The 144,179-nt window shown below is 37.0% G+C and overlaps 5 protein-coding genes across 9 annotated transcripts in view; 3 read left to right on the forward strand and 2 right to left on the reverse strand.

Annotated features, from left to right (window-relative positions):
- The window catches only part of snrkb (SNF related kinase b), a 22,648-nt gene extending 15,463 nt beyond the window's left edge, over window positions 1–7,185 (reverse strand). Inside the window, 5 exon segments of the mRNA XM_056451311.1 lie at window positions 5,108–5,180; window positions 5,182–5,328; window positions 5,331–5,531; window positions 5,533–5,772; window positions 7,171–7,185. Coding sequence (XP_056307286.1) covers window positions 5,108–5,180; window positions 5,182–5,328; window positions 5,331–5,531; window positions 5,533–5,772; window positions 7,171–7,185 — 676 coding nt within the window.
- Window positions 7,186–26,480: 19,295 nt separating this feature from the next.
- Window positions 26,481–42,651, forward strand: ldhd (lactate dehydrogenase D). Its single transcript, XM_056451581.1, has 11 exons — window positions 26,481–26,642; window positions 26,871–26,983; window positions 28,431–28,573; window positions 28,746–28,886; window positions 30,186–30,345; window positions 31,236–31,435; window positions 31,871–31,999; window positions 35,125–35,252; window positions 38,233–38,323; window positions 38,402–38,513; window positions 42,229–42,651. The coding sequence occupies exons 1-11, from the start codon at window positions 26,559–26,561 to the stop codon at window positions 42,419–42,421; spliced, it is 1,494 nt and encodes a 497-aa protein (XP_056307556.1). The 5' UTR covers window positions 26,481–26,558; the 3' UTR covers window positions 42,422–42,651.
- Window positions 42,652–45,878: 3,227 nt separating this feature from the next.
- On the reverse strand, window positions 45,879–113,758 carry znrf1 (zinc and ring finger 1). The gene is made up of 5 exons (XM_056451698.1): window positions 112,687–113,758; window positions 70,978–71,073; window positions 59,919–60,024; window positions 51,811–51,902; window positions 45,879–47,552 (listed from the first exon to the last, which is right to left on the reverse strand). Exons 1-4 carry the CDS (start codon window positions 113,072–113,074, stop codon window positions 51,845–51,847), a joined length of 648 nt encoding a protein of 215 aa, XP_056307673.1. The 5' UTR covers window positions 113,075–113,758; the 3' UTR covers window positions 45,879–47,552; window positions 51,811–51,844.
- Window positions 113,759–115,430: 1,672 nt separating this feature from the next.
- Window positions 115,431–118,808, forward strand: gins3 (GINS complex subunit 3). The gene is made up of 3 exons (XM_056451904.1): window positions 115,431–115,737; window positions 117,494–117,727; window positions 118,396–118,808. The coding sequence occupies exons 1-3, from the start codon at window positions 115,567–115,569 to the stop codon at window positions 118,624–118,626; spliced, it is 636 nt and encodes a 211-aa protein (XP_056307879.1). The 5' UTR covers window positions 115,431–115,566; the 3' UTR covers window positions 118,627–118,808.
- Window positions 118,809–126,866: 8,058 nt separating this feature from the next.
- Window positions 126,867–144,179, forward strand: part of ndrg4 (NDRG family member 4) — a 59,344-nt gene continuing 42,031 nt past the window's right edge. For 2 of the 5 annotated variants that reach the window (XM_056451378.1, XM_056451380.1), the window contains exons 1-4: window positions 126,867–127,015; window positions 128,484–128,557; window positions 135,079–135,169; window positions 139,543–139,677. In XM_056451378.1, the coding sequence (XP_056307353.1) occupies window positions 128,484–128,557; window positions 135,079–135,169; window positions 139,543–139,677 (300 nt within the window). In that variant the 5' untranslated portion in view covers window positions 126,867–127,015. Of the gene's footprint in view, window positions 127,016–127,607; window positions 127,629–128,483; window positions 128,558–135,078; window positions 135,170–139,542; window positions 139,678–144,179 lie in introns of those variants that run through there. The other 3 variants (XM_056451379.1, XM_056451382.1, XM_056451381.1) reach the window with 3 other exon arrangements.

Genomic DNA, 144,179 nt, shown 5'->3' on the forward strand with positions numbered 1-144,179 from the left:
CGTGTCAAAGCGTCAGTACCACTGCTTCAATCTTTAGCTATCACGCTTGTACTTTAGTACTTAAGTAATTTTTAGTGAAAAACTACGATACTGTAGGTTGGTTGCTGTTGGTTGTGCCCTTTTTTACCAACCAAGTTTGTCGACCCTATTATAGCGACACAGATCACTCTGCCTATTCATGCAAGAGTCCCGCGGAAAAGTGATTGACAGGTGGTAATTTGTGTGTAACTTGTCTTTATTTGTTTATGCTTTGGTTATGGTGAAAACAAGACTATGAGGGTCAGGTAGTTGAAACGGTAGGCTACAAATAATTAATGTTATGAATGAATTAATTATTCAGAAATAATTAATTCACTGCCGCCTACGATGACGAATGCCTTCGTCCATCGTAGTGTTTCACATTAGATATCGTAAGATGCCAAATTGGTTGACATAGCCCTACCCTACTTGAAATTTTCCCTGGATGGTTGGTAACAACCAAAGAAATCCATATATGCAAAGAAAACTGAACTACTTAGTTTACAATTGAAGTTATGTGTGATAAATGAAATGACCAGGGAAAAAGTATTGAACACATGAAGAAAGAGAGGTCCAGTAAGGCAATGAAAGCCCAGACAGCAGCTGAAATCTCTCAGTAGTTATTAAGCAACCCTCTGCCCTTTCGTCGTTGTAAATGAATATTAGCTGCTTCAGTTCATTATCAGGAGGATGAAGATGAAACCAAGTGGACATTTCAGCAGGAAAATGATTCAAAACACTGCCAGGAAAACTCTCAATGCTTTCAGAGAAAGAAAATAAAGCTGCTCGATGGCCCAGCCATCACTGACTTAAATACAATAGAAAATACAAAATAAAGATCAGATTTGATATACTGTTTCCACATTTTGAAGTCTGTGAAAAAACTCACACCTGAGCAATTTTTGTGACTTCATTTTTCCATATGAGGAGGCTGCCATCATCAAAAAAAGCCTTTATATATCGTCCTAAATACGTTTCAGTAGTTCAGTACTTTCTCATTGTGTCATTTCATTGTTATTACACAATGATTTTTCAGATTATTTTGTTTTGTTTAATTTTACCATTTTATTGTTTGGGGTTTTTAACCAAAATCTGGTTCAATTCATGTCAACAGCTCCTTTAAAAATATTATTCCCAGGAAAAAAAAACATGTGTTCACACTTATTTTCCCTGCTGTATTTGCATTTACTGTTCAGTCAGTGAGTTAACAGCTCTAATTGTGCTACTCTATAAAAAGATGACGATATGAAGTATTTTAACGCAAATACATCAATAAACAAATTAAAAAAATGCTAACACAGACAGGTTGTGTGATATTCCCTCAACTTCAAAAATCGTGAATTATACGGAATAGAAAAAAACCACTGAAAATGTGATCAAGCTTCTGTTACCTGAATAACTTAAAACATGTTATATGCTAACCGCTAAGCTAAAGCTGCTCTTTTCATTGTTACTTTTCATTCTGACTGACCCAGTAAGTTAAACATCAGTAACGCTTGACTACTCACTCCTTATCTGCTTTAGTTCTACCGTGGGTAGATTTCGATTGGAAAGAGTGAGACAAGCACCTCAGGTTCAAATGCCTCTAGCATCTTAGTGCGTATGTGTGCGAGTATAGCACGGTTTGCTAGGTCTCGGTGGAGACTGACCCACTTTGTGCAGATCTAATCCTGGCACATGCAGCCTCGGTGCGAATTACTGTCCTCTCATCACATGGGGCTCTGGCGGAAAATATCAGACAAATATAATATTAATAATGAGAGAGCAGAGGAGCAGAAGGCCACACATCTGTGCTCTAGAAAGCCCTAGTGAACTGGAAAAAGAGAGGGAGAGACAGACAGGTTCAGCATCAGTCCTGTTACTCTTCATCCTCCTGTCTGAGTCATGATGTTAAGCTCAAGTGTCCTCTAAAGTCTGTCTCTCGCACTGAATGCATCTCTAAATCTGCTTCTCCTGGCTGCTGTACTTTAAGTCCCCAGTGTTGCGACAGTTTTTTCTTCTTTCGTCATGAGCCGTGGGTTTTTAAGACAGTGTGTCAAGTTAAAAATAGGTTTAACTTCCTAATAGCGTCTCCACTTTCTGTCCATTTCACTGCATTCCTTCCAACTATTTTTGAACAAGAACATGAGCTGTGTGAGCGCATCTTAAAAAAGCACATCAGAGCTGGATCAGGAAGCCAAAACCAACCAGATAAATGACAATGCCGTTGAATGGATGATTCAAAACAATGAGTTATGAAAATATGTAGTTTTGCGTGTCATTCTTTAGAGCTCAATCTTTTGAATGCATTTTGAATGTTTGAGTATTTTGAATCTGGAATCTATGATTATTTGTTTTAGGGATGCACCGATATGGATTTTTTGGATGATATTGATAACCGATAGCCGATATACTATAGCTGATAAATAGAAATATTTCGAAATGTTATATTTTATACAGTGAACAACTGATTTCATTTAAAAAACTTTTGTAAAAGTTTGAACTGGATCTTAGGAACTGAATAGTCTACTCAAAGCAAAAAAAAAAAGAAGCTATAATTCAAAACTGCAAGGTGATTATATAGAGCTATATTCACGATTTCACATAAATCTGTATATTTTAAATAAAATCAAAATGAAAGAACTAAGAACTAAAACCAGCTCAAATGTTCGTGAATAAAGCGTGTTACAGTAATGTACACATGTAGAAATATGCACTATCCGAAAAAACGTTTTGAGAGGTGTTTTGATAGTTCAGAGCCACCGTACAAATAAAAATCTATTACCAATGACTGGCTTTTACTTTAGAAAATACGGCATTAATTAGTCCCATTTGGCGTTTTAGATTCTTTTGAACACATGTAGGTGCTGCTTGTCAATCAGACAACGCTTCTATGTTCGTTCTTGCTGTCAACTGCGTGAAAAATGATCGATGGAAGATTTATGATAAACCGTTGTGAGTTTGGAATTTTAACTGCAGGCGCTGTGTGATGCGCGTACACGCAGTCACATTTGTCCTCTGAGTCAGATTTTGATACATCTGAGCATTGAGCACAGATGACTTCATGACAAACACAGTGTATAATATAAAGACAGAATGAGGGGGACAGTTAGGAACGCCAATACTGGATTCAGTGAGTGGCACTCGTCTCCCCTGCTGCTGTTTGGGCTGCTGTGAAGGCTCTGTCCGCTCACTATGTGTGTGCACGCTGACAGCCATCATATGCGCTCGTTATAATCATTATAAATATGCCGATCAAACTGAATACAATCTTACATCAACAACACATGGCAATCAACACATTGATAATAACAAATATATTAGATTACAAGCAACCCAACGAGTTGTTTAGCATGTGTGTTGCTGCTATTATGTTTACACCTCATATTTTTCCTAAGGTGATTTAAACCAAAATACACAATGACACTGTCAAACATATCTACAATGATAAGGAATATGGTTACTTGCTGAGTTATTAACGCACAGCAATACCACATGATGAAAGGACGGACTTTAAAGGAATTAACAATCTGAGGAAAGCCCTGGACAAGTCTGAACAAGTTCGACCCACGCATGTGCGAGGCAGGCAGTTCTGTACAATTACGTAATCTATCGGCTTAAAGATATAAGCCTAATTTTGACATCGGACTGATAACATTAACATTACAAATAGCATTTATCGGCCGATAATCGATATGGACGCCGATATATCGTGCATCCCTAATTTGTCATGTATCGGTCAAAACACATTTTTAAGCAAAAATTTTCAGTGATTGGAATCTTAATTTGTGACTCTTTAAAAACTCATTCTAAATCTATGAATCTTCAAAACGATTAAAATTAGAATATCTGAATCCATTTTAAATCTATAACACTTTAGTATCTGTGAATCTATGATTATTTGAATTAATCAATCCATTAATTTTTCAGATCTATAAAACCTCAGAAATTATAATCTCTGAATTCCTTTTAAATGCAAGATTTTAAAGCATTACAGTCTTCGAAATCAGTGAAAATGTGTGTTTGAATATTTGAAACCATGAACATTTGTAATTTTAACATTTTAAATCTTTTGTATCCTAAAATCTGTCCTTTTTTAACCTTAGAGTCTTTGGATTTATTTGAATCTTTGGATCTCGGAGCAGGCGATCGGAACAGCACATACTGCAGTTGAAAGCCTGTGCTCTAGAAAGCTCTACTGAACTAGAACAAGACAGTAACAAGAAAGAGACAGAGAGACAGAATGATCGGCTGTCATCACGGTTACTCTTCATCCTCCTGTCTGAGTCAATGTTAAGCTCAAGTGTCCTCTAAAGTCTGTGTCTGCTTGCCCTGATCCCCCCCTCTCTCTAAATCTGCTTTCTTTTCTTCCCCCCCTTTTTTGTCGCTCATCGAGTCTCCTGAGTTTAATAAGGTGACCGGGCTTGAAACAAAAGAATGGATGATGGATTGAACGAACGCGAGTTCATGGCTAGTCACATTCATCCTCCAAACAATTTTCAAAGACACAACATTACAGCACATACGTTAAAGTCCCAGACAAAAACACTGCCTGACGCAACAGAAAAATACTCCACAGGCAGCAAAAACATTTTATACACCACTGTGGTTGGTTGCATAGCTTTAATGGCTATTCTTGTCAAAATGAAACCATGTTCATTTTACTATCCTTAATTTACAGGATGTTCAACTCTAACTTGCTGCAGGGGTTCTGAATTCAGTTCAGTGAGTCATGCTTAGGCCTGACCTGACACAAATCTCCTTGCCTGACCCTTGGCAAGAGCACAGATGTTCTGTTCATTCAGGAGAAGATTTCCCCTCAGCAAAAGCAGATATTAAATGGTGGAGGCACGTGAAGAGAGGAGCGAGGATCAACTGCTAGATTGTCCGCCGTTCTTGTGACACAGACACAGAGGTTAGAACACAAGCTCATGCGCCATTGCCGTTTAATCCCTTGGCAGATTAGTTTGACTGCAGTGCATGTAAATTAAAGAGTCTGCCAGGATTGTTTTTAGCATGGGTTGACGTCTGATTGACCTGCTGGTTAAAAAGACGCACTTGGAGACAGCAAAGAAAGGAAAAAATTGTAATACTGCAATCAATCACTTACCGACTGCAGGAGCGTCGTATTCTTCACCTAGCAGTATTTCTGGAGCTGAGTATGCTAGCGAACCACAGCTAGTCCATCAACATGGTCCCAGGCTTAAAGTGGTTACTGAAGCCGAAATCTGTCAGTTTCACCGTCCCCTGCTGCCTGAAGAACACCACATTCTCCGGCTTCAGATCCCTGTGGACAACGTGGAGACGATGGCAGTAGGGCAATTGCTCGGATGAATCTGTGCAAAGTGCACTTTTGCAGTGTCTTCGGCCACACCGCCTTCGTGACGCAGGATGTAATCATACATATCACCTCCATCGCCCAACTCTAGGATGAGGTAGAGTTTGGTCTGTGTATCGATGACCTCATAGAGTCGCACTACATTGGGGTGCTGGACGAGTTTCATGCAGCGTACTTCTTGAAGCAAGTGGCCGGTCCGCTAAGTCATCAAGCTTTGTCTTGTCGATAACTTTGACTGCTACTAATTGGCCTGTGAACACATGACGAGCTAGTTTGACTACAGCAAAATGGCCTTTGCCAAGTGTTCGGTCCAGGTCATATAGACCAGCTATCTTGCCTTCGTAACCGCTTTTGGTGGCAGCCTTTTGGATCAAGCAGTGGAAGTTAAGTTGCGAGGATGGGCTCTCTACCAGAGGGAGCTGAATGAAACTGGAGTTCTACTGAGACATCACCTGTGAAAAAACAAGAGAGAAAATGATAGTCAGCAATAAGTCTTATTAACAGTGCATGCTAAGTCTAAAATAATTTGACCAGCAAGCAATCATCCTGGAAGTCCAAGCAACCACACAGCAACACACTTAAACACTCTAGCAAACAGGAAAAGCAATGCTCTTGCAACCATCCAAAACACTCTTTAAAAATGACCACCACCACATGGAATACCATAGGAACAAAGCAATGTGAAAACAATCACCTAATATGCAGTATGTCAGTAACCATGCAGGACCAAGCTGAAAACCTGAAAAGCATTCACATAGTGTAACAGAAACCTGTGTGAGTAAACTTTACTCCCCTAACCACTTCTCATGCCAGAGACGTTCATTTGCATCCTGTTCAAAGTATGCCTGGTAGAATTCGAGGCAGTTACATGGTGCCTTGCCTTTACTCTAACACGAATAAGGTTTGGCATGGTGGGTAAATGTAACACACAGACCAGCTAGCTTGCCATTACACCTTACTTCCATGGCCTTAAGAGGCAACAACTGACCCTAGAGACTGTAATGAAGACCAGCTAGGAGATATGTGGGTAACCGCACTCCCTTGGCCTCTAGGGACACTCTAACAACTGATACTAGAGGCTAAAGCTTTTGAAATCATTCGTTGTCCATACACCAATCTCCTATGTATGGAGGGTAAGTGTAACAGATACCAGGTAGTTTTGCTAGTACACCTTACTTCCATGGCCTCAAGAAGCATGCTAACATCTGACCCTAGAGACTGTAGTTTTTAAGAAGCTTCTAAAATGTCAACCTCCCAGGTAACTTTGTGTACTACAAGTAGAACCCAGGCGCAATCCAGGTTGTGGCACAGTGGGTAGCATGTTCGCCTCACAGCAAGAAGGTCGCTGGTTCAAGCCTTGGCTGAGTCAGTTGGCATTTCTGTGTGGAGTTTGCATGTTCTCCTCGTGTTTACGTGGGTTTCCTCTGGGTTCTTTGGTTTTCCCCACAAGTCCAAAGACATGTGGTATAGGTGAATTGGGTATGCTAAAATGGACTGTAGTGTATGAGAGTGTGTGTGAATGAGTGTGTATGGATGTTTCCCAGTGACGAGTTGTGGCTGGAAGGGCATCCGCTGTGTAAAACATGTGCTGGATAAGATGGCGGTTCATTCCGCTGTGGCGACCATAGATTAATGACGGGACTAAGCCAAAAAGAAAATGAATGAATGAAGTAGAACCCAAGGGGTAACATTGGTGCTGTGACCCAGATTGCAATGAGATTTGGGTGCTAGTGTAACAGAGGCCAGACAGTAGGTTGTGTGCCAGTACAGCTCACTCCCCTGGAGGGACATTAGCAACTGATGCTAAAGGCTGTGGTTATTAGCATCCTTCTTACTTGCTTAACTTCCATGTTAGAGACGCAGGACTTAATTCTACTTGGAGGTGGTGTACATGGAATTAGAGGGTCTGTGTTGGTGCCGTGACCCGGATGGGAGTGATATTCACTGGGACAAGTGTAATGAAGACCAGCTAGGAGATATCTGGGTAAACCTCCCTTCCCTGGCACTGGCCACTGGAAACACTCTAACAACTGGCACTAGAGGCTAAAATTTTGAAATCATTCCTTGTCAATATACCCACCTCCCACGCTGGAGATGATGGTTCAAATCTTGCTTCAAGTAAAATCTGGATGGGAGATGAGATTTTGGGGGCTGTGTGAACCTTACTTCCCAGGCCTTTAGGCACACTAGCTACTATGTTTGGAGGCTGTGCTTTTTAATGTCCTTTATAGTGCTCCCATCTGCCTAGCGCAAGTGGAGTGGAAATTGAGGGGTTGAACAACTGCAACTCCCAAGCAACAGCCACTGAAAACATCCTACAAACCACGATCCACACAAAAAACATAAGAACATGCTTACAACCAACCAGAGCACATTAGCCTGCGTTATAACATTGCCTGGCAACCACAAAGCAATGAACCTACAGTAACCCAGAACAAACCTCAAAACCACATTTGAATGTGCTAACAACTATAAAACAGCACTCTTGTTTTTGTGTGATGCAATTTAATACAGCATTAAAAGGTTCTCCTACAGTATGGCATCAGGCTGGAAATTGAAAACCCTTTTAGGTAACTTCAAGTGCAGGGGATGTAAAGCTCTTTGTGTTGAAATAGACAGTGCTACATATAGAAGTGAACTCCACTTGACTTTCAGTGTTATTGAAGTGAGAGGGTGTGTGTATGCTTATGAGAAGATTAGTACTGTTGGTTACTAGTTACCTATAAAATGCCCAGACAATGATCTTGAAAAAACCCAATTAACCAATTTTCTCATAAGCAAATCATTATTTTACAGGCTTCACAGTGCAGCAGTTACTTGGCAACAGCAGTTCCGATTACTAAGAACTCAAAACATATCCACCCTGTTACTTAACAGAGAGCTCCTCTATTATTAACTGATAGGGAGTGACAATACTGGCATGTCCAACGCAACGAATATGATGTTACAGTATAAATTCAACCGAATCTGGAGTTGACATCAGAATGCATGCTAGGACAAAAGCCATTCAAAAATGCAATTACAGGAATAGAGAGAGCCAATTATTAATAACCTATCAGAGTATACATATATGTTATACTGTAAGTACACAAAGTACAAACAGCTCCTTTTAAAATTAGGAGTCGGAGTAACAATATAACCAAAATGAAACATATGATACAGAAATTGAGATAAGGAGGCAAATAATGCCCTTGCAGTTTTCAGCTAAACTATAATAACTAATAAATAGCTAATAACTGTTATCGTGATTAATTACATTGAAACTAAATAATATAGTCTAATATAGACAAAGAGATGAGGGGGAAAAGGAGGAGGGAGGAGATAAGTTCATTTTGGGACTTTGAGTCCAAGGAGTCGGGTGACAGGGGCGTAGCGCAAATGGTGTAGATCAATACCTGTAATGCAATATCATTATTAGCGTGTGTGAGAGAGAGTGTGTGTGCGGTTGATAAAGGAGCTGAATAGTTAATGACCAACAATAGAGGTTGAAAGGACACTAATGCTATGATGAACGCATAATTCACTTTGCACATGTACATTCCACTATTCTTATAGTTAAAAACAAAAAGATTTGTTCTAGGTCTTGGATGATATTGGGAAAATCTATAATGTATTTTCTGGTGGAAAACAGGACCAGAAGCCATGATAATACTGAAGTGTGGTTAAAAATTTAATCCGTAAATGACAAGTTCTGAATTAAGGTAATATTAAAAACAATACTGAAGGATGCTCGTACACAAACAATCAAAATTAAAAGTACTTAAAGCTTTCTTGTCTGTTGAAATCACGCAGCTAATTTTAACCCTTCCCTTTTGTCTGATGGACTGAGAGTTCGGGGTCGATCGGTACACAATTGCACATTGTTCACTCATGTTAGTCATATCTCACATATGCATATAGTCAAACTCCAATACCCAGCAAACTATTTTGTGTTTAATAGATGTATAATAGACATCTAACATAGACAGCTTGGCTAAAACAGAGCTAAAGTTGGGCTGTCAGTGAAAATCTAATAGACATCTTAGAATATCCCAAAACTAGTCATCAAGTAAACAGATTAGACAGACTTTATATGTGTAGTCGTTCATTTCTGTTTGATGACTAGACTAGTTTTGGCCTATTCTTAGACGTCTATAAGATTTTCACTGACAGCCCAATTTTAGCCTTGTTTTAGCCAAGATTGACTATGTTTAGATGTCTATTAGACATCTTTTAAAAACTAAAAATGCTTGCTGGTACAATTATATATACAGGATCGGATCAATTGCTTGTATAAACTTTTTTAATATATAATCTTTTAAGATAAGTGCATTCTTTCACAAATTGATTTTTTTCACTGCACGAGACTCAGTCATGAGTAATCGATATTAATTTTGTGTTTGTATTGTTCTTCTTTGATTCTCAAAGTGCAGATAACAGTTTAACTTCCATTTTATTAAGCACAAAGGACCATTCTTTCAGCTAAAAGTCATCTTAAAGTCTTTTAAATTTTTTTAAATCTTAATTGGTCTAAAGACTGATTTATTACTTTGCGTCCAGTGATCGTCGTGACCGACGGTGCATGCTTTGCGCGTGTTATACGTTTATACTTCTGCATGCTGTTTGTGTTGCTCTGCAATAACACTTCACAAACGTTAGCTGCAGGTTTTTTTGTTCCTTGTGTCGAGTTTCATCGTTGGGTGTTTTGTTTATTCTGAACGTACAGCTTGTCCGAAATTGCCTACTACTCGATACTGCATTTGAATTTCAATTTACTACTCGATCGTTAGGAAAGTATGTTTTTTTAAATATAATTTCTTTTAATTTGTATTTTATTTTTAATTTATATTATTTGTTTGTTTTTCTCTCAGAGGATATGTTTGTTTATAATTTATACATTTTATTTATTTTATTTTGAGGGGATAGTGGGAAAATAAGAAAAATAACACAGTCTGTAATTTTTCTTTTGTACACGTTGATGTATTGTCTTGTTAAAATTACAGTAAAATTATTAAATAAAAAAAGCTGAGTTCTAGAAAAGTAAGTTCTTAGAAAAGTAAGTTCTATACAGTATAAATGTGAGTAGTATGAATGGAACTCAGACGTACTACATCCACATTTTATCATGATCCTGTGTCCTACTCACGTCAGTTGCATTGCTTCACTCCCATTCATGAATTCTCTCGTGGTGCATCATGAGATAGCGTAGCGTGCCGGAAGTAGTAAGTCACACTTCTGCCCTACTGTTTTTCAAATTCTATGAATTCAGGCATACTACTCGCTCGAATGTTGTTTTTAGCGTACTATACAGTATGGAAGAATGTGATTTCGGACACAGCCTACAAGTAGCTAAAACTAGCTCATTCAGAGGCAGGAACCGGCGGACGAGCAACACAACTTTAATCATAAGGTAAACACAAAACAAAGGTGTCCATCTGGAGCTCCTTCACCCGACTCTACACTTGTAACACTTGCTCTATTGGGCTCGCGGCTCTCAGCGCCGCATACGCTCGTCATCACTTCCAGCCGACCAATCAGAGAGCTTGTGCTATTCGTCCTTGCGACATACAATCTAGTTACATTTTTTTTTTAGAGGTGTGCGTCGGAGTCAGCCTCAGCAATGACTACTGTGACCGCGCAAAAGCTTGCACGGACCCTACACTTGCGCTTAACGCAGTAGTATAAATCAGCCTTAAGGGTGAGTATATTAAATGGTGTATGAACTATTCCTTAATAGACCTGTTTTGTGCTTGCGAGATCACCCTTCCATTCAAAGCTTCAACTACTGGAGTACAAAACTTTGATGTTTCAAATTCTTCTTGTGAAACGGTTTAGACCAACACGAAACTACAAAATGCAAAGTACAAAGACCGGGTGGCCTCCATATTGCGGAAGGATACGGCTGTCCACCCTTTCCACGTTCACCTCTATCGCTCCCATAGCAGGGCAGTATTTCCTACAGGGATCAAGGGAGGGACGAATTGTGCTTCCTTCAGATAGCGCTCAGGCATCCGCAGTTTTGGGATGACTCTCGCAATTACACAAGACTCAAAACACACGCAGACATGGCATTTCCTCGTCTTCCTGTGAACACGGAACTCGCAAGCAGAACTCCAGCAGGCTCAGCGTTTCTGCAAGAAAATGTCCGCTGCCTGAAAGCGAGGAGATGCTGGGGTCTTTTGTCATCTGCTGCGATAACGTCAGAGAAAGGAAAACAGACCCCGACTCATTTGTACGCCAATATGCAACACAGGAGGCACCAGGGGAGAGGTGTGAAAGGATGAGTCATCCCGCTTTCTCTTTTTGGAGCATGGAGGGCTGATGGACGAGCCGAATGAAGAGATGTGAAAGAGATGCAGAGTTGGGGTGAATATAATGGGGTTTCCTTTAGATATGATCTCATCTTCCGCGCTTCCCATCATGCAACATTCATTGGTGATGAGGTCAGCGTGGCGCAGTGGGAGCTGGCGTGCCTGCTGCTCCGAGTGCATTAACGTGTACACTCACTCACACATATGCGGTAAACATTTAAACCGCTTGCCTACTTGAGGATTTCTATTCGAGTGCCAGCATGTCACTTATTGAGAGAGTAAGTTGCATTCGCCAAGTGAGCATACTCAATGAAATCTGCATATTTAAATATGTAGTGAAATCAAGAACAAATCTTGACCGGCCAGTAATTTTGAAATTTATGCAAAAGCAGTTGAGTAAGAAGTTGAGTAAAATCTTTATACAAAAATGCATTGAAATTGCAAATAGATTTAGACTCATCAGTAGTGGTCATTATTTAAATTATGCATACAAAATATTTTATAAAAACTTTTTAAAACCAATCATGATTTACTTATGACTTTCCAACCCACGCTCATTCTGATTATGTACCTCTATATACATTTCTGGAGAGCGCCAAATACGCCCCAGGAGCTACCTTTTTATTGCAGTTTTGTTTTCGCGAATCCACTAGAGGCCAGCTGTGTCTGCTTTTTCAGATCTCAAACTTCTCTTGCAAAGCGCCTGCTGTTCTCACGTAATCCACCAGAGGCCGCTGTCAATTTACTGACTGACCCACCAACCAATCCCCCAACCCTCCTGCTTTCCCCAACCGATAGTGTTTTAAAAAGCACAGATTGACTCGCCCACACCTTCCCTAAAAGAAATCCAGAAAAAGAAAAGCCCCCTGATTTTTACCACATTTTCAGATTTTACCACATTCTCACCCTGCTATTGTTTTGTCTTACCCACTTTTTGGAACAGTATTCACCAAACTTGAATTCCGTTGTAGCGGTCAACTTCGCTCTGCTTATCAAGTCAGCCGACGTACATGTTGAGCTACCGGACAAACTGGTAACAGCAGAAAAGCCGTCCATATGGAGGTAATCGGTCAGCTGGCAAGCGAGAAAAGAAAGAGTCATACCGCCACGTAGACATTCCTTTTAAAGATGAAATGTAGCCATATGTAGCTCTGCTACATAATTTCTCCAGAAATGTATATAGGGCTACGTTTTCAGAATGAGCCTGTTAAACTTTCATACAGAAATTGTGAAATCTGCATTGAATTGTTTGTTAAATAAAAACAAATCATCAATCGACCAATAGCTTTTATACACAGTTTTGTGCTTGAAATTTGCACATGAAATGTTTGTAAAACCGGTCGTGATTTGTCAATAATTTTTTGTAAAATCAGCACAACAAAATGTTCACAAATTCATAAACAAATCACGATTCACCACTAGCTATATAATAATTGCGTTTACGAACTAATAACGAATTAGCGAAATCGCAAATAAATTGATTCGCCAATATCTTTTATGCCAAAACTGGCAATACAATCACGATTTTGACAAATAACATTTGTGTAAAATCTGCATACAAGTACTCAAGAAATAAATAATGAATTACCACTTTCTTGAATACTAAAAATGGTGTGTGCCTGTACAACAAAATCCACTGCTCCTAAACCTACTCTTGAGGGAGAATGTCATAGATGAATAAATAAATAAATGGCACTAAATCTCTCATAGGTGTGGTCAGCAAGTCAATGTCTTAATGAGTGATCATTTAGAAACATGTCAGCTCACACATGGACATGGGGGTTCTAAAGCTATTCATGAATCAGAGTATTTAAAAAAAGTTGAATCCCCATTCCAAGCATAGACCAAGTTTTTAAAGAAGGGATTTTGATGATTTCTTTGAGTATTTATTTACCAAACATTTTCCATCAGATACTCTGTAAAGTTTTGTTACCAATGCAGAGATGGACTCCAACAGGGTCAACCATTGTCACTGTTCTGTCCATTTTTAGTATGGACAATTTCTAGGTGTAGCCAGAGCTCGGAGAGGGTCTGGTTCTGGAGCCACAGGATTTCATCTCTGCTTTTTACAGATGATGTTGTCTTCCTGGCTTCATCAGACCTGGACTTTAAGTGGTGCACTGGGATGGTTTGCTATTGATTGTGATGTGGCGGGAATTAGGACAGCACCTCCATGTCCGAGGCCATGGTGGCTTGCTATCTCCAGGTTGGAGGAGTGTCCTTGCCCAAGGTGGAAGACTTTTTTTTACGACTGAGGGAAGGAATGAAACATTAGATTGACAGACAAGACAGGCAATGCTGGAAGATGGTACCAGTTTGTGTGATAAACGATCTAAGCTAAAGACAAGCTCTTGATTTTCTGATCAATCTCTTCATTCCTACTCTCACCTATGGACATAAGCTTTGAGTCATAACTGAAAAAGTGAAAGGAAAATGGCTGGAACGAGCTTCCTTCACAGGTTGGGGTCCTCAGAGATCAGGGTTAGGAGATCAGAGTAGAGTCACTGCTCCTCCAAATCGAGAGAAATCACGTTGAGGTGGCTTCGAGCATCTGCGTCGGATTGCCTTTCTGGATGCCTACCTGGGGAGCTCTTGAGGAGGTACTGGGAACACCAAGGACACATTGAAGGGACTAGTCTCACAGCTTGCCGAGTATGCCTTGGGATTCACATGGAGGAAGAGTCTGGGGAGAAGGAAGTCTAAGGGTAGCTAAGTCTGCTGCACCGCAACCCGGCCTCAGATAAGTGGGCTGAATATGGATGGATGCCCCCCAAAGGGTGAAACTACTTGTTGGTCATTTCTCAGGGAAGAGTGTGTGCGTGGACAGAAATACAGTGAGAGCAAGAGTGCTTACCTTCACTGGTAAGACTGCACCTGGACATTCTCTGGAATACTCATGAAGAAATTAGTTTTTGGATGTGAGGGCAAGTCAACCTAGTACTTCCTTCCAAAGAGCCAGAGTTATGCCAACAGTGGATGCAATTAGTTTTTTCCAGGGCAGCAATGGAGTATCACAAATGTGTTTGTTCCCAGTCATGAGTCGAATCTGCAGGCCGTACGTAAACCTGCGTCAAATGTCTTTTGTAGGCTATCAGTGTGCAAGTGCATATAATGTAAACAGCACAAAACATAGTAAATTAAATGTTTTCCAGGGATAATTGATGTACTGAATGTCCTTGACTCATCAGATTCACCCACAGCACGACTCCAGAGCTCAGCTGTTTTTAAACTGAATCATGAAGGTATGTATGTATATTTATATTTTATACATCTTATAAAAAGTACTATACTAAAGACCTTTTAGTCAATACTAATATGTTAAAAACACGATATTGGCCAAAACCAGTTATGTTAGGCCCCCTTTAAACAACAACTATGATACTATCATAGAAGATAATATAAAAAATGTAGACCTTATTATACACTCTAAATTCATTGTCACATTAACTTGCCTTTAAATTTTAAGACAAACTCTTCAATATAATTCATATACTGCTTCCTAATTAAGTTTCCATTCACAAGCAGTTTGTTTGTCAACAGTTAGCATGAATCTGCTGTGTGATCACCTGACACAATCAAAGCCATTCGGAAGAAATTTGGTCCCTACAGTGAAGGCAAGACTTAATCAAGGTAACCTATGATCCCCTCTTGTCCCAATTCCCTCAGGCCTGCCTTGTGATGGAGCTGATGTGTCCTTAGGATGCTGCTGTGATAACATTGACACACACACTGTTCAATCTGAGGCACAAAAGAATCACTGTGAAATGCACCAACTTGATCCTTTGCCAAAACACACACACACACACACACGCACACACACACAACACACCACACACACACACACACCACACACACAGCATATTCTTGCACATATGTTCACTCAGATGCATGCGCACACAAACACTGCTGAGTCTAGGGCTTTGGCTGCTTGCAATAAAAGTTTTGCACACATACACACACACACACACACACACACACACACCACACACGCCTGCTTAAGATCATAGAGATAATAGGCTAATAAATTTGCCTAGCATTCTCTGGATTTATTTGTATGAAGGGCACCTAGTTTGCCAAACAAAACTTCTTAGTAAAATTATAACTTGGCTTTTGCATAATAAATATGCTATGATAGTGGATATGCCATAATAAAGAATTTATGTTAAATCCATAATTTTATAAATCAAATATTTCACGAGCTTTCAATAAAGAAACTGCTAAAATAATAAATGCATAAATTACAAATACTTTTGTTTTAACATGAGAAATTATTTAAAATATAAAATTAAATATTTATATATACAATATATTTGTCACTTTCTTTAGATTTCATGAGCCTAGACAAATTTCTAAAGATACTTTTTCTATCAAATTAAATATTCAGAAATATATATATGTGTGTATATGTATTACTTTGCATATACAGTACATGACAATTCATTTTTATGCATTTTATTATTCATATAGGTACAGTTTCCTCCTTGTCGTAGTATATTTAATATCAATGTAATATATAACTTCAAACTTATAGTGTTTGCATATTGCAAATTATACATTGGTATATTTTATGCATTATTACATGTTTAATTAGTCCAAAAAAATCTACATATACTTTTTTACAGGAATATTTATTACAATAGAAATATTAATACAACATATTTTTATATTGTTTTACATTGACTTGTATTGCGTTGTATTGATATTATGAAATATGTCTTAGCTATAAAGACATGACAAATACAGTGCTCAGCATATATAAGTAGACCCCTTACAAATCAATCTTTTAAATTCACATTTTAATAGGAAGCTATACAACATTATATTGTGCATATACATTAGATTAGTCAGTACTGAAGCCAAATCTGGAGCTCATCTAACAAAATAACTTATGATAACGGTCCAAAAACTAGTACAGCCGACATTTACATGTTATAGAAAAAGATTAAACACAAATTTAAAAAACATTGAAAATTTAGTTGAAATTTTGTAGGTTTGTAATTGTTTTTGCAATATTTTGCTTGAATTTAATTGTATTATCTTTCAATTTCTAAATATGTTTGGTGACTAAAATATTATTTTAATAAACATATCTGTTAATTAAATCTGTTTTGTTAAAATGCACCAAAATACATTGCCCATATTCACTGAGAAGAATGATAAAACATTTTATTTTCAAAATGGGGTGTACTCAATTATGCTGAGCACTATATATATATATATATATATATATATATACACACACACACACAATACAAATTTTAATGACCATGGCACTTTTTTTCCATGTTAATAATTCTTATTAGCATAATGAAAATGTGTATTTCTGTGCATGAAGTGCATTTGCAGCAGTTTGCACTTGCTATATATTTTCTGCTGTGTAGCATGCTGTCAGATGCCCCTGGAAGTCTCCAGGGCCGTACATATAGCGGAGAATAGGGTGACTTCCATACTGAGATGCTGAGTATGTGTGTGTGAAGGAGAGATAGAACCAAAATGCAGGCCAGCACAATGCAATGCCTCTGACCCAGTGTTTGTCAGCCAACCACATCTCCAACTCACCTCTAACCATCCAACCTCTCTAACAGCAACCGATAACCAGCCAAACAAATACAAAATGGCACGAATAACGCAAACCAAACACATACAATAATAACTATAATCACCATTAATAGCCATAACATAAACAATACATCAAACTAAAGGATGAACAACTCAATGACATAAAATCCCACAATCTTATTCAATCACTATTGCTTGCTTCAGTAAAATAAATAGTTAAAACACATAAAACGCGTTTGTTGTATATAATAACTTACCATATAAAAAGTGCTACGCAGCGTTTCTTGCGTCTTTACGTAAACGAGCGTCCGTTGTAAATATTCACAGCTTCCCTATTTCTCTAAAGGCGAAAAACGAATAGGCTTCCCGAAATCTTCATGCGTCCGCTCGCTGTTGTTTTTATCAATAATGATGCCCGCTGTCCGAGCAGGACGAGGCATGTAGAGGTGCGCGCGTCGCTCCGCAGTGCCCGCGCGCGCGCTCCTTGCTCTAGCGCTCCTCTGACGTCAATGCATTCCAGCTCACCCGACTGACTGACTGAGTGAGTGAGATAGCGAGGGAGAGCTAGTTTACAAGGCAGGGCCACATGAAATGTTTCTGGAGACTCGAGAACACTGTTATGCAAACTGGTTATAATTAGGTGAAGGGGACTGGATGGAAAAAGGCAGCGCCGAGATCGACATTCCGCTCATTAATGCGTGGTTTGGATCACTTTAATGTCATATTGTATATATGCAAATAGTTGACTCATTTGGAACATTCTGCAATGAGATTAAACAGGCAAGTGACATTTAAAGCAAATAATTAACAAATAGTTATCACCGTACCTCCTCGGTTGATCAGCTAATTAAGAATTGCCAACATATTTTTTGTATTACAGCTTTCTAAAACTTCACGTTGAAAGAGGTATTATTTATTAATAAATATATACAGTGCATCTGGAAAATATTAATAGCGCTTCACTTTTTCCACATTTTCTATGTTACAGCCTTATTCCAAAATGTATTGAATTCATTGATTTCCTCAAAATTCTACACACAAAACCCCATAATGACAATGTGAAAAAAGAGTTTTTGAAATTGTTGCAAAAAAAAAAAAAAAAAACCTGAAAAAAATCACATGTACATAACTATTCACGGCCTTTGCTCAATACTTGTTGATGCACCTTTCGCAGCAATTACAGCCTCAAGTCTTTTTGAATATGATTCCACAAGCTTGCCACACCTGTCTGGGAATTTTATCCCATTCCTCTTTGCTGTACCTCTCAAGCTCTATCAGGTTGGATGGTAAGCGACGGTTTTGTGTACAGCCATTTTTTAGATCTCTCCAGAGATGTTCAATAGGATTTAGGTCTGGGCTCTGGCTGGGCCACTAAAGGACATTCACCGAGTTGTTGTGAAGCCACTTCATTGATATTTTGGCGGTGTGCTTTGTGTCATTGTCCTCCTGGAAGATGAACCATCGCCGCAGTCTGAGATCTAGAGCACTTTGAAGCAGATTTTCATTCAGGATGTCTCTGTACATTGCTGCATTCATCTTTCCCTCTATCCTGACTAGTCTTCCAGTTCCTGCTGCTGAAAAACATCCCCACAGCATGATGCTGCCACCACCATGCTTCACTGTAGGGATGGTATTAGCCTGGTGATGAGCGGTGCCTGGTTTTCTCCAAACGTAACAGCTGGCAAATTCCAGACAGGGAGTGGCTTCCGTCTGGCCACTCTGCCATACAAGCCTGATTGGTGGATTGCTGCACAGATGGTTGTTCTTCTGTAAGGTTCTCCTCTCTCCACAGAAGAATGCTGGAGCTCAGACAGAGTGACCATCGGGTTATTGATCACCTCCCTGACTAAGGCCCTTCTCCCCCGATCACTCAGCTTAGATGGCCGGCCAGCTATAATAAGAGTCCTGGTGGTTCCAAACATCTTCCACTTGCAGATGATGGAGGCCACTGTGCTCATTGGAACTTTCAGAGCAGCGGAACATTTTCTGTAACTTTTCCCAGCCTTGTGCCTCGAGACAATCCTGTCTCAAAGATCTACAGACAATTCCTTTGTCTTCATGCTTGGTTTGTGCTTTGACATGCACTGTTAACCCTGGGACCTTATATAGACAGGTGGAAACAGAATGTACCTGAGCTCAATTTAGAGCTTCATGGCAAAGGCTGTGAATACTTATGTACATGTGTTTTTTTTTTTAGGTTTTTTATTTTGATAAATTTGCAATAATTTCAAAAACTCTTTTTTCACATTGTCATTATGGGGTGTTGTGTGTAGAATTTTGAGGAAGTACATAAATTTAATCCATTTTAGAATAAGGCTGTATCATAAAAAATGTGGAAAAAGTTAAGCGCTATATATACTTTCCGGATGCACTGTACCAGCGGGCACCTTGATGTAAAAAAACAACATCAAATTGACATCAATTGTCAAAAAACACATAAAAAATGCTAATCAATTGATGATAAAACCCTGACACATTGATCCCCTTTGACCACCAAATTGACGGCACAACAAGTATTAAAATACTAGCAAACTTTTATTCATTCAGATTACAAATTAAAACTGTACAGTGGATTTTGCATGCCTACAATGCATGTAAACTAACTTGATGTCTAAATGACTTTAAATTGACATGTTTGAATGTCAATTAGATGTCATTTTGACAATTGACATCAATAGCTTAGCATTTTTAACATGTTTTTTAATGTCGTTTTGACATCAAGGCGCCCACATGGGTGTTATCGGTCGTTATCAGCTGATAGATATGGGCCAGTAGGGGCCTTCTGCGCCTACGAATAGGCTCAGAAGGCTGTTGTCATCCATCCACATGGTTAATCAGCAGATCACATACAGCTTTGGCTGGAAGTTTACAAGAATATTTATATTATTTATTAAATTTCCCATTAATTGTATTTTTTAACATCTACCCAAACCCTAAACCCAGTCGTCACAGTAATGTAAAGACAGACCTAGATCTGGAGTCTTCTCTATTAGTATAGCTGATTAACCACGAGAATTTTTTATATTATTTTCTAAATTTCCCATTAATTGTATTTTATTAACGGCTACCCAAACCTAAACCCAACCTTCACAGCAATGTAAAACAGATCTAGATCTGGAGTCTTCTCAATTAGTATAGCTGATTAACCATGTGGATGGATGATAACAGCCTTCTGAGCCTACCAATAGGCACAGAAGACCCTTACCGGCCCATATCTATCAGCTGATTACCACTGATAACGGCCATTCAATCGAGTGATAACATTCTAAGCGGGTGCCACTGGGGTGCTTCTTTGCATCTATTCCTAGCACCTTAAAGTTCTAGAGTATTTGATCATGTAAGGATTTATGTAAAACTCTTTAGGTCACTGTATTTGTGCACTTCCCAGAAATAGGCCCACACGCCTGTGTGATACAACACAAGCTTAAAAGCTTCAATAACAGCTGCTGAAGGGGATTTATGAGGTCAGAGGAGCATATTAAAGACTGTAAACGGGGAAATAAGAGGCTAATTTGGAAATTACTACTATAGTACTTACATCATTGCTGTGTCTGGGACTCCAGACATAAAATCCAATCCACAAAGGAGACTGCACAAGTCAGAACAGAGGACATTCTTAACATTCCAGAGCACATGGAGCAACTGATCAGAATTCCACAGACTCACTTCCTCTCTGCGCAGGAACTGCCTGACATCCTCAAAACACAGGTGTCTAGGCGACCATGATGTCATCAAAACACCAAACCTGAAATATCTTTGTCAATTCATTTAAGGCACCTCTAAATTTGGAGATTTTAGCTTTTTTGTTTGGAAGAAAAATACAAGTGTAGTGTTTAATTTGTTTGTACTTTATTTTTAAAGGTAGTTTTCCTCAAAATTATAATATTTTTCTCCTGCTCTGAGCCATAAATCAAAACTTTAGCAGCACATTCACATATTCTGATGATTTGTAGTGGGGATCAGTGTGCGAATTATACACCGACGATCAGGGGGGTCAACTTTTTTCGGTTAGTTTGTGTAATACATGCTTCTGTCATTTATGCATTTATTTTAATTACATAATGTTCATAAGTCAAACGTATTATGTTTTCAGCATTTTAAGGGATATATGGTGTATTCTGACCTACAGTATTCTCTGATTAGCTATTTCAGATATTACTGTAGGTCAAACTACAAACGTTATTATGCATCTAATTTGACTTACTTTCAGGCTAAATGTAGATACACACAACTATTTTACGAGAAGTCTTGTGAATACGATGTTCTATCGGTGCTCTAGAACAGTGGTTCCCAAAGTCGGGGTCGCGGGACAATGTCGCTTGGAGATTTCCAAATACCAAATTCCCTTTTTTTTAAAAACTATTATAATTATTATCTTTTTTTCCATAACCTAAAGAAGAAATACATAGTAGTTAATAGTTACGTAAAAAAATAACATGCAAATAAAAAGAGCCTTACGATGAGGTGAGGTGATTACATTATATTAAAGACAGCACATTGATTTCATGGCACCAGGTTAAAATTTCTGACACCTTTACGGCACTCACGTACATGAAAAATAAATACAGGCCACAACTAAACATGGAGGATGGTCTCCGAGTGGCGTCCTTCAAAATTAAAGGATGAATAGACTTGGGCCTACTGGTGTGTGTGTGTGTGTGTGTGTGTGTGCCCTTGTGTGTAAGGTTTAAATATTTATAACCACCTCAGAGGATATTGGGGGTCGCGAGTTGCTAGTATTGTTATTTTGGCGGTTGTGGGCTGAAGTTTGGGAACCCCTGCTCTAGAACTTCCAGTTACAGACTTTTTCCTAGAATAGACTGATTGGCGCGATTATGCTTTCACAGTGGTTTTAGGGGTGGTCAAATATATTTTTATATTATCTGTCATTTTATTTATTAACATTATTATTTAAAATACTAGTCAGAGTAAAATATTTCCCAGTATTAAAAGTCTGAATACACCCCCCCCCCATTTATTGTTCATCAACAGGGATTAGCATTAATCAGAGGGTTCAATCCCCCAAACCCGCCTGTAATACGCACCCTGGTAGGTATAAGTTTATGCATAATTTTACCGTACACAATGGTGGAAAGAGTACTGAAAAATCATACTCAAGTAAAAGTACCATTACTTGCTTAAAAATGTAGTGCAAGTAGAGTAAAAGCATCTGTTGTAAATATTACTCAAAGTATGAGTAAAAAGTAGACCCTTTCAAAAGTACTCAAGAGTAGTGAGTAGTGAGTATTACGCTGTAAAAAGCTGATTTGTTCACATGCAATTTGTGGATGTGTGTAAACGTAACATTCTGTAGTGCATTTAGTTATTGCCCAGCAGGCACACAACGTCATAAGACGTTAATATTAGGTTAGATTTAGGTTGTGATGTCAGGTGACCATAATTCAATGTCTAGCCAGTGTCTAAGGACAACATTATTTTTATGTCCAATAACGATGTCAAATGATGTTGATATGTGGTTGATTTTAGGTTGTTAGAAAGTGACCAAAATTAAACGTCGAGCCAACATCTTAAACCAATAATTAAAAATTAATGACGTCAAATACTGACATTTATTTATCAGGTATGGCAACCAAAATCAAACATCTGATAGACGTCATAGTGGTAACGTCCACACAACGTCAAGCTGTAACATTATCAGACGTTGATATTTAGTTGGTTTTAGAATTGCTTTTCTGGTTGATAAAAAAAGAGAGGGTAAAAACTAATAGTTATTATTTATACCTCCCCAGATTTACAAACATTTGTAAGCCTATTTCTAGCACACAAATCTAAACAATGGATGAAGTCATGTTTAAAATTCTTGGTTCTTTTTTATTAAAGGTTTTACAGACTGCATTTGGCATTGGGGTCTGTTGTTATCACTCCATAATTTAGAAAAACAACTTTGTAGAATAAAATATTGTACATTATCAGGCACATTAGGCTATGCATGAACCTTCAGTATAATAAAACCTCAATGCAGAATAGATACAGTAATAAACGGTGAGGTTTGGTGTATACACTTAAAAGTGAACTAAATTTAAGATGCTTTCTTTACTTTAGACTAAAAATAAAACCTTTGCATTGACTCGCATTAATAATCCAATTACACTACAGACTACGGATAAAAGTAGCTATTATTACCAACCAGGGGTGTATTTAACCAATAAGCGAGGTAAGCAAACCGCTTAGGGCATCTGGGGGCCACCAATAAATAGCTAGAAGTATAAATTATACCTATAAACTATATATAACATCATTTTCTATCATATTTTGTAGAGTAAGAATCAAACAAATACATTTTACATAATATTATTTAATACACACTAAAATATTATAATAATGTAATGTTATGTAATAATAATATTATAAAATAAAATATCCACCACCCTCAATCATGGAGCAGCCCAGCAGTCCAATTTATATCAAATATTATTTGTAGTTGTAAATTCACTTTAAAATTCACAAATTTAAAATGTAGAGATTGCATTAAGATAAACATAGAAAAGAAGATGAGTGATAATAAAAAACAAACAGCAAATTAAATAAAAATTAGTAGAAAGGGTGCATTTGAGGACTTGAACCTCATGGCTGGAGTTGCTAAGGGCCCCCAAATTGCTAAATCTGTCCTTGTTACCAACAACACATTTAGATTAGCTATAGGCCTATCAAACACTTGCTTTTCGTATTTGCGTCATGACCAAGCGCTGGTCAAAGCACATCCGTTGGGTTTTTTAATTAGAAACAGGTTTGACGATGGTTGGAAGTTTTTCAGAATGAGTGTAGGCTTTCATCAGTGTTAGTCAACACAGGCACAATGTGACTATTAAGCTGAGAGGAGGAAAGAAAGAAAAGCAGACTCCCCATGGGGAACAAATGACGCTCGTACATGGCGGAGGACACACGGGTTACTATGGGAACCAATGGCGTAACTTGTCGGCTCCCATCTACGCAGGCTGCGAAGCCCACCGGATCTTCATGTAGACTTGCATATGAGGATGCATTAATATGGAAATTTAGAAAATACGCTGACATATTAATAAAAGGTCAAATGGACTAATTCAGTGGCCAGAGATGTTTTAAATATTTGATTATATGGTTACAATTGCGCAATTTCATTATACTGTGATTACTGTGTGTATTGGGCTCCTTTTCAAAATGCATTGAACAATGAAAACATTCTATGGGGTTAATTGGTTTCCAGAATTTGTCTTAAGTTGCAAATTAAAGTCTAATTAAGTCTAAGTAACTGCTGAAAATAAAACAGCTAAAACCAGCCAGCCCGCCCAGCTAAAATCACCTAAGACCAGCTAAAACAAACCTGACCAAGACCAGCTAAAAAGTGGCCAAAAACCCCTTTAAAACCTGCTAAGATCAGCGTCACCAGCTAAAACCAGCTAAGACAAGCTTCACCAGCTAAAACCAGCTAAGACCAACCTGACCAAGACCAACTAAGTGGCCCAAACCCCTCTAAAACCAGCGTGATTCGCTAAAACCAGCTAAGCCCAGCTTGACCAACTAAGACCAGCTAAAAAGTGGCTCAAACCCCTCTAAAACCAGCCCGACCTGCTAAAAATGAGCTTGACCAGCTAAAACCAGCTAAGACCAACCTGGTCAACTAAAACCAGCTAAAAAGTGGCCCAAACCCCTCTAAAACCAGCCTGACCCGCTAAAACCAGCTAAGACCAGCTTGACCAACTAAGACCAGCTAAAAAGTGTCTCAACCCCTCTAAAACCAGCCCGACCCGCTAAAAACGAGCTTGACCAGCTAAAACCAGCTAAGACCAACCTGACTAACTAAGACCAGCTAAAAAGTGGCCCAAACCCCTTTAAAACCAGCCTGACCCGCTAAAACCAGCTAAGACCAGCTTGACCAACTAAGACTAGCTAAAAAGTGTCTCAAACCCCTCTAAAACCAGCCCGACCCACTAAAACGAGCTTGATCAGCTAAAACCAGCTAAGACCAACCTGACCAACTAAGATCAGCTAAAAAGTGGCTCAAACTGCTCTAAAACCAACCTGACCCGCTAAAACCAGGTAAGACCAGCTTGACCAGCTAAGACCAACCTGATCAACTAAGACCCGCTAAAAGTGTCCCGAACTGCTCTAAAACTAGCCCGACCCGCTAAAACCAGGTAAGACCAGCTTGGCCAGCTAAGACCAACCTGACCAGCTAAAAAGTGGCCCAAACCCCTCTAAAACCAGCCTGACCCGCTAAAACCAGGTTAGACCAGCTGACCACTAAAACCAGCTAAGACCAACTTGACCAACTAAGACCAGCTAAAAGTGGCCCAAACTCCTCTAAAACCAGCCTGACACTCTAAAACCAGGTAAGACCATCTTGACCAGCTAAAACTAACCTGACCAACTAAGACCAGCTAAAACTGGCCAAACTCCGCAAAGACCAGCTAAAGCCAGCTAATACCAGCTTGGCGAGCTAAAACCAGCTATGACCAACCAGCTAAAATGGCCCAAACACCTCTAAAACCAGCTTGACCTGCTAAAACGAGCTTGACCAGCTAAAACCAGACCAAGACCAACCTGACCAACTAAGACCAGCTAAAATGTGGCCAAAACCCATCTGAAACCAGCCTGACCCACAAAGACCAGCTAAGACCAACCAAGACCAGCTAAAAAGTGGTCCAAACCCCTCTAAAACAGCCTGACCTGCTAAAACCAGCTAAGACCAACCTGACCAACTAAAACCAGCTAAAAGTGGCCCAAGCCCCTCTAAACCAGCCTGACCCGCTTAAACCAGGTAAGACCCTCTAAAACCAGCCTGGGAAACCAGCTAAAACCCCTTTTGGGTGACCTGCTAAAACCAGCCTGACCAGCTTAGGCTCATTTAAGCTGTTAGTAGGTAATATCAAAATAAAGTTAATTGTGTGGAGAAAAAAAGCCATGCTGAAGACTGCCTGTGTGAGGTTTTACTGCCACCTTGTGGTTAGTCCTCGAATAACTCCCTTCATTGAAATGTCCCATTTTAAAACTTGAATTGTATGAATCATACCGTACGCTTATAAAGTATTCTGTATGTCTGAAAATGTCATGAGACAAGAAAATTCACGAATTCTTCTATCATAAATATATCAATTACGTCAGGATGTTCGCTTACTAACGTTCCAAATGCGTCCGGTCAAGTCAATTAATATTTATTGTTTCAGCAAATCTGATAAATGTACTGGACGAACGTCACAACAAACACTTAATATTCATAAGTCCCTGATCAGTCGCATTTCCAGGGCGGGGCTTTGGGTTCAGAGGAGGCGTGACGTCGTTACGCTGATCCGGAAGAGTATTTAAATATACATTTAACAACTGACGTTATGCATAAAAGCTTGGTTATTTGAGCACGGATTTTTTAAGAGCTAGAAATGACCTTGATTACACAACTTGTACGCTTCACTTCCCCACGGCTGCCGTTTATTTGCGGGAGCTGCAGGAGATTTTCAGTTAAAGTAAGCGCTGGGTTTATTCTGTGTGCACTCTTAACTTACATAATTCTTGTAACTAGATTAAAGACGTGAAGTCTGTGGGATATAAAACAACCTAAACATTTTCCTTCAAAAGTTATTCATGACAAAATGAAAAACAAATTGTATTTAAATAATAAAATAAAATAGAATACCTGTCACTATGGAGTCTTGCAGGTAAACATTTGGTATTTGCGGCTTTGTTGATTTCAGACTGCAGCTGTGGAGCGGGTCGTCTCCTCGTTTCGTTCTGTCACCGGAGATGAAGGCGTGTCTGTGGGTTCTGCTGTCAGAGATCAGCATGGCAGAGATGAGTCTGTGCACAGGTGGGTTCTCTCTGCCATACCTGAGTGCCACCTGCCTCCTAACGATATGCAAAAAGTGCAGCATTAAGTCCGCCCACAATTATAAACAAACCAAGAGATAATGGTTAAAAACAGCGGTTTAATAAACAAATCCGTCAAACTGAACTTTAATTTAACTTCTTCACTCTCCTCATGCACCCCACACACAAAAATCAATCAATCAATCAATCAATCAATCAATCAATCAATCAATCAATCAATCAATCAATCAGTCAATCAATCAGTCAATCAATCGAGTAATACACTTTATCTTTTACAAATGGATGTTTTTGGCTCAAGTAATTAATCCATGTTATGTTTCTTTCTTTCATTTTTATTGTCTTGTCTTCATAGTTTTATAAAAATGGCCACTCTGGTTTCATTACCAGATTAGGGTTCTTTAGTTTATGACTACTCCCCAATTTTCTCTGTTAAAATATTCTTTATAAAGTTCCATAAAGAACCTAAGGTCTATTTATGAAATGCAAAATTTTCTAAAATTTTAAGATATTTATGTGAGTTGAACATCAATTAAGACAGTGTTAGCATCTCTTAAATTGAATCTCATTGAATTGTAGGGAACTGGCTAATTTGAAACTTTTTCCCGTTTTATTTCACCTTCTGAGTATAATGGTGTTGTAAGCTATTTTAATTTTATTAGCCTAAATCAACAACAATACAGAACCAAGTCACTAATTAATATACTGTATACACACTCACCGGCCACTTTATTAGGTACACAGACCCCGTTTTGCATTCTGACACTGTGGTCATAAAGGGATGGACATGGTCAGTAACAAGGCTGTGGTACTAATGGGCCCATTGTGTGTCAAGAAGATATCCCCACACCATTACACCACCACCAGCAGCCTGAACCGTTGATACAAGGCAGGATGGATCCCTGCTTTCATGTTGTAGCCAAATTCTGACCGTACCATCCGAATGTCACAGCAGAAATCGAGACTCATCAGATCAGGCAATGTTTTTCCAATCTTCTATTATCCAATTTTGGTGAGCCTGGTGTAGCCTCAGTTTCCTGTTCTTAGCTGACAGGAGTCGCATCCGGTGTGGTCTTCTGCTTCTGTAGCCCATATGCCTCAAGGTTGGACATGTTGTGGGTTCAGAGATGCTCTTCTGCATACCTCTGTTGTAACGAGTGGTTATTTGAGTTACTGTTGCCTTCTTATCAGCTCAGGCCATTCTCCTCTGACCTCTGACATCAACAAGGCATCTGCGCCCACAGAACTTCTGCTCACTGGATAATTTTTTGGACATCTAATAAAGTCGCTGATGAGTGTATAACTAATGTTTTACAATATGGAAGAAAAAAATTGGCCATTAATAAATCAATATACAAGCTATATCACATTTACAATTGGTTTGCACATTACTTTTTACATATCTCTGTTATTTTGTCTGGCCGTGTCAGATGCAGACCACCTGATGTGGTGGTGTTTCCTCGGTCAGTAGAAGAGGTCAGTGCTCTAGCCAAAATTTGTCACCACCACCGATTACCCATCATCCCATTCGGCACAGGGACAGGCTTGGAGGGAGGTTGTTGGTGCTCTGCAGGTTGGTCCAGTAGAGAAAAAGAGAAAGATGACTCTGCCAATGTTACTGATCAAACTTAACCTTCATTAATGTAAAATGATTTAGATCTTAAATTATTGTATATAAAAAGTCTATCTTTGTATGCTAATTTATATAATGGACCACTTTCATCTGATCTTAATGTGTATTTTAGGGTGGAGGTGTTTCAGTCTGAGAAAGATGGAGCAGGTCGTTGATCTTCACCAAGAGGATTTTGATGTGACGGTAGAGCCTGGTGTGACACGCAAAAGCCTCAATTCATACCTGCGGGACACTGGTCTCTGGTTTCCTGTTGGTCGGTCCCATTCTTGTGCATTACGTGTTCAAAATAGATCACATAAAAATCAATCATTCTGCAATTTTATTGTCAGCAGTTCAAATGGTTTTTCAAATATGTCTATTTGTGGTTTGTAATATAGCTGTCCTTCAATGTACTGTTACTTTAACAGACTGAAAAGTTGGCTTAACGAGTCTATATTTTTTACACTTTCCATTTTATGCACCTAACATGTGTGTTTCATTTCTGACACAGAGAAGATGCGAAAAGACCAATCAAAACTGGCTTGGCCAGCTGACCAATAAGAGCAGAGTTTGGCTTATGGAAGGGAGGGATTTATAGACATTAAACCCAGAATGTATTAAAACGAACCAAAACAAAATCATTGCGAAGTGATTTGAACATTACTCTTTAAAATACCATATGACCTGCACTTTAAAGACTTACGTTATCTGATTCTGATTGGTTGTCATGATTTTCTTCCGTGTAATTATGATAATAGTTTTTAACTATTGAAAAATAGGGTTGTAGACTTTTTTTAATAGTAATTATGGAAGTTAAAGAATATACAATGACGAAATTAAGTATTAAACAAACCATGTTTTTTTCCTGGGAATAATATTTCTAAAGGAGCTGTTGACATGAAATTGAACCAGGTTTTGGTAAAAACCCAAACAATCCAAACATAAAATAAAAAAAATTGTAATAACAATGGAATGACACAAGGAGAAAGTACTGAACTACTGAAATGTATTTAATACTTTACATAAAAGGCTTTTCTGGTGATGGCAGCTTAATGACACCTCTTACATGGAGAATGAAGTCACAGTTATTTTCTATTGGATTCTAAGTCAGGTGATTGTCTGGGCCATTCGAGCAGCTTTAATTTCTTTCTCTGAAAGCATTTTAGAGTTTCCTTGTATGGGGAAACTCCTTGTTTTGCATCATTGTCTTGCTGAAATCTCCACCATCCTAATGTAGATGTTGGACTGAAGCAGCTAATATTAATTTACAATGACGAATGGCAGAAGGTTGTTGAATAGCTAGGGAGAGATTACAGCTGCTGTCTGGGCTTTCACTGCCTTTCTGCACTTCCCTTTCTTCATGTGTTCAATACTTTTTCCCTGTGTCATTTCATTTTATTTTACATAACCTATTTGTAAACTAATTAGTTTAGTTTTCTCTGCATATATGGATTTCTTTGGTTGTTACCAACATCCGGTTAAAATTTAAAGTGAACAGCACCTTTTAGAACTATGCTTTTTAAGAAAAATGGTGACGCGGTCAATACTTATTTCCCCCACTATATTTCCACAGATCCAGGTGCTGATGCATCTCTCTGCGGCATGGCTGCAACTAGTGCGTCAGGCACGAATGCAGTCCGCTATGGCACAATGCGCGAGAACGTCCTGAACCTGGAGGTAGTTTTAGCAGATGGAACAATCCTCCACACAGCAGGAAAGGGGCGTCGTTCGAGGTATGACTGCCAATAAGTTGAACTAAACCATTTGCTGTTGATCTTTGATGAACTTTTTCCAGCGCACTTCCCTTTTAGAAAGACAGCTGCTGGATACAACCTAACAAACCTTTTTGTGGGTTCTGAGGTAGGGCTGAACAATATATCGTTTGAGCATCGATATCCTAATGTGTGTATCTGCAATAGTCACATCACAGGATTAAATTACTTATTAAAGATTGAAAGATAAAGATATTATAGAACTTTATATATTTTTATTATTTATACAATGATGACCATGCTATTTTACATTTGATTGTTCAATTTCTGTACTTGAATACTGTTAGACTCCCAAGAAAAAAAAATTGTTTGTAATTGATCATATTTTATGCAGATGTACTGCATAGAAAAAGTCTTGATCATTCCAGTCGATCTAAATGAACGAAATCTTTCCAAATAAAGCTATTTAAATCAAAAATCACTGAAATTATATTCATATCGCAATATATATCACAGCAAAAAATATGGCAATGTCAGATTTTTCCAGTATCGTGCAGTCCTACTCTGAGGGAACTTTGGGTATATTTACCAAAGCCACACATTTTTGTAGAATAGTTGCAAAAAAGTACTCGGACGACATACTAAATTTGGCCAGTAGCATGTAAAAATTCCCAATATTCATTCAACTATTTTCAAAAGTACATGGTTGACATACTAGCTTTTGGCAATTCAAATTATTTCTGTAATAGCTGTGAAAAAGTACTTTGATCTCATTTTAACAAGTAGCATGTACAAATTCACAACATTCATAGATCAGTTGATAAAACTACTCCGATAACATGCTAATCTGGCAAGGAGTATGTCCAAATTAAAAATTTGATAGACTTTTCTCAATGCACTTCCTCTTTTAGGAAGACAGCGGCTGGATACAACCTAACAAACCTTTTTGTGGGCTCCGAAGGAACTTTGGGTATCATTACCAAAGCCACACTCCGATTATATGGCGTTCCTGAAAGTATGGTGTCAGCTGTTTGTTCTTTCCCATCCGTCCAATCAGCAGTCGACAGCACCGTTCAGATCCTTCAAGCTGGAGTCCCCATTGCCCGTATAGGTAAGCACATTGTTACGATTTCTTGTGTTTTGTACTTGTAAAATCACAGATTGTGTCGCTCCAAACTACATGCGTGCCTTTCAGTGTGACTTAGTACAGAACTCGTTCATTGTAATCTATTCATTGAAGTCTCCCTCAATAAACATTCATTCAGAAGGAAACAGCGACCTTATACTCCGAGCTCAGTCAAGGGTTTAATGAATTGCTTGATTCTTAGAACCACAACGTGTTTTTTTTTTCTTTTGCAGTCCACTCAGGGAAAATCTTCCACCAGTAGCACCATCCAATTTATGAGTAATCAGGCATGACCGGCCTCTAAGATTTATAAATCGAGGCTGCATTGAGGCATTGATTTTTTTTTTTTTAAGCATGGACTTTCTACACACAAAGGCCTTAAATGACTTAATCGATACTGATACATTCTTTTTTTTGCAGAGTTCTTGGATGACGTGATGATAAACGCATGCAATCGTTTCAACAACCTGTCCTATGCTGTAACACCCACTCTATTCCTGGAGTTTCATGGGAGCTCCAAGAGCATGGAGGAGCAGGTGTCTGTCACAGGTACAGTATTGTGTATATATATATCTGAATTTTTATGAATACTGAATACTGGAGTGGTGTTTTTTATTGTATTTTTGTACAGCAGTGTACTAGCCAAGGGAATGAAAGGACTGTAGTCTATGGCTGCATCAAAATATGCATCCTTCACTACAACACTATATTAGTCGAAAAATAGTATGTTGAAAAGTAATATGTCTAATTTTACAATATTTACAAGATTAAAAAAAATATAACCTTGAAGTTGGGTGGCACGGTGGCTCAGTGGTTAGCACCTTCGCCTCACAGCAAGAAGGTTGCCGGTTCGAGTCCTGGCTGGAACAGTTGGCATTTCTGTGTGAAACTTGCATGTTCTCCCTGTGTTGGCGTGGGTTTTCTCCGGGTGCTCCAGTTTCCCCCACAGTCCAAAGACATGCACTATAGGTGAATTGGGTGAACAAAATTGGCCATAGTGTATGAGTGGGTGTATGGGTGTTTCCCAATATTGGGTTGCAGCTGGAAAGGCATCTGCTGCGTAAAACATATGCCGGAATAGTTGGCGGTTCATTTTGCTGTGGCGACCCTGAGGTCATTAATCAATAATTTAATGACCTCGAAACTACTTTCGGCAAGTTGTACGTCCAAATTCAACATTTTTCGTGGAATAATTGCAAAAAAGTACTCGGACGACATAGTAATTTTGGGAAGTGGCATGTAAAAATTCACAATATTCATGCAACTATTTTCAAAAAGTACCTGGATGACATACTTTTGGCAATTCATATTGCAATTTTTTTTAAATATTTCTAAAATAGTTGATAAATATATAAATAATTGCAGATAGTTTTATCTACTAATTAGTAGTAGTACTATGTACAAATCCACAACGTTCATAGATTAGTTGATAAAACTACTCGGATAACATACTAATCTAGCGAGGAGTATGTCAAAATTCACAGTATTCATTCCAGTAATTCATTTTCCTTCGGCTAATGCCGTGGTCACACTAAAGTTTGAACTTGCAAAATTCTGTCGTATGGTGTTGCGAAAAGGGGGCGGGATTAAACAAGACAATTAGACAATAAAAAATAGCGATTGGTTCATATTTTAAATTTTTGTAGAGAGAGGTCATGCTTTGATTGGTCTCATGCAGTCACATGATGCAATTTCACAACTTTTGAAGGCAGAGACATGCGAAACTTGTCACATGAGCTTGCCTTTTCGGTCTGTTGCGTTCACAGACTTATGAATGGAAGTCTGTGGGGCGAAAAGTGCAGTGTGATTGCAGCTTTAGTCTCTACTTCAGAAGTCGCCACAGTGGAATGAACCGCCAACTCTTCCGGCATATGTTTTACACAGTGGATGCCTTTCCAGCCGTAACCCAGTACTGGGAAACACCCATATACATTCACACACACACATACTCATCCAATTTAGTTTATTCATTTCACCTGTACCACATGTCTTTGGACTGTGGGGGAAACCAGAGCACCCGGAGGAAACCCACGCCAACATGGGGAGAACATGCAAACTCCACAGAGAATTGCCAACTGGTCCAGCCGGTACTTGAACAAGCAACCTTCTTGTTATGATGCGAAGGTGCTAACCCTTGAGCCACCGTGCCGCCCCTTTAGGCAATTCACATTTCCAAATTCACAATATTTCTATAATAGTTGTGGAAAAAGTACTTTGATCTGCTAATTTTAACAAGTACTATGTCCAAATCCACAACATTCATAGATTAGTTGATAAAACTACTCTGATAACATGTTTATCATTATATAGATAAGCTCAGATTTTCTTTTCAAGTGGAAATTCACATTTGTTTATAGTAGCGCTGCACAGTACTGGAAAAAGGACATTGCAATGTTTGATTTTTCTGCGATTTATATTGCGATATTGGGCAGCGCGGTGGTACAGTGGGTAGCTCTGTTGCCTCACAGCAAGAAAGTCGCTGGTTCAAGCCTCGGCTGTGTCAGTTGGCATTTCTGTGTGGAGTTTGCATGTTCTCCTTGTGTTCGTGTGGGTTTCCTCGGGGTGCTTCTGTTACCCCAACTATTCCAAAGAGATGCTTTATAGGTGAATTGGGTAAGCTAAATTGTCCGTAGTGTATGTGTGTGTATGAGAGTGTATGGTTTCCCAGTGATGAGTCCCAGCAGCTGGAAGGGCATCCACTGTGTAAAACAAATGCTGATAAGTTGGTGGTTCATTCAGCTGTGGCGTCCCCAGATTAGCAAAGGGACTAAGCCAAAAAGAAAATGAATGAATATTGTGATATTTTGTAACTCTATTTGGAAAGAACTCATCATTTTACTTTGATTGGGAGTTATTTTTACTTGTTTTACTTAGTTTTCTGCATTTATATTTATATTGCGATATGAATATAATTTTTACAAAATCCCTTAAGTAACTCTATTTGGAAAGAACTCATCGTTTTACTTTGATTGGGATTTTGACTTTGACTGGGATTTTGTAGGTGAGTGCATCTACATAAAACATACAAAATTACCATAAAATAAACTAATTAAAGCATGGACAAAAACAATTAAGGAATGGTAAAAAATAAAATGAACACCACTTTATTGTTTTCCGTGGAGTACAGTATCGAGGTACAGAAATTTTATAATCAAATGTAAAACAACACCGCATGTAGTATTCATTGAATAATTAAACACAATCATTCTTTGATAAAGTGGCAAATTTTATAGTTTTTGTGCGCAAATGGTTTAAATTCACTTGAAATGTTAGGTATTGAAATCTTACTTGAAATCTAGGCATTGAAAACACATACAAATAAAAATCTTTCACACTATTATATTAGGGTTAAACTTCCATCATGTGCTCTGAACTGTGTGTTGCGGGTTAATTATAGTCCCAATTTGACATTGGAGATCCTGCAGTGTGACTATTGCAAATTTGCACTTTGCGATATTGATGTTCAAACGAAATATTGTGCAACCCTAGTTTACAGAGCAGTTGCCTACTTACGTCAATAATATGTCCAACTTCACTGTATTCATAAAATGGTTACTTTATAATATCTGAATGACCTATTATTTTTGGGAAGTAGTACTTTCAAATTAAGAGTATTTGTAAAATAGTTGCCTCTAAAAGGCTGACTCAGAGATATTCATTCTGTTTGTGTTCAGAGGAGATCACCCGGGATAACGGAGGCTCAGACTTTGCCTGGGCTGAAGACGAGGAGACCCGCAGCCGGCTGTGGAAAGCCCGTCATGATGCGTGGTATGCTGCCATGGCCCTGAGGCCTGGATGTAAGGTGGGAATAATCACTGCAACATGATTCTGACTCATACAAGAGTGGTTTATTTTCCGACACTGGAAAAGTAGCCATTCTAATGCTGGGTTTACACCAAATGAAAATTTAAAGCTCGCCTGAAGCTTCGAAATGTGCAATTTTTGTTCCATTTTTTTTTTTTTATGTAATTTTAAATTTAACAATAAGACGGAGTGGGAGATAGAGTAGCTCCTCCCCTTAAAAAAAAAACATCTAATAGCATAGCGTTTTTTTAACACTGCTCCACCATTGGGAATTCAAGCACATAACAATAGTGTCTTAAAGGAGGCGGGACTTGCGAGATGCTAGAGAGCATTTGATTTGTCAGACGATTTGATGAGTAACTAAAATATGAGGTGATATCATAAAAATCGATGATCCATTTGGTTGGAGGTGACAAACTAAAAGCTTTAGATGTTTATATCTTCTAATCGCCAGTTTTGTCACTGTTTTAAAGCATACTAGCTTATAGACATCCTTGAAACTAACATGTTGTCTGCGCAATAGCCTATGGTTAGCGCGCTGACATATGGTGCAGGAGCAAGTCAGGGCGTTCTGAGTTCGAATCCCGGCTCGAGGTCATTTCCCAAACTTACCAACCCCTCTTTCTCTCCAACTTCGCTTCCTGTCTCATTACTGTCCTATCTAATGAAGGCAAAAATAAATCTTAAAAAAAACTAACATGTTGATACTAACATATACAGTTTTATAAAAGTTTGGCCACCCCTGATCATTTTCATAATTGCAAGCCATAGCCTGCTGGCCTTTCAAATCAGCAAATTCATTTAGATATATTTTATACCCTATGGAAAAAGCTACATTTCAGTTCTGACATAACATTAATTTAATCAACAGATGCAATGCAATTTAAGTCTTAACAAAAACTGGCAGGTGCAAATATTTGGGCAACCCAACAGTTTGCTGAAATAACCTGTAGACGCTTCATATAGTCAAGGGTAAGTCCCTGAATTCCTGCTGAAGGCATTTTGAGCCATTCTTCCTTGCAAAGTTTCTCCAGTTCAGGCAGGTTTGATGGGTGCCGGGCATGAACGGCCCTTTTTAAATCAATCCATAGATTTTCGATGATGTTCAAGTTTGGGGACTGAGATGGCCATTCTAGAACATTGTATCATGTCTGACAATGAATTCTTTGGTAGATCTGGAACTGATCGTAACTTCAGCCTCTTGACTGATTCCTGAACATTGTTCTTTAGAATCTGCTGATTCTGGGTTGAATCCATGCGATCTTTAACTCTCGTAAAGTTCTAGTACCTGTGCTTGCCACACATCCCCACAGAATGATAGAGCCCCCACCATATTTTACAGTAGGGAGCAGGTTCTTCTCCTGGAATGCTGTGTTCTTTTTCCGTCATGCCAAGCGCGCACACTGTAAAACCCAACAGTCAACTTTAACAAATGAAATGAGTGTAGTTAACTCTACTCATAAAATTCTACTCATTTAAAAAGCCTTTTGAACTCAGTGTTGAAGATAATGAGTTAATTAAATACTTCATTACTTCAACTTAAACAGAGTAAGTTCATAGTACTCATATAGATTAGTTTTTTTTAACTCAAATGGTTTGTTGCAATCGGTTTCCAAATGTTTTGAGTTGGCTTAACTTATTGAGTTTTACAATACTCAGTTGGTTTGAGTTCTCTTTATTTAATGGGCTTTGCTGTGCTCAAATTGCTTTGTTTACTCAAATGGATTACGTTCACAGTACACATTAGAATTAGTTTTGAAGCTTAAATGGTGTGTTGCAATTGGTTTCCTCAAATGGTTTGAGTTACCTTAACTTTTTGGGTTTGACAGTGTATGGTTGTGGCATCTGTCCACAGTATATTTTTCTAAAATGATTAAGGCTTGTTTAGATGAGCCTTTGCATACCTCAAACGACTCTTCTCATTGGCAGAATGCAGAAAAGGCTTCTTCTGAATCACCTTCCATTGAGCTGTTCTTTGTGAAGAGCGTGCTGGACTGGGGAACTATGTATAGTGACATTATTTGCAGCAAAATGCTCCTAGAGGTCTTTGGAGGTGGTCTGTGGTTTGTCTGTGACCATTCTAACCATTCTTCGCCTTTGCCTTTTCAGATATTTTTTTGGTCTAGCACATCTTTCCTTCACAAGAACTGTTCCTGTGGCCTTCCATTTTCTTACTATATTTCTGACTGTAGAGGTAGAGCCTTTAAACCTTTGGGATAGCTTTTTGTATCCTTCTCCTAATTCATGTTGATGAATTATCCTAGTTTTTAGGTCATTAGGAAGATCTTTTGAGATTCTGATGTTGCTACTTTCTGCTTCACAATAAGGAGAAGCACAACTAGCAATCAGCAATGTTAAATATCCTTTTCCATGATTGGTTGCACCTGTTTTAGGATTGTTAAGGTTCACTGAGTCACTTGAAATGTTTTTTTTATGTTGTAGTCATTAAGCATTACGTGACTACAGGTTTGATATCCAAACAAAAGAGAGGGTGCTTCTGCATTGCCTATTTCTTAGTTTCAATTTAATTTGACACATCTCAATACTGCTACACTACGTATTTCTGTCAGAAAAACATGACGTTATCTAGCTTTCTCTAGAAACCGAATGGCATTGCAATGCAATCTTCTCTTATATAGAAAGAGCACATTATTATGCAGCCACCGAGGGGTGCCCAAATTTTTGCATAAAACTGTGAAATAATTTATTTTGATTTCACAGGGACTTTAAATATATGTGCAAGTAGACTACATACAAGATCAGTCCAAATGCATGAATAGAGGTGAAAAATGTAAAACGCATGCCTCAGTCGTATCTTCCGCGCGAGTTAAAACTCAACTTGAGCTGAAAATTCGTAAAAGACGTTACATATCCTGCAATCTAGAATGAGTGACCTGATACAGATGTTTGCTTCAAAGTTTGTTTATACGCTCAAATATTTGAATATGTAATTCAGATCTCTACTCTTTTTCTTACAGGCATATTCTACAGACGTTTGCGTGCCTATTTCGCGACTACCTCAGATTATAGTGGAGACGAAGGCAGACTTAATCAGCAACAATATTACCGGTAGATTATCCAGTCTATTTTTCTTATTTGATTTTCATATTTAACTTCAGATAATGATATGTTTACATTATATTCTAGGCCCTATTGCAGGACACGTGGGTGATGGAAACTTCCATTGTTTAATCGTACTGGATCCTAATGATCCAGACGAGGTGCAGAGGGTTCACTCCTTCACCGAGAGACTGGCCAGGTACTTGTCTTTAACTCCTTTCAGCAGTTTTACGCCCTCACAATGATGATCTGATGCAGCTGAGAGGGACTGGGAGCAGCTTTTGTATGAATTGTCAGTTTTGTTTTGAGTAGCAATCAATAGCAGGGTTGTTTCTCAGAGCGTCTCCTGCCATTTGAAGAGCGTTTATTGACAATGACAGACATAGAGGGCCTAGAGTCTGGCTTAAGAGCCAAGCACAAATAATAAAGGCGTCACCTTCCATCCATCTCTGGCAAATACAATGGATGAGTGAACAGCATCCAGACACTACAATCTCATTTACTTCAAGAATGACAGTGACAATATTTATTTATATACAGTAGCACAATTTTTTATGATGTTCATTGGACAAAGTGCTTTCCAAAAATGAACAGAAAGTAGACAGACAACTATAAACAGACTACGAATAACGATCATACCTTCTAACAGCTAAATGCCTTTGAGAACAAATATGCTTGTCTTTTTGGTAAGGCATTCCAAAGCCTGGGGGTTGCAATGCAGAAAGCATGATCTCCCCTACATTTAGTCTTGATTTGGAGATGCACATCAGATCCTGATCGGAGGACCGAAGGGATCTGGTAGGCTGGTAAAGTCTCAGTAGCTCACAGAGATGAACAGAAGTCATACCGTTTAGAGCAGGGGTGCCCAAACCTTTTCGTATGAAAGGTCAAAAACCAAATATCATTTGGTTGGGCCGAAGATAAATAAACCAACTATATAACATTGTTGTCATGGTTAATTTCCTAATTACTCATAATATTTCCAAATAAATAGAAACATTACTTTAAATGGTATTAACTAATGCAGTATAACTTTTAAATGATAACTTACTGCAATAAAAACATAAACAATCCCATTTATAACTCAGTGGAGTTCAATGCTGAATACACTAGTCAAGCAAAATCTGCCTTTGATTTGATTTGCTCACCAAAGTCTCTGCATTGTTGTGTAACAGTGTGTAGATTTAAACTAAATCTGATTAATTTACACCATTAAATTGAAACATTTAATTTCAGTAAGCTGTTAACAATAAAACAAAGGGTTACATTAAATTTGAATTGACGATCTCAAACATCCCCATTATTCTCCCTCTGTTGGGATGGCAGGCCAAATCAAAGGTTACCATGGGCCAACTTTGGCCTGCAGGCCCTAGTTTGAGCATCTCTGGTTTAGAGATTTTACTAGAAAAAGTCAGATTTTCTCTAGAACAGACCATTAGACTGGAGTAATATGCTTACTCTGTTTTTTTTTTTTTTTTTTAGTCCCAGTCAGAAGATGGGCCACTGAATTTTGGACAAGTTGTAGCCTATAAGTTTCAGTAGCCACATTTCCACTGTCATGCCAGTGCGAGTCAGGTTTTTCACCAGTCCAATAGCCTGGAAGCTTAAGGCTGAAATTCATTTCATGTTATTTCTATAGCGCTTTTACAATTAAGACTGTGTCAAAGCAGCTTCACATCGAGGATTATTGTAAACTGAAACAGTGTCATCTCAGTTTTCAGTGAAGTTCAGTTTAGTTGTGTAATTACATCGCAATTCCACTGTTGGGCCAATAGCTTGCTGCGCGTCACAAAAAACCCACCCTAATAATGCCCCCCGTATCCAATGTCCAATGCCGGCATTACTTCGCGTCAACCTAACTAACCCAAACCTGCCAACACTCCTGGTCTACCATATTTCAGACCCATCTCCCACCACCCTCCCGTTTTCTTTTTCCAGAAAACTCCAGAAATTTCAACCCCCCCCCCTTTTCTTAGCATTTTGGTACAGTCTGTAAAGCCTCTGGGTCGCCAACTTTCGTATAGTATCCGATTGCAGTGGCCACCCGAAACCCAGTGCATAGTACAGTTACTTACCTGGTTCTCAGCTTTGTTATTCAGACACCTCTTATTGGCTGTTGAAAAATCCCAAACGCCTGATTCTGGTCTTCAATTCACACGATCATAACCAACGCCATACCTGCTTCCACTCCTGTTTTTCATATTTTAGACCCATCTACCACCACCCTCCCTTTTTGTTATTTCTCATCGAAAACTCACGTATTTTTAAATACCCCCCGTTCTTCATCTTTCATGTCCGATTGCAGCGGCCAGCCGAAACCCCGCTGCATAGTACACCATAGTACTGTTACTTACCCGGTAAGCTGTGTTATTCAGACACCTCACCCCCGACACGACTACACCTCTGCTAAAATTAGAGTCACAAGCACAACCTCACATCAATACGAGAACTTCAAGATGGAGACAACTGAAGCGATTGCTCAGCAATGATGTATTTGATCACATCCTCGTTTCTGCAAACGTCGCCCATCTGCCGCAGAACATTCTCCTCAGTCCAAATGTTCAAATGAGAGACCTGGTGTATTCAACTATCCAGTACTGTCTGTTCTCCATTTTCTTCTTGTTTGTAAGCAAGCGTGATTGCAAACGTAACTTAAATGGGCATCTTGCCACCTCTTAACCTGACATAGGAAGTATTGGTATTGGTTTTGGTACACAGGTATTCGGCTGGCCAAAAAAGGATGGCTGCTGGCCCAATCAAGCCCTGGAAGTGACTGTGGAAGGCTGGCTCGCCCTGGCATGCTCGCTTTAGACTAAATATTAGAAACGCGGCTATTGTAAGCTGTAACATCTTGGCTGATTAGAGTTTGTCCTGATATATGTTAATAGAGTTGGACTTGCCTTTTTTGTACAAGTTCAGGAAATGTAAGCAGAACAATGTAAACATGCTGACCGTAGATCATTTAAACAAGCTTGTTACCTGAAAGTTCTGAAGGACTTGGCCAGGCCTAATTGATGAATCTCTTGATTTCTCTAATACCTTCAATCCTGTAAACTTTAATATGATTCTGCTTTTTAAAGGAAAGTGCAGGGTGCAATCGAAGACTGGAATATATCACATTTAAGGTTACCTGACAAAATCCTTCAGGCTTGTCTCATTGCAGCAAAAATTGTGGAAAGACTGTACAATAAAGTGGTAGTTCCTTGTCATGTCAAACAATAGGAACTGCTTCATGAGTAAGACAAGTAGGTGTTGGATTTCTGCCATACCGGGGTGCCCCAGAGACAAGTCGTCATTATTGTGTTGGAGAATGTGGAGGTGGAAACACCTGGGAATCTTAAACAGGACTGGACAGACAGCTCAGCCACATAGATTCTGCTTCCTGAGGAAACTTGCAACTTTACCGCCATTCACACTACTGTACCAGTGACACAAAGCAATGAGCAACTGTTCATTTCAATGGAGAGCCAGTGACTTTCGGTGATCTCCAGCCACATGAGCATCTGCGGCTGTTGGTTACCATATGTGTGCATGTCTAGAAATAAAAAAAAAGTTACAAATCCTTCAATTTTAAGCAAATAAGGAGCGATTCGACAGCCAATAGGAGCATCAGTGGATCCTCTCTTAGCTCCTCTACTAGCTAGTGGTATTCTCTGGGCTGCAGATCTGCACAGACTGACATTTATAACAGATAAATAGCTGCAATGACTATTATATTGTACTCATGAGGGCGATAAGTTCCCAATCCAAATTTTGATTGAATTCAGAAGCTGACATTCAAAATTTGGTTTCAAATGTTTTCTGTGTAAGAGAAACATGTCAATGCTATTAACAATGAACACTTTAAAAGACAGTAATGTGACGGCATCTTTACAGTGAATTCATTCATTCTCATGTTGTTTGTCCTGATGCAGGAGGGCACTGGCGATGGATGGAACTTGTACCGGTGAACATGGGATCGGTCTTGGAAAACGGGCCCTGCTCAGGGAAGAGGTCGGTCCACTGGCCATTGAGGTCATGAAGGGCCTCAAGGCCTCCCTAGACCCCAGAAACCTGATGAATCCTGGGAAGGTATTGGAATTAACACAAACCACCACAGAACATTAAGCAAATACTTTGTATTACACTTGAGCACTAGAGGTTAGAAGATTTAGACTGATCTGCACGGAAAATGTAATTCTGGTGGATTTTGAGTCATTTTAATGTGCTTATCATTCAAGCTTCATACAAATGATTGTATGAATTGTTATTCAGTATTATTGTGAAAACAGTATGAATGTAAAGAGGATATTTGTAATTTTCCACTGCAGTCTCACTATAAATGTCTCACTATTCAACTTGTCAATGATTATATTTATTTTTTTGGAATATATTTGCTTTGGCAGAACATAATTTCTGAATAAGCTACAGTAAGGTCTGATAAACTACATTTGATAAAGAAAATAACAATTGTAACAGAAAATTGTTTAGTTTTTTCTGGTTTGTTTTGAAATGAGTCTTTTTGATTGAGGGTATGTTACACAACAACAATAAACTGAAAGACAACAGCATGTTAAAGGTATACATTTACTCACTATTTACTTGCCCTAAAGTGGTTCCAAACCTTAATGAGTTACTATATTCTGTCAAGCACGAAAGAAGATATTCTGAAGAAAGCTGAAAACCTGTAACCATTGACTTCCATAGTAGAAAAAATATATAAAAGTCAATGGTTACAGGATTCCGGCTTTCTCCAAATATCTTCTTTTCTCTTCAACAGAAGTCAAACTGGTTTGGAACAAGGGCGAGTAAATGATGACATAATTTTCAGTTTTGGGTGAACTATCCCTTTAAATGTTCTCTTTTCACACAGATTAGAAAAAAACAACAAAAAAATCTGTAGTATACGCTTTAGGCCAGTCGATGGCAATGTCACTTTTTAATAAGAACACTATGCACCTGTGGACACACCGTCCTGTAGTCTGCTATTCTTTTTTTATGGTTGCCAGACACACCTACATCCCTACAGATTAAACCCATTCATGTTTGACATCACTATTTTCACAAAATCTAGCTTTGTCTTCTTTTAAAACTTTTTTTTTTTAAACCATTGCCAATTAAATTAAAGGGGTGGTCCAGAATGTATTTTGAAGGCTCGTTGTGCTCATGCTTCACTTGTAGAAAATCAGGTTATTTTTTCATATATCTTTAATCATATATAGCTACTTAGCTAACATGAAAACGACTGTCATATTTCCTAGTTCCTCTGAAAGGCCCACCCTTAAGAGACTGTGATTGGTCAGCTAACATAATGTGCTGAGATTTGTGGATCGACTCCGCACCAGTGAAGCCTCACGCCGAATCCAGCACTGAACTGGGAGAGATTCTGGAAATTGTCTTTTGTCAAATGCTAGCTATATATGGAAAGTTCAGATGCAAAAGCAGCTAAATGCCACTTCCGCCAAAAATGAACTAATGACATTGAGTGAATGCTTTAGGCACGGAGTATACCATCAACAAATAGATTTGCTTCAAATCATCAAAATCCCAGTGTCTGCATTCAGAAATAACAGTTTGTTGGCAAAAGCCGCTAAGAGCCACTTGCCTTTGACAGCAGAAGCCGCTATGTCCCAAGAACTAATCAGAAGGCGTGAATCGGATCATATGTTTTCAATGTAGAGGCGCGCTGATACGCCGGGCTTTTATAAGGAGAGAGTTTCATTCCACTTTCGCTTTTGATTTAAAAAAACGAGTTTGATGAACTGCATGAGCCTGTCTGACTGTCAGTGAATGGCAAATGAAAACGTCCCTTACCTCAAAACACACTGTACAGTCAGAAGTGTAACATGCATTCAAAACGTTTTTGGCGCAGCAACGCTACTTTGAATGAGTCCGATTTACTATACAATAAACGGCAAATCCATTTCACGAAAGACAAAGTAAATATGTCGTTCTTTTATCCCACGTGGATGCTATGAGGATAAACGAGACGAAAAAGAGACCAAGACCTTGAGTATGGTGAAAATGAATGAATGACAGCTTCTAAAATTCTAAAATTGTCTGAGAGGCATCCCCTTTTTGCCCAGTAGGCCCACCTTGTGATTTATCTGCTAATGTAAACTATTTTTTAATAGATCAATATGATGCATAAAACTATACATTTATATTAGCCTACTTCATAAACGTCTGATAAGCTTGTTATATTAATGGACTATGCACAGATGCAGTATTGATGTTTGATAATGTTTTACACTACATTATTTGAATCTACCAAGCTTAGTTTACAATGTTTACATTGCTCTACTTGGATTAAATCTAAATCCCAAATATCACAAATGACAAGAGATTGTTAAGATTTAATTAATGTCAGTTTTACTGTTATTGATTAATGCATTTACTTGACAGATTTCATTTATTCATTTTCCTTCTGCTTTTTTCCTGGTTTACCACAGCGGAATGAACCGCCACTTACTTGACAGATTGATTTTTAATTTTAGGTGGTTTGTGTAATGTGTTTTATGTTGTAAAAACAATTTCTAATAGCATCTTTTGTAATATTTCAACTAATTACACGGTGTGTACTTGTTCCAGTAGGTGGATTTAGAGGTTTTTGCAAAAAAAGCAGAGGTGGATTTAGCTGGTTTTGACGCAAAAGAAAATCTAATTTGTTAAAAACCAAAGAATTGTGTAAAGTGACGTTTATGGAAAAAAAGGTATTTTATTTACCAGCTAATAACCTCATCATTACATATAAACTGAAATTTCTGGACCTAATTATATCATCCTGATAGAAAATGCTCGTTTACAAGAAAAGAGGTCTGATGGATTTAGAGGGTTTTGCATCTGAACTCTTCATATATTTCTATAATTCTCTGGAACATAATTAACATTAAACTGTAAGCACTTCTGTCTTTGTGTTAAGTCATTTGGAAGCTCAGAAACAGAACAAGCTCTGTGGAAACAGCAGCATTTGAACGGCATTTTAGCTTAATCTACTATAACCTTACAGTGTCTCTGGCCACACCCCATTGATGCGCAGGGTGTGTGCGCGTGGCAAATGCCTGAAATCCGGATGTATTTTTTTGCAGTCACCAAAATTCGTTCGCTGTAGGCTTTGCCAAGTTAACTCTGTAAAAGCCAACGTCTCCCTTTACATTAACTTTGAGCATCTTACATTCAGAGATGATATGTTCACACAGCTACATTACACATCAACTAAAGTTTTAAATATGATCTCATAGTGGACCACCCCAGCCAAAATGCATAAAAAAAGTTTTCCTTTTTTTTTGGTTTGAAACCATGTTGTCTAAACCAGTGTTTCCCAACCCTGTTCCTAGAGGCACACCAACAGTACATATTTTGGATGTCTCCCTTATCTGACCCATTACCTTCAGGTTTTGGAGTCTCTTCTGATGTTATGATAAGATGATTCAGGTGTGTTTGATTAGGGAGAGGTTGAAAATGTGGACTGTTGGTGTGCCTTCAGGAACAGGGTTGGGAAACACTGGTCTAAACGCCCCGCTACATTTGATCTTTTCGTATATTTGCAGTGCACCAATATAAAAAAAGAAAGCAACATCTGATCTTATTTCATCTTGTTTTAATTATATGTATGATCATCATCATTATTACTCATCCCACAGATTGCACATCAAAATCATCAGACACTTAGTTTGTACCTCCTAAAAAACAGGCATCCGTTCATGTCCTTGGAAAAAGAAAAGAAAAAACAGAGAAAATAAGACGCCAAAGTAATAAAAGGATGGGTTTCGAGAGTGCCGAGTCACTTTCCGCAGCTCGCGCCGCATGAGATAGTACTACGCTACCTGACTCTGTTTATTATTTGATTTGTTTTACACGGCGAGGCGAAATTATTATCCACTGTTCTGATGGATGCTGTTTGTATGCCCTCATTTACAGGCACAAAGCAGGAAAAAAACACCTCAGAAATGCTCTATTTCTATCCAACACAAAAGTAATAGGTTGTCAAATATCTTCTTGCGGTTATTTTTTCCTACTATTTTTATTTTTCTCCTTTTTTTTTATTTATTTTTTGTACAATTTCAGCAACATTATTCTCTAACAGTGCTTGCTGCCTGTTTATACAGTAGACATAGGCATCCTGAAGGTTAAATAGACTTCTTGTGAGGGTTTCTCACAGAGTTTTTCCCAAAATAAAAAGTAAATGCAGATCATAGAAATGATCTTGTAATAGATTCACACCAGTATATCTGGGCTTTACATACAGTAGTGAAGCAACATTAGCTTACCAGACTCAAGCTGGTCGGTCACGTACAGAAAACATGGGAAAGATGGACAGAAGCTGAAATCGCACACACATACACACACGCACACACACACCAAATACGTACTCAAGGCTTTTACAGGGAAACTCTCCGAATATTACGATCAGTGTTAGCCCAGAAATTTCAGATAAACTAGGAAAATAGCTTTGAGCTTTGTATCGTTTGGAGGGGGGGGAAAGACATCTACTGTGAATTGTAAACATTTGAAGACAGAACGAGAGGCTTGTTTTCCCTCTCTGTTTATGACCCCCATGCTGATGTCTTGGACTTCCTCTGGCACTAACAGGAAACACAATTTACACATTTCCCTGCCTGTGGACACATGATCACACACATGCACACACACAGAATAAGTAAATCTACATCCACCGGCTGTCCAAAACATCACTAATGAGTGAAAGCTCCTCCCACAGAGTGGGTGTGAGGCCCCGCCCTCTTTCGCCGCACCCATTTAATCAGCATCATTTGATTGACAGGACAGGCGTCTGGATTAGTTTGAGAGTTGAGTTCTACTTGATTTCTGCATGTGCCCCGCCCCTTTAATAAACCCGCCTCTTGTGTTGCCCCGCCTATTCTCCTCCCATCTGATTACGTAAGGAGAAAGGACTGGGTCAAAATGCAGACCGAACACACACAGACGTCGATTAAAAACACAGAGTATGTAAAGTGGGGCAAGTAAGCGAGACGTTTCTTTTCTTTTTTTTTTCCGAAGCCAGTTGGTTGTTGGGGCGGTTAGCAGTTAGCAGTCTCTAGCACAGCGGGCAGGAGATTCTGGGATGCAAGTGGTGGTAATGACGGTGTCGGCTGGATGAACGCTTTTCATTTGGTTCAGTTTTTTTTCCGTGATGACACATGTCCGTTTCCGTAGGTTTGGATCAAATTGGTTGGTAGATCTGATTTTTATTTGGTTATTTTTTGTGTCAGGATATCCAGGATTAGATCCATAAAGTGCCCTGGGAAAACAGAGAAAGACGGAAAATAGGAGTTATTCTGAGTCTAAGGATGTCATGTTTGATTTGTGTTTCTGGAGGTAGTTTAGTTCAGTGGTGTAGGTCAGTGTTTCTCAACCACGTTCCTGGAGGACCACCAGCTCTGCACATTTTCAATGGCTGCGTCCAAAATCATCTACTACTCAGTAGGTACTGCATTTGAATGTGATTGTACTACTCGACTGTTAGAAAAGTACATTCTATACAGTATGAATGTCAGTAGTATGAATTTTGTCATCACGTGACCTACCCATGTCAGTTGTGTTGCTTCACTCCCATTCATGAATTCTCTTGCAGTGATTCAGGGGATAGCATTAGCGCGCATCGGATGCGCACTTCAGAATCTCGCGGGAAGTAGTAGGTCATCCGGGTACTTTTTTTGCATACTATGAATTCGAATTTACTACTCGGCTCGCACACTGTTTTTCTTTTTGTTTAGTATGGAAGTATGTGATTTTGGATGCAGCTCGTGTCTTCTTAACCAAACACACCTGATTCAGATCATCAGCTCATTAGCAGAAGCTGAAAGACCTGAAATGGGTGTAACAGACAAAGGAGACATCCAAAACATGTAGTGTTGGTGCTCCTCCAGGAACGTGGTTGAGAAACACTGGTCTAGGTGATGTATACATATCATATTGAGCATTACATTTAGTGAATGTAAATGAGCAAAGTATTTGAACTAAAATAATAATAATATACATCTTCAAACTTTTTTTTTGTTTTGTTTTAATGGTAAACTACTGCAGTGTTTCTCAACCACGTTCCAGCTCTGCACATTTCCCATGTCCCCTTAACCAAACACACCTGATTCATATCATCAGCTCTTTAGTAGATACTGAAAGACCTGTAATGGGCGTGAAAGACAAGGAAATATCCTAAACATGCAGGCTGCTTCCGAAATCACATACTTCCACACTATATAGTTCCCCCAAAAACAATATGGAAGCCGAGTACGTCCAAAGTCATAGACTTCGAAAAACATTAGATGAGAAGTAGCCGGATGACCGACTACTTCCGGCGAGATTCTGAATGCGATGGACGCTGCATTGTCCAATGATGCACCCCAAGAGAATTCATGAATGGGAGTGAAGCAACGCAACTGACGCAGGTAGATCAGATGACCATGACAAAATGGCGGATGTAGTATGCCCGAATTCCATTAATAGTTCTCACATTCATACTATATAGAACTTACTTTTCTAACAGTCAAGTAGTAAATTCAAATGCAGTACCTACTGAGTAGTAGGCGATTTTGGATGCAGTGGCAGTGTTGGTGGTCATTTTAGTTCTCCACACAACACAACAAGTCTACAAGTATTTAGAACTTTAGGAGTATTCAGGAATGAAAAAAGCAAAAATGACCCCTACTAGATCTAAAATAAAAACAAAATATCCTAATTAGGACCGTAATTTTACTGGAACAACGTTAAAGTCATAGTTCACCCAAAAAATAAAAATTACCTCATCATTTATTCTCCCTCTCCCTCCTTCCCTCCCTATTTCTTCGGTTGAACAGAACAAAAAAGGAGATATTTTGAAAAATGCTGGCTACTGCCGCCTATTGACTTTATACTTCAGAATTTTTTACTTTTTATCTCAAAGTTCTGACATTTATATCACACAATTGCGACTTTATTTGTCAAAATCCTGACTTTATAACTTTCTAACTCAAATTTTTGATTCTTTTTCTTAGAATTCAAACGTTATAAAACGCAATCAGAATTCTGACTTTATATCAGGCAATTGCAACTATCAGAATTCTGACTTTATAGCTCAGAATTGTGACTATCAAAATTCTGACTTTATATTGTGCAATTTCAACCTTATTTCTCAGATTTCTGATATATCACTTTATTTATCAAAATTCTGAATTTATAAAGCATAATTCTGACTTTATAACTCAGATTTGTGACTTTATCTCAGAATTCTGACTTTATATCAGGCAATTGCAACTATTTATCACAATTCTGACTTTATAACTCAGAATTCTGACTTTATATTGTGCAATTTCAACTTTATTTCTCAGAGTTCTGACTTTATATCACACAATTGAGACTTTATCAAAATTATGACTTTATTACTCAGAATTCTGACTTTTTATCTAAAAATTCTGACTTTATATTGTGCAACTGCAACTTTATTTTTTCAGAATTCTGACTTTACCTCACGCAATTGCAAATATTTATCAGAATTCTGACTTTCTAACTCAGAATTGTGAATTTTATCTCAAAATTCTGACTTTATATCACGCAATTGCGACTTTATCAAAATCCTGACTTTATAACTCCGATTTGTGACTTATCTCAGAATTCTGACTTTATATAACGCAGTTCCAACTATTTATCAGAATTCTAACTCTATACCACATAATTGCAACTATTTATCATAATTCTGACTTTATAACTCAGAATTGTGACTTTTTCTCAGAATTCTGACTTTATATCACACAATTGAGACTTTATCAAAATTATGACTTTATTACTCAGAATTCTGACTTTTTATCTAAAAATTTTATCTTTTTATCACCAGTGTTGGTGGTCCGCCAGGAACATGGATGAGAAACTTTAAACTACTGTGTGCAAAAGGTCAACTATGAAGTTATGATTTCTGTTAATGGGTTAATAATAACAGTATTATACTGTACCATTACCACTACTACTAATACTAATACTACCAGTACTACCACTATTACTACTACTACTACAAAAATGCTTTTCTTGCTTACATTTTTTTGTCCTTTTTATAGTCCAAATATCTATAAATTCCTAAATCATAAAGCATTGTGCTTCATGTCGACAATCAATTTGGTGTAAATTGGTTTTGGAGGAGTTTTTGAAAAGAAAGTTTTTAAACAAAATCAAAATGGCAGAAGGGAAGTTTGGCAGATTATGGCATAATTGGTGTGTGGGTTGTCGGCATGAAGACAATAATTGCCATTAATATTAAAACTTACAAATTTGGTAATAACTTTTTGCTCGACAAGCAAAGATATTGTCTTGTTTTCCGAAATAATATGCCAAAATCAAGTGAGTTTTTCCTTAAAACAAGCTAAAGAATCTGCCAATGGGGTAAGCAAACTAATCTTGGTTTTTCTTTTGACACAAGATTATTTTGTTTGCCCCATTGGCAGATTATTTAGCTTGTTTTAAGGAAAAACTCACTTAAGTTTGACATGAATTCTTAAAACAAGACAATATGTTTTACTTATCTAGAAAATACTTCTTGATTTAAGAATTGTTAGATCAGAAACAAGACACAAAATAAGTAAGAAAAGCATTTTTACAGTGTACTACTACTACTACTACTACTAATTATTATTGTAATATACTATCAAGGTGTCCTGAATTCTGAAATGTTTAAGATTTTTGTAGTACAGAAAGTCATTATAGAGGACTTAATGTAAAACCTTTTAACTTGTAATGTATGTAATTGCTGAAAACTTGTATATGCACAAATTAACAAGTAATAATGCAGTAATAATAATAACAATAATAAAATGGCTCTTAAAGTGGTTTGAGCTCTAGACCTTTGTTAACACATTTAAAGAGTGTGAAAACTTTGTTACTTCCTTTATAATAGCAGAAATTAATTTGACTATTTGGGGAGGTTTAAGTGATAGTTTCACATTTACTTTACAGAGCATCTGGAAAATATTAATAGCGCTTCACTTTTTCCACATTTTTTTATGTTAGTCTTATTCCAAAATGGATTCAATTCATTTATTTCCTCGAAATTCTACACACAATACCCCATAATGACAATGTGAAAAAAAAGATTTTATGAAATTGTTGCAAATTTATTAAAAATAAAAAACCTAAAAAAACCATTTTGGAATAAGGCTGTAACATAAAATGTGGAAAAAGTGAAGCGCTATGAACACTTTGCGGATGCACTGTACATCTAAAACACTCTTAAGTAATGCAGTAAAGATCAGTTGAAATATCAGGTTATTAAAGATATTATTTACTGAAATAAAATTAACCAAAAAAAGATTAGAAAATGTTAGAAACCTGAAACCATTGACTTACCCTAGCGTTTGTTTTTCCTACAATGGATGTCAATGGTTACAGGTTTCCAACATTTTTCAAAATATCTTCTTTTATGATTAACAGATCAAAATACTAGTGCGGAAAAAGTGGAGGGTGTGTAAATGATTACATCTTTATCCCTTTAAGCCATGTGTTTGCATGTAGGTGAATAATAATGAGACTGTGTTCACCTTTCTCAGTGGTAGCAGAAGTAGATGATGGAGGTCAGTCTGAAGGATGTTCAGGGCAGGAGCGGTTGATCTCAAACCAGGAGTCTATACAGCTAATGAAAGAAAGATGCTAACAATGTCAGTTTGGAGTCCTTTTTAATGTAACTGATGTCAGAAATACAATATTCCCATTAGCATAATGCTTTTAAGCGATTCTATATAAGGCTATTAAGATTTCCAGCATCAGATCATTTTTCTGTCCATGCTAAAAAGTGCACAGACGGCAGGAAATAGCAAAGTCACCGCCAATAAGAATGTATTTTATGTTTAATATACAGATATGGTGCAAGAATCGCTACCAGACATACTTTATTGTCAGGAAAATAAGACATGGTTGTTAAAACGTCATGCTGAGAGAAAGCAAAAGCACTATAATTGAATTAAAAATGCTGTAAAATAGACTATTGATAGTGCTAAAGGGAACAGCAGAGATATAAACATTATAAACGTGCATTTTCTCCACACAACACAACACATCTACAAGTATTTAGAACTTTAGGAGTATTCAGGAATGAAAAAAGCAAAAATGACCCCTACTAGATCTAAAATAAAAACAAAATATCCTAATTAGGACTGTAATTTTACTGGAACAACGTTAAAGTCATAGTTCACCCAGAAAATAAAAATTACCTCATCATTTATTCTCCCTAACCCTCCTTCCCTCCCTATTTCTTCAGTTGAACAGAACAAAAAAGGAGATATTTTGAAAAATGCTGGCTACTGCCGCCTATTGACTTAATAACTCGGAATTTCTTTCTTTTATCTCAGAGTTCTGACATTTATATCACACAATTGCGACTTTATTTGTCAAAATTCTGACTTTATAACTCAAATTTCTGACTCTTTTTCTCAGAATTCAAACGTAATCAGAATTCTTACTTTATATCGCGCAATTGCAACTATTTATCAGAATTCTGACTTTATAGCTCAGAATTGTGACTATCAAAATTCTGACTTTATATTGTGCAATTTCAACCTTAATTCTTAGATTTCTGATATATCACTTTATTTATCAAAATTCTGAATTTATAAAGCATAATTCTGACTTTATAACTCAGATTTGTGACTTTTTATCTCAGAATTCTGAGTTTATAAAATGCAATTGCAACTATTTATTAGAATTCTAACTTTATAACTCAGAATTCTGACTTCATATTGTGCAATTTCAACTTTATTTCTCAGAGTTCTGACTTTATATCACACAATTGAGACTTAATCAAAATTATGACTTTATTACTCAGAATTCTGACTTTTTATCTAAAAATTCTGACTTTATATTGTGCAACTGCAACTTTATTTTTTTCAGAATTTTGACTTTATATCACGCAATTGCAAATATTTATCAGAATTCTGACTTTATAACTCAGAATTGTGACTTATCTCAGAATTCTGACTTTATATAATGCAATTACAACTATTTATCAGAATTCTAACTCTACAGTATATCACATAATTGCAACTATTTATCAGAATTCTGACTTTATAACTCAGATTTGTGACTTATCTCAGAATTCTGACTTTATATAACGCAGTTCCAACTATTTATCAGAATTCTAACTCTATATCACATAATTGCAATTATTTATCATAATTCTGACTTTATAACTCAGATTTGTGACTTATCTCAGAATTCTGACTTTATATTACACAATTGCGACTTTATCTAGATTCTGACTTTATATCACACAATTGCGACTTTATCAAGATTCTGACTTTATAAGACTTTATACTGTGCAATTGCAACTTTATTTCTCAGAATTAGTAAAAGAAAAAAAAACTATGGAAGTCAATAGGTGCCAGCATTTTCAAAATAGGTTTTGAACAAATAAAGAGTAAGTAAATTATGCCAGAATGAAATTTTTTGGGTGAACTATCCCTTTAAAGTTATCTTAAGCTGGTGTTCTCAAAAATAAAGACAAAAATAAAAGATTTAATTTCTTGAAGTACAAAAATAAACTTCGGTAGCTACTTTCACACTTTTCTGTAAAATTACTGGTAAATTGCTGTGAAGAGATTGTGTGTGAATAGACCCTTATTTAAAAAATGTGTTCTGTCAATTTTCTGGAATTAAAAGTTGTAACATTACCAGTAAATTGCCAGAATTCTGCTTTATAAACAGCGCAATTCTTAATTTACTATCTGCTGCTACTTTCCGTAGTATGGCAATAAATGTCATGTAAAATGGCATTCAAACTCACATTATTAGCATTTAACACCGAATAAAGCACATAAGGTGTACATGAGGAAACAACAAGGAATAGAAGCCATTTCTAAAATATAAATTTCAGGTGTTGTTTAGGACAAAAACTCATTTTAATATGTAAAATATTCCTTCTATCGCTTGTCATTGTTTTTATTTAGAACATGACTTAAATCAGCCTTTAAGCTTGATAATCAGGCACACTCCTCTTGATGTCGTCAATCTGGCAACCTGCGATTGTGTGTTTTGAACCAGGAGTGCAATACCTAGTTCAACCACTGGGTGTCAAACTTACATACTGCGCCTTTAAAATCTTTTCAGTAATTTTACAGCAATTTACTGGTATTACTATGTGAAAGGGGCTACTGTAAGTATATCAAGGCCTTAAATGTCATGCCTAAATTAATTTATTTAAAGTTACACTAAAGCTTGTGCTTATAAATAGGTCACACAAGTGGCCCAGATGTTTTATTGGTTACAGCTGGTCAAAGGCCAAAACCAACCCCAGACTCATTGTGAAAATGTACCCCTATATACATTTCTGGAGAGCACCAAATATGTCCAAGGAGCTGCGTTTTTTTTTTTTTTTTTTTTTTTTTTGCAGTTTTTGTTATCGCAAATCCACCAGAGGCCGCTGTGTATGCTTTTTGAGATCTCAAATTTCTCTCGTGAGTGCCATTCGCACCTGCTGTTCTTGCGTAAATCCACCAGAGGCCGCTGTCAACTGACTGACTGACCGATTGACTGACCCACCCTCCTCCTTCCCTAAACCCAACCAATAGTGTTTTCAAAATCACAGATTGATCCCCTACCCACTTCCCTAAACCCAAACAATAGTGTTTTCAAAATCACAGATTGACCCTCTACCCACTTCCCTAAACCCAAACAATAGTGTTTTCAAAATCACAGATTGACCCCCTACCCACTTCCCTAAACCCAAACAATAGTGTTTTCAAAATCACAGATTGACCCCCTACCCACTTCCCTAAACCCAAACAATAGTGTTTTCAAAATCACAGATTGACCCCCTACCCACTTCCCTAAACCCAAACAATAGTGTTTTCAAAATCACAGATTGACCCCCTACCCACTTCCCTAAACCCAAACAATAGTGTTTTCAAAATCACAGATTGACCCCCTACCCACTTCCCTAAATCCAAACAATAGTGTTTTCAAAATCACAGATTGACCCCCTACCCACTTCCCTAAACCCAAACAATAGTGTTTTCAAAATCACAGATTGACCCCCTACCCACTTCCCTAAACCCAAACAATAGTGTTTTCAAAATCACAGATTGACCCCCTACCCACTTCCCTAAACCCAATTGACGGTTTTAAAAAGCAATCCAGAAAAAGAAAAGCCCTAGACTGATTTTTACCAAGTTTTCAGATTTTACCACATTCTCACTCTGTCATTTACTTGTTTATTTTATTTTTTGGCTTCTGTTTTGGTCTAACCCACTTTCTGGAACCGTTCTTCGCCGGACTCTGACCCTGTCATCGTGGATTTTTTTGCTTCAGTCCACCAACGTACATGGCGAGCTAACTGTACAAACTGATAACCGCGGGAAAGCCACGGTGTCCACATGAAGGTAAAGCGGTCATCTGTTAAACGCGAAAAGGAACAGCATCATACCGCCCCGTAGCGTTTGTTTTAAAAACGAAATTCAGCCAAACGAATTTCTGGCTATATAATTCGCGATCTCCAGAAATGTATATAGGACTACGCTTTCAGAATGAGCTTATGTTGGCCAAAACCATTACGATTAACTTAGAAGTGATAGGATTTATTGTTTGTCACTTTAATGCATCAAGCCTGGTTAGGTATGAGCGTAAAACTTGCTTGTGGCATATTTGTTTGGTTATGTATCAGTGTATATGAATACCAGCCAGCTAATCGGTTCACTTTTAAAGGTGTCTGCAATTTGAGACCTTACAGTTCGATAGCCAGAAGCCTCCTGCTGAGACGCCATATACAGACATGAGATGCCAATCATAGTGTTACATAATAACATAATTATATATAGGACATGACAAGGTTTGCGTTTCGTGTTCAGCACAGAACGCAGTGGTTCGTTTGAATGGCTAACAGCTGAAACATTTCCTGTCCTGTTTAACATTAGAAGGTTTGCCATTACCACACGCATCAGGATTATAGTGTTAATTCATGGTGTGCTAAACTAAAGATACAAAAAAAAATTCTACCAAACATCCAATACAATGATGTGTCCTGATCTAGTGAGTGCATGTGATATTATGTTGAACTCAATAATATGGGTATAGGTGTCAAAAAGGCATGAGAAAATCCTCCAACACACAAACAAATAATCTGCTGAATGGAGACATTTCTGATGCCCGTATTGAACTGTAATGGCCGCCATCATATACTGAAAAAAAAAAACACTGGATAAATGGGGCTACAAACATTTGAGAGGCCGTGGGAAGAGACAGAAACTGTCCATTTGAAACGCTATTCGTTGTGAATGCTTAGATGAGGTGACTTTGTTTATAATTTCAGTGTTTATCTGACAGGCAGCAGCTAAAAACAACATGCCTGTTGTGGGAAAACTACTCACCCTCAGGTAGAAGTTGAGCTATTTGGAGTAAACAAATGTTTTAAATACACTGTTTTTAAGTTTTTAAGCCCTTTCCCACCGCTGAATAATGATAAAAAAAAGATAATTGTGACTTTTTATCTTACAATTGCGTGAGACAAACTCAGAATTGTGACTTTTTATCTACGAATTCTGACTTTATATTGATCAATTGCTACTATTTATCAGAATTCTGGCTTTATAACTCACAATTGTGACTATCAGAATTTTGACTTTATAACTCAGAATGACTACTTTATCTCAGAATTCTGACTTTATATTGAGCAATTGACTTCATTTATCAGAATTCTGACTTTATAGTGTGCAATTGTGTCTTTATTTCTCAGAATTCTGACTTTATATTGAGCAATTGTGACTTCATTTATCAGAATTCTGACTTTATAGTGTGCAATTGTGACTTTATTTATCAGAATTCTGACTTTATATTGAGCAATTGTGTCTTTATTTCTCAGAAATCTGACTTTATAACTCAAAATTTAAATTTTATCTCAGAATTCTGACTATATCACACAATTGCAACTTTATTTATAAGAATTGTGACTATCAGAATTCTGGCTTTATAACTCACAATTGTGACTATCAGAATTTTGACTTTATAACTCAGAATGACTACTTTATCTCAGAATTCTGACTTTATATTGAGCAATTGTGACTTTATTTATCAGAATTCTGACTTTATAACTCAAAATTTTAATTTTATCTCAGAATTCTGACTATATTACACAATTGCAACTTTATTTATAAGAATTGTGACTTTATTTATCAGAATTCTGACTTTATCTTACAATTGTGTCTTTATTTATCAGAAATCTGACTGTAACTCTGAATTGCCACTTTATTTCTCAGAATTCTGACTTTATAGTGTGCAATTGTGTCTTTATTTCTCAGAATTTTGACTTTATATTGAGCAATTGTGACTTCATTTATCAGAATTCTGACTTTATATCACAAAATTGCATCTTTATTTATCATAATTCTGACTTTATATCTCAGATTTGTGACTTTTTATCTCATAATTCTGACTTTATATAACGCAATTACAACTATTTATCATAATTCTAACTATATTACATAATTGTGACTTTATTTATCATAATTCTGAATTTATAACTCTGAATTGGGACATTTTAACTCCAAATCTGACTATATTGTGCAATTACAGCTTAATTTATCAGAGTTCTGACTTTCCATTACACTATTGCGACTTTATTACTCATAGTTCTGAATTTATAACTAAGAATTGTGACTTTTTATCTCAGAATTGTAACTTTATATAACGCAGTTGTGACTATTTATTAGAATTCTAACTTTATATCACATGATTGTGACTTTATTTATCAGAATTCTGACTTCATAACTCGATATTTTAACTCAAAATTCTGACTATATTGTGCAGTTGCAACTTTATTTCCCAGAATACTGACTTTGTCACCCAATTACGACTTTATTTATCATAATTCTGACTTTATAACTCAGACTTGTGATTTTATCTTAAAATTCTGACTTTATATTGTGCAATTGCGACTTTATTTATCAGAGATCTGACTTTATATCACACAATTGCAACTTTATCAGAATTCTGACTTTACATTGTGCAATTGCCACTTTTGAATTGTGACTTGGCGACGCAGTGGTGCAGTAGGTAGTGCTGTCGCCTCACAGCAAGAAGGTCGCTGATTCAAGCCTCGGCTGGGTCAGTTGGCGTTTCTGTGTGGAGTTTGCGTGGGTTTCCTCCGGGTGCTCCGGTTGTCCCCACAGTCCAAAGACATGCGGTACAGGTTAATTGGGTAGGCTAAATTCTCCGTAGTGTATGAGTGTGTATGGATGTTTCCCAGAGATGGGTTGCAGCTGGAAGGGCATCCGCTGCGTGAAACATGTGCTGGATAAGTTGGCGGTTCATTCTGCTGTGGCGACCCCGAATTAATAAAGGGACTAAGCCGAAAAGAAAATGAATGAATGAATGAATTGTGACTTTTTAATCTCAGAATTCTGACTTTATATCAGGTAATTGCGACTTTATTTATCAGAATTCTGACTTTATATCACGTAATTGCGACTTTATTTATCATAATTCTGACTTTATAACACAGAATTGTGACTTTTTCTCAGATTTCTAACTTTGTTTCTCAGAATTGTGAGTTCATATTTGTCTATTCTGAGAAAAAAAGTCAGAATTGCAATTTTATATTACGCAATTCTGAGGTAAAAACCCGCAATAACCTTTTAAAAAATTTTATTCAGAGGTGGGAACAGGCTTCCACAGTAAACTAATCATCTTCATGCAAACATTTTTAAAAAATTAAGTACATTATTCATTCATCTGTCTCTATATGTTTGATTCTCAGGGGGTACGTCACCTTTTAAGGAATAAACAATTTACTTCAACTTGTTAAACCTAAAAGAATTATGTTTTTAACCCTATTTATTGTTCAGAACTCTGATAAATTAAGTTGAAAAGACTTAACTTGTGTAGATGTAACATGTTTATATAAAAATGTGTTTACCTTTTCACTTTTTATAGTGACTTTGAAGAAAAAGACAGATATGCTTGAGCAATCAATCTCTGTATGGTTGCGTCTTGTACTGCTTTTGATTCATTTAGATGTCTTTGATATGTGTTGCAATCAGATTGAGTTAGTTTGTATGGAAATTCTTTCCAGTGGTCTTGGTCAACTTGATTTTTTTGGGTTTCAGCAATGTTCACAGTTATTTAAATCACAATTTATGCACCAAAAATGTCTTTGTTCGTCTATATCTTGCACATCAGATTAGGGTGCAAATTTACTGAGCAAAACAATGCTTGCGTGTTGTGCTGCTGACTCTAACTGCAATACATCATATTACCTATAGTAAAATTCACAATGGCAATCTGACAAGGAATAGCAAACATTGCTAAACAAAGTAGTTTTTATTTTGGCGCATGAAAGTGTTCTATGAGCTTTGTATGATTACAGCTGAACCACTGAAGTCACATGGAATGTTTTGAAGATGTTTTTGATTCCTCTTCCACCTTTTGAAAGTCTCTTTGAACACCCAATGCTGTCTATGAAGGACAAGAGAGCTCCTGGATTTCATCTAAAATATTTTAATTTGTGTTCTGAAGATGAACGAGGGTCTCGGGGGTTTGGAACAACATGAGGGTGAGTGATTGATAACAGATTTTAACTACTAACCCTTTAAAATATATTGAGTGAACCAATCCTTTATTCATATAAAATGCCTTCTAAAAAACTATAAACTGTGTTGTTGCTCACCTTTTGTGATAGATACAGAGGCACGGCAGTCTAGCAATGGTGTCTCCCTGCTGTAGCTCCTCCAGACATATTACACATTCTCCTGCGTCTCTTGACAACACGTCATCTGTAACACACACACACACACACACACAGAGAGAGAGATTCATAATGAGCATCTAGAATACACTGTTAATCAAAAATGTGGGTTTTTATTCAGCGAAGATGCAATAAAGTCTGTGTGAAAACAACTTTACAATGTTTACTATAGCGGATATTGTTATTCTTTAGTTAAACAATTAATTTGTGCAAGTTAATAGACAGATTTTTTTTTTTTTATTTAGTGATCTTCAATCAAAGCAGATAGATAGATGGATGGATGGATAGATAGATGGATCAAAACAAACAATACGAGGGAATGATTAAATATACTCAATATTCTGTTCTCAATATTCTGTTTTAAATAAAAGCAGATCCTGTTTATTCATAAAAGAATCCTGAAATAAAACCGTTTCCTTAACAATTTCAAGCAGCAAAACTGTTTTCAACATTAATAATAACAGCAAATCAGCATATTATATCATAATTTCTGAAGAATCATATCATGAATTTGCATTGCATAACTATGATAATTACACCTTACACCTGTTAATTTACAAAAAGCAGTCATGTTCAGTTGTAAGAAAAGAAATGTACATTTTTAAATTTAGATATTAATATAAATATAAGGTTAGTATGCTGTACAAAATTCCTGGTTGCCTTACATTTATAAGCTGAATTAAATTAACCTTGAGTTCATTGAACTTGTATTATGTTAAACTGACTTAAAATAGCTTGTGTAACTTAATTAATTAATTTAGAACACGATTAACTTGGTTAAATAAGTTATCAATGATCTAAAAACACAAGCTGTCAGACTAATTGATTATATAACTTCTTTACAGTGTATTAGCATAATGATTTTAAATGTTAAATACACAAAGTTATTAAATTATCAATGTCTTAAACAGATTTATCATGGGATTTTACAATTATTATTATTCAGAAAACTTATGGTCCAAATATGGTTATACATTCATAAAAACATGAATGAATAAATATATTATATTTAAAAATATGAATATGCCTACTAATATGTACAAAAATTATTATCCAGCACATGGTTCCCATTTCAAAACTCCTGTTTTATCACATTCCCCCTGTCCACTTTATGAAATCAAGGTTTAAACTGACTGTTAAATGTACATTTTCTGCACCTTTCATAGTATGAACACTATGAAAATTCACGTCTATTTTCTGAATTGCGATGTTTGGCACTGCACATTCATAAAAGCATCATACCGTGTATTAGTCATTGGGCTTGTCAGCCAGCAGGAGGCAGCGGTGAGTAAAAGCTCACCAAACACTGCGCTCCTCAGTTCACGCACACGCACACGCAAGAAGACAGTTGGTTGAAAGAGGTGGGTTGGTTTCCAGTAAACAAGCATAACAACTAGTGGTTTAAGACTCGTGGTTCATCATTTCTGGGTGTTTGTTTGTGGTGGAGAGATGACGACGAGGTGTGAACTCATTTTCTGCTAATAGCTGAAGGGTAACAACAACCAAAACGATTTGACTTGCATGACCATACCTGCCTAATGACTCAAACACGCACACCGTTCTCAGCTTGCTTTAGTTTCCAGTAATAGTGTTCTTCACAGGAAATGTTCCAGAAAACGAAACAGGTCACTTCCTGTCCTGTAACGTGTCGTGCATTGCTTCCCCTGGAAACACCTGTAGCGCGTTTGTGTGTGTGTGCGTGCGTGCGTGCGTGCGTGTGTGTGTGTGTGAACTAGTACAACTATTTTTGTGAGGGATTTGACCATGAGAATGCGCACCAAGAGAGTAAAGTAAGGACAATTTGGCTGCTCTTCACTTTTAAAGGGCTGTTTAAGGTTTAAGACTCGCGGTTAGAATTGGGTTAAGCTTATGGTTAAGATTATCAACCTCAAAAAAACAAATAGCGCGAGTGAGATAGGTAAGGAGTGTGGTAAACACAGACAGAAGGTGACAGGATAATGAGGTTTGTGTGAATGCAGGATGTTTGAAGGTTAACCCGGTTTCCCAGTTTACTTCTGGAACACCTGCAACATCTCACTGATATACTGATAAGTGGTTAAACAGACGTTTTCAAGTGTAATCTTTTTTCTGTTGAACACAAAATAAGTCTTTAGAAAAAATGCAGAAACTTGTAAACATTGACTGACTTATGCAAAAAAAAAAAAAATATATATATACAGTATATATATTCTTTTTTTTTTTTTTATAGTTTAACTGACCGGTTAAGCACCCTTTTGGTTAATGGTTAATCAGTTATTACAAGCCTCCCTAATTGCTGATGAGTTTCATTTTAATTCATTTGAATGAGCAAGACGAGCTTTTACAATGTATTAGCAGAACTGAACGTTTTTCCAGATTACCTCGGAAGAACAAACTGTTTGAAGGCTGAGAGAACTCAGAAACGTCCCGCCAAAAATGAGCTCTTAACGGCTGCGCTTGAATTTGTAAACATAGAAGGGGTCAGACTTTTCTTGATGGTTTCACTTTTATTTAAAGCTCTAGAGTTCCTACATCTACTTTGTCCCAGAGACATCCAAAGACAGAAGTACGAACCATAGCTATATGTTTACACATTTGACAAATTACAAGTATTGTGAACAACTTCGATGTAAAGATGTGAATAAATCAATTGTTTATTTTCCAGCCACCTGCACCGCTGTAGAGCATTGTGGCGCAGCTCAGGCTGAAGAGGAGAAGATGAAGCGCCAGTGTTTTGTGCACAGACGGCAGACGGGACAGCAGATAGATTGCAGTTTCAAGAGGACGTGATGGAGCGAGAGAGAACGACACGGGGTGGAGAAGAAGGAGAGGTGAGCTGGGAAAAACAAGAGATGATGGCAGGAATGAGCAGAGAACAGACGGCAGACATATGCTCCAAATACAAATCAGCTTAGTCGAGTCAGAGTAAAGGAGACCGCAGGCAGATTTCTTGCAAAGTTGGGCTGAAATGAAACTTATGTTAATTAGGAATGTACAGTGCATATACACTGCTCTTCAAGCCTGCATTCACTTGATTAAAAAACAAACAAGCGCTTTTTCATTCAATACGTCTTTTAATTTAATTTCATTTATTGCAGTGGTGGCAAAGCAGATTTTTCAGCTTCACATGATGATTTGACACTCAATAAATGCTTATTATTATTATTATTATTATTATTATCAGTGTTAAAAAGTGGATTTGATATTTTGTTTTAACTTAAATAGTTTTATAGTTCAAAAGAACAGCATTATTTAACACTTTAACATTATAAATTCCTTTATTTTTTATCAACTAAATACATCCATTATGAATAAAAAATGTGAACAGACACCAAATTTTTGAATAGTAGTGTGTGTTTGTTGATAACTACAGTTTGCATTATATTTAATCAATTTAGTTATAAAATATAGTAAACTAAATTCATTAAAACAACATATTTTTAATTGAAATTATTTTAAAATGAGATTACGAACATTTTTTTTAAATGAAAAGATTAGAATGAAATTTTAAAATGAAAAAGGCGTCTATATTATTTGCTGCAAAACTTAATTTAAACTCTCTCTCTCTCTCTCTCTCTCTCTCTCTCTCTCTCTCTCTCTCTCTATATATATATATATATATATATAAGGGCTGGGTCATTAATCAAAAAGTAATCGAAATCGACTTTCAGAACCTATAATCGACCCCACGCTGAATCATATTTCTTATTTTATGTAAATTATTTACATGAATTATACTCTATTATATAGGTAAGTCTGAATTATATTAATTAGTTTATGGTTTATACTTATTATATTATTCTGATCTTATACTTCTGCCAAAAGCACGAGTACAGTCCGCCGCAGTCTTTGCATACATGCGTACCTCTCAAAAAAAAAAGTAATAATCAATAAATAATCACAATCAGCCTGTCATACTGAGCCGAGCAAAGACGATTCCGCCACAAGATGGTGACAGAGACCGCATAATAAGTCCTTAGGGGAGAAAAACTTGCATTTTCTTTCTTTCTTCATATTTCAAACTACAGCTGATCAAATAATTCTTAAACAGGTAAGTGACATTCTAAGTCAATCTCTCTCTTTTGAATGTTGTAGTGCTGTATTTATACCATAGTAATCTGCTAGTGTTTGCTTTGGTTAATTATTGTGATCTCCTGACTGCAACAGAGAATTACTGAGAAATCTCTGTAGACTGATAGCATTTCATGCCGTTCAGCCTTATAATCTTAAAATGTGAGAAAAATCATCTGTTTTGTCATTACTTTAGACCAGGGGTCTCAAACTGAAATTGGCGGGGGGCCATTTCAGTGAATGACAATTCATAGGAGGGACGTTTTAACATTCAAGTACAAGAAAAAAGTGGGAACTTGTCATAATTGATGCATCTTAGGACAACAGACATGACGTTTATATTTCAAGCATTACCTGTCCCCAGTGATCATGCAAATCAGCACGTTTATCGTGCCACACGTCAGCTGCTGAAATATATCTGTGGCTGTTGTATGTCATTCTTTCACAGACTATACGCTGTCAAAACTATAGCTTTTTGTTTCTTATTGTACATATTGAAAGGGGAGTTTAAATTGCTACTGCATGAAAATACTACAAATAATAGGCAAAAAAATATGATTCTGTCCCAACCAATTGTATTGTGCTATAGCGTAAGAATAGCACAAAGCATTATCTTTCTTTTATTGTGAAACTACAATAAAGAGGGGAAAAGTATGTACATATTCACATTTACTTTAACAAGTTCAATTCAACTAGCAGTGCAATTTTACAAATCTTAAAAAGTCTTAAGCATATAAGGAAAATCTATTAAATGAGACCATTTAAATCGAATATTAGCAAAATGATCATATTTTGCATCTATTCAAGCTGAAGCACTTGCACAGTAGTCCAGATGCAGATCTCTGCAAAACAAACACGCTGGCGTTTCCTCCTGCAGATCCTCGTCCGACAGCAGGACACACACCTCCAGCATTGAGCTTGTTATCCTCTTAAAGCCGATGACTTCAGCAGCTCAGAGGAGATGCACTAGTTTACAGGAATGGACAGGTGTGTGTGTGTGTGTGTGTGTGTGTGTGTGTGTGTGTGTGTGTGTGAGTGAGTCGATCAGTTGCTTTTAGATCAGGTTGTTGGTAATCACGTTTCCTATTCTTTCCTCTGGATAGCTGTCAGTTTGGGCTCTGTGTTTTGCTCAGTCCCTGAAATGGCAACACACTGTTACTTTGATAGCGTTTTTGTGTGTGTGTACATGTGTGGCACCATCTGAAAGGGCCATGTGAGCTGACCAGCGTGTCTTTTCCTAGCCAGGACTATGCATGATGATATTTTAATACCTGCTGTTAAATTTAGCTCTCAGATGGGGAGGGGGATGAGAGAGAGTTTTGCAGAGGACAGAAAAACATTTCTGCTACACTATTACTTCTTCATGCTCTTGCGGATGAAGGAAAAGTCTGTATTTTCAGCCTGATCTCAAGAGAAAATCTAAGAAAAGCGGCAGATTGATATGATTATATATATCTTTATGATTATATATGATATATCTGTCTGTCTGTCTGTCTGTCTGTCTGTCTGTGAATTTTTCAGTCATTAAACACTCCAAATGATTCAGTAAATGAATTGTTCACTCATTAAACATTCCAACTGATTCACTGAATGAGTTGTTCACTTATTAAACACTCTAAATGATTCAGAGAATGAGTTGATTACTCATTAAACCCTCCAAATGATTCAGTGAGCGAGTTGTTTACTAATTAAACGCTCCAAATAATTCAGTGAATGAGTCGTTCTCTCATTAAACATTCCAAATGATTCAGTAAATGAATTTTTCACTCATTAAACACTCCAACCGATTCACTGAATAAGTTGTTCACTCATTAAACACTCTAAATGATTCAGAGAATGAGTTGTTCACTCATTAAACACTCCAAATGATTCAGTAAATGAATTGTTCACTCATTAAACACTCCAACCAATTCACTGAATAAGTTGTTCACTCATTAAACACTCCATATGATTCAGTAAATGAATTGTTCACTCATTAAACACTCCAACCGATTCACTGAATAAGTTGTTCACTCATTAAACACTCTAAATGATTCAGAGAATGAGTTGTTCACCCATTAAACACTCCAAATGATTCAATGAATGAGTTGACCACTCATTAAACTCTCCAAATGATTAAGTGAGCGAGTTGTTTACTAATTAAACACCTCAAGTGATTCAGTGAATGAGTTGTTAACTCACTAATCACTCCAAATGATTCAGTGAATGAGTTGTTCTCTCATTAACACTCCAAATGATTCAGTGAATGAGCTGATCACTCATTAAGCCCTCCAAATGATTCCGTAAGCGAGTTGTTCACTTATTAAACACTGCAACTGATTCAGTTATTGAGCTGTTCACACAGTAAACACTCTAAATGATTTAGTAGGTGAGTTGTTAACTCATTAATTACCCTGACTGATTCTGAGGCTGATTTGTGATCATTCAAAATGTTCACACCTTGGACATCATGAAAGAGTAGTGCTATATGTATTTTTACATGCAAACACCACAATATACTGTAAGATTGTGACTGCAAGCTTTGAAAAACTCCTGAAAACATACTTAAAACACAAACTGCTTTTGCCATCTGCAGTCCTTTAACCTACAACAGCTTCTGGTCGTGTATTAGTTCAGTGTTAGTCCAGCATGAGTCTATGTCTGGATCAATACAGGCCGGGTGGATTAGAGTTCACAGAGGAACGGAGGGCCGTCGGCACAAACTGTAGCGTCAGAAGCCAGCAAAGTGTACATAGTGCATTCACAGACAGCGTTTACAGTCAGCAGATCTGCTGACGTCTGACTGTCACTGGCTGTAGTGGACAATGGGACAGAGAGCATTGTGGGAAATCAGATTAGCTGCAGTGGCTCTGCTGTGGAGAGTCACTAACTTCAACATGCTGGGGTCAGAGTGATAAAGAGAGGGATTTAGTTTAAGAAATATAGAAGAATGTGTACGGAAAGGACTTGTACTTGTTGTTGATAATATGTATACGTGATATTAACCCTTGGTGTTTATCAATAACTAATACTACATCTATTTGAAATCAAATAAATATTCAATCTAATATAAATATACACTAAAACTAGCACAGACGAAAAATGAACAATGAACAAATGAACAATTTTAATTAAATATTTAATTAAATATAAAAGCTTGAACTTATTTTAAACTTATAGCTAGTTGCCAGGACATTATTTAACATATGTATTTAAAACTGAGGCAGTAAAATGAACTAAAAATAAACTAAAATAATAACTCAGAGATGTTTATTACTAAATTAAAACAAAATTACAAAAAATTTAACTAAAATTAAAATGAAAACTGAAATATAAATAGTAAGTCTACTTCAGAATATAATCAATATACATTAACAAAAATAAAACTAAATATAGACAAAAATATCAACACAACTTAATTGCCAAATAAGTATTCATATATTAGGTATTAATAAATTATTAAAAGTTAATTACCAAAGCGACAGTTGTTTTTGTCAATACAAACCTAAACTATATAAAACATATAGACACACTGTTAAAAAATTCTTGCTTCCTTAATTATTTTAGTTGAATCAAATTAACTTTTAACTTACATCGATCAAACTGACTAAAAATATTAAGTTAAACTTTGTATAACTTCACAAATGTGGTTGAAACCTGGTTAACTTATTAAAATAAGTTAAAGCAACCGAAGAAAAAAAGTCTTGACTTTTTGTCATTAAAATGTTTACAGTGATAATAAAAAATAGTAAAATAAAGTACTAAATATTAAAACGGTACTAAAATAACTAAAACTTTTCAAATTAAAATAAAATTTAAAATCAAAATATTAACAAAAAAACAATAAATTCTTATAAATATTCGAATATTCTAAAGTAACTCCTCTATTAATACTCATAACTGGGGCTGGGGGATAAAAACGGTATTGGTATCTATTGACCGAAAACCATTGTTACTATCTATTAAAAAAGTTCGGTATAAAGTTTCGTTGTGAAGCACTATAGTTTTATTAAAATGTGGCTGCTGAGTGCATGTGCCTTGGAAGCAACGCCAATAAGCTTATGGTGCAAGTTTGTCATTTCCAATGGAGGCGACTTGCACAACACACATATGGGAGCGACATACACATGTTGTGCAAGTGGATTCCGCGAGCGAACTGTAATTTATTTAAGTAGAACTAATCGATCTGCTGCACAGTGTGTATGGAATGTGTACATTTCAGTAATAACGGCAGACTAATTAGCTGAGACAAACACAGCACATCCAAACAATGCAGTGCCTTTTACTTTTCTCCATAAACTTGTATCAGAGCTGCAGCAATGGTTTGTCCGTTTGTCATCCTCTGAGAAAACGATTGATGGTCCCCTAGTTACAGAAAGACGGCAGCGAGGCGCGAGCGCAAAGTTCAATTTAAACGCACTCGCGCTTGTCACTTCAGGTCAGAATAACAACACACGTGAAATTGAGTGCAGTGACTAGCAGCAGTGAGGAGATTGTAAATAAAACAGGGTGTAAGGATGTCCCCAATGTGGCTTTTTGGTTTCTTTTCTTGTGAATCCCAGCCATTAGTTCCCCGAAATCTGAAAGATTTTTTTTAGCATGGGGGGGAATGTAGTCATTCAACCTCATAATTTGTAATGTTGCAGTACATTTTATTAAAATTTATTAAAATATTCAATAATTATCGATACCGAATGATATGAAACATGATATCGTGATCGTTTTTTTGAGCCCTACATGTAACATTCATTTACTTTTTAATAGTTGTTCACTTAGCTACTTGGTTTAACGGATTGCTGACAAGTGACACAAGGTTTAATCAGAAGGCAGACAGTACTGTATATGGAGAGCTTCTGAATGTTTTGATGACTGCAGGTCACCTTTAGCTCCGGCTGGGTTGGACAGCTGTCTCTCAGTCAGGTTTCTGTCAGTCAGACGTCCATCCAACCCAACACAGCTGTTACCAGCAGAGAAGTAGCATGTCATCGGGTCAGTACAGCTAGGACGTGTGTGCACTTGACCAGCCGATCCAAGAAAAAGCTCTCAGGACACATCGTGATTCATATTATAATAAAGTATATATGATGTAATAATAAATTGTTTAAAAAGGTTTAGATTAATATAAGATTCAGGTTTAAGATAAAAAAATATAATTGTGGAAAGAAATTAAAATTCATTGTATAAAAATGAAAACATGTTTAGATCGCAGTGCATAAATGTTTTCATGTATATTTTTTAAATACAAGTTTCATTTTTATTTTTGTATCAAAGGGGACCAATTATCCCCCTTTTAACAAGATGTAAAATAAGTCTGTGATGTCCCTAGGGTGTGTATGTGATGTTTCAGCTCAACATACCACACAAATAAGGCTTTATAGCTTTTTGAAACTGCTCAATTGTGCTATTTTTGTGACTGTCACTTTAAATTCAAATGAGATTGTTCTCTTTTTCAAAAAAGGGCGGAGCTACAAATGCCTGTGTGTCAGCATAGTGGCAGATTCAAAAACATGACTAACATCCTATGCTAATGCAGGAGAGATTGCCACTAATGGGCGGAGCTTTCCCCCTCTGATGACACGTACAACCGGAAAATGTCAATCAAAGTGTTTCTGCAGGCTGTTTTTATGAAGTGTGATTATAAAAAATACAATTAATAAATTTTTAGCATTTGAAGCTGGTTATATTCACAGACAGCTGCCACACTACTGCATTTAAACCCATTATAAAAGTGATTTTTGCATAATAGGTCCACTTTAATATATTTTTGTCCTTTTAATAGTATTTTTTAATGTGTGCACACATTTGTACACTACACTGTTCCTATTTACTATGACCTTTTATGTGAAGCTGCTTTGACACAATCTACATTGTAAAAGCGCTATACAAATAAAGGTGAATTGAATTGAATTTGTTTTAATTTAATAAATAAAAGATGTAAAAAATGTAATCAAAGTTGACTCCACACATAATAAAAATCTCTGCCTCAGAAGCAATCTTTTATCTGATGTAACCGTGTGTAAAATAATATGAATATTTAATCACATTTACTTTGACATGACTGATGAAAGAACAAAAAACCCTATTTATTTCCAACTAAACGTTCTGTTTAACTCTGTTATCATTGATATTACACAACTAGCATTTGATACAAATTTGGTATCATCTTTAAGACAATACAAGCAGTAATATCCATAACATATTGTTCAAAAATAAATGCCAGCATACGGCGGTTCTTTCTGCTGTGGCGACCCCTGATTAATAAAGGGTCTAAGCCGAAAAGAAAATGAATAACTGCCAATAGGGATGTGACGATTCACCGTGAGCCGGTTGAAAATTAAAATATGTGACATTTCAAATCGATAGAAATGTTGAATGAATCGCGATAAATTTTTTAAACAGAGGGGGCGCTGTTTAAAAGCTCAAACTCCCTTTACCTGCACATCAGCGGTGAGCAAGAAGTTGGGCAGCAGAAAAATGACAGCAGTGAAGTGCGCCTGCACCAGACAAAACACAAACTGTATGGAAATACTGCGAAAAGACGTTTACTTACACTAACGGAGCAATGAATATGATGCACATAGATCAGTGTTTTTATAGCGAAAGTGTGAAGTTGTTTTTCAGAGAAAGTTCTTTTGTCACAGATCCAGAACCTCTGTACACACTGCTCTCTGGTTTAGGAAAGGCTTTTTCCTTCACACCAGCCATTTGATATATATACTTTTAAGCATTTCTAATTGTTATTACACCATTATATATATATATATATAATATATTTACCAGGAAAGATCATGACAGTAATTATTGTACCAGCTGTTTCATCCAGCTCTATACACTTCTTCTGATATGCTTTCATCCCACACTTAGAAAACAGCAGAAATACTGAATATTCAAAAACAAATATTTGGTTCACAATATTCGATATCCAATTGACCACTTTTTTAAGGTGTCTTACCGTTGTATGAGAGGCGGGGCTTGCTCAGACACATGATGAAGTGAACCTCCATCTCATTGGATGCCACTGATTTGGAGCAGACGGGACACTTGAATCCTGGAGAAGAAAGAGGAGACAGTGTTGTCAGGATGAGCTGTGACAGTGATGCAGCGCTCCTATCACTGCCAATGCCATAATCCTGCACAACACAATCCTGTGTTCCTGTCGCCTCGCGGGCAAACGCATTAGATTCGCTGTTAGTCACTTTGTTGATGGGAAGCTTCTTTAACTTAAACTTGCACTTTATACACACACACATCAGTGTCAGATGTTCACCAGTGACTTTGACAGCTGAAAACCTAGACTACTGTTTTATTTGCTTCAGACATTTCTCAAAAATCTTAAAGAATTGTTTTTGAATTTATTTTAAAATGTAATTAATTTCATAAGTGCATTTATATGTATTTATTATCTAGTTTATGCATAATATTTACTAACTTTTTACTGTTACTTTTGATCAGTTAAATTAATTCTAGCTGAATTGAAGTATTTATATTTGTATTCAATTAGTTTTATTAAATATATATAAAAATAGCTGAAAAATAATCACATTTTTACCAAACTAAAGCTGTTTAAAGATAGATTACATTAACCCTTAAAGAGTGGAAAATGATAAGAGACATAATTTAATGTAATTTTTGTTTAAAATGTCATCTACACCAGGGGTGCTCAATATGTCGATCGCGATCTACTGGTCAATGACTGGTTGCATGGCATTTAAAAAATAGACGTCAGCCTATCATCCATCCTCACTAAAATTTGTCGCTTGATTGACATTAGGGTTGGGCGATGTCAACCAATTTGGCATCGTACGATGTCTAATATGAATCATCGCGATGGACGATGGCATCGTCATCGTAGGCATTGGTGAATTAATAATTTCTGAATAATTAAATAATTCATAACAAATGAATTATTTGTAGCCTACCGTTTCAACTACCTGACCCTCATAGTCTTTGTTTTACCCATAACCAAATCATAAACAAATAAAGACAAGTTACACACAAATTACCACCTGTCAATCACTTTTTCCGCGGGACTCTGGCATGAATAGGCAGAGTGATCTGTGTCGTTATAATGGTGTCGACAAACTTGGTTGATAAAAAACCTACAGTATCTGAGGTTTACGCTAAAATTACTAAGTCCAAGCGTGAAAGCGAAAGATTAAAGCAGTGTACTGACACAGTGACACGTTACCTGATAGATTCAAAAGACTGAAGAGTCGTTAGAGACAAGATTAATTTAATATCACGTTCAACAACTATAGTGAGACTCGATCCAGCGGTACATCCTTGATTAAGTGTCTAACGTGCACTTGACTATGGGGTTTTGTGCTTAAAGCACCCACTGATTGCTGGAGCTCAGACGCACGCATATGCTGCAGCACATGACAGAGTGTGTGTGTGGTCGCGTGATGTGCGTTTTCAGTAGTATAGTGTGGAAGAAGGGCTTTTCAGAAATGCTAGGTGAAGCGCCAGTGTGGACGTGGAGAACTTTTGTTCTACAATGCCATTTTAAAACTAAGAATATTAGTGTAAACGGGGCCTAAGTGTGTATTTTTTGCGCGCGGGTTTCTGCTGCGACATGGCGGAGGACCGCGATGCTGGCATCGTGATGTCTATAGGCCATTGGTGATAGACGATGGCATCGTCTATCGACCCAACCCTAATTGACATACAAGGGAGCCAGTTTCATATCTGACCTTTTCTGATGCGAGTAAAACTCCGTCAACTTCGCTAAGCGCTGCAAAATTATGTAGTCAATGTAGTGTGCTTGAGGCTGGCTATCAGCAGCTACTGTCTAGACTATACTTCCATGGCTGAATCCATTCAGTGAAAGTCATCAGAGTAAAGTAATGACAAAAATATGTACAGAGTTGTAAGCTATTGCACAATATGGGCATACTGTATGCATGCAGTTGTGCAAATATATATTGTACAAATACAGAATTCTCAATAAGTTTATAAATAAATATATGTTTAGCATTTTTATATTAGGTAGATAATTTTGACTTGGTCATTTTAAAAGTAGCTCGCATGCTGAAAAAGTGTGGGCACCCCTGATCTAGACCTAAATAAAACATATTCAAATTATTTTTTTGAAATGTTTGATTTTTGATTTCATGAGTAGTATCTCCTAGGATTAAGGATTAGGGTATAAAAAAAGGACCAAGTCATTATTTTTTTCTTAAAGTTGCAGCTAAAACTTGTGATTTTGACTTGGTGAACATATTTAATTAAATATTATTCTTCCTTTAAAACAGTGCAAATCACCGATTTTATCTAAAAAAGTAAATATGTCGGCGCCAGTGGTGTAGTGGTTATTGCTTCGACACATGCACTTCGGTGTTCACGGCGACCCGAGTTCGATTCCTGCCTCGCGGTCCTATGCTGATCCTTCCCCTCTCTCTGCTCTCCAAGCTTTCCTGTCAATAATCTCTACTGTTTTATACATTAAAGGTGAAAACCCCCAAAAAATAGTTATATTAAAAAAAAAAGTAAATATAACTTTTTCCACGAGTAAAGACAAATAAATTTCAGCTACACAACATTATTATATTAATGGATATTCAAAATATTACTTTAAGTGTTATTAGTGGGTTTTTAACTAATCTAACAAAATAACTTATGATAACAGTCAAATTTATAAGTTAGGGAAAAATATTGAATATATAAAAAAAAAAAAACAGGAAAAATCAAGAGAAACAAAAAATTCTATCAAAGTTTGTTAAATGTTGCAATATTTCACACGAATTTAACTGCATTATTTAATATTGGCACAATTAATATTGTACATGTTCATTTCACTTGGTTGCATTAATTCATCTTGAATTGTACATACCCACTATACAAAAACATTTGTAATCATGTTCATATCTATCTGCATACGTCTGATTATTAATAGCAACCTCTACATATATTCATCTATTGTAGATCTGTGTTCATAGTTATACAACCTGTATATAATGTTCATAGTACATCCATCTGTAAATATCACCATAGTTTTTCTATAATTGCACTTTATAACTTATGCCTGTATCCTGCACTTGCACTCCTGGTTAGACCTAAACTGCATTTCAGTGTCTTGTACTTGTACATGTGTAATGACAATAAAGTTGAATCTAATCTAATGAATTTAAATGTAATTATTTATAAATTATTATTTCTAAATATGTTCGGAGACAAAAATATAATTTGGATGAATATATCTGTTTAATAGGGTGTCACGGTGGTGCAGTGGCTGGCACAATCGCCTCACAGCAAGCCTCGGCTGGGTCAGTTGGCGTTTCTGTGTGGAGTTTGCATGTTCTTCCCGTGTTGGTGTGAGTTTCCTCCGGGTGATTCCTCCACAAGTCCAAAAACACATGGTACCGGTGAATTGTGTAAACATGAAATTGCCTGTAGTGTATGTGTTCGAATGAGTATGTATGGATGTTTTCCAGTGATGGGTTGCAGCTGGAAGGGCATCCGCTGCGTAAAACATATGATGGAGAAGTTGGCGGTTCATTCCGCTCAGGCGACCCCAGACTAAACCGAAAAGAAAATGAATGAATGAATGGATCTGTTAAATAAAAAAGTGCACTAAAATAGGTGTTTAAGTGCACCAAAATATATTACTAAATTGATCAATTATAATTACATTAAATATTATTAATTATATATATGTTTGTGTATGTACACTTTTTACTTTTACTTAAAAAGTTTTACTTTACTTTAAAATGCTTATTAAAGGGTCTTACCCTTCACCTTCCCCAAAACCCAAATTTTGAATGTTGAAAGACCCTGTATGTGATTTAAGTGTTTGGAATTACGAAGACACATGGCATGTCCTCATTAACCACCTCAACATTATAACACCAATGTCATGTCATTTGTCATAAATTGCCACAAACACTCTTAACAGTATGAGCACTTCATAAAATGGCAGTAAAAAAACATCTATTCACCTCAACAGTACAAACAGTCACGAAATGTAAAAATTTAGTTACAGCCTGAACCCTTCAGTGATAAACTAGCATCAGATCAGCAACTGAAGGGAGCCTCCGCTAACATCCTGTTCCCTGACATCAACCGAAGGCCCAGAGGGGAAGACAGAAAGACAGAGCCATTCACATGCTCGATCCCACCGAGCCCGTCGGTGTCCTTCATAAACACAGACGCAGCGGCAGGTCACTGAGCCTCTGTTTGGCACCACACTTCCCACCATCAAGCCCAAAGCCCTTGTTTTGGACAGAAAGCAAAGCCTACAGGGCTTTTTCGCATGATTCATGTTCACGTTTCCCAATGCGCTGAACTCTAGGGTGAGAAGCTGAAGCTAAAGTGTTCCTTCTAGACTTTGATGAATGAATTTACAAACTATTTGAAAACTTGCCACATCAGCATAGGTGTATATAAAGCCGGATGGAGAGTTTGGGGACTTCCAGAGGAGAAGGTGCAGGTGTGGTTTTGAAACTGTATCGGATTTGAAGGACCGGCCTGAAAAGACTTGAAACCAAGCAAATTACTGCTCTATGAGGAAACTACGAGCTGATTTTGGAATTTGTTAGGGAGTACTTCAAGAGCAAGTGTCCTAATAGTGTGTTGGCATTGGACGGTATAAGATTCTGACGGTATGATAACCTTGGATAAAAATATCACGGTTTCATGTTATAACGGTATTGTGATTACTGCTTTAAAATATATTCTTTTTAAATGTCGGGTAAAAACAACTTTTTTTTACCTTTTGAACACAAAATATTTTATTTTGTGAAAGATTTAAAATATTTTGGGACTGTAAACATGTCAGGCTGAATAACTCAAATGAATCATTGACTTCTGCTGTCTTCATTTGTTTCAAAAACCCTGATTTCATCTCAATTTAAAATGACATTTTTGAATATCTTTTCTGCTGGAGATACTGCTGTTTTAAAAAACGTTAAAAAAAAGTAAATGAAAAAATCTTACTCATACATTAGGAACGGTATAGCAGAAAATTATGGCGGTTTTAAAACTGACTTTTTAAACCACGGTACACCTTGAAGACGGTTATCGTCCCATGCCTAGTTAGTCCTGCACAACAGGTTTAAAAGGATATAAGGTCACGAAAAATGGATATAAGGTCACAAAAAATGGATATAAGGTCACAATAAATGGATATAAGGTCACAAAAATGATATAAGGTCTTTTTTCTTCTTTTTTTTTTTTTGGAATGAATGGGAGAATAGCACAAATAATGGTTTTGCATTACAATTTGCTCAAATAACAAAAGAAAAAAATCCCTGATAATGTTATCACGACTTTCCAAAAAAAAGCACACAAAATACAAAGTATAACATCTTAAATGTACATGCGTTTAAAAAAAAAACAATAAAAAAATATTAAAAATGAGCCGTAGTGTATGCGTGCTTGTGAATGTGTGTATGGGTGTTTCCCTGTACTGAGTTGTAGCCGGAAGGGCATTCGCTGTATGAAACATATGCCGGAATAGTTGATGGTTCATTCCACTGTGCCGACCCCTGATAATCAGGAGCTAAGCCGAAGGAAAATGAATAAATAATGTCTTTAAACTCCTCCCTTCCATAAGCCAAATCTGCTCTGATTGGTTAACTGGCCAAGTCTGATTTGATTGGTTATTCTACATCGGAAATGAAACACCCATTTCAGAGTGTCTATATTTCGTGGGCAGACGTGGATTATGCAAATGTATTAATTCAACCATATTGATGTAGATCGGTAACAGGCAAAATATTCATAAATATGAAGACTCGTTAAGGTGATTCAGAGCTTACTCTTTACTCCTTTTACTCCTTTCCTTCCTTTCTTAAAAGACCATATCTATATTTTTTTCATGCACTTTTTGGACTGTTTATATTGAAGGACAGCTACATTACATTCTGAAAATAGATATTTGAAAAACCTGCTATTTAAGAGGAAGCTGGTTTACAATCGCTTGGAGGGTGATTGAATTTTTTTTTATAAAAGTTGTGGACATAAAGGAAAGACAGATTGGATATTTTGTAGAGAAAGGCTCTGTGTGTTCATGATTTGGAACCTTGGTTTGAGGCTGGCATTGTAAAATCTAATTAACAGCAATTTTACAGCTTCTGTTGATAATTATTTAGGGTGAGGACAGGTTGTTTGCCTTGTGGGAGAAGCCTGAAAGGTAAGATCTTTCGATTTCTATTGATATTTCTGTTTTAAATAAGCCAGTAGAATGCATTTAAGAATAGTCTTGGAATCAGTATGAATAAATCAATATGAATGCACTGGAAAAGTGCAATTCGATAATAATACTTTGCATTGTATGCCATTGTTTTGTTGCAAAAATATGGTAAAAGTATGGTGAGCAAAAGTATTGCGGTAAATCAAAGAGTACATTAGTTCCTCCCCTTCTGAAAGGGTTTTTCCATTCATTTTAACAATAGGGATATTTAAGTCTTCCTTCACATTTTATTAACCATGAACATTACATGAGAATAAGAACATTACAAGCTTTAATTTGAAGACGATTTGATGTGAATGGTACAATCCTGTGAAATATGTGGAAAAATATGAAACTATTCTCATTTAAAGTTGTTTGTATGTAGGGCTGTGAGATTAATTGAAATCGTAATAGAATTCACGCTCAAAATCATGCACGATTTGTAATGCGCACTCCAGTCCCTACTGATACTTCTCCTGCAGTATGCTATTTGAGCCAATCATAACACACCATGCCTAAACAGAGTGTGAGAACAGGAGACTGAGCTTAATGATAAATAACCTGCATAAACAGGGATGATGAGTTCAGCACAGGAGGACTTGGTGCCTAAAAAAAGTCAACATCTGTGGTGTGGGATTACTTTGGATACAGGAAGGCTGATCTATCACAGAACCAGGTAATTTTTAAGACCTGTCAGTTACATATTGCATCTGAAAGCTTGTGGAATTCCTTCAGCATTTTCAATGCAATTTGCGCTCCTTTGTCATTAGTCAGTGTTAGGTGACCATCAACCTTTTTTCAGAGGATGACAAACTAACAAAACATTGCTGCAGCTCTAATACAAGTTTTATTTATAGAGAACATTTAAAGGCACTTGATGTTTGGGTGTCCTATGTTTACAAAGTATGAAGCTGATTGGTTAGTTCTTAACTTGGCATTCTGAAAAGCTGACATGTTTTCAACTGGGGGTGCCTGGAATATACAAGCGCGTCGCTCCCAATATGTGCGCAAAATAACGAACTTGTGTGTGCAAAAGACGAAATACGTGAACAGCAAAAAAAAAATCTCTGGACACATAGAAAAGTACACACAACTACTTCTGATATGTGGTCAAGCAGATCTTTGGAGCCTTACTTGAGTTTGACAGCGCGCATGCACACACACACTAGCCTATTTATTTATTTTGCCATGGCCTTTAATACAGGTCTTTGATGAAGATCTAAGTGTTTTCCTTTGGAAATATGTTTCAGATTCCTACTGTGAAACAATATGTTGTTCATGAAACTCTTGGTGGGTTTCTTTTGCCATATCAAACAGTCCTATTTGTGTCTATAAAAACAGAATAATTCAAGTTTATTGCAAAATATGCACATACTAAAGTATTTTGAGAGTGTGCTTTTTGTTTAGTCAATTCAATGTTATTATTAATAATAATAATGTTAAAAACTCAGCTTTGTATGACAATAAATTACATTTTAAAATACAAATTTTTAATAATTTTAACAATATATTACAATAATATTGTTGCCAACTCAATTGAATTCTATCTTGTTTTGAACATAAAGAAAAAAATGCTAATTAGTTTAGAACATCATACTAAAATAAGAATACATTTCCATTTTTGGGTGATCTTCAGTGAAAAATAGCAGGTGTAGAAAGTCTAATGACCAAAATCAGCCATGCCTGAAAAAAACAAGTGAGACAAAGAATAAGAACTCCAATGCCAAAATGCAGAGTCAGTAAAAACAAGGCACAAAGTAAATGCAGGGATGAAGACAGCCCCATCTGTCAATATGACCCAGGTTCGATACTCTCCACCCTCCCAATTGCATCTTTGCTTAGTGCAAACCCCAACCTCCAAATCCACCCCAGCACCCATGATGATGCCTGACCCAATTTTCCCAAGGCTGCTATTTTCAGGCATTCCTAGGGGACAGATGGAAAGAGAGAGAGAGAGAGAGAGAGAGAGAGAGAGAGAGAGAGAGAGAGGAGGAAAGAAGACTGAAGTGGAAAATGGAGGTGTGGAAATCTCTGACAGGGATGTCCCATCTTCTAAGAGGTGTGATTCACCCAAACAAAGCTCCTGAAGGGGGGCGATGGGCTTCCATCTGTCAACACACAGAACTCGAGTCTCGCATTCGACAGAGGCCAACTGTCTCCACTACCACAGCATCACATAGCACCGAAAATATCAACAGCAGCTCACCACCGCAACAACACAGAGCAGACGTTTTTCATGCCAAACCGGCCATAATCACAATGAGCTTATGAGATCAAGTCATTAAACTTATTAAAGTTGTTTGTGGAGGACCTTCGGCTGGCCTTGTTTGAGTATATTGTTGGATTTTCATGTCAAAGATCATTGTGCGTAATCTCATATTCAGTCATTTCAAAATTGAAGTCTTTTTTTGTTTGAAAATCATTCTCCGTTCTCTTAACTTAATGAGCTCTTAACTCGTTGAGATTGAGTCAGTGAAATGTAGTTAGGAACTATATTATCTAGTGAATGAATCATTCAGACTAGTCTAAAAGGAATAATTACAAGTAAAAATTCAACCCAGACTCATTATTGACAAGTCCCCCTGTATACGTTTCTGGAGAGCGCAAAATGCATCCCAGGAGGTAGGTTTTTGCAGTTTTTGTCTCCTCTCTGCGTCTAAAACCTGCTGACATACGTGGCAAGCCACTGGGCAAGCTGGTATTAGCAGAAAAGCCTTCAACATGGAGGTTACCGGTCAGCTGGTGGCGTGAAAAGAAACAGAAGCCCTCGATGGCATCATACCACCCTGTATTGTTTGTTTTAAAGATGAATTGCAGCCATAGATTGCTCTGGTTACATAACTTGCACTCTCCAGAAATGTATAGGATAGGATAAACTTTATTTGTCCCCAATAGGAAATTTGTCTTGGGCAAAAAGGTGCTACAACGATGCTCTAAGCAGATAATAAATTACATAAAGCAAACAAAACAATTAAGAACATACATTGTTTACAAAATAAGACCTTATATAAATATATAAATATGAAATATATAATCTTGGTAGAGATCAACAATTTAATTGAGGTAGGAACAAACGAAAGCTTCAATCTATTGTTTTTTTACATTGGCATTCTCAGTCTTTTTCCTGATGGTAACAGCTGATATTCACTGAAAAGAGGATGTTTGGAATCAGCACTAATATTTATTGTAGGTTTGCACGGTTTACCGGTACTATGGTAGTATTGCTCCTATGGTATTGATACTATGGCTCCAAAATACTGCCGGTGATGCTGTAGTTTGTAAACGGTAATATCGTCATTAACGGTCTTCTACCCAATACAGCAATAGAAAACATTGAAACAATTTTTGACCACATATATATAGCCTGTGTAGGAAAAATGCTCTTTTTGTAACTTTTGTGCATAATTTGTATCTTTATTTGAATGTATTTATTGTTGGTCAGTTATCTGCAAAATAAACAAACAACAACAACAAAAAAAAGAACCAATGTTAGGTGAAGTGACTTGCAAATAATACTTCTTTCCAATAATAAGGGAATTATGAATTAACTTCAAATAGGCCTGTTAAAACATAAAACATAGTATTTCTAACAAATTTATTTATAATTTGAGTTTTGAATTACAGTATCGCAATACTACTTGGTATTGTGATACTCCAGCTGGTATAGTATCGTAACATGAATTAATGGTATTGCGACAACCCTAATTTATTGTTCTTGTTGAGGAGCCTGTTCATATAGAGTTTGTATGGGCTCGTATTGTTTTATTCCTATGATTTTCATGGGAATACGGGGGTACATTTTCACAATGAGCCCGTGTTGCAACAATGAGTGTTGAGCAAGAATATTAGATATATTTAAAATCAAAGTGATGCACATAAATGCACAGCACTAATCTTTTTCATGTGAGTACAGAGTATATATACTACTTATTTGGTTAAAAATACTTTATAAATGACTGAAATACTGTGACTTGGACACAAAATTTGATTAAACACCTACATCTCGGCCTGCTTCAGTGCTTCTACACAAATTCACAAAAGTGAATTTTCTCTAAAATATGAATGCAGCAGATCCCTAATATATAGATATAGTATAGTATTCCCATTTTATCCTGTCCTGTCAGGTGTGATGCTGGCTATTACAGTTTAGTTGAAACTCCTCATCAGTTCTCAACAGATAAAATACCATGATAGCACTTTGGCCAATACAGTATGACACTTGTGTGTTGTGCTGCTTACTCTAAGTGTACTGCCTAAGAAGAGAAATCATTACAGAACAAAGTCATTTCAATTTTTTTTCCATAGAGAACTGTTCTTGGAGCTTCATATGATTACAGTTGAATCACTGAAGAAACATGGAATGTTTTGATGATGTTTTTGGTTACTTTTCTGCACGTCCTTGATAGGCATGGGCTGGTATAAGATTCTGATGGTATGATAACCTTGGATAAATATCCCGGTTTCACGGTATTGTGATTACTGCTGTAAAATATATTCTTTTTAAATGTCTAGGTAAAAAACTAAAACTTTTTCCCCCTTTGAACACAATATATTTTATTTTGAAAAACATTTAAAATATTTTGAAGCAGTAAACATGTCAGACTAAATAATTCAAATGACCCATTGACTTCTGCTGTTTTCATTTGTTTAAAAAAACACAGATTTCTTTACAATTTCAAATGGCATCTTTGGGGATCTTTTCTGCAGGAGATACTGCTGTCCTAAAAAAAACAAGAACAAATGTGAATAAAATCGTACACATACCTTAGGAACGGTATAGTAGAAAATATTGGCGATTTTAAAACCTTGACTTTTCCAAACCGCGATATACCTTAAAAATGGTTATCGTCCCATGGCTAGTCTTGCAACCATTGCCATCTATGGAGAAAGAGAGAGCTCTCAGATTTCATCTAAAATATTTAAATTTGTGTTTTGAAGATGCACGTAGGCCTTAGGAGACAGGAAAAACAAGAGGGTGAGTAGTTAATGACAGGATTTTCATTTTTTTGCCTGAACTAACCCTTTAATCTCAATTTCTTGATTAAACTATCACTTAAAATTGAAGTGAAACAGAGCTTGAACCTTTGCTAACAGGGTTGAGGCTCTGATTAGGGGAAGATTGCAAGTAAAAAGCCGAAAAGAGCAATGGGGCCCTCAGTCAGTGCAGTCCTAAAGGCTGCTGGGAAGACCAGCTGCTTGCTCTCACAGTGCGTGGCTTAATTAGACACTCTATTGGTCTTAATGAGCTCTGGCTCAAGCCAGGCCGTTAATGGGAGACTGAACGTTTGGAACTTTTTGTGGGTTAATTGCTGCCGTTGTGTGTAATAGTGGTCAAGAGGGACAGCTAATGGTCAAAAAGACATTTTAACCTGAATTTATCCTTGATTGCACCTTAAAAATGTAAATTTACTTTAAATTGGGAGGTTTTGTTTTGCTAATGCTCAATCAAAGCTGTTCACCCGAACAGCATCACCAATCGGTTTTACCTCATAAAACAATCCAGGCTCAAAACGCAAAGAGCATCTCCTTGTGCACGAATCTGAAATAGAGCCGTTTCGCTCCACACCTGTTAAAGTGTCCCCTGGCTCTCATCCTCCAGGCTGACGTGTTTCTCAAGCAGAGCTGACTGCTCCGTCTGATCTCCATGCATTTTTGATGATACCTCCGCATTTAGTCCATGCACCGTTCCCTACGGCCAACGATGAAGAGGTCAAAAAAACTTAAACGATCACACCAGACTCCTGCTTACCAATCACTCATCTACACTGCTCCACTGTACAAAATACTAGTTCCCTTTTAAAATAGTAAAGATTGGTTGTTTATTAGCCACATATATTCATTTTATGTAGCCTGTATATGACTCTCAAAGTGCCAGCAGCCATTTTAGAAATGCATTTAATAAATCACCAAGCACCACAGTTTCCACTAAAAACCTTTAATGTTCTATTGAAAAAAGTAATTTACATCCTGGCTTGATAGTGAGAAAATAAACTGCAAATTTCCATTTTTGGGTAACCTGCCAGAACATCTAATATTTTCTCCCTTCCAGAAAAAAAAACTTGAAATGGAAAATGCATGCTTACTTCCCACATAAAATGTTCCAAAACCAAAACACGTGTTCCAAATGTGTTGAGTGTTCCACACGTTCCAAATGTGTTGTGTGTGTTCCACACGATCCAAATGTGTTGTGTGTGTTCCACGTGTTCCAAATGTGTTGTGTGTGTTCCACGTGTTCCAAATGTGTTGTATGTGTTCCACATGTTCCAAATGTGTTTTGTGTGTGTTCCAAATGTGTTTCAAATGTGTCTAAATGTGCTCCACATGCATTCTTAATGTGTTCTTTGTGTTTTGTGTGTGTTTTAAATGAGTTTTGCATTTAACGTGTGTTCTAAATGTTTTATATGTGTGTTTCACATGTTTCTTAAATATGTTCTTTTTTCTCACCTCCAGAAAAAACACAGTGGAACACATGAAAGTTTTTTTGTTTACCTTTTTTTCCAAAACTTATTATTTATGTGTTCCAAATGTGTTTTGTGTGTTTTACATGTGTTCCAAACTTATTCTGAGTGTGTTCCACATGTGTTCCAAACTTGTTCTGAGTGTGTTCCACGTGTTCTGTGTTTAACGTGTTCTAAATGTGTTTAGTACGTGTTCCAAATGTGTTCTGTTTTTCACGCATTCCAATTGTCTTCTGTGTGTTTTTCCATGTGTTCTAAATGTATTCTGTGTGTGTTCCGTGTTTCACATGTGCTCTGTTCCACATGTGTTCTGTATTTAACAAGTGTTCTAAATGTGTTCTGTACATGTTCCAAATGTGTTCTGTGTGTTTTTTCATGTGTTCTAAATGTGTTCTGCGTGTGTTCCACGTGTGTTTCAAATGTGTTCTGTGTGTTTTTCTACATGTTCTAAATGTGTTCCACATGTGTTCTGTTTCCACATGTGTTCTGTGTTTAACATGTGTTCTAAATGTGTTTTGTACATGTGCCAAATATGTTTTGTTTTTCACATGTTCCAAATGTGTGTTGTGTGTTTTTCCCACTTGTGTTCTGTGTGTTTTTCACATGTTTCACGTGTGTTCCAAATATGTTTTGTGTGTTCCACATGATTTCTGTATGTGTTCTGTGTGTTCCATTTGTTCCAAATGCTATGTGCGTTCCACGTGTTCCAAATGTGTTTTGTGTGTTTCACCTGTGTTCTAAATGGGTTCTGTATGTTCTAAATGAGTTCTGTGTGTTTCATGTGTTCTAAATGTGTTGTGTTTAACGTGCTCTAAATGTGTTCTACAGTATGTGTGTTTCAAGTGCTCCAGATATGTTAGATGTGCTCTATGTGTTTCACGTGTGTTCTAAAGTTCTGTGTGTGTTTCGTGCATTCTAAATGTGTCCTGTGTGTTTCATCTGTGTTGTAAATGTGTTATGTGAGTTAAATGTATTCTATGTGTGTTTCAAGTGTTCCAGATATGTTAGATGTGTTCTATGTGTTTCACGTGTTCTATTTTCTCAATTCCAGAAAGAACACAGTGGAACTCATGAAATGCACATGAAACATGTTCCAAAACCTGATTTCATGTGTTTACATGTATTCCAAATGTGTTTATTGCGTGTTTCACATGTTTTTATGAAAATGCTGATATCTGCATCTATCTATATGTGATATCTACAATCTATATTAGACTCGATGCTTTTTACATATAAACTTTATCAAACCCAAAATCTTTATTTCAAAATTAATGCATCAACATCATTAATCATTTAATCATATCATTAATATGTCACTCTCACTGTAATTCTGTATGCTTTTATATATTTACATTATCAAAAATACATATGCATCCTTGGTTTAGTTTCCCATAACAATCCTTATCAAGTCTCTCAGTCAAAGTATTGATCTGTGTCTCTTTACAGGGCAGCCTGAAAGGATCAGTGTTTTCTAAAGACTATTCAAACAAACGGGTTGATCACAATGAAGGCTTTTACAGATACCAGCAATGCTTAATCAATCAGCAGAGACATGACTCTGTAATAGACTCACTGAACTGCATCACAACTGACAAAGTGACAAACAGCATATAAATATATTGTGCCTTTTGAATGATATTGAATACACTTGATTAAAACAGACAAGATGATGCTGTAATGTTGTCAGTAGTACAGGTACATCAGTATATACACTCACCGGCCACTTTATTAGGTACACCTCACAAGTACCGGGTTGGACCCCCTTTTGCCCTTAGAACTGCCCTAATCCTTCGTGGCATAGATTCAACAAAGTACTGGAAATATTCCTCAGAAATTTTGGTCCATATTGACATGCTGCAGATTTGTCGGCTGCACATTCATGATGTGAATCTCCCGTTCCACCACATCCCAAGTTGCTCTATTGGATTGAAATCTGGTGACTGTGGCCATTTGAGTACAGTGAACTCATTGTCATGTTCAAGAAACCAGTCTGAGATGATTCGCGCTTTATGACATGGTGCGTTATCCTGCTGGAAGTAGGCTATAGTATCAGAAGTATAGTAGTATAGTATCAGAAGATGGACATGGTAAGCAACAATACTCAGGTAGGCTGTGGCGTTGACGCGATGCTCAAATGGTACTAATAAGCCCAAAGTGTGCCAAGAAAATATCCCCCACACCACCACCACCAGCCTGAACCATTGATACAAGGCAGGATGGATCTATGCTTTCATGTTGTTGATGCCAAATTCTGACCCTACCATCGGAATGTTGCAGCAGAAATCGAGACTCATCAGAGTAGGCAACAATTTTCCAATCTACTATTGTCCAATTTTGGTGAGCCTGTTTGAATTGTAGCCTCAGTTTCCTGTTTTTAGCTGACAGTAGTGTCACCCGGTGTGGTCTTCTGCTGCTGTAGCCCATCTGCCTCAAGGTTCAACATGTGCGTTCAGAGATGCTCTTCTGCATACCTCGGTTGTTTATTCTCCTCTGACCTCTGGCATCAACAAGGCATTTGCACCCACAGATCTGCCGCTCACTGGATATTTTCTCTTTTTCGGACCATTCTCTGTAAACCCAAGTGATGGTTGTGCGTGAAAATCCCAGTAGATCAGCAGTTTCTGAAATACTCAGACCAGCCCATCTGGCACCAACAACCATGCCACATTCAAAGTCACTTTGTTTGAACTGCAGCAGATCGTCTTGACCATGTTTATATGCCTAAATGCATTGAGTTGCTGCCATGTGATTGACTGATTAGAAATTTGCGTTAACGAGCAGTTGGACAGGTGTACCTAATAAAGTGACCGGTGACTGTATCTATAAGTGTCTTAAAATAAATTCAATATCCGCAGCATAGAATATATGCTGGAATAGTTAAAGATTCATTCCGCTGCGGCGACCCCTGATAAATTAGAGACTAAGCCGAAGTAAAAAGAATGAATGAATTGTGCCAATGCTACATTGTGGGATTGTAGCACTTTCCACAATTTCTGTCAGTTTTTCAGATATACTTCTTTCTTTATATCTAGATTAGCTGGTTGGGTTGGTTCATGGCTTATAATATTTAAATGGATTTTAAAAAATCCCTTTGGGGAAAATGAATGAGAAAAATACTGAAAGTAAAGTGTGTGGGAGCTAATGCAACTCTATATAAAATAATCCAGAAAACAATACAGTACAGACATACATGATATTTCAGTATAGTAAGTGAGTTGTGCTCGTACTGCGGGTGACATTAGCATCATTGTTTACAAAGCTTTGCTCGGTTTCTGTGTATGCTCAATAATTCAAAACAAGTTTTTTTTATGCTGTTAAGTAAAAACTGAAACAGGTTTTGGTGTGACAGCCATATTAAAATGCTTGAATGAATCTGAAATGGTAATGTCTGACACCATAGCAATGAACAGGAACAAAATTGCAACCAAAAACCGTGAAATATCCCTGATATTAACATTTTGATACTGTGACGACACTAATATGTTATTATTTAAATGAACAAATGCCGCTTGTAAAGACAAACAGGCCCGAGAAGAAGCAGGAAACATTGCATGACTCAGCAGAAAACCACACACACACACACACACACACACACACACACACACACACACACACACACACACACACAAAAACCAGGTCAAACCATTAAAAAGTGTTAAGCGCCTCAGGACCGACTAGAAACCACAGCTGCCCAGACAACAGTGACTTCCTGGGACCGTTCATTTGTCATAACACACTTCTGCTTAGTGCTAGGGATACACACATCAATCACTGCGCACACAACCTGAAGCTCTCTTTCAATGCCAGCCTCTTTCATTACAAAATATTGATCGGTAAAATATATAACTACTCTGGGGACGTAGTGAAGCGTCTCCGGTGCTCAAGTCAGAGAGTCTTGGTGTTTAATGTCTCGTCGCCATTAAAATTCACCCCTTCTGGTAAAAGCTTGACGAGCAGTGCTAATTTCCCCCAGTCTGACCTTCATTCGGGTTTCTAAGAGGACGACAACTGACGCACGTCAACACTGAAACACGGTAATACTTCATCGTCTGCTCTTTTTAACTGAGGTTGCTGCATTTTGAACAGTATACAATGATTCTGACAGCAAACAGAAACAGAGAGGCCATTTTAACAAGTACAGTTTTCAAGAAAAATGCATTATTTTGCAAAGCTAAGCAAAGAATATACATTTAGCAATTCAAACAGTCCTTGGGTGAGAGTGGAAATTATAATAATGGCCTATGGAAACAGTAGAGCAAACAACATATTCAGAAATGAGCTTTTAGGATTCATATACCCTAAAATGCCACTATAATTTCTACATATTATTATTGTATTTGTATAATTGTAGTTGCATCTGTATTATATTTTAGTATCTTTTTACATAAAGTTTCCAATGTTAGTTTGCATTTATTTAAGTCTGTGTCAAATCAAAATTTGCAACGTTTATTTTGCTAGTGCACATTGTCAGTCTTTAGGCGAAAAATTAATCAGAGCAAGTTAATCCACTGAAAAAAAATGAGTTTTAATAAAAGTATGTTTGTGGAAGCACAATATTCTTAACCACATCCCTCTAACTGTTAGTTTGCAAGAGGGAATGATGCACAAAAATAAATCCCCGCCTCCTACTTAATATTCTGTTTCAGATTGAAGTAGATCAACATACTGAAATAAAAGTCTCAGCTGTGAGGCTGTGTTATTAGTTTCAGCGTGTCACAATCACCAGCGATCCAATCCTGGCAGATCGCTGGCAAACATGCAGATCAATTAAAGGATTACAAATCCGCCGGTATATGGACCACAAGTTCCAGTCATGCACCGCTCTCAGGCACCTGTTCCTCATTGGGTTGATTACACACACTCACGGCTGGGAGCTGCTCATGAACTGATTAGAGAGACTTTGTAAACAGTATTGTGAACATTACAGCGTGTTTTCCTTGCCCTGTCTTGCCGTGTTAGACCCTTGCCTTGTTTAATTGTTTATTCCTGTCGGCTGCCTGCCTTCTGACCACTCGCCTGATATTTGACTACGACTCTGGATTTCCTGTGTACATCTGTTTGCCCCTGTGTTGACCGTTGCTTGCCTGACCATTCTCAATAAACCTGCATTTGGATCCGCACCTCCCTTGTCAGCGTCCGCTTTACATTACTGAGGTTGTTATCTGAGAATAACATACCTTGGAATATCATGATTACCCAATCAGAATCGAGTATTCCAGAGAGCCCTACAATAACTGTCATCAAGCACATCTTTGGATTTTATTAAAACTGTGACCACTTTTTCTAATCACATTTTCAAATTCTTCATTAATTGTTCAAATGATTTTCAGATAATATATATTCAGGCCCTTTTTAGGCTAATGATGAAAAGGACATCATAATACAACTACAACATGCTAACTTTAGTCAAAATGTGTTTGCTTTGTAAGGATTTGCATTGTGTGGTTTCAAACTGATGAAGGTTTTCTTAATTTGCTGGTGTTTTGTTAAGTTGCGGCATGTTGAGCTCTCTCGGCCACCGAAAATATTTGTAACTAATGCACAAATTATAAATAAATTCTTTAACGATGAGAAACATACATGTGATATGATAATTTTCTGCTTATTTTTAATATATTTATACAGTTGATGTCAAAATTATTAGTAATTTGTATATCTTTTATTTTTTCATAACTTTCTTTTTTTTTTTTTTTTTTAAACATTCATACATAATGACTCACAAATTCCAACCTACAAACATTTACACACAAATTAATATTAAAAGATACCATATACAAACAATACATAAGAAAGTAAAATAATGACAGATAAATACAATAAGTCAATAATGATAAAAAAAGAGAAGAAAATACAAAAAAATAAAAATAAAATACTGATCTTCAGTTTTACTCTAAATCAGTCTGATCCTCTTCAATTTAAATTTCCAGTAAAATTTATGTCTTTAAAATAATATATAAAGGGTTGCCAGATTTGATAGAATTTCTCTTCTTTTATTTTAAGGGATAATCGAGTCCGGACTCAAGTCCAATTTTGATTTTACTTGGATTGGTCACGGACTCGGGTAAACTTGTACTCGGACTTGGACATTTTGGAATCGGAAAATATAATGAGAACAGTTGAACCCACATCATCCACAGCACAAATAAAGAGATTAAAAATGAATAAATAAAAGCATAAAATTATAACAAGAATTTACTGAACTCTTTGGCTGCCAGCGTTTATTTCCGTGTTTCCTTCTGTGGTGACCCCTGATAAATAAGGGACTAATCCGAAGGAAAATTAATGAAATAATTTTACGACTTTCTGAACTCGGCCGCACTCGACTCGGACTCGGATGTTAAGAACTCAGACTTAAGTCTGACTCGGACTTGGACTCGACTGTTTAAGGACTTGGTCTTTACTTGGACTCAAAAAAATGGACTTAACCCCAACATTACTTCCCTCATTAGATGTATATATGTAGGAGCGGCTTTCTGTTTCCAGTTTAATAATATTACCCTCCGTGCTAGTAGACTGACAAATGGAACTATATTTTGTTCTGTACTATTTTTAGCTTTCAAAATCAGTACCTAGAACGCCTAGAACTGCAATAAGGGGATCTGGATCTATCTGCTTAGTGTTAGAAAAACTTTTTCTTTTTCAAATACTTCCCAAGTGATGTTTAATAGAGAAAGAAAATGTATTTTATACAGTATTTATGATCTGTTTTTACTGAAATAAAAGCAGCTTTTAATTTTTTTTAAACAATTTTAAGGTCAATATTTTTAGCCCCTTTAAAAAATCTATAATTTTTCAGTTGTCTACAGAACAAACCACTGTTTTTCCATAACTTGCCTTATTAGGCCAAATTGTAATTTTAGCTGAATACTAGCATCTTACAAAATAAGTAGAAAAATATAATGAACTGTCACGATGGCAACGCCAAAATAAATTAATTATTAAAACTATTGTGTTTAAAAAATATCTTAAACAAAAAAATATCTGCTTTCCGTTAACCAACAATTTGTAAATATTTTTAAAAGAATTACAATTTCACATGAGGGCTAATCATTTTGACTTCAACAGTATATCCCATTCATCACTTGCATTATTAGTCCAACACTGAGATGCAGACAGAAAAGGGGAGGCGCGCGAGTGAAGAGCGAGACAAGGACGTAAAGATGGTGACACAGCACTGTGGAAGAAGGAAAGAGAGCGAGAGAGAAGACAGCATGACAGCTTCCTTTAAAGCAGTGCCCGTCAGGACAGTATTTCTGCATCTGCAACAAGCAGCTCCGCCGTTTGAAGGCTCGGATTCATGAGCAGACGAGTCAAGGGCATTTCCCTGTCACTGCTTTTGCGAGGGTGTTATGTATTAGCTTATTCAGCACAAGTGTGTTTGTGTGCGAGCGCGCAAGTGCCTCCATATCGCTCTTTTTAAGGTTGTACACAAACATGTCAATTTGAGGAGTGTATTTGCTGCACGGTGGCTGAGGAACTCTGCCGTGCTCTTTTACTGATGCACTGAAAGCAATGATTGATTAGATTTACTAAATACTTTAAGGTAAGTGGTTGTAAACAATTTAAATGGACTGAATTTAAACAAACAAATGAAATTGAGTAATGTTAACTTAATTTGTTTGTTTAAATTCAGCTTATAGACCTTTTTGAGGGATGTAAACAATAACAATGGTCCTAACCTATTTCCTGTTTTACATTTTTAATTTCCATAGCTTACGAGAATCCCAAGTCCAAATATTGATAAATATTCCAATGGCAGGTGTTTAAACGTAAAGTTATTATTGAATTGCCTCTGGTTACAGTTATGAAATTGTTTGACAACCATAGAAATATACACTAGATATCGCATAAGAGGCCCTGAGCATGCGTCAATACTGCCGCCACATTTGTACAGTGCTCCCAGGACAAATGTCAATCAACCGCACTAGTCAAGACTGAAGACTGAAAGCCAATCTGAAGACGCTAGACTTTTGCGCTGCGTAAGGGTGTAGTAATGAGGAAATAAAGAAAACAAAGCATAAAGACAGAACATTTCATTGCGCTGAACTTTTGCGCTCAGCAAGTAATGTAATTGATAATACAGTCACGTACTGCATTGACCATAAGGTCACTCGCACCTACGTTCACTAAATTCTGGGCTTATGCTAGTTTTGTTTAATAAACTTAGCAAACAATGTAAATAAAATATGACAACAAGATGCTGCGGTGCTAGAAATGTGTATGATTGTTTGCTTAATGAAGTAATGGCTAGTTTTTGAAGTAACTTATTAGGGTGCCTGATAACATAACAGTGCCTGCGCCTCAATGTGCATACTGTCCACCTTCAATCATTGAATATTACAAATATTATATACCATTTAGATCAGAAAGGTGGATATGCACAATGAGATGCAGGGATATCAATGGTTCACACAAATTGTTTATAATGGAGATTTATTCAAAAACGAATTGCTCTCTCTGTTAGAATGAGAAGTGAAAGCAGGAGGGGGGATGTGTTTTAGGACATGGATTAGATCAAATTTAACAGGGAGGGAGGATAATACATTTCCATGCACACAAACACATGCTCTTTGTGCGGTCAATGCCCTTGCGGTCACTTATCCATCGATATAGAAAAGTCCCAATCATAGATATACATTGAAGTCAGAATTATGAGCCCCCTTGTTTATTTTTTCCCCCCATTTTGGTTTAATGGAGAGAAGATTTTCTCAGCACATTTCTAAACATAATAGTTTTAATAACTCATTTCTAATAACTGATTTATTTTATATTTGCCATGATGACAGTAAATAATATTTTACTAGATACTTTTCAAGACACTTCTATACAGCTTAAAGTGACATTTAAAGGCTTAACTAGGTTAATTAGGTTAACTAGGCAAGTTAGGGTAATTAATCAAGTTATTGTATAACAATGATTATTTCTGTAGACTATCGAAAAAGAAATTAATATTATTATTAAAATAATATTTTTTCTTAGGAATAATATTTCTAAAGTAGCTGTTGACATGGAATTGAACCAGATTTGGGTAAAAAAAAACTCAAACAATACAAACATAAAAATCAACAAAACAAAAAAAATCTGAATATGAGTTATGTGTAATAACAATGGAATGACACAAGGAGAAAAGGCGTTTTCATGATTGCAGCTTACAGACGCCTCTCATATGAAGAATGAAGTCAAATAAATTGCTCAGGAGTTTATCCACAGACTTCAACAGAGTGTAAAAATCTTGATGGTTCTGTGGTTCTCGTCTGTCAAATCTGATCTTTATTTTGAATTTTCTATTGGATTTAAGTCAGGTGATTGGCTGGGCCATTCTACAGCTTGATTTTCTTTCTCTGAAAGCATTTCAGAGTCTCCTTTGCTGTGTTATGGATCATTGTCTTGTTGAAATGTCCACACTGGTTTCATCACCATTCTGATAATGTAGATGTTGGACTGAAGCTGCTAATATAAATTTTTCAATGATGAAGGGTTGCTGAAGAACTACTGAGAGATTTCAGCTGCTGTCTGGGCCTTCACTGCCTTCTTTCTACACCTCCCTTTCTTCATGTGTTCAAGACTTTTTCCCTTATGCGTAATTTCATTTTATTACACATAACTTCATTTGTAAACCAATTAGATTTATTTTCGTTGCATATATGGATTTTTTGGTTGTTACCAACATCCGAGGAAAATTTCATGTCAACGATACCTTTAAAAATATGTTTTCTGAGAAAAACGGTGACACGTTCAATACTTATTGTCCCTGATGTATATATGCAGTATATATACTGTAATTTTGATTACAATTTGAAAATGGAGAGCATGAAAAGATCATGAAGGTTTATTTGCATGGTATTGTAAACAAATGCTAAAAACGAAAACCAAAGATGACATTTATGAAACAAAAAGTCATATTTCAATGTTATTAAAATATCAATATTTTAAAGATTAATCACAAACAAGTATTCTCAAATACTGTTCTGGAATGCCAATGATCTCAAAAGTATCAGTCAAGCATAAAAGGTTAAAAGGCACAGACAATGCATTTAAATACAGATACAAAAAGCGTCTGCAAAAAAAAACCAAATCAATATTGCATGTTGCTTTCTCCGCTTATCATATCTGAAAGAGTGAGGAGGCTGGCTTATTGTGTCTGGACACCAGCGGTCATCTGAATCAGAGCCTCCGGCCGACAATCCTGAATGGAACAATCAGGATGTCCATACATGGGCGTAAGCGCGTGTTCACATGACATCAGAAGCAACTCTCCTCAACTAGTTTCAACTTATTACCTTCAGTGGGAAAAGAACAGCTGTTTCCATGGCAACAGCGGAACGAGAGGGAGGTAATGACATGGAGAGGCAGAGCAGCGTGTGTGTGTGTGTGTGTTGGAGATGCAGACATACTGTTTTTCTCTGTAAACTTCCTGATTACAGGATGTTGTTTTGGCCCTCGAGAGAAAAGACGGGGTATATTTTTCCTGTCGATAGCACGCGAACGATCACATAACAATGTGTAACGTTTTAAAATAGAAGAAAGTAAGTATATGATCATTGGCGTATGGGACAACCCACATCGCAGATTTACCAGAATTTACCTGCTTTTTTTTACAATGAAATTCAATCATAATCTTTGCATTTCGGCCAGATGCACAATAACTAAAAATGCTCTAAGTGAATTTTGCAAGATGATGTTGGACTGTGGGGGAAACCAGGGCACCCGGAGGAAACCCACACAAACACAGGGAGAACATGCAAACTCCACACAGAAATGCCTCATGGCCGAGCCGGGACTCGACCCAGCAACCTGCTTGCTGTGACATGACAATGCTAACCAATGAGCCACTGTGCCGCCCTGAAATTTAACTCAGTAACTCAATTTTTTATTTCAATTACATTTAAGTGAATTTTTACAAACTAATTTCGAGAGGAGCACGCGATATGATTGACCGCAGCTGGTCCCTATCATAATCATTAGCTAGCCAATCGGATTATTTCAAATCTAACATAAATATCCAGCCTAACTTTACTCCCTATCTTCACTTGCGAAGAAGCCCCCATCCACCCCTTCTCCCTCCTCCTCATTTTCCAGGATCAGCGACACGGCGGCTCAGTGGCTAGCACTGCTGCCTCACAGCAAGAAGGTCGCTGGTTCAAGTACTAGCTGGGCCAGTCAGTATTTCTGTGCGGAGTTTAGACGTTCTCCCCATGTTTGCATGGGCTTCCCCCGGGTACTCCGGTTTCCTCCCACAGTCTAAAGGCGTAAGACACAATTAAATTAAGTAATAGTAACAGTCACAAGAGTGTATGAAGAGTTCAGATGCAAAAACCTCTATATGCCATCTGAAATTTTCTCTTAAAGTGGACATTTTCTCTAGCTCCTGTGTTTGTGTTCAGTAAATCCACTTTTATGGCAAGTAATATGTTCTTTGCATTGACTTTAAAGTGAAATAACTGAACACAAACATAGGATCCTGAGAAAAATGTTCATTTTAGAAAAAGAATTCAAACGGCACTTAGAGATTTTTGCATCTGAAGTGAATATGCACCGGTGTGGTTGGTCGCCTATTCTTATAGAGCTGTCTTTATTAATCAAGAAATAGGCCAAACAAATTGGGGGGAGCTCTCGAGAACTACCTGATTTCCTATCCCTTTAAATGCTCATTGACCAGGCGGGAGCCTTGGGCTCATCTATGTCCGAGCTCAGGGTTCTCTTCCTGGACAGCATGCCAAACCTGCTAATATCGTCAAGCATTATCTAAGGGTGTACTCTTAAAATGAGACTTCTTAACCCAATGGTTAGGTTTGTCCAGATATGACCCAAAATTGGGTTACGACAACCCAGTATATTTTAGACTGAAGTGTAGTGGGCAGTGCACTGACATATATAACAGACCTTTCCCTCTCTGTCTCTCCAACTTTGTTCTTGTTAGTAATATAATGTTCTGTTTAAAACAAAAAGCCAAAACAAGAAATCATTAAAAAATGAACAATTAAAACCCCATCACAAAATTCACAAATCAAAAAGTCTGGTTTAGTAAATAGATAAAAGTTTCAGTTTGGCAGCGTCTCTGTAGTTAAGTTAAGCACTACTTGCTATTTCCTTTTAAAGTGTTTGTGATGATGTGCATACTCACACACAGTAAGTAATAATATTTATCACCATTGTAAATATGTTTTGAAGAGTGTTTGAAGTGTACATTACAGACACCTTTCTATAAAAATATGGAATGTTTCACAAATTAGCATAGATATAAGGTTTTAGGGTGCTTCATTTTATAAACCTTTCAATTGTCAATTTTGTTAAAGTAAACAGACATTCTGTGTTTGATTTACACATGCGGAACCATAATAATGGCTTTGCTAAACAGCGCACACACATATGTGACCAGACACTGGCAGTCAATAACAGACTAGTTTGCAATAATAAGCTGCATTCAATTGCATTATATGAAAGTTGTTGCATTTATGTTGTTAACAAAGAAGCCATACCTCTTATTACATATATTCATCCTCACAGCTAAATCTGTATTATTAATTTCACAATAAATATTTGAATTTCATAATGAATCTATTTTTGAACAAATCATTTGAGTCACTGCACTGAAGTTAAAATTGTTGTCTGATATCTACATAGTAAGTATGTGGCTTAGGTAAGTTCACAAATTCTCTATAAAACTTTTTAAGCTTATTTTTAACCCCATAAAATAACCATAGAATCAGAAGGTCCATATTGACCATATTTGGAATGGTCATGAATATTAATGAGCTCTGCTCTGACACAGGTATCATTGCTCTCTCTCTCTCTCTCTCTCTCTCTCACAAACACACAAACAGCATGTTGTAATCTGAAATATACATGTGCAAAATAATTATAATTGATTTGTTATAAAATATTTAACAAGTGGAGTTAAAATATAAATCTAAACAGTAAAATAATGTGATAAATATATATTAAGTTTGTAAATTGTTTGTTGTTGATAAATTTTAGGCTAAATTACAATTAAACTTGACAAAAAAGACAGACAGAGGTAAACTGTGTTGTATTTTGAAGCTATAATGTAAATGTAAGCACAGCCAGGAATTAATATCAACCTCTGCATAAACAGATGATGTTTAATAAAGTGTATTGCTATTCTTTCACTTCAGAAAAGTCACAGTAAGAGCTGAGTGAGAAGGCACAATACTTAAATATGCATTAAACACAATACTCAGCAGTCTACATGTGTTTGTTACCTCCAATTACCTATCAAAACATGATAAATTAACAAAAAGTACAATTAAATATACTTTATGACTCTTCAGGGTGTTGCTGAATAAATTTTTAATCTGTATATCCTGCATTTTGCGTTCTGATTGAGTGGTTCCTTAGTAATGCATAGAGGTCCCAGTGAATATATTAGTGAGCAAAACAACAGTCTGGATTGCATTCTGATTGGTCTGTTTTCCACCAAAGTTTTCCACTTGCGGAATTTACATGAGAACAAGAAAACAATAGTGACTCACGCTATGGCCATTACTTAACTCTTATTATTTGACTATGCCTAGGTATACCCAGATTTTTTTATGGGGCACCTTTAAACTCTGAGTGAAGCGGAAGTTGCTGAAGACTTTTTTTTTCAGTATGATGACGTATTCCCAACTGAAACAAAATATTGTGTTGGGAGGTAGGGTTTTACTTATGAAAAGCCAGCAGCTAGCTTTCTGCAACTCTTACAGCAGGGGGCGCTCAACCTGTGGTCTGTGTGGGTCCTAACGCTCTAGTCATCGTCTTTCGCATTAGACGTTAAACCGAGGTCTTGACTTTCTGTGGTTGTTAAAAATCCTAAGATGTCCTTCGAAAAAGAGTAGGGGTTTAACCCCGGCATCATGGCCAAATTTGCCCACTGGTCTAACCATCCCCATATCACTCCACCAATCAGTGTACGGTCTGGCGCAATATGGCTGCTGTCGCATCATCCAGGTGGTGGATGAGGAGATTGTGTAAAGCGCTTTAAGTGCCTAGAAAAGCGCTATATAAATGTAAGGAATTATTAATTATTACTTTTTGCTCTTCCTCTCATTTTTCACTCATAGTAAATAACTGTTGGAGGGGCATGGCCAAGCATATTTCACCCAAATGAGATACATGGTGCAAATGAGTACATATTAATTTGAATGAATGTGAATTAGCCACTTAATCAAAAGTTATGAATAGCTGTGAGATTTCCATGGTATTTATAGCAGACGAAAATTTTCACACATCACGTTGCTTGTGGGTGGAGCCTGCCAGAGAAGCTGCATATAATAGCACTAAACACTTAAAAACACTCCCTAGGGCGACACCAGCCACCCTTGTGCTCGTCGCAGGTTTATTTTCGCTTCTCCCCTCTGTATAATAGCAAGGTTTGGCGGCCGCTCTATGGAAACTGTTGTCATGGCCTCTCGCGGTCTGCTAATAGGCTGCGGTCTGCACTAGCGGCCCCTCCGGCAGCTGTCATTCACATGCAGGACGGGTGAGTGAGCGACGGGCGTAGGGGAAACGTCTCTCCCTCTGGGTCTCAGTGAAATGAGTGTGCCAGTGTTGAGGGGGTGGCAGGATTGTTGAGGCCGTGTGGAAGACTGAAAACAGCGGTGGTGGAAAGCGACAGGGTTGTCACAGCAACAGCCGACCTGCTTCCACTGAACAGTGTGGAGCTGTGTTTTCATTCACAGGGGCCCTATGTAGTGCACACTGCTGCCTGAGTAAGGGATCCTGTATGTGGCAAAATGTTGCATTGGCAATTACGTTTGAGTCAAACCTACACAAACAATTTACATATACTGTATAGAATAAGGTGTGACGTATTTATAAATACATTCAAATTATGTGTATTTTAACATTGATTTATGCAATATTTGAATACGCTATGTATAAAATGTTTATAATATACATTATAGACCATTTTGAGGGATGTAAACAATAACAATGGTCCTAACGTATTTCCTGTTTTACATTTTTCATTTCCATAGCTTCTGAGAATCCAAAAAAGTTCACATATTGATAAATAATCTTGTGATAGCAGCTTTAATGTTAAGTTAGGATTAAATACCATCTTGCTACAGTTATGAAATAGTTTGACGGCAAGCAGGAAATGTTTATGGGCCAATGACATCACCACATTGAAATGGTCTATTTATTTAAAAATCTTTCAAAAAACATATTCAAAGCAATAATTGTACATATTTAGGTACAGTTTTGTTCATATTATTCAATATTGTTCAATTTAAACTAAATGAAAATGAATTGGCAACTAGCTACATTATCACAATATACATTAGTTTTTTCATTCAACATGTATTTTAAGTAACAAATAATTATTTTAGTTTTAGTTGACAATCACAAACCTGTTTTATTTTTAAAGAGTATTTTAATATTGGTCATTTATCAGGACATTTATTATAATATATATTATAACAACGCAGGCTCATTCTGAAAAATTACCTCTATATACATTTCTGGAGAGTGCCAAATACGTCCCAGGAGCTATGTTTTTGTTCAGTTTTTGTTTTCGTGAATCCACCAGAGGCCGTTGTGTATCCTTTGAGATCCCAAATATCACTCGCGAGTGCCATTTGCGCCTGCTCTTCTTGCGTAAATCCACCAGAGGCCACTGTTGACTGACTGATCGATCGACTGACCCACCCTCCTCCTTCCCTAAACCCATCCAATAGTGTTTTCAAAAGCACAGGTTGACCCGCTCACTCACTTCCCTAACCCAACCGACAGTTTTTAAAAAGCAATCCAGAAAAAGAAAAGCCCTCGCCTGATTTTTACCACATTTTCAGATTTTACCACATTCTCCCCCTGTTATTTACTTGATTCATTTATTTTTTCAGCTTTTGGTTTTGCCTTACCCACTTGCTGGAAACGTTCTTCGCTGAACCCCGTCATCGTGTTCAACTCCTCTCTGCATCTTAAGTCCGCTGACGTACATGGCGAGCTACTGATCAAAACTGGTAACAGTGGGAAAGCCGTCTATATGGAGGTAAGTGGTCAGCTGGTAAGCGCGAAAAAGAACGGCGTCATACCGCCCCATAGCGTTCGTCTTAAAGATGAAATGCAGCCATATGTAGCTCTGGCTACATAATTCGCGATCTCCAGAAATGTATATAGGGCTACGTTTTCAGAATGAGCCTATGTTAAAGTAAAAAAGATCAGCCTACATAAAAAAATTGACATATATAGAAGAGGTGTGACGCATTCAAATTATGGGTGTAGTTTAATATTGATTTAATATTTGAATCCATTACCTATAAAATGTTTCTATATACATTATATTAACATACTTGTTACTATATCGTATTTATTTAATATTTCATCATTCTCACCATTCATTCATTCATTTTCCTTCGGCTTAGTCCCTTTATTCATCAGGGGTCACTCCAGCGGAATGAACCGCCAACTTATCCAGCATATGTTTTACACAGCGGATGCCCTTCTAGCTGCAACCCAGTACTGGGGAAACATCCATACACACTCACACATACAGCCAATTTAGTTTTTTCAATTCACCTGTACCGCATGTCTTTGGTCTGTGGAGGAACCGGAGCACCCGTAGGAAACCCACACCAACACGGAGAGAACATGCAAACTCCACACAGAAATGCCAACTGACCCAGCCAGGACTTAAACAGGCGACCTTCTTGCTATGATGCGACAGTGCTACCCACTGAGCCACCATTCTCACCATACTTTTGTCAAATTAAAAAACATATTCAAAGCAATAATTGTACAGATTTAGGTACAGTATTGTTCATATTATTCAATATTTTTAGATTTAATTGAAACTTCATGAAAATGAATTAGCAACTAGCTACAACAACATAATATACATATTATTTTCCATTCAACGTTTATTTTATTTTAAGTAAAAAAAATATTAATTTAGATTTATGTAAAAATAATAACCCTGTTTTTCATTTTTAATGGGTATTTATTATGATATTTATTCGGCCATTTATTGGCCATACCCTCAAAATAAATGATCAGCACATATATTAAAATGTAAATACTGAATATTGCAGTGACTAATTTCATTTAGCATTTAACTAAATCATATAAGTGTTTTATTTTTTAATATATAGAAATTGATAAATATAAAGAATTTAATTGAGTCTTTAAAATATTGATCATTTTATGGTATCATACTCACTTGAAGTCTTTATAATGATTGATTTTTAATTTTAGAATTAGAATCATTTGGCTTAAGCTCTGATTTATCAGAGGTCGCCACAGCGTAAGGAACCGCCAACTATTCCAGCATATGTTTTACGCAGCGGATGCCCTTCCAGCCGCAAACCAGTTCTGGAAAGCACCCATACACTCTCGCATTCACACATGCACTAATACACTACGGGCAATTTAGTTCATCCAATTCACTTATTACCGCATGTCTTTGGACTGCGGGGGAAACCGGGGCACCCGGAGGAAACCCATGCGAACACGGGGAGAACATGCAAACTCCACACAGAAATGCCAACTGACCCAGCCAACTAGACACTGTGCCACCATACCATCCAGAATTTCAATTTTATTTAATATAATTATTGAATGTTTAATATTAACATGTGAATATACTTTGTAGTCCACTTTGAGGACACTATACACTGCGTTTAGAAATGCACCCTAATTGTCTCTGTTTATGTGCATGTCTGATTCTGTTTTTGGGACTGTCTTCCTTTTGTGCAGCGCATGTGTGTGTGTGTGCATCTGTGTCTTTGGATAAATGTATTACACCGTGAGCAACGAGAGAGAGAGAGAGAGAGAGCAGTGAGGCAAAGAAAAAGCAGAAATAATTTGAGAGAGTGACCTATATTTCTTGAATCCTGCTGCCAGACAGATCAGCACAGATGTTCCACAATCCCAACATTCCTAAAAGACTTGCCATCAAAACCAGCACGTAACACTCTATCTTTGGTCGGAATTATTGTGACATGTTGATTTTGACTTCAAATGTCATCTTAACGGGATAGTTCGGACAAAATTTAAAAGCCTGTCATCATTTACTCACCCTTTCAAACATTTATGAGGTGCATTGTTCTGTTGAACACATTAGAAGGCATTTTGAAGAATGGTGAAAACCTGTAACCATTGACTGTCAATGTATTTGTTTTTCTACTGTGGATAGTTACAGGTTTTCAGCTTTTTTTCAAATTATCTTCATTCAGTGGTGTTCAACAGAAGAAAGGTACTCATAAAGATTTGGAACCACTTGAGGGTGAGTAAATAGTGAGCAGATTTTGATTTTTGGTTAAACTATCTCTTTAAAGACTTATGAAATATGAAAGATATGAAAATACAGTCAAACCAAAAATTATTCAGACATATTTTTAAAATAATTTTCACTAGTGAGTGCAGAACATTATAGTTAATAAATGTAAGAGAGCAAAATGAAGTACACTACTCCATATTATACTGAAAAAAGTCTTCATACAGTGGACTAAGAAGCAACAGTGACTGAAGAAGCTGCTGTAGTGAAATTCAGGTTTGCATGAACCTTGTTGACAGCAGAGACAACAGGCTGTCATTGAGGATAAGGGTGAACAAAATATTGTGTAAATATTGTCATCCATTGCATACTAGGAGTGCAAAGGTAGAGATTGCACATAGTTTGGTTCCTATCACAGTTTTACGGTCACTGTTTCAGTACCGTTCGCAATATGATATGTTCAGTGAAAAAAACACGACACTGTCAAATAGGAATACAAAAAAATCTATATACAAGCAAAAGCACAAGTAAATACAATATAGCAAAGATGCAACTAAAATAAACAGTGCTTTTCAGGTATCTAACAGTAGTTATATACCCTGCAGGCACAGGGCAACCACATGACATCAGATTGACGTTGTGGGGACGTTTTGTTTGGAAATGAAAATCAGGTTGACATCAGAACTCAACGTCAGGCTGACGTCAATGTCCAACCTAAAATCAACCAAATATCAATGTCTAATGATGTTACAGCTTGACGTTGTTTGGACGTTACCATTATTTAGTTTATCAGATGTCGGATTTCGGTTGCCACATCTGATGAATAAATGCCAATAAAGTCAATATGACGTTGTTTTAAGGTTGGGTTTTGGTCACTTCCAACACAACCTAAAATCAACCAAATTTGACGTTGTTATTGGATGTCAAAATAATGTCCTTAGACGCTTGCTAGACATTGAATTTTGGTCACCTGATGTCACAACCTCACAACAAACTGGCTCTGTGCATGTTTGATGTCAGTCATGCTGTCGTTATTGGGTCGCGGATGAAATTGAAGAGGGTTGGGGAGTCGTGGAAGAAAGTGGGGGGAGTCGGGTACGAAAGTTAAGAGGTTTGGGGGGGGGGGGGGGGGGGTGCGTGTGAGGAGGGGGATCGGTAAAATGAGGTGCCGGATCAGATTTCACAGGTTGTTCCGGCACAAATTAAGCCCTGGTTATACCTTAGAATGTAAACATTTAAGAAATTGTGTTGTCTGTCTTGACTTTCTCTGTGTGCTGCATCTGTGGATTGTCTTAAAGTGATAAACACCTTATTTTATATAAATCAAACAACAAATGACAATGAAATCACTCACTGATCATGACTGAATAGCCATATAGCTCAATAATGTTTAACCTTTGTTTAATGTATTAACAAACAGTGGAGATTTCTTTAGTTATATCATTTTAGTGTGGGATGCAGTGACACGCAGTCAAATATTTTGCTGAACAGACCCACAACTTTTGACACTATAAATTAGCATAAAAGTCCTTATGCTGCACGTATTAGGAGGCTTCCTGAAGGTGCAGCTGATGTGCAGCGAGGGCTTTAATAAACTATGACAGTTTTACATTCATTGAAAAGTAAGAATGATTAATAAGTCCATATGAACAAGTCCCATAAAATTTTTTTTGTTTTTAGAGGTTGTTTAGAGAATAAATTCAAATCAAACACAAACTGCACATAATTCTTTATACTTCATGTCTACTTTGCAAATATTGTCAAAAGTATGAAAAAAAATACTGTTTATATTCCTCACACCACAAAGTAAACTGTATGTCACCTTGTGGTGATGTTTGGTACTGTCGCCAAACAAATTCTTACTGAAAGTTAATTTTTTGAGATATCAATTTCATATTTGAAATATAATTTGTCTAGAAATTTTGCTTTGATTTTGATTTTAGGCTGAAACATGTTTTGTAAAACATGCATTTTATGTATTGTAATAACATATACATTTACTGTTTTATTATTTTCATAAACATTAAATCACATAACCTTTGTTTTATTTAAATATTTGAACACTTCACTTCGGCTACAATCCGACATCTGTCTGCTTTAAAATGAGACCAAGCTTAAATCTATGCACCAAAGCACTGAAGATTGCCATTCATTTAAGTGGAATATGTAATTTTCATGTCTACGTTCAAAAGGATTGTGTGAAAGTTAAGGGGTTAAAAGAATGGGAAAAATGCAATTGTTAAATTAAATTTTTAACCAAAAAAATGCATATTGTACAGTGCCAGTATGAACGGTTCAATATTATATTGAGTATTGTGGCATCTCGCACCATTCTCAACATTATCAAGATGAATTTGTTCTGTTTAACTGCTAGTTTTTGTCATATTTCATTACTATTTTCTAAACTATAGTAATAAACTTGTGATAATGTGATGAATATTTAAGGTTTGACAGTACTGTATATACAGGGGCTGCTTTTAAAGCAGGACACACAAAGCAACGAAGGCCAGCGAATTATTACTTGTTTTTTTAATGGGTGAGCAGCAATGATTAAACAGAGCACTTTTAGCAGGGCGATTACTTTTGCTTTTAATCTGCTTGCGTGCCGCAAACAGGTGAGCGAGTGCCTCAATGAGATGACCAGCCTTCAACCCAAACACTACAGCTGGAGCATGAATAGACCCGCTCTGAAATCATCAGACTAGTTGAAGTATGAAGAGAGCGTAAATACGGTATGACAGCAATAAAAGGAATCTAGTTTCGACAAAAAGATCAACAAGAAATACCGCTTTCTAATTGGAGATTAAACACTGTTACCAACACAATGAGGCAGCACTTAATCTGAACAACTTCCTCTCAGTGAACAAACATCAGTGAGTCAGTTTTAAATCACCAGTGCTTAATTTTTAAACAATGGCAATTATTGATTATTAGTGGTGCTTTCGCTAAGAAAAGCATTACTAGGATTATTGCTCATACTTATAAACCAGCTCATACTGTAACTTACATCGCTTATGATATGTACATTTATGACATCTGGGGAAAGGTGAGCAAATTTATGATTTTATCCTGGAAAGGAATAAACAAATTGCTTATCGTAGGATCAAAATCTTTGGGAGTTATGAACATCCTACCAACATCCCAACAACTACTCAGAGCATGTTAGCAACCATGAGGAACTTCCACCTTAGCACCACCCTAATAACCAACCTGAACACTCTAGCAACCAGAGCATATGTAATGTAGCATACTGTTCAGTATGTATCAGTTCAGAACATCTTAGCAACAACATAACAACCACCTGGAACACCACCTAGCAACAATTCAGAGCATCCTAGCAACATTTTAGCAAGCTCTTACTTAAAACACACTAGCAACTATTAAGAACATTTTGGCAACACCCTAATTACCATGCTAAAATACACTTGCAGTCATTCAGAACATCCTAGCAACCACCTAACCACCCTAGAAACAGCCATGCAGAACACTCTAGCAACCATTCAGAGCATTAAGGCAACATTTTAGCAACCTCACAGAACGCACTCACAACCATTCAGAACATCCTAGCAACCACTTACCAAACAGCCTAACGACCACCCTGAAACACACTTGCAATCATTCAAAACATCCAAGCAACATTGTAGCAAGGACTTAGCGAAAACACTCAAACAACCAGCCAAAACACAGCAGCAACTGTTCAGAACATCCTAGCGACAACATAACAACCACCTAGAACACCACCTAGCAACAATTCAGAACATCCAAAACTCAAGCAACCGCTTACTAGCAACCACCCAGAACTCAATAGCAACACCATCTTTGGGAGTTATGAACATCCTAACAACATCCCAACAACCACCCAGAGCATGTTAGCAACCATTAGGAACATCCACCTTAGCAGCACCCTAACAACCAACCTGAACACTCTAGCAACCATAGCATAAATTGCTATATTTCAGCAACCACAACATAACACCACTTAGCAACCATTCTAAGCATCCTAGCAACATTTTAGCAAGCACTTACTTAAAACACACTAGCAACCATTAAGAACATTTTGGCAACACCCTAACTACCATGCTAAAACACACTTGCAGTCATTCAGAACATCCTAGCAACCACCTAATCACCCTAGCAACAACCACCCAGAACACTCTAGCAACCATTTAGACCATTCAAGCTACATTTTAGGAACCTCACAGAACGCAGTCACAACCATTCAGAACATCATAGCAACCACTTACCAAGCACCCTAACCACCAGCCTGAAACACACTTGCAATCATTCAGAACATCCAAGCAACACTTTAGCAACCACTTAGCAAAAACACTCTAGCAACCAGCCAGAACACAGTAGCAACTATTCAGAACATTCATTTATTCATTCATTTATTTTCTTTTCGGCTTAGTCATCCTAGTGACAACATAACAACCACATAGAACACTACCTAGCAACAATTCAGAGCATCCTAGTAACATTTTAGCAAACTCTTACTTAAAACACACTAGCAACCATTAAGAACTTTTTAGCAAAGCCTAACTACCATGCTAAAACACACTTACAGTCATTCAGAACATCCTAGCAACCACCTATGCACCCTAGCAACAACCACCCGTAACATTTATCAACCATTCAGAGCATTCCAAGCAACATATTAGCAACCTCACTGTACACACTCAAACCATTCAGAACATCCTAGCAACCACTTACCAAACACCCTAACTACCACCCTGAAACACACTTGCAATCATTCAGAACATCCAAGCAAACACTGTAGCAACCACTTAGCAAAAACACTAGCAACCAGCCAGAACACAGTAGCAACTGTTCAGAGCATCATAATGACAATATAACAACCACCTAGAACACCACCTAGCAACAATTCAGAGCATCCCAGCAACATTTTAACAATTTCTTACTTAAAACACACTAGCAACCATTAAGAACATTTAATAACACCCTAACTACCTCGCTGAAACACACTTGCAATAATTCAGAACATCCTAGTAACACTCAAGCAACCACTTACTAGCAACCACCCAGAACTCAATAGCAACAACATCTTTTAAAGTTTCGAACATATCCCAACAGCCACCCAGAGCATGTTAGCAACCATTAGGAACATCCAAATTAGGAGCACCATAACAACCAACCAGAACACTCTAGCAACCAGAGCATACATTGCTATATTTAAGCAACCACCACATAACACTACCTAGCAACCACTTTAAGTATCCTAGCAACATTTTACCAAGCTCTTAAAACACTAGCAACAATTAAGAACATTTTAGTAACACCACAACTACCATGATAAAACACACTTGCAATCATGCAGAACATCCAAGCAACAATGTTGCAACCACTTACCAAAAACACTCTAGCAACCAGCCAGAACACAGTAGCAACTGTTCAGAACATACTAGCGACAACGTAACAACCACATAGAACACCACCTAGCAACAATTCTGAGCATCCTAGCAACATTTTAGAGAACTCTTACTTAAAACACACTAGCAACCATTAAGAACATTTTAATAACACCCTAACTATCATGCTAAAACACACTTGCAGTCATTTAGAACATCCTAGCAACACTCAAGCAACCACTTAATAGCAACCACCCAGAACTCAATAGCAACAGTTCAGAATATCTTTGCAACAATCAAGCAACCACTTACTAGCAACCGCTTAGAACACCACCTGGCAACAATTCAGAGCATCCTAGCAACATTTTAGCAAACTATTACTTAAAACACACTAGCAGCCATTAAGAACATGTTAGCAACACCCTAACTACCAACCTAAAATTCACTTGCACTTATTCAGAACATTCTAGCAACACTCAAGCAACCACTTACTAGCAACCACCCAGAACTCAATAACAACAGTAGAGAACATCCTAATGACAACCACCTTGAACAACTGTTGAGAACATCCTACCAAACTACCTAGAACACGCTAGCAACCAAGGATAGCATATCAACAGCATATCATAATAAATATAATACTGTCTACTACAATGTGGCAGTGAGTTTTGCACAATCAAGCAACCATTTTCTATTAGATATATTATTTGTTTTCAATTGGCATGATGGGATTATGCTCTATGTTTTCCATTTAAGGTTAGAATGACACAGAACTAGGGCATCATGGTCGCCTCACAGCAAGAAGTTCACTGGTTTGAGCCTCAACTGGGTCAGTTGGCATTTCTGTGTGGAGTTTGCATGTTCTCCCCATGTTCGCATGGGTTTCCTCCAGGTGCTCCGGTTTCTCCCACAGTCCAAAGACATGCGGTACAGGTGAATTGAATAAGCTAAATTGGCTGTAGTGTATGAGTGTGAATGCGGAAGTGTATGGGTGTTTCCCAGTGTTGGGTTGTGGCTGGAAGGGCATCCACTGCGTAAAACGTGCTGGATAAGTTGGCGGTTCATTCCGCTGTGACGACCCCTGATTAATAAAGGGACTAAGCCAAAATAAAAAATTAATGAATGAATGATGAAACAGAACTCTATTTTTAAATGCATCAATACACTGATACATTTAAAGTAAAACTTACGTTTGACATCATACTTTATTGACAAAATGTCAAAGCTGCTGTTGTCATTTAACAATGGACTGGTTTCACTCTGATGTACATTACAATACCAAATAACTGATCTGTTGGTCCTTCAGTTATATAAAAGCTTTTACAAAAGAAAGTAACCCGACTTCTCGTCACCAAAGATGGTCACTGGTAATGCAGTTACTGTAAATATCATGGAAAAAGTTTGACACAGGAGATAAATGAATAATGCAAGCAGACTTGAAGTTTATATATAATATGTTGCAAGTAGGCCAGCCACTCGTGTAAACTAAACTTCTGTTTGCCTAGTGAGAATAAACAAAATTCACTTGTATGACACTGATTGAATCCAGCCTCATTCATGCTTTCTGGAGCCTGAAAGTGCTACAGACAATACAAACTCGACACATCACATCCATTCGGTTAAGGTTTCTAATGGAGTGTCAAACAACAAAACTGTAGAACAAAAACTCGCCAGTGAAAGCTGAACAGAATTGTAAAAATAAAGTGATTATTAAACTGGATTCGGGAACACTCCTTCAATCTGCTGATGGCCAGTCAAACAGATAATTCCAACCCAAACTCTCACCATTGGTTGAGCTAATGTGTATGCTTGGGATGTACAAACAAATGAATTCCTCGAACAGTAGCATAGCTCACTGTTTAACTGCTCATTTCTGAATAATCTAACTAGCTAATCACAACTGTTTACTGAACAGTGACACACATATGTATATCAATCTAACCATGTTTTATAGAATGCCATGTTAGTGGTATAGAGTGATAAATTATGCTAATTAAAATTTTTGAGATCAAAATAATTTTAGGTTTTTGTAAATAATGAACAAGGCAAGGACTGCCTCCCTATGAATGCACATTCTTTAATAAAACTACATAATTAAGGTAAATCGTATAAAAGTATGAGAGCTGTCACTGGGGCAGTACCTAAAGGGTCCAAATCGTTACTTTAAAAGTACCTTTAGTACATACCCAGCAGGCACACAATGTCATAAGACGTTAATATTAGGTTAGATTTGGGTTGTGACGTCAGCTGACCAAAATTCTAGCTAGCTTCTAAAAGCTAGCATCTAATGACAACGTTATTTTGACGTCCAATAACGACGTTAGATGACGTTGATATCTGATTGAGTATAGGTTGTGCTGGAAAGTGACCAAAATCCAAGGTCAAGCCAACATCTTGCCTCACCAATGTCATATTGACGTCAAATACTGACATTTATCCGTCAGGTATGGCAACCAAAATCCAACATCTGATAGACGTCATAGTGGTAATGTCCACACAACTTCAAGCTTTAACATCATAAGACATTGATATTTGGTTGATTTTAGATTGGACGTTGGACAATGACGTCGGCCTGATGTTGGGTTCTGACGTTAACCTGATTTTCATTTCCAAACAAAATGCGACATCCCCACGATGTTGGGGTATAACGTCAATCTAACGTGATGTTGACATCCTGTGCCTGCTGGGTAAGATTATAACAAAAATGTACTTTTGCACTTTTTAGTTACTAATAAATTTTAAGGTACTGAAATAGACAGAAATTGTCACAAATTTAAAAAAGTACTGTGACCCCAGTGACAGCTTTCTATCTTATCTGAGAGTGTAAAAACTAAAAGATATAGAATGACATTTATTAATTCAATAGCAAATTTAAAATTTAGTCAGTACTACATGTTAGTTTGCTTATTTTTCTCAAGTGCACAATCTATTTTAAGTCTAAGTGTCATGCTAACAAGCTTCTAACCACAAGTCAAGAGCTGTTGTTCCAACCACATAAATTAGCAATGTTGTTTATGAATGTTCATTAGAAGAATGTTTTCAGGAATTGGCAGATCATCAAACTACACACCTGATTGATATGTTTAAACATATTTTAAAACAGATCAGTGTTTACACTTATCAAGGAATCACCCAATTAATGGTTTGTTATAATTTTCACATAAAGAGAAAAGAGAAAATGACACTTTACATATTTAGGGTAATATAATGTAATTAAAACATTAATTTATTCTATGGTACACTAAATAACATATATTCATGTTATAAAAATATTCATGTTATGAAATTTTCTCATTGCATTTGTGGTCTACATAAGAAAGTCATACAAATTTGAAACATGAGGCTGACCGAAAGACAGAATTTTTTTTTCTTTTTGAATGGACTAGATTCTATTAAAAGTGGAAAATAAGTTTGTTGAGTAAGTGTATTCACATTTATGCAGCTTTTAATAATAAATAGATAGACTGGGCTGGGCTGATATAACTGTGCTATGTTTAAATCAGTGTTTCAGATGAGTCATTTCCATTTCATTAAGTGTCTGAAATGAGAATATACCTATTTACAAAGTCTTATTTTCAAACACTGGGGAACATACTGTACCTTTCCTAGAACCATTTCCCCTAATGATCCCCGGTCCCCACCCTTTAGAAAGGCACCTGACCTCTCCTGTGTTCACTGTGACATTCATTAACTCACAGTTGCAACCTGGCAACCTGTGGGCGAACGCTGTTTAGAAGCCAAATCACACGCCATGACATTCAGGGCTGAACGCCTCACCTGTTAACATGAGGTGCGTTGCCTGACAATGAGAAGGAAACCTCATTTGGTGTCAGTGAAATAACCTTTAAGGGAAAATCTGAGTCAAATTGTTTACATCTGGCAGGTTTCCTCTGGAGGCCACATTTGGGGCTTGATTTAACGAGCACCGAGGGACTGAGGCTGGAAGGGATCAAGAGCGCTTCGGCTCAGGCCTTGACAAGCCCAATAGTCTGTTACAATGGTGAATGAATCGTTTTTGTTCACTTGCATGCACTGACTCATATTCCTGTCTCTTCCTTTAGGTACAAGTGACTGCTTTCCTGTCCTAAAGGATAGCATTAACATTTTCTGATTTTAAATGTGGACTGTGAAGGCGTGTTTGGTAGGAACTATTCTACAAAGCGAAGCAATGAATAGTGGGAGCAATGAATAAGAATGAATGGAAGTCTACTTTACAAAATATATAGGTCTACTTGGCAAAAACAGTGAAACAACTATGTCCAGATTTATAGTAGGCCTATTCATAAAACAGTATATATGCAAGATGTACCAGTATGAGTTAGCCTCGTATTTCTGGTGAGATTCTGAAGTTTGCTACATACTATCCCATGAGGCCATGGGAGAAGATATAAAGAGTTCAGATGCAAAAACCTCTAAATGTCATCTGAAATTTTCTTTTAAAATTAGCATTTTTATCCAGCTCCTGTGTGTAGGTTTAGTAATATCACTTGTATGGCATCGAGTAAGCCCTTTTTGTTGTCTTTAAAGTGAAATAACTTAACATAAATAAAAGGAGGCTAAGTAAAATATTAATTTTGGATGGAAATTTCAGACGGTACTCAGAGGTTTTTGCATCTGAACTCTTCATATGTCAATGTCAGCGAAGCGAGTTAAATTGACTCTGTTGTTAACATGACATGTATATTTGAATTTTATACCACACCCATTCAAACTATATAAAACATCCAATTAACAGCCACTAACTTACAAACCAATGAAATGTAATTATATATGATATAATTTGTGTGGTCTTTCAGTTTGTCAAACAAGTTCACAATGTGTCAAAGGTGCAGCTGTCTATTAATGTTAAGAGATATATCAATACAAATAAGTATTATACTGTAGGCTACCTCATAAGTAGGCTATTGTTGTTGTTTTTCATTCTAAAGCTTGATTAAATTAATCCCCAGGAATCGTCAACATTATGAATTAATAACTAATTGCTTCATTTAATAATTCATAAACTTTCTCGCACAAAAAGAGACTCAACAATCACCACTCTTTTTTTTTACAGAAGTCACTAAACAAATCAGTGAATCAATCTTTTGGGTTAAGTGATTCAAAAGATTCAAATCACTGAAATTAATCACAATCCTTTTTACTAAAACCCACTCTGAGAGACATATTGTGGTTCGAGCTAAGCCGATGATAACCATTGAGTCCCCCTCCCTCTGTAATCACAGGCTAATTGTCCCAGTAAGATTTGGCAACCTGACTTATTATCGTCAATTCGCGCCAGTCGAGTCCAGCCGTTGGTCAGACAGGTCTCGTGCGCATTCCCCCTCCCGCCGGCGCGAAACTGGAGCAGCAGCAGAGTGCCCTCGAGTCTTATTCCGTACTACATGTGGTGGCATCGACGTGGCTTTGTGCCACTGCGCCCTGTTTATGCGGAGTTTGAGTTCTCACTTACCGCTGTGGGCGCTAAACCATCGGGGCGCGATGTGCAGGGGCAAAGTGTCTGCCAACGACGCCCGGGATCCCAGGTAAAGCATACCGTCCGTGTGGTGCCCGCCGCCAGTTTCTTGGTATCCATTGCCGTTATGAGCGGGATCCGAGCCAGACCCCCCTCCGGCTCTGTCCGAGTCTGTTCCTCTAGGGGTGTAAAACCCGAAGGGCACCGTGGCGCTGTGGTCTATGCCCATCCCCGCCACAGAGCTTACCGAGCGGCTGCGCAGTCCCATCGTGCCACCTGGCCGGTAGTGCCCGAAGTGGGCCGAGGGTGGCACCGCGCTGTCATCTGTCGAGACACCGGGAAAAGCACCCCGGGGCCGCCCCGCCGTACTCTGCTTGCCCCCCATCCAAAAGTATCCGCTAAAAATGGGTGGGGGTGTCGCGGAAAGGGTGTCACGGATCGCCCTGCGGCGCTTCTCGAGCCTCCTTCGAACAAGCGACCAAAACAAGCGCTAAAATCCGCGGTTGTCAAGTCTGACTAAAACAGCTGTGTCTCGCAGACGCAACAGCCCATTTTCCTGGTCGAATCATGGACCTAAGGTCTCAATAATCACCTTAACTCGCGCGGGAACAATTAAGGTGATAATAAAGCCGAGCAAAAACGCAACACGTTCTCCGCTTACAAGCAACTGACAGGACAGCCTGCCCAAAATCACCACGCGCAACAACACATCCGCAGTACTTTGAATGGGAGAGCTCTCTCTTATTCAACGAGGAATGACTCAAAACACATCAGCCATGATGCCCGGTCCAGTGTTAGGTCCGGGTCCGCTCGTCCTCCGTCCGTCTGCCTGGAGATTCGGGTCAGCGTGTGCCGCTCCCCTGCACGCGCAGATCCGTCCGTGCGCTGCTGTGCTGCTGCTGCTGCTGCTGGAGACAATAGAGGCGGTTACTGCGCATACGCGGATTAACAGTGGCGAGATGTGCTGTAAACGCGAGCGTGGATTTACAATATCTAACCCAAACAATCAATTATTAAGACCTGTCCTTTCTTGTTTCACGCAGACAACGTCTCGCCTCCGACAAGCGCTTGGTGATCTGAATACGGTGTTAAAGGAGGACAGAGATGTGACCCAGTAAACGTTGCCATAACGAAGTTACGCAGAGGCGGCAGACATGATTTAATTTAGGTACTCCTCACGTTTTCATTTGCAACCATTCAGTCGGAGGCCTGAGAAATGCTCGAATGGCTATCCAGAGGGAAATGATAGACTTTCATCTCCATAATGGGGCCAAAAATGAGCGTGGAGCCTATTAGGTCAACAAGCCATGAAATCTCAGACATGGACAGAAAACCCCAGTTTAGTTTGAATCTCACAACATAAACATCTTATCTAGATGTAATGTTGGAAATAAATAAACCTGATTTCCGGAAATAACCATAAAATCATGGCATTAAAAAAAGAAAGAAAAAGATGGCACAACATGCAAAATATCAGAAAATGATGCACAAGTTTGCAACTTCAGATATAGCCTATAAATTAAATTCAAATTATAAAAAAGGCCTATTTATAATAAATTAAATGTACAAATAACCACAAGAAACATCAATCTCTGCTCATTGCTCGCAGTAAATTAATATACTTATTAATATTTCTGCATTCATAAATTATGTATGGACGACATCACTAATATGCATTGCATTTAACATACTTAAAATACGTGATCTATTAACCGGGTCCATAATAACTACAGACACTGATGTAAATGATTACATTTAGTTCCCCTGAGGCTTTTAAAGTCATCATAAAATGTATGATTAGACTCTGCATAGGACATTTAGATCTACAGAAAGTAGTCAAAGTAGTCTTAATAGGACTTTTTAGGACTTGAGATATAATTTTTTGGCAATTTAAGCATGTATCTCTTCTGGAGATTTGGCTCATACCATTAAAACTGCTATCTTTTGTCAATTTCTGAGATTGTTTCTTCATATAATTATAAGTATATATGCAATAAATCTAACATAATTCGATATGGCCAGTATATGAAGACGAAGGAAATGACTCAAAAGTGTGTGCCAGTCCAGACATATACTATTTTAATAAACAGAATTGTTATATTTGGAAACAGAAAATGATTTGATCTATAGTTGCGATCCAAAAACTTAAATTTAGTGTGTTGTTTATAGTGTTAACAAGTTGTTAATTACAGCTTACTAACAAGATGTTGATATTAGAATGACGGGACACTGGTGAATTATTATTTTAACATGAGGTCATTCCTGTTATGGTGTTCAGTTCTAAAAACAGACAGGATAATCACTGCATTTACACACTGTCTCGTGGGCAAAATAAGGAAATTGCGACATCTGTTGGACAAAGGAGTGAATGCACATGACAGATTTATTTATTATTTATCTGGATAATTGCATTTTATTTACACTTTTATCACGGAGTAAAAAAAACGTATTTTTAAACTTTACTTTTATATTTTAATTATAATTTATATAGCTTATTTTCTGGTTATAGTTTATATTTATAGTTTATTAAAACGACTTTAACAAGTGCTTTTAATAAAACAAATGATTCAAATATAATAAATAAACACAAAGTACTGTCTTTTCTGTTTAAAATGACATAGTCATTTATCTTTAGCTTGTTTTTAAAGGTAAATTGTGCTTCAAATCAATGAGGATTTGAGATGTTTTGCATCTTCATCGCTCTGATATCGACTGATCGCGCCTGTTTGATGTTCCCTGTGCTCGATGCTCCATTACTTTCCGCTTGAAGTTACGCGCCAAAGCTGCTCTGACAGTGCTGTTGTTTTGACAAGTTTGACTGTATTTCCACCGTTCGTTGGCGTTTGTTTGATTAGCTGTCGCTTGCTTGTAACGTAAATGGACGCTCAATCATACATGCCCGTTCCTCCGGGTGTCGGAATGGAGGAGAATTTCTTTTCTCTGGACGATATTTTACTTTCTCACGAGCGACTGCCATGCAGGACGGAGAGCGCCTTCCCGAGACTTGGGTTTCTGGAGAAATCCAGCGAGTCCCGAGACATACCTGAGGTAAAGTTATACTAATTCATTTGCATCACTGATGTAAGTTTAAAACGGTTATAAAGTACTTTCTTTTGATTATGCCGAGCACTTGTATGTACGAAGGTAGTAAGACTGTCTTGAACTAACGCTACTGGGCCTAAGTTATTTGTTTTTGTTGCGCTTGTCCTATATCTTCAGTCATAAACACCTTTAGAAAACTTTTATGGTATAAGAAATGTTTATTTCTGTTACACGTAGGGTTGCAATCAATATTAATATAGTTCCAATAGTGTAAAATTAAATGCTAACTATGAAATTATGTTAGCCTTCCCTGCTGAAAAAAAACAGCTTGACCAGGCTGGGAGCTAAGCCAAAACCAGCTATGTCCTGCTTAAGGCAGGCTGGTCAAGCTGGTTTAAGCTGGTCATTTTTCAGTCTGACCAGCTAAGATTAGGCTGGAAACTTGCCAGGAAAGGGCCAAAAAACCCTCTAAAACCAGCCCACTAGTCCAGCTTAGGGCGGTTTAATCAGTTTTTTTTTTAGCAGGGTTGAGAAAATTTTGGCTGTCATCAAATATTTAAAATTTCAATGAGGGAAAACTGAGCTGGTCTGGTTTGGGGATCCTGCCCCTCATAAATTATTAGGTTTTGGTGAGCTATCAACTTATCAAAAACCTGTTGTTAGAAACCTAGGGTTTCAGTTCTATAGTGATCTGAAATTTAACAGACAAGTAAATTCATTTACGACTTGAGGCAGAAGTGAAGTAATTTCTATCTTTTAATGACCTTGAGAAGGCGACTCATGCTTTTATTTAGTGAAGACTTGACTATTGCTACTCTGCATATGTGGGTATTAAATGCCCTGAATAGATTGCAATTAGTCCAAAATGTGGCTGCGAGACTTCTGACAGGGACTCGCAAGTATGAGCACATATCCCCAGTACTTTCCTCTCTGGGCTGACTGCCTGATTGGTCACGGATTGATTTTAAATGATTAATTTTTGGTTTAAATTCTTAAATGATCTGACACCACCTTACTTATCAGATCACCTACATGTAAATATTCCTGGTAGGTCACTAAGGTCTTCTGATATGTTTATTCTATCTGTACCAAGGTCCCGGTGTGAGCGAAGTGGGGATTGGGCTTTTGCTGTTATCGCCCCAAAACTCTGGAATAAGCTTCCACCCCACATAAGACAAGCTCCAACTTGATCTGTTATTAAAAAGCTTCTGAAACTGCATCTTTATTCTTTAGCATTTAAGCCTTTTTAATGTTTAGGGGTTTGCCTTATGTTTTAATTGTTATGTGTGTGATGTAGGACTTATTTGAATTAGTATTGATTGTGTTCTGCACTATGGGCAACATTGTTTTGTAAAAAAATAAAGTGCTATATAAATAAACTAACTAGGATTAATCAGAAAAAATATAATGGGTTATTTTTAATTAATGCCATTTCCATCAAAGAAACATTAAAAATGACAGGTATTTGATATGTGGTGGAAATGGCGCTGTAGATAAATTCTAATCTGACATTAAAACATTTCAAACCATAGGCTTTAGGTTCGAAAAGTCTTAAGTTTTATTTGATATTTGTTGGACTAAATTAATGTGTACATGACTGTTATCATCTAAAAATTTAAACCTTTTTTGAGCTTTGCATGTTGGTTTATGCCATACTTCATATTATAGGCATATGCAAGTATTTTACAACCTAAACACCAAGTTTTGCCACATACATAGTAGTGTGGTAGCTTAATGCTAACGTTGTAATTAATTTTTTTAGGGCTCAAAAATGGAGATGCCACTTTGGCTGGCCAAGGGCCTTTATGAAAGGAAGAGACGAGTGCTGTCCGTGGAGCTGCCAAAGGTGTATCGTGAAGGCTGGAGAACAGTGTTTGGGGCAGATCCCAATGTTGTAGACTTGCATAAAATGGGGCCTTATTACTATGGTTTAGGTTCACAGATGCTGCATTTTGAAAGCCCAGAAAATCCAGAGATCGCTAATACCATCCTCCAGGTGAGCCTTGAGTAGTCGTATAGCAATCATACTTGTATCAACAATGTAACTATATAATATATGGTGATGAGTTCTGTTTAATCTTATCCTGTTGGTACTGGGTAGTTACAACAAAGCATGGGGTTAAAGTTTGCATCTTCACAAAATCGTTGCTTTTATTCAGAAGAATTTAACTAAAGGTTACCAGTTACAGACATGTTTTTAACAATTATTTATACATTTATTTGGTGATAATAAATAATACAGAAGTGCAATTCAACTAATGTTTGATTTTGGTTTGTCATCCCTTAATGAATGAAGCCCAATTTGGTCAAAATAACAAAAAAACTTTATCTATTTGTTTTTTCTATTCAATTTCTTAACCAGTAGAGGGAGCAATACATTTAACATATTACAAGTACTGACCAGTTGCTGGGCAGACTGGTATGTTATGTTGAGTATAAAGTAGTGTTAAATTAATGATTGCAATTAAAGCATCATGTTCATTAACTGTAGATAAAGTAAAGAGTCAGTTTGATGCGTTAAACATCTGCTATTGTTTATTGTTTTTGACTGATTATTCATGTCGTCATTATTATTTTCAACCTATTGTTTTTCCTTCTTTAAAAAATTGTCAAATAATTGTTTACTTCTATTATATTATTTGTTCGCTTCCTCTGTCTTATCAGACCTTCATTGGTCGTTTCCGTCGGACCATGGATTCATCCCAGAATGCTTACAATGAGGACACATCGGCGCTGGTAGAGCGTTTGGATTACTTGGAAAGAAGCTTGTTTAAAGCAGGACAGAGTGGACTAAACAACTTCCAACTGTGGGAAAAAGGCCGGTCCTCCCACCTCACTGCCTCTAGTCTAGTTATCAACTACAGAAAGAGGAAAATGACAGACCTACAGGCCTGAAAGACTAAAAGATCGCAAAGACGGACTAAGAAGAGTTTCTCATGAGTGCGTGAGAAATTGGCCAGTGTGGAGGAGTGTGTTATGAGAATCTCGTGTTAAAACCCTCTGAACTTTTACTGTAATATTTGTGTGTAAACAATGTTAGTTTCAAATATGGCCAATAAATTATTTTGATATCGGTACTTGTTTTGACACTTTTTAAATGATCTGCTAATTCTTTAGAGATATGCTTTTAAGAAGGCAGTTACCAATTCTTGCATTTGTTTAAGAATTACTAGTTGCCTTTTTTATCATGGTTTGCAAACTCAAACCTCCAAGCCTTAAAGAAAAAAGAAAAAAAAACAGAAACCTGCCAAAGCTATTCTCTCAATATATAATAGAGATTTGGTTTGGCAGATTGTATTTTTTGTCTTTAAGGCTTGGAGGTTCAAGTTTGCATGAAATGTCATGAAATGTCAATAACTAAAACATTTCAATCGTTATTTATGTTTAGACTGGAGCAAAAAAAAGGCTAATGCATTTATGCTGTCATTTAAAGGATGCAGGTTCTGATAATCCATGAGCTCTTATATTTAGAATATTGGAGGTGACATTTGCATGCGTCACCAGGTTGTTCGTTTGTATGTGTGTGTGAGAGCTTTATTTGCGTCAGTCAGCACAACAAATCAAATCACTGGATGTCTCCACATCTCTCTAGACCTATTTCTCTGCTCTCACCTCAAACACCGTGTTAACCTGTCCTTCAGATCTTGCTTCTATTTGAATCTGAAGATTTTCTGCGGTATCTGACTTCAGATGCCTTAGTCCTCTTCATTTTAATGAGTGTGTTTATGAATACAGAGTCCTAGCTGCTTGTTCATGTGTAAAATGTGGGTCAGCTGATGAGGACGACCTCATCCGTGATTTCGGAATGGAAGTTATTGATATATCCCTCTGGGATGGTCATAGCGACCTTGTTATCTCTGTGCAGCCTCATCTGAGTAGGTTTGGGTAGGGCAGGAGTATTTATTGACTTTAAAAGGGCTAAACTAAATAAAAGTCACTTATTGCCTGACTGTTCGCTTAAAGTTTCATTATTTGGTGACTTGATTACAAGTAGGGCCAGCAATTTATGTAATAACATTACATAGTCATATAAGTATTGACATGTTAACAAAAGTAAACAAGTACAATTAGTAACTTTTGTTGTGTGAATTGTGGCTCAGTGGCAATAGCTGAGGGCTGTAGTAACAGTAAAATTGATGATTCAATTCCACAAGGAGTACTTCCTGCATTGTCACTGTTCTTCCCTTGAAGGCACATTGATATCAAAATTGTTGTAGACTCAACGCTCTTATAAATGATACCATTTTTGTGGTAATTTTTCATTGATATTGTAGTGAAATTTTGCTTTAGAAAGGAGGTCATTGTGCTGTCAATAGCATTATGATGTGCGAAGTCAAAAGTCAGCGCTGCAAATTCACAACCACAAATGCAAACATTTTTTGCTCCCATTCAAACCTCCAGATTTCCTTTTGAATGTCTTGATTCAACTTAAAGAATTTTGCTTTTGAAAAACCCCCTCAAAGTGATTTTATGTATCATTGTAGATAGTGGTGAAAGTAACAAATTACAAATACTCAAACTACTGTAATTGAGTAGTTTTTCTCAGGAAATGTAATTTACTAAGTAGTTTTAAAAATGAGCACATATACTTTCCCTTAAGTACATTTTTAGTGCAATATAGGTACATTTACTCCACTACTTTCCTTCAACCTGTAGTCACTACTTTATTTAGGGATTATAAATCATCCAACCTAAAATCAATTACATGTCAATCTCTAATGATGTTGAAGCTTGAGATTGAGTGGAAGTTACTGCTATGACGTCTATCAGATGTTGGATTTTGATAAATGTCAGTATTTGACATCAATATGATGTTGGTTTAAGATGTTGGCCCTTATTGGGCATCAAAATAATGTTGTCCTTAGACTCTGGTTAGACAGAAATTTGGTTACCTGACGTCACAACCTAAATATAACCTAATATTAGCGTCTTATTACATTGTGTGCCTGCTGACTCTTGAGTACTTTTTAAAGGTCTACTTTTTACTCGTACTTTGAGTAATATTTACAACAGATACTTTTACTTTACTTGCACTACATTTTTAGGCAAGTAATGGTGCTTTTACTCAAGTATGATTTTCAGTACTCTTTCCACCACTGATTGAAAATCATTGAGGGTTTTAAAAACCCTAGGTTACACTTCCATGGCATTCTGGTGTATGGTGTCAAGTATTTCACCGTGACCCATGCTGGGTTTCCTAGAACACTGCCATGTCTTGTTGTTGCTCAGCAAATGACTCTTGACCTGGATTTACAGTGTGATTTTTCTAGTGTGAGGGAGTGTTGTGCTGCTCTGCTTGAGAGTTATGAACATGGACCTGACCCAACTTCTGCATTTTTATTTTGTAAAGAACTGATGGCAATATGTGTTTAAAGCACATGTGCAACTTTTAGTTTTATTCTTTTACTTTATATGGAAGCACAATGTATCTCCATTGTAGTAATACTTGATGTTCTCGACTAGACTGTTGTGCTAGAACATTTCATTTTTCCTTTAGATTGTGTTTTATTTGAATAACAAACAAAAATATCCTGATTTGCATCCCAAATTTAAAACACAACCTCTCACTAAAAGATCTAAAGCACACTAAAAAAACATCCACAGTCCCTCCCTCTCTCCATAGACCTCTAATTCGTTGCAGAATTATTCATGTTTTTAACTGTATGAGAACGCTGCAAAAAAACGAGATCCCATCTGTCTTCTCACTGTGTTGCATCTCTTTTTAACTGAGTTGGAGGAAAAAGTATCCACCAGTGTTCCCATGTCAGTCTTTGAGCCTCTTTTGGCTTCTTTCCTTAGTGGTTCCAGTGAGCTGATTTTCAGACCTTCTTGTTTGAAAAGAACAGACATGTCTCGGAGGCATAAGAAGCATAAAGAGTGAGAGATGGAGAGAGAAACAGAGGTGTCAGGATTAGCCGTATCTAAGCTAACGCCCCCGCGCTGCTCTTCAGATGTAGCTAATCTCTCCCCGACTGGGTTTGCCTTCACTCTGAAACACTGACTCAAACAAGCCTGCGCACTAAAGCAGGTGGGAGGTTGAGAACACTATTTTATCCCACCTTTTTTAATTTCTTGATGGTGGAACCGGTGGTGGACTTGTGAAATGAGGAGGAAAGCCTCGATTTTTACCATTATGCATTTAGGTTTAATAAATATGATAAATATAAAAATTACTTTGTTTTCCTATCATTAAATCTTTTGTAAACTCTACTGGCGAAATGAAATTTACAATGAAGCAAAAATTCAGCTCTCCCACAGATCCTCATCACAGTTTATTCAGAGTCTAACATTAAAAGGTGAGTTGTTTACTTTGACCAAAGAATTTTTCATGTTTATTTTTTTACATGTAGTATCAGTTGTTTTTAACATTTCTATTCATAACCTTTCTTTTCTTTTTAGACAAAAAGAGAGAGACATGCAAACACAGAAATGCCAACTGACCCAGCTGAGGCTCTAACCAGCAATCTTTTTGCTGTGAGGCGACAGCACTACCCACTGCGCCACCACACCGCCCAAATGTAAATAAATAAACTTGTGAGAGTGTGTTATGGATTAGGAGTCGGAAATTGCAGCACCAATGCAACATTCAAAGCAATGTACAGATCGTTATGGATGTTTGTTTAGACTTTTTTCTTTTTTATTTCATTGTAGTTTTGACCAGTTATTAATCATTAAATGATAAATAATTTTTTAATACAAAATGACAGCATTAACAACAGAAAAGCATCACGCACCTGTAGCCTATCTCTGGATGGAGACGGGGAGTGAAAAGTCAAATATACAGTTTCATTAATTTGGAAAGGCAGAGTGTTTTATTTTTGTTTGGGAGAGTACTTATGCAGTGCACTAATTAATGTAAACCCTTTACACTTTTAAATTACGTCTTGCACATGTCTATACAACAAAAGTAGATATTTTCTACACTGTAAAACCCAACAGTCAACTTTATTAAATGAAATGAGAGTATATAAACTAAAAATTTACTGAAAGTTAATTCTACTAATTTGAAAAGAGTTTTGAACTCAATGTTGAAGGTAATGGGTCAATCAAATTTCTCATTACTTCAATTTAAATGGAGTAATTTCACAGTACTCATAGATTTTTTTTTTTTAACTCAAATGGTTTGTAGCAATCGGTTTCGTCAAACGGTTTGAGTTGCCTTAACTTATTGGGTTTTAAAGTACTCAATTGGTTTGAGTTCTTCATTTGTTGGGTCTTACTGTGCTCAAATTGCTTTTACTCAAATGGATTAAGTTCACATTACTCATTAGGATTAGTTTTTGAACTTAAATGGTTTGTTGCAATCGGTTTCCTATAATGGTTTGAGTTACCTTAACTTTTTGGGTTTTACAGTGTATAGCCTACTGAAAGTAATGGTGGAGTCCACCCTGTGCGCTTCAGATGATGTTTGGAATACGGTGAAGAACAAAGCCACTTGTATCCTGCATGTTAAATCATTTGTATGCCGAATAACATGTATAGCCTATGCTTCTGTAAACATATCATTTAAATAAAATAGGTTTCATATGATGCTTTCAGGCGGCACAGTGGTTATCGCTGTTGCCTCGCAGCAAGAAGGTCGCTGGTTCGATAATGAAAACATCAACTTGGTCAGTTTGCATTTCTGTGTGGAGTTTGCATGTTCTCTCCATGTTCACGTGGGCTTCCTCCGGGAACTCAGGTTTCCCCCACAAGTCCAAAGACATGCTGTATAGGTGAATTAGGTAAGCTAAATTGTCTGTAGTGTATGGGTGTTTCCCAGTGATGAGTTGAAGCTGGAAGGGCATCTGCTGTATAAAACATATGCTGGATAAGTTGGCGGTTCATTCTGGTGTGGCGACCCTAGATTAATAAAGGGACTAAGCTGAAAAAAATGAATGAAAAATGATTTTGATGATGTAATCTAATTCAATTTGCATATAGAGTGGGATTTGAAGATAGGAATCATTTCCATTTAGCGGCTACGCGTTTATGTGGTCAATTGTAAACAGTTCTATTTTCACAAATCAGATAGCTGTCCAATCAGAAAACGCATAAAGTGTCCAGGTGTAAACAGGCCCCATCTGTTTTATTTGCAGTATTATATACCTTTATACACTACAGATTGACATTTCTTCAATAAATAGCCTGAGTGTTGGAAGTGCAATAAATGGTTTTTTTTTTATTTGCTGTATTTTAATGTCGCACCACCTCTTTTCCCACCTTGTTTTCCATTCTCTCTTATCAGTGTCAGGCGATGCCAGTTTGACGGACAAGCGTGTTCATGCTGATGAGAAAAAACATCCATAAATATCCAGAGTCGAGTGACCTGTTCTGCTTCGTTCCTGCTATAATGGAGGGATGAGTCATAGCTCAGCTGTCCATCTCTCATGGTTTTTTCTCTTCGTTCGAGTGGCACATCACCACATACAAGAAGCATCGTGTTTCAGACAGTATCCAATTTGTACTTAAGTGTCTGTTGAGATAACTTGTATACTAGAACGCCTTAGCAACTGCATGGCAACAACCTTCCACTTGTGACAATGCGTGGCGAGCCACACAATGTGTATTTATTTTTTTGAAGGTAGTTCATCATAATGGTTATATAAAAAGCGCAAATAAGCTGAAAGTTGCTGGTTCAGTCTCTGCAAGGAGCCGACCATGACCTGCAATCATCATGTACCTAAGCAAGTAATTATTCGTAAGTTCAGCTCTCACTTCATAGCTTTTTTGATGTTTGTTGAAAAATAAAAACAAGCATTCTTTTCTTTTTCAGGCAAGGTTTGGAACTGTATTTAACTATATGCTGTGGAAAATGCAGTCTAGTGGGATTCAACAAGGTAGTTATTTCTGGAAGAGCAGATATAAGTGCTAAAATAGCAACTCCAATCACTCAAAGTTTGTTTCCTGTTAACAGTGCATAAAACAGGTCGGAGGAGGTGTAGATTTGTGTAAAATACTAGAATCTGCATTTTTTTCATGATAAATAACCATTATTATAGTTTCACAAATTTGTTTCCACTAATTTTGCAGCCGTATGTTTTAGTGAAGTCATCCTGAAGTATGCCAAGTTATGATCCAGATAGCTAGTGATCATTCTGTCAACTTCTACATGGGCCTAGACACTTCTAATTGGGATATCTTTTCATTAGACAAAGATGTATTGACACACTCCTCACTGGACCAACTGTGTTGCCTCTGAGATAATGCACGACTTGAGAATGTCTTGCTTACCAATGAGCAGTTTAAGTTTGTCACATTGGCACAGGTACAGACAAACAAACCTCAGATAAACAGAGGACTCAAAACGTGCTTGGCCTATCAACTATGCTCTACATTGCTGCCAGGTTTCTTCCAGTTCACTACTTCAAACCTGGCTATAGTCCATCTACTGTTCTAGACCTTTCCAAAAAAGGCGTCTGACCTATTTCCCCTTATCGCAGAGCTAATATAGGGACAAATAATAGTCAATTAGCCTGGAAGACTGGGAGCCAAGAATGCCTGACTGTCTTTAATTCAAAACATACAATGAAGCAAGGGAATGTGGACTGTTGTGTACGTTCAGTGGTGATAGCTGGGTCATAATTCCTGATGAAGTTAAACTTAATTATTAATGACTGGTTTGAGCTAGTGTATTAGCATGTTTAAAGTAGAAGAGAGGAAATCGTCCTTCGGCAAAGAATGTGTCAGACCGCAGCATAATGTGAGTTGATTTTATGTGACACTTCTCATTCAGTCAACTTAACAAGTGCACTGATTCACTGTAGGTCGGTTTTAACATCTCTTACAGGCATTGACGAGGCTGTGATGGTCAAGCCAGTCACCAATAGCAAAACTTGTTTTATTTGATTTTATATAGCTAAAACGGTGCAAGTTTGCACAAAGACTGTTTTGGCACATTCTCTTTTTTTTCCCTGTTGACTTTTCAAATCTGCCAACAAGAGAATCAAAAACAATTATTTAGATTCCCGAGTATGCCTCCAAAGTGAGTTATATGAACTATCCAACAGTAAAAGGCCCTCAAAATTGCCAGGGAAAAGTTTTATAGCCGTTTCGAAATTGCTGACAATTTCCACCCAGAAGCTACTGGCTGAGTCAGACTAGCCACAGGCAGCTAGAGTTTTCCTGGTACAGCATTGAAGAATATTAAACTGCAATAGGAAACAATGCATGCTGCAGAATTTACATCCTTTGGGTGTGTAATTAGGATATTGATTTGCTAGGATTCATTGCTCTTGGCTTCTTGCTAAAGTATTTATCACAGTGTCTTTTCATCAGTATCATCAGTTCCGATATTACCACAACTAAATGTTTATCTATTTTTTTCAGTTTAAAGGTAGTCAGGACATGCTTTTCCCCTTCGTATGATACAGTATCTTCCAAGAAGATTACCTAAATACATTGTGATAAGCTAGTTTCAGTGGTGTTTAATGAATGGGAACAAAAGCAGACTAATCGCATATGGAAAAAAGAATGAAATACTAGACTAATTACAACTGTTTTTGGTGCAAGAATCCTAAACTAACACTAGAAGTAGTCTTTAGGGACAGAAAACAGTTGCTCTATGAATACAAAGAAAATATTGTTTTGTATTAATATGTGCATGGGGAATGTGTCTGTGTCTTTGAATCATGCTGTGTTAAGTAAATGTGTGGGTTTGTTATAGGAGTGTTTGGGTGGGTATATGATTATGTACTGCAAATCTCCTGGGAGAAGAGTTTCCAGTGAAAAAAAAAACATAGGCTTGATAAAAGAACACACTGCCAAATGTGTGCCTTCTCCCTTAAGTGTAAGAATCACATATACAGAGCTGTCACTTGTAGTCTAATTGGACAACCTTTCATCCTAAGCCTCCAGGCTTTACTCAGTATCCCTGTCTCACAATTTCTTACTCCTTTCTTGTCTCCTTGGTTCCTTCCTTCCTGTCTGCCCTTCACTCTTTCAGCCTTCTTCTGTATCCAATTTCCTATCTCTTCGTCTCTCTCCTTGTGTGTCCCTTTCTATGTCCCTCTCTGTGATTGCTCATTCTCTCTCTCCCTCCCTCTATCTCACTCTCATCTGTTGGTATGGCTCAGGCTGCATCATCCAAGAGGACACGTGTTCTCTGTTTATTACAGAGCAAAAGAAGGGAGGGGGAGAGTAAGCGAAGGAGGGAGGGTGGAACAGAGGTAGAGAGATTCACACAGCATAGCCCTCACAGGGTATACAGCATCGCTCTGAAACGCACTCACGACCAAACAAAAAGCGAGGCTAAACGCATCAAAAAATTTTAAGACGACAGCAGGAACACAGTACTTCAGCAGAGGTAAGAAAGATCTCCTTCATTACGATCATTGCTGTAGGGAGGTGCAAATGAGAAAGATCATTTGTGAGAACTCCAAGACATCTGTTGTTGGTTTAAGTTGACTACTTGGTGAATTCATTACAAGGGGGATGAAGATGAGCCAAATGGAAAGGGCACATCAAAAAGTTTCCCAATACGGAGCCTTGAGGCACTCCACCTCAAGAGAAACATTGGAGTACCTGCTGAGAGTATTACAGGGCTTGTGTCATAAGCGACGCTTCATAGTTCCAGCCTCTGCATTGGCGTGAATGGAAGGTCGACAGGTTAAATTTATTAACTCCGCAAAATAACTGCGTCAGACAGGGAGGCATTGCCAAAAACAGCAAGCTAGTCGCAGTTCATCCAGACCACCCCTTAAATCCAGGGTAAGTCTACTAACAGGTGTCCTTTTTCCTTCATTGAAGCATGCTATTTCTGCTGTGGTACTGGGATGTATTTGGGTCTGTGTCATTACAGATATACACAGCTTTTGTTTTTCTAATCTCAATAACACTTCACAGAATATCTGACGCCGTTGTACCTGGTTTGGTGCCAGCTTGCATTGGAGGCCAGAAGGGCCGTGGAACTTTCCAGGGTGGATGAATTATGATTTATCGCAAGTCTTGACACTTTCATTTGTAAATGACTGATGAAAGATGTTGTTAACACATAACTTATGAGAATATTTGTGTTGAGTTTAAAATGAAACGGTAGTAATTTCATGGTATCGCTATTGGCAACTGCCACACTGTCATTTAATTGACATTACAACAGTTGAAATACAGATTTTATCCATGTAACACAAAGGATTGTGGATTTTCAAGCAGATTTTTAAATGAATAATGCATGGGATGATTTCTACTGCATTGACGAATGATAATATGTGGCATGTTTTGGAAAGCAAGTATCTGAAGAGTGGATTTCTTTAGGCAAAATGTACCCTTGTAAATGGAAAGATGGCATTACTGATGCAATGCAATGTAAGGTTATGATTATTATTTTTTTTTGCTACATCTCCCTGCAAGACAACAATGAGATGCCCCCATTTCTGTATTACATAACAATGCAACAGACGCCTTGGAAACTTTTCTGTCTCTTACAGAACCCATACCTCCTGGAAGAGTTCCCTGTTAGAACTGTTGTACTTTTCCTATACTGAGCATGCAAAAAGAAATTTATTTAATAACCTGCATGTTAGCTTTATTCTAATTGAAACCCTCCTGGCTTGAGATTTATACAAAGAATGTCATTTATTTAGGATTTCGAAAATTGCCAGGAACGCTTTCATAAAACATCTCCTTGTGAGAAGCATGCCCTGGGACAAGTGTGCATTTTCGTGTACAAAAAAAAAAAAAATAAATAACCTCAGAGGGGGCTTCCTGACTATTTCTCTGAATTACAAATATTGTTTATAGCTGAATTATAAATCGATCTTGTTTTGTACTGATAGATGGGGCCTGGATTGTTCTGGAACTTCCCATCCAAGGCTAGCTGCACGGTTCCACAGAGCCTGCTGCAGACAATGTACGTAGTTCCGCCTGTAACCGAGGTTGTCGCATTTCTTTTTCGTTTTTAGCATCCATTCCTTCATTTTTTTGTTTGTCCCTTTGCTTGTGAATTCCATGGCCTGTTGCTGTGTCTGATTACATAATGACCACACCTTGATTCGTTGACCAATCGATGGCCAGTGGCCTACCAAGATTATGTGTCAATAACCATCATACCCTAGATCATTACTCATAATTCATTGACCAATAGCTGTTGACTGTTCCAGCTTTGAGTCTCTGCCCAATCTGTCCATGGTTCAGGTTTATGTCCATGTTGATTTCATGTTAAAAGATCATTTTTTAAATCGAGCCCACGATATGTGTCAGTTGATGTCCTTGATATTGATATTACTGTATGAAGTCTTGAGTGTATTGAGTTGTTGCTTGAACTGCATGTTATTTGATCATCAAAGATAAGTTGACACATTTAGACTGCAGACCTGATATTAATGTGTTCTGTTTTAGTGCAAAAAAGAGTACTAACATTTTGAATTGTCTTCAGTAGTCCTTGACGTCCAGTGCTCCCTGTGTACCTGAGCTACAGTAATTTCACTTTAATGAACTACAATGAATGAAAATCTTCATGAATAATTTGCCTGCACACGAGTGAAGACAGACATTTTGACTTTGATTGTACTTTATTCTGAACTAAATAGGTGTGCAGCGGTGATAATTGCCTGGGATGGGGCGAAAGATTACTTTGTGAAAGCTTTTAGATGCAGGCCATTTATCAAAATGGAACCATTAATCTTTAATGGAAACCACACCTAACATCTCTGAATTGGTTTCCTACTGATTCAAGTAGTAGAAATATGGTTTAAGGAGAGGTACAGCCAGTTACTGCACTTTTGGCTAAGGTAAAACAGCCTTATTGAGGACCACATACCAATTCACCTTCTGTCAGCCTGGCTTGCAGCAGGCATTTCAAGACAAAAGGCAGTGTGAGGGTTTGGAAACGGTTGTGGATGGTGGTACAATGCTATCAGGGTGTCTTTGAGAGCTAGATAGCCATAACTGGCCCTTCAGATGTTTCCCGGAATCCCACTGGAGGTGTGAAGTGAGCTAACTGAAGGGTTGAGATTTTAATGTTTTTTTTTGTTGTTGTTTTGTGAGTTCTACAGCTGCTTTTTATTTAGTATGAGGTTTGTGAGCTTGTTCTTTTAATAGCCACTTAAGTTTTGTTTTTCTGCTGATACTTAAAAGTTCATCTTCCATCATCTTCTACAGCTTATAAAATGTTTCCTCATAACAAATTTCGACCCTTGTCAAATGCACACATTAGAGAAACAAGAAATTCATTCATTGAATAAAAATAATGCTAGCTTAGCAAAGAGGCCAAGTTAGTTTTAGAAAGCTTAAAATGTGGATACTGTATTTTCCTTGAAATTTCCCTTTTTTTCAAAGCAACAACAAGTGCTTTTTAAAAGCTAAACTCTTCTCCCATAATTCAAAAATGACATTTCCTGGTATATTAGATTCTGCCAGCATGTGGGTGGTACTCAGCACTCTCTCTACACCTTAAAGAGCCATGTTGTTTCTATTTACCTCGATAACGTGCTAGCATCCAAAGAGCTAATTAAAACTTTAAATACTTGTATAACCTAATAGCGATGCCAAGGACATTGCATTCCTAGCTTCTTGACGATTTGACAAGCTCGTTCACCTGTTTTGCATTCAGAATTCCGTCTGACATTGATTTAGTTGTAACAGTCTGATGTGACGGGCATAAATGCACATTGTCCTAACCCAGTTTCCAGGTATTGACTGGGATTCTGTATATCAGGTCAGACCTTTGAGCAGATCTATTGATTTGGTGTCTGACAAAATAATCTTCCAATGGTCTTTCCATTGTCATATTCTCTCATGCAGTATTTTTTGTCACTGGGCAATCATGTGCTTGCCCTAGCTGATGTCATCTGTCTAACCTCACTTGAGGTCAAATGACCTCTGTCTAGATCAATGATCAGAGACCACATTACAGTCTCTCAGTGACCGCAAACTTTTTTTTAAATCCTTGTGTTGCAGTATGGTCAAGAAGTGATGCCATCAAAATGAATTTAAAAAAAGGAAAGATGAAGGTTATCCAACTCCCAGAAGATTGCAGGGGCGTCTACTGGCATTGCTAGGGGTTACCATGGCAACAGCAAATGGGTACAGAACCCACAAAAATAAATCTCCATGAACAAGATGAGTTACAGTTTGATATTTAACATGCATTGATTTTTTAAATCTTTATACTGCATTTGTCTGTATATAATAATGTTAAGAGTTACATAAACAATCCAGTCAGGTTTTTGTCAGTAATTAAAGGCATAATTCAACCCAAAAATGAAAATGTATTCTCTAATTATTCACCCTCAAGTGCTTTCAAACCTTTTTGAGTTTCTTTATCCTGTTAAACACCAAGGGAAATATTTTTAATAAAGCTAAAAACCTGTAACTACTAATTTGCAGAATAGGAAAAACAAATACTATTGAAGTCAATAGTTACAGCTTTATTCAAAATATCTTCTTTTATTTTTAGAAGAAAGAAATTCAAATGTGTTTGGAACAAGTAAAGCGTGAGTAAATGATGACAAGAGTGTTTAGTTTGGGCTGATCTATCCTTTGCTTTAGAGATTCTTACAAAACAAAAATTCTATTGTACTTCGGCGTGTAACTCTGTCTTTGGTACCTCCAATTGTGCAGCGTGTTGTGTCGAGGTCTAGTATTACTTTTATAAACAACTTTACAGTTCTCTCCTGGTGGAGTAAAGGACTGAAAAATGGGACCTAATCTACTGACCAGAATATCATATTGCGACTTGGAGATGGGCTGTGTTGATTTGGGTTAGTCGACAAGCACGTGTAGAAAACACTAACACACCTTAGTAACCACATGGCAATGATAGTTATGTGAAGGCACTGGGAAAACTCCACTCGCATTCTCTTTAGAGTAAAAATGTAGCTCATTTATAGTATAGTGAAACAGTGTGTTAACGATTATAATAATGATCTGAGAAAGGTCAGTGCATGTGGGGGAGGCGAGATGGATCAACGGAGAGATCGTGACAGAGAGGAAGGGAGAGAGAGGCCAATTGAGTGTATTGTGGTCATGTCTAGACCTCGTTATAATCACCTCAAGGGAGGTGTTATGCAACCAAAATAATCATTCCCTGCAGGGCTCTGAATCATTCTATCCGTTCACATCCGAGGGTTTGATTTACACTGCCCATGATTCCAGATTCATGCAGCTCTTGGCACTGGCAGGAAATAACAATGGACGGACATTTCTGTTGACTTGGAGTGTTCTGAATTAAGCACAGTTGTTGTGTTCGACTCTTCTGAGGGAATGAAATATCAAAGCGTTCTGTCAGGTAAAGGTAGTGGGAAAATCTTCACTACTATTTGATTAGGTTGTTCTTTATGCTTCAGGGTCAACATACTTTGTTGATCCTGGAACATCATTCCTGTTCAAAAATGTAATCCAAACCTAATTTCTAACCTCTAATTATTCCTAACATCAGAGAGAACTGTAGGTTAATAATTGTGTAGAATCACATAACCCTGGTTGTTCTCTGTTCTTACTTAAAGAACACACTTGTGTTTTTAATGATGGCAAGAAGGCTACTAAAATATGTTAATGACCGTTGATTGCACTACTAGCAGAATTTCCATCAAGTTTGTAATTGTAGACATTCTTCATAATCTTTGTCTTCATACAGTATGCATGTGTTTGCGGACCAAATAAGTTAGTGCAAGACTGGAGGTGTTTGTTAGCTTAGCACTGTGTTATTGAAATATCAGTTGACACTGGAGCTCCCATGAGCTGACTACCTTCAGCTACACAGCTGGAGTTTAATAAGTACCATAATGGAAAAGTACATTCTCATCCATCACACCAGATACCTTGAGACAAGCTGTGAGCTAGTGCTGCATGTTCTTGGTGACTGACAAGTGTTTGAGCATTTTGTGTCATGAAATCTAGCCACCCAACAACATTCAAGCCATGTTCACGATGCCTTTTCATTTTAAGTCCACAGAATGTCATAACCATATGTATTGTTTGAAACCAGGTTAATAGCCCTGCTTAAAATGCAAGTAAGATCAAATTCTGATGGTTGCTGGCTTTGCATGGGCTGTGTCTCAATCCGCTCCTTAGTTCAGAATTAAGTGTGCTAGCCAGATAGCTACCTATAATTTTCTCAGTGAGCATAAGCTAGTACATTTCCCTACTGATGATGATGTTGTCTTTGAGAGTCTTTCAAAGCATCACAATAAGGATGTTGCTGATATGCATGATGTCATAATCAGGTTTCACATAATGGAGTCATTAGTGTCCTAATGTTTATTGAATAAAGGTCCTTGATAGTGGTCGAATTTGTATTCTGGGGTTAATGATTCTTTCCATTGAGAACTAGAGAGAGGAAGGAGACGCAGCCATGGTTACTAGATGGTCCAAGCTAATGTTGTCTATCTGGTCACCACCAGCTTAACTTGGGTTCAAAACACACCTTAATTGGTTGGCCAGCTTTACTACCTTAAAGACCCCATGAAAGTGTGGTTAACAAGTGCAGTTTCTTCTTGAGTTTAGCTTGTGAAATTCTGATGTACGGTGCTGCAAAAAGGGGTGTGATAACACAAGATGATTAGACATCGATAAAGCTAGCGATCGCTCCATATTTACAATTTCTGTACAGAGAGGTCATGTTCTGATCTGCTATTGGTCTTACGCAATAACACGATGCGATTCCGCAGGTCAGAGTTCACCAAACTTGGACTTTTGAACACAGTGACAAACTTGGGTCTCAAGCTTATGTTTACGTCCTGCTGCATTCGCATCCATATGAATGGAAGTCTATGGGGAAAAAAGTTCTGAGTTACCGTGGCTTCAGACACATGCACTCGATAGAGCTAGTGACGTTACCATGAGGGGGTGGGGTTAGGAGCAGGATTAGGTGTGTGTACGTATTTAAAAACATTGCATGAAGTCTCAGCTTGCATGTGCATCAGACCCCTCTGGTAAATTGAAGATTGGATGGGGTACATTGAAAATAAGATTTTATATTAAATCCACAAACTGCACTTGTTAAGGTTAAGGGCATGTTTACCATTGTTTCAAGGGGTGAAATGCAGTCATTTCAAAATAAAATCTGAGTATGATTTCCCCACACAGATTTTATTCATGTACAAAGTTGGTCTCTTGAATTCAACATTCTGAGCAACAAAAACTGCTTGGTTTGAAAGTAAGTTTGGTGTGAGCTGTGCTTTATATGTTGCTACTCTGTTGACAAGATAATCTCCCTGAAAGGCACAATATGTAAGTATTTTTCATTAAAATATCCAAATACCAAATATCACCAGAACAGTGTCACTTTTCTGACTTATACTTTGTTAGCCATTTACTTCAAGTATGCTACTGTTTTTCTTACTCTGAGGCTCCAGCAGGGGTGCCCAATCCTGTTCTGGAGATCTACCTTCCTGCACAGTTCAGCTGAAACCTTGCTCAAACACACCTGCCTGTAATTACCAAATGCACTTTCAGATTTGACATAACCTGCGTCTGAAATTGCATGCTTCCATACTATATAGTACACTAAAAACAACACGTGAACCAAGTAGTATGTCCAAATTCATAGAATTTAAAAAGCAGTATGTGAGAAGTACCCGGATGACCTACTACTTCCGGCGAGATTCTGAAGTGCGCATCGGATGGATGCCCCGCTAGAGAATTCATGAATGGGAGTGAAGCGATGCAACTGACGTAGGTAGGCCACTTGATGATGACAAAATGGCGAATGTAGTACATCTGAGTTCCATTCATACTCATTGAATTCATACTTTACAGAACGTTCTTTTACTAACGGCCGAGTAGTACTTTTAAATTCAAATGCAATACCTACTGAGTAGTTGGTAATTTCGGATGCAGCCTTAGTTTAGTTTTGTTTGAACAGGGCTGGAGCTGAATTCTGCAGGAAGTTAGATCTCCAGAAAACAGGATTGGACATCCTAAAAGTTTCTTTAAAATATCTTTATTTGTGTTTGATGGAATAGAAACTCAGAAGTTTTGAGGGGAGAATAAATGCTAATTTTTGGGAGAACAATCCCTTTAAGACCTCAGATATTTTCTTATCAAAGTTAATTTTTATCTCTTTAAGATTTATCTCTAATTTTTGTCTCATAAAGTCTATAAATAACAAAATAAACATAAAAAATAAACACCAAAGAAACTCAATGTTTACCCGATTTGAGTCAAAATTGCTGCATAGTTCTACACTATACAATATAGATGCCCTCAAAGCTAACACACATTTTTATATGGGGCCTTTATGCTGGTATCACTTGATTTTTAATATAATGTTTTTTTTTTCCAACAGCAACCAAACAGGTTTGAGCAATAGTGGAGTGGGTTATATTACAATATTGAAGCAGCGAGACTTGATTGGATTGGATTGGATTTTGGTTTGCTGTCGAATATCCCCGTTAATCTCAGGTGTGTATGTTTCCATGGTGATTGCAGGTTGCTCTCCAGGATGGCTGGCATGAAGGATCAGCAGTTCACTGAAGAGAAACCGCTACTGCCAGAATCCAGGGGACAGGAAACAGAGATGGTAAGGATGTGTGTGTGTGTGTGCATGGCTAAATATAGTAGGCTGGTTAAAAATGTCCTCCAGATTTTAGGCAAGAGAACAAAAAATGTGTGTGTGTGTGTGTGTGTGCATGATGAAGGATTTCTATTCACCAATACCACCTTTCATCCTAATCCACGCATCTACATCGAGCTAATTTGAAATGAAAAGCATGACGTGTCTTTAATGCCAGCAAAAATATATGTTTAAAAAAAAATTGTTCAAATTTGGCACACGGAGCAACAAAGGGTGTACTACTTCCTTTACAAGTGGTCAGATATTCATGAAAGAGCCGAATAATAATAGACATTTGAGTGATAGCTTGACATCTATTCAATAATGATGTAATCTGCTGTAATTCTTATCCCTCATCTAATTAAATCAATGTCGACAACCAAACAAATGAATTCGGTTCCTATGATCACTGAAAAATCTGGGGATTAATCTGATGTTTTCCAGTCTTGTAATTTTAGCCATAATTGGTAGCACTTTACAGTAAATTAGCATATTTTTGCATTAAAGGTGCAGTACGTGATTGTCTTCAGAAAAATTATCTTCACATTCCAATAGTAATGATTAAAATAAATCATCTAAGTGTATTTATATATACTGGGTAAAGGCATAAGATTAAAAAAATGTTCATTCAATTAAATATTGATGGGCCGACACATCCCATAATTCTAAAAAGTAGCGCATACTGTCTATCAACAAATGTAGTTTTGTACATCTGTACATCTGTTTACGCAGATCCGCAGTTTGCACATGCACGCACGCCGTGTTCACCTGCACACGAGAGAGCAGTAAAAACAAATGCTGAATCAAAACATGTTAAAATCCTGAATCAATATTGGTTGTGTTGTTTAGCCACTGAAATATTCTGGCGAACGGTTGATGTGACCATTTTCAATTTCATAAGGGACCTTTTACAGCATCGATAATGTAGATTTAATTTAGTTTAACAACAAAACAGTAAATAGCCTTATTCCACCTAGCCTGTTGGTTTTATATTCACTTTAGTTCAGTTGTGAACAATGGCAACCTGACCTGACGCGCTCCCTATATTGTTTACCATGCTACTATTCGGTCTGAAATAGCATGTAATGGCTTAGTAATAAGTGTAATTACAGCTGACCACAAAAGACAAAGGACAAAGCGCGTGAAGGAGTGAGACCAGCTATTCTTGCATGCATGAAATATTGCACATTATGAAAAGTTTTGCTTGCTAACTACACAGCTGAAAACGTGCTAGATATAATACAGTTTTTTCATTCGGAATTGTAGTATTATAAAGTAATATAAAGTTTTCTCACTATTGAATCACATGATTTAGTGGGTTTGTCTACTGTCATACTAATGTGCGCGTTCGTGATTTCAGGAGGCGTGGCTTTGAATGGAAGGATAGGGACTGTGTTTCAAGATATTATGGTAACGGATAGCATTTAGGCAGACCACCTACTGCACCTTTAACTAAATCATTAGCTGACATGAAGCAGTACTTTTATATTTATTGATGTTTATGTGAATTAATGAAAATGCCACTTATCGTTGTTTTTGTGCAAATTAACAAAGCATTTTCTAATGTTAATTTATATGACTTTAAATGTAAAAATGTATTAAATTATGTAAAAATAAACATTAATCAGCATCAGTGTTGGGTAGGTTACATCAAAAATGTTAATTTTTACTAATTACTAGGCTCACACGGAATCTACAGTCGCAAAAACCTGTTAATTTCTGCCAATTTTTAGCTATCTAGTTTTTTTTATTTAATTGTGAAATTTCCATTTATTTAGTTTTTAAATAAATTTCAGTAATATTATTGACTAATATGAAAATGTTGATTTGATTTATTTTCAATACAGCTTGTAAATTACAATTTTCTGGCTTTTAGTAAAAATATTACGCAAGAGACTTGCTTTGTTTACCAAATAAGTGGATCTTATAGGATTTGCATTGTAAAGATTAAATTAAAGTTAAATAGGTATAATTATTTGTTTCATATATTATGCTTTTAGTTACGACACTCCCAAAATCAGCAAAATCCACTGATTTTTTTACTAAATTCGGTGCAGAAATAGCAAGCAATGTCCGCAGATTCAAATTTACATTATTTGTACATTAATTGTATTTAAATGGCTAATTAATTCATCCAAAAAGTAACTTATTTTACTTAGTTACTCAATAAATAAGGGAATTACTTGACTGAATACTAATTTACATAAATTTCAATGCATAGACAATTAAAATTAACTGTTAATTATTATTATTTTTTTGTCAAATAAGTTTTATTGAAGACACCGATTCAGAAAGAAAAGAATTCTCTGTTTTACATATTTTGTCCACATATAACATATGCAAAGCAAAGAAAAGGGAAAATAATATGAAAATCATAATTTTCATTAAAAAAACAGCCAACTTGTTTACTCTGATGTTCAAACATGTCCTAGTATGATGACAAAGCACATTAAAACATTACAGAAATGATGCATTATTCCACAAGTTTTTTTAAGGTAACAGATAAAAGGATCTCAAATTTTGTCAAATTGTTTGAGTTTCCTTTTTAAATAGTATTAAATTCGCTCCAAATGTAATTTCTCCAAGCCACAGTTTACATATAGGGGATTCCTTTTTTCCAAAACACTAGCAGTAAAGGATAAGGGCAATTTATGTTGTGTATTTGACAACAAATGCGTTTGTTCAGAGAATCCCAGAATTAAAAGCATTGGATCCGGTCGTAATTGCAACTTCAACATCTCAGAAAACACTTCAAAAATTCCCTTCCAATAATTTTGTATGTTAGAACAAAAAATAAATCTATGAGATAGACCTGCATCTGATGAATTACATTTGTTGCAAAGAGGTGAAATAACTTGGAAGATTCTATGTAATTTTTCTTTGAATAGTGTAACCTATGAATTATTTTAAACTGAATAAGACAATGTCTAGAATTAATAGTGTTTATTAATATCCCCCAACCTGATTGCTAAACTATAAATTCTTTACATTTGTGTCAAACAGGGCTGTTAATTTTGTTTTAAGTAAAAAATATGTATTAAAATAAAATGTTGCAACACTGTACATACATATCAAATATTGTTCATACATATTAAATATTGGCATACTGTACGTTTACCTTTCCTTGTACAGTTGTCAGATAAATAAAACCTTCTGTACTTGAAAAATTGAGTTAGTATGCAAAATATCTGAATGACAAAACATACATGCTTCTCTGAATTTATACCTTATATTGTCAATAATTTAGAAATTTTTCTTAAGCATATCAAGGTTTCCTTGATAAATGATAAATGTTCTTCAGTTGAAAAATAGAAGTATTCTGCAAAATACATGTATTACTCTTCTTCTCCGAATTTATTTATATAAGTCTATTATTATATAAGTCTATTAAGTCTATTTTTATTATTTATTTATATAGTCTATTAATATAAGTCTATTTAATCTATTAAGTATATTATAATTAACTGTAAGTTACATATAAATGAAAAGTAATCCCTTTCTTTAATTTTTAGTGGAAAAGTAATTTACTTACTGTAACTAGATATTTTGTAACTAAATACACCCAACACTGATCAACAGTAATAAAATGTCAAATATTGTTCATTGTTGATTCATGTTAACTGCTTACTCAGTTATAGTTATACAGTGTTATAGAACTCTGAACAAATAAGATTGAAGTATACAGTTGAAGTCAGAATTATTAGCCCCTCTTTGAATTTGTTTTATTTCGGCTAGAATAAAAGCAGTTTTGAATTTTTTAAAAACCATTTTAAGGTCAAAATTATTAGCCCCTTTAAGCTATATATTTTTTTGAAAGTCTACAGAACAAACCATCGTTATACAATAACTTGCCTAATTACCCTAACCTGCCAAGTTAACCAAATTAACCTAGTTAAACCTTTAAATGTCACTTAAAGCTGTGTAGAAGTGTCTTGAAAAACATCTAGTAAAATATTATTTACTGTCCTCGTGGCAAATATAAAATAAATCAGCTATAAAAAATGAGTTATTAAAAGTATTATGTTTAGAAAGATGTAGAAAAAATCTCTGTTAAAGAGAAATTGGGAAACAGGGGGGGCTAATAATTCTGACTTCAACTGTATATATCAGCCAATCACAAATGGTTGAAAAGTCATGGCCCTTCATTTGTCATATCTTGTTGTGTTTATATTGTGTCTGCTGCTTATTTTCCCACATCTCACATTCATGCATATCACAGTTCTTTTGTTCTTCAGCCTCTCACCTGTGCCACCAAAGCATTGTGTCCTCCAGTCCCCTAGAGGGCTCTGTCTGCTGTAGTGTGCTGTAACTAGTGTTTGTGTCTATGTGTGACGTGGCAGGCTAAAGGACAGTCTGTGCACGTGCTGCCCTCAGCTACGCCTCCCCCCCCCATGGCTCGCCCCCCAAAACGCTGGCATGCCATCGCCCAACACTGGCTCGGCCTGACGCGCCGTCGGACCAGCGGGTACTTCCCGGTAGGCTGATTACCGCACAGACCACGCCCACCCTTCCTTTTAAGGGAAACTCTTTTTGTTTTTTTTGCCAAGTTGTTATTTAAACTTTGATGCAAATGTGTTAAAAACAATTCTCTCTAACCAAAATTGATTTAGGGAAAGTGTTATATGTGTTGTGATACAAGTAAGTTTACATTCTTACAAACTGCTAATTGGCATTAGCATCACTTTAACCATTAGTCCGTCGATCGCTAGCGCCATTTTCTTTTGCTTATGTTTTCTGGTTTTACACTATAATAATACACGTGATTATTTAATACAAACAGGGCTCGCAAAATCCGGTAGATGACCGAAATAGCTTTAAACACCCAGCATGCACAAGATGTCAATATGACGTCAGATTGGCATTATACCCCAATGTTGTGGCAATGTTGCTTTTTTTTTGGAAATGAAAGTCGGATTGGCGTCAGAACTCAACGTCAGGCCAACGTCAATGTCCAACATCCAACCTAAAAACAACCAAATGTCAATGTCTAATGAGGTTACAGCTTGACATTGTGTGGACGTCCTATGACTTCTTTCAGACGTTGGATTTTGGTTGCCATACCTGACGAATAAAGGTCAGTATTTGACGTCAATATGATGTTGGTTTAGGATGTTGGCTTGACATTGGAGTTTGGTCACTTTCTAACACAACCTAAAATCAACCCAATAATAACATAATTTTACATCGTTATTGGACATCAAAATAACATTGTCCTTAGATGCTGGCTAGACATTGAATTTTAGTCATCTTATGACGTTGTGTGCCTGCTGGGCAATAACTAAATGCACTACAGGATATTACGTTTACACACATCCACAATTTACATGTAAATGCATCAGCTTTTCACAGCACAATACTCACTACTCTTGAGTGCTTTTGAAAGGTCTATTTTACTCATATTTTAAGTAATATTTACAACAGATACTTTTACTCGCACTACATTTTTAGGCAAGTAATGGTACTTTTACTAAAGTATGATTTTTCAGTACTCTTTCCACCCCTGGCTGTGCTGCTGATACGTGAGCAACAAATCCACTTGTTGATAATAAAGGAGAAAAGCCACAATATTATCAACTACCTCCCAAATAATGTTAATGCGTGGCACTGAAGCACAGAAACACTCGTCACTCACTCAGAGATCGCACAAATCATACAGGAATAGCCTGAGCTAAGTTTTAAATGTAATAATCACGTTTCATATTTAAATCGTTAACATGTCTATAGCAGCAACAGAAACAGAACATCCGGATTCATTCCGTTACCTTGCATGCCAGCTCCAAATAATGATTTCAACAAAGTATATACAAAAATGACATTTATTCAGGGACAAATTTAAAAAAATCATAAAATTAAAATAAATTATTTATAACACATACTTTTTTTGGGTAGTTACCCAAAAATGAAAATGAACCCACTATTTACTCCCTTCACTTGTTTCAAACCTGTTTGAGTTTTTTTTTCTTTTTTCGGTTAAACACAGAGAAGGGTATTTCGAAGAAAAGGTTTTATGTTTTAAAAAACACAAACAGGTCTTAAATGAGTGAAGGGTGTGAAAATAATGACACAATTTTCCAGTTAGTGTGAAATATGTATTTGTATCTTCTCTACCTCAGAGCTAAAGTCGTCGTTGGTTATATAAGAAATAATAAAAAATAACCACAAGGTTATTTTATATTTTATATATATATACTCTGTAACATATTGGAATGTCTTTAGCTGCAAAAAATAACCTAAAACAATGTTCACTTAACTTGTTATTTTGGTTATTTAAAAATGACTATATACTGTAGCCTATAACAAATGCCATTATATCTTTTTTATTTAGTAAATGTATGATTTTGTTTTTATTTAATAAATAATGTATTTTCTATTTGGGCTACTTAATTTTATATTCGGGCTGCTAAAAACTGAAGAGTGCCTACTAGGAATTTAGAAATTTTGCGAGCCCTGATAAATGCAGACATCGGCAAGAAACAGGTTTGTGAAAAAAATCATATTATTAATATTAATATTATAATTATTATTAAAACCAGTGAAAAATGTAAAGAGAACTTGAGAAAACCCAATGAAATCGGATATTTACAGATTCCTTCAAGTTGTTTTTGTTTTGGTCAACTGGACTTTGAAATGCGATAGCTGTGTCTGAATCCATTCATTGTGTTAACATGGAATCTAAACACATTTGGGTGAAATATGGATTGCTGGGTAACATAAAAAATGCAATCCAGTGGTTGGATTTGTCCATATTTTTACACAAATTTGGGTTGAAACAACCCTGTATTGTTTAGATTGGGGCATTCACTATATAGTGAATGAGTGAACAAGTTAGTGATTTAGGACAAAACATGTGCAATGTGCATACAGTAAATGTGTAAATAGTATTGTAATATGTTAGCAATGTTCAAAATTCAGTTTTCTGTCTTCTTTTAGCATTGTGTTAACCCCTAAACTATTACTATGGCAATCTAGACTATGTAGATATGCTAGATTTTGACTATACTGTAACTTAAAGTGTCAATGAATGAGATGGGATTTGAAAGCACATCAGATTAACGTGCATTGTAAACAAAGCTTCATATAATATAATGTAATGTAATGCCATGTCATGTCAAAGTTTCAGTTCCACAACAGCACATTGTTGTTTACCAATAAGTGTGCCCCCTTCTGCCATTCTGTGGTACTGCTATAGAGTTTTAATCCTGAAAAGGAGTGACACCTGCTGGTCCGACACTAAAACTGCTCTTGCTTTTCTGCTTTCAACAGCTCGAACTGCATGCACTAATCTTTCTATAGGTTTATTCCAGCTTCTGCACAAGAATCACATGATAAGTGATACTTGCTTTTCTGAAACTGATGCTTTTTGTTGTTGTTAATGTTGTTGTTGTTTTCTTAATCTTATATAGATGGCACTAACTCATCTTTCCTTGCCTTTCAGAAGAATGATATGAATTTTTATAATATTCCTCTGGTGTCTCTAGTGATGCAATTGTCTGGCAAGGAGATGTTGTCAAACTGTTCTTTTATGACGTTTTTGTACCCATTTCACATTTTCCTTAGCATGTTGTGTTCTTATCAGTGTTTTTTTCTTACTAATCCTGATGACTAGCTCAGACTATTAAAATGCTTACCGTTATACATCATTGTATAATGGAGTTAAACTGGCCTCATATCAGCAGTGAAGCAAGCTCAGCTTGCACGTTTTATCGTTCCGCAAATAGCTGCTGATTTGAAGCCAGCTAAGCCACCCACATACTAACAAGCCACGTCTAGTGCAACAACAATGAGGGGTGTAAAGCACTTGAATAATTACACTTCATTATTATACTTAGCGTTATTTTGGAGCATTTTGTATTCTGTTTGAAAGGAAAACCTGTGTGTTTTCTTCTTCAGATTACTGATAAAAAAGGGAAACTTTTTGCTTCAAAAAATAATTGAGATCTTCAAAGTACATAGATCACTAGACATAATTCTAGATTCTATTTTCCAAATTTTGGTTGAGATTCGAGTTAATACTTGAATTTCACTTTTGGCTTTTAAATTGTGCATGTACAGTTGAAGTCAGAATTATTAGCCCTCCTGTATATGTTTTCTCCAATTTATTAAAAAATATGGAAAACATTTCTAAACATAATAGTTTCAATAACTCATTTCTAATAACTGATTTCCTTTATCTTTGCCATCATGACAGTACATAATATTTGATAGATGTTTTTCAAGACACTTCTATACCGTTTAAAGTGACATTTAAAGGTTTAACTAAGTAAAGTGTAAAATGTACTCAATTCAGAGAGGTTGATAAAAGGCAAAGCTGCTGTTTGTGGAGCTGCTTAATGATCCTCTGCTGAGATTTTGAGAGATTCAATGTATTATATTTCAGCTGATTTCATCTAAAGCTGCAGTCACACTGGACTTTTCTCCCCATAGAGTTCCACTCATACGCACGCGAATGCGTCAGACCGGTTTCGCAGTTCACTGCGTTGCAAAGTTCAAGCTTGGTGAACTCTGACTGTGTGAAACCAATCGAGGATCAAAACATGACCTCTTGCTTAAAACATGGACCAATCGCTCGCTTTTTAAAAATGTCTAATCATCTTGTTTAATCCCGCCCCATTTCGCTGCGCTGTATGACAGAATTTCGCATGCTTAAACTCTAGTGTGACCGCAGCTTTAGGCTGTGACTAAAGTCAGTTGTAGTTTTGTGTTTCTCTTCTGTGTTTCTGTTTATTAAGAGCAGGTGTTCATCATCAGTGCTTAATTATCACCCAACTCATGCCGCGGTCACACTAGAGTTTGAGCTTGCGAAATTCTGTAGTACGGCGCTGCGAAAAAAGAGGCTGGATTAAACAAGAATATTAGACATTTAAAAAAGCGAGCGATTGGTCCATATTTAAAATTTCTGTCCAGAGAGGTCATGTTTTGATCCTCAATTGGTCTCACGCATTTACGTGATGCGATTTCAGGTCAGAGTTGACCAAGC

This window comes from Danio aesculapii, chromosome 25, assembly GCF_903798145.1.
Source record: "Danio aesculapii chromosome 25, fDanAes4.1, whole genome shotgun sequence".
Classification (NCBI taxonomy): Eukaryota; Metazoa; Chordata; class Actinopteri; order Cypriniformes; family Danionidae; genus Danio; species Danio aesculapii.

What these genes read in the sequence shown, in the direction of transcription:
- ldhd (XM_056451581.1), top strand. Translation starts at nt 26,559, where the DNA reads ATGACCTTGATTACACAACTTGTACGCTTCACTTCCCCACGGCTGCCG. An exon ending in AGGTTGTTGGTGCTCTGCAG is followed by an intron (nt 28,574 to 28,745) that starts GTTGGTCCAGTA and finishes TGTGTATTTTAG; the next exon opens with GGTGGAGGTGTTTCAGTCTG. An exon ending in TGGTCTCTGGTTTCCTGTTG is followed by an intron (nt 28,887 to 30,185) that starts GTCGGTCCCATT and finishes ATATTTCCACAG; the next exon opens with ATCCAGGTGCTGATGCATCT.
- znrf1 (XM_056451698.1), bottom strand. Translation starts at nt 113,074, where the DNA reads ATGGGGGGCAAGCAGAGTACGGCGGGGCGGCCCCGGGGTGCTTTTCCC. An exon ending in GCCCCGCCTCTCATACAACG is followed by an intron (nt 60,025 to 70,977) that starts GTAAGACACCTT and finishes TGTGTGTTACAG; the next exon opens with ATGACGTGTTGTCAAGAGAC. An exon ending in CTCTGTATCTATCACAAAAG is followed by an intron (nt 51,903 to 59,918) that starts GTGAGCAACAAC and finishes TTCTTTCATTAG; the next exon opens with CTGTATAGACTCCTGGTTTG.
- gins3 (XM_056451904.1), top strand. Translation starts at nt 115,567, where the DNA reads ATGGACGCTCAATCATACATGCCCGTTCCTCCGGGTGTCGGAATGGAG. An exon ending in AGTCCCGAGACATACCTGAG is followed by an intron (nt 115,738 to 117,493) that starts GTAAAGTTATAC and finishes TAATTTTTTTAG; the next exon opens with GGCTCAAAAATGGAGATGCC. An exon ending in TCGCTAATACCATCCTCCAG is followed by an intron (nt 117,728 to 118,395) that starts GTGAGCCTTGAG and finishes CTGTCTTATCAG; the next exon opens with ACCTTCATTGGTCGTTTCCG.